We start from the raw sequence: 142,591 nt of genomic DNA on the forward strand, positions 1-142,591 counted from the left end.
CTCAGAGTGTCAGACGATCACAACATCATAGCAGCCCTGCCTCCAGGGAGCTCAGAGTGTCTGACAAACCCATGGTCAGTTGTGGTGGCCCTGCCGCCTCGGTGCGGTGCAGGGAGCTCACAATGCCAGACAGGCACGACGTTACAGCGGCCCTGCCCCAGGGAGGCACTCAGAGCATCAGATGGGCACAACATCATGGCAGCCTTGCCCCCAGGGAGCTCAGAGTGTCTGACAAACCCATTGTCAGTTGTGATGGCCCTGCCGCCTCGGTGCAGTACAGGTGGCTCACAGTGCCAGACAGGCACAACGATATGGCAGCCCTGCCCCGGGGGGGCGCTCGGAGTGTCAGATGGGCATAACATCATGGCAGCCCTGCCCCCAGGGAGCTCAGAATGTCTGACAAACCCATTGTCAGTTGTGGTGGCCCTGCCGCCTCGGTGCGGTACAGGGGGCTCACAATAACAGACAGGCACAATGTTATGGCAGCCCTGCCCCGGTTGGGGGGTGGGGGCTGCTCAGAGTGTCAGATGGGCACAACATCATGGCAGCCCTGCCTTCAGGGAGCACAGAGTGTTTGGGAGCCCATTGTCAGTTGTGGTGGCCCTGCCGCATCGATGCGGTGCAGGGGGTTCACAGTGCCAGACAGGCACAACGTTATGGTGGCCCTGCTCCAGGGCGGCACTCAGAGTGTCAGATGGGCACAACATCATGGCAGCCCTGCCTCCAGGGAGCTCAGAGTATCTGACAAACCCATTGTCAGTTGTGGTGGCCCTGCCGCATCGGTGCGGTGCAGGGGGCTCACAATGCCAGACAGGTACAACATTACAGCGGCCCTGCCCCAGGGAGGCGATAAGAGTGTCAGATGGGCACAACATCATAGCAGCCATGCCCCCAGGGAGCGCAGAGTGTCTGACAAACCCATTGTCAGCTGTGGTGGCCCTGCCGCATCGGTGCGGTGCAGGGGGCTCACAATGCCAGATAGGCACAACATTACGGCGGCCTTGCTCCAGGGCGGCGCTCAGAGTGTCAGATGGGCACAACATCATGGCAGCCCTGCCCCCAGGGAGCTCAGAGTATCTGACAAACCCATTGTCAGTTGTGGTGGCCCTGCCGCATCGGTGCGGTGCAGGGGGCTCACAATGCCAGACAGGTACAACGTTATGGCGGCCCTGCCCCAGGGAGGCGATAAGAGTGTCAGATGGGCACAACATCATAGCAGCCCTGCCCCCAGGGAGCTCAGAGTGTCTGACAAACCCACTGTCAGCTGTGGTGGCCCTGCCGCCTCGGTGCGGTGCAGGGGGCTCACAGTGCCAGACAGGCACGTTACGGCGGCCCTGCTCCAGGGCGGCGCTCAGAGTGTCAGATGGGCACAACATCATAGCAGCCCTGCCCCCAGGGAGCGCAGAGTGTCTGACAAACCCATTGTCAGCTGTGGTGGCCCTGCCTCATCGGTGCGGTGCAGGGGGCTCACAATGCCAGATAGGCACAACGTTACGGCGGCCCTGCTCCAGGGCGGCGCTCAGAGTGTCAGATGGGCACAACATCATGGCAGCCCTGCCCCCAGGGAGCTCAGAGTATCTGACAAACCCATTGTCAGTTGTGGTGGCCCTGCCGCATCGGTGCGGTGCAGGGGGCTCACAATGCCAGACAGGTACAACGTTATGGCGGCCCTGCCCCAGGGAGGCGATAAGAGTGTCAGATGGGCACAACATCATAGCAGCCCTGCCCCCAGGGAGCTCAGAGTGTCTGACAAACCCACTGTCAGCTGTGGTGGCCCTGCCGCCTCGGTGCGGTGCAGGGGGCTCACAGTGCCAGACAGGCACAACGTTATGGCGGCCCTGCTCCAGGGCGGCGCTCAGAGTGTCAGATGGGCACAACATCATAGCAGCCCTGCCCCCAGGGAGCGCAGAGTGTCTGACAAACCCATTGTCAGCTGTGGTGGCCCTGCCCCATCGGTGCGGTGCAGGGGGCTCACAATGCCAGATAGGCACAACGTTACGGCGGCCCTGCTCCAGGGCGGCGCTCAGAGTGTCAGATGGGCACAACATCATGGTAGCCCTGCCCCCAGGGAGCTCAGAGTATCTGACAAACCCATTGTCAGTTGTGGTGGCCCTGCCGCCTCGGTGCGGTGCAGGGAGCTCACAATGCCAGACAGGTACAACATTACAGCGGCCCTGCCCCAGGGAGGCGCTCAGAGTGTCAGATGGGCACAACATCATGGCAGCCCTGCCCCCGGGGAGCTCAGAGTATCTGACAAACCCATTGTCAGTTGTGGTGGCCCTGCCGCATCGGTGCGGTGCAGGGGGCTCACAATGCCAGATAGGCACAACGTTACGGCGGCCCTGCTCCAGGGCGGCGCTCAGAGTGTCAGATGGGCACAACATCATGGCAGCCCTGCCTCCAGGGAGCTCAGAGTATCTGACAAACCCATGGTCAGTTGTGGTGGCCCTGCCGCCTCGGTGCGGTGCAGGGGGCTCACAATGCCAGACAGGTACAACGTTACGGCGGCCCTGCCCCAGGGAGGCGCTCAGAGTGTCAGATGGGCACAACATCATGGCAGCCCTGCCTCCAGGGAGCTCAGAGTATCTGACAAACCCATTGTCAGTTGTGGTGGCCCTGCCGCAACGGTGCGGTGCAGGGGGCTCACAATGCCAGACAGGTACAATGTTATGGCGGCCCTGCCCCAGGGAGGCGATAAGAGTGTCAGATGGGCACAACATCATAGCAGCCCTGCCCCCAGGGAGCTCAGAGTGTCTGAAACCCATTGTCAGTTGTGGTGGCCCTGCCGCCTCGGTGCGGTGCAGGGGGCTCACAATGCCAGACAGGCACAATGTTACGGTGGCCCTGCCCCAGGAGGAGCACTCAGAGTGTCAGATGGGCACAACATCATGGCAGCCCTGCCCCCAGGGAGCTCAGAGTGACAGACAAGCCCATTGTCGGTTGCTGTAGCCCTGCCCCTCAGTGCAGTGCGGGGGGTCACAGTGTCACACAGGCACAATGTTGCGGCAGCCCTGCCCCAGGCAGGGGGTGCTCACAGTGTTAGATAGGCAAAACATCATAGCAGCCCTGCCCCCAGGGAGCTCAGAGTGTCCGACAAGCCCATTGTCAGTTGTGGCGGCCCTGCCGCCTCGGTGCGGTGCAAAGGACTCACAATGCCAGACAGGTACAATGTTATGGCAGCCCTGCCCCGGGGGGGGTGCTCAGAGTGTCAGATGGGCACAACATCATGGCAACCCTACCCCCAGGGAGCTCAGAGTGACAGACAAGCCCATTGTAGGTTGCTGTAGCCCTGCCCCTCAGTGCGGTGCGGGGTGGGGGGGGGGGGGGCACAGTGTCACACAGGCACAACGTTGTGGCAGCCCTGCCCCAGGGAGGTGCTCAGAGTGTCAGATGGGCACAACATCATAGCAGCCCTGCCCCCAGGGAGCTCAGAGTGACAGACAAGCCCATTGTCAGTTGTGGTGGCCCTGCCCCTCGATGCAGTGGTGGGGGGGTCACAGTGTCACATAGGCACAGTGTTGCTGTGGCCCTGCCCCGGGGAGGTGCTCAGAGTGTCACACGGGCACAACATCATGGCAGCCCTGCCCCCAGGGAGCACATAATGTCACACAAGCCGATTGTCGGTCACCGTGGCCCTGCTTCTCAGTGCACTGCGAGGTGGTCAGAGTGTTACACAGACACAACACTGCTGCGGCCCTGCCCCGGGGAGGTGCTCAGGGTGTCACGGGGCACAACATCATGGCAGCCCTGCCCCCAGGGAGCGCAGAATGTCACACAAGCCGATTGTCAGTCGCGGTGGCCCCATCCCTCAGTGTAGTGTGAGGGAGTCATAGTGTCACACGGGCACAACACTGCAGCAGCCCTGCCCTAGGGGGGTGCTCAGAGTGTCAGATGGGCACAACATCATGGCAGCCCTGCCCTCAGTGGGCTCAGAATATTAGACAGGCCCATTGTCAGTGGAGACGGCCCTGTCCCTCAGTGTGATGGTGGTGGGGGGGGGGGGGCCTCACAGTGTCACACAGGCACACAGTCACAGTGTCCTAACTCTAACTCTGCCCCCAGGGGGCTCACAATGTCAGACATTCATTCATTCAATCACAATTTTTGGGTACATATCACTGTAGTAAGAACTTGGGGGAGTACAATATAACAATGAACAGATGCATTCCCTGCCCACGAGTTTACAGTCTAGAGATAAGCTTACAGTGCTAGTCAGGTCTGCAGCCCTGGCAGCCCTGCCCCAGGTGGTTGCTCAGAGTGTCAGATAGGCACAACATCACAGCAGCCCTGCCTCCAGAGGGCTCAGACAGGCCCATCGTCAGGCGCAGCAGCCCTGCCCCTCGGTGAGGTGCTGGGGGTTTTGTGGGGGTGGGGGGAGGTCAGCTCACAGCATCATACAGGCACAACGTAGCAGCGGGGCTCACAGTGTCAGAGAGGCGCTCGGGTCCAAGGCACGAAGCCAGCCCCCTTTTGCTGACTATTATTTTTAGTATGCTTCCTGGCACCCGGGCAAGAAAGATACAAATAGGTACCATCAAACCTTGGGCACATGGCATGGAGGTAGTCTTGCCTTTGGCCAGTACTCATGCTATTATTGTTCTTACTGTTGTTTGGGTCACAAAGATCCAAATGGCAAGACTCAAATCTGGGGCTCATGGCACGAAGCCACTACCCCCTTTTGCTGGCAACCAAATTTTAAAATTATTATCCCTGGTGCCCAGGCCAAGAAGACCCAAATGGGAAGACACAAATCTGGGGTTTGCGGCATAAAGCCAATACCCCCTTTTGCCAGCATCCCTTTCTTTGTTGTTGCTCCCAGTGCCTGGGCCATGAAGATCCAAATGGGGAGAGGTCAAATATGGGGTTCATGGCATGAAGCCAGTTCCCCTTTTTGCCATCAACCATATCTTTATTGTTGTTCCCAGTGCCTGGGCCATGAAGACCCAAATGGGAAGACTCCAATCTGGGGTTTGTGGCATGAAGCCAGTCCCCCGTTTTGCCGGCACCCTTCTTTATTGTCGTTCCCAGTGCCTGGGCCATGAAGACCCAAATGGGAAGACTCAAATCTGGGGTTCTTAGCTTGAAGCCAGTCCCCCGCCCCCCACCAGACTTTTGCCGGCAACCATATTTTCACTGTTCTGCCCCAAAGCCTGGGCCATGAAGACCCACATGGGAAGACACAAATCTGGGGAGTTTGGCCTGAAGCCAGTCCCCACTTTGCCGGCACCCATATTTTTCATTAGTCTCCCCGGCACTCGGCCATGAAGACCTAAACGGGAACATTGAAATCTGGGGTTCTTGGCATGAAGCCAGTCCCCCTCTTTTGCCGGCACCCATATTTTCATTGTTCTTCCCGGCACCTGGGTCATGAAGACCCAAATGGGAACACTGAAGTCTGGGGTTCTTGGCATGAAGCCAGCCCCCCATTTTGCCGGCATCCATATTTTCATTGGTCCTCCCGGCACCTGGGCCATGAAGACCCAAATGGGAACACTGAAATCTGGGGTTCTTGGCATGAAGCCATTCCCCCCTTGAGCCGGCACCCATATTTTTATTATCCCTCCAGACACCTGGGCCATGAAGACCCAAATGGGGACATTGAAATCTGGGGTTCGTGGCATGAAGCCACTCCCCACTTTTGCTGGCACACATATTTTCATTGTTTTGCCCAGCGCCTGGGCTGTGAAGACCCAAAGTGGGAAGACTTAAACGTGAGGTTTGGGACAAGAAGTCAGTCTCCATTTTTGAGGGCACCCATGTTGTTGTTCTTCCCGGGACCCAGGCTGGGAAGACCTAAATCTGGGGTTCATGGCATCAAGCCAACCCCCTTTTGTGGCATCCAGATTTCTGTTTGTTTTCCTCAGTGCTCGGGACAAGAAGATCCAAATGGGAAGACTAAGGCCAGCCCCCTTTTGCCACTACCCATATTTTTAATCATTCTTCTCAGCACCCAGGCCCTAAAGGCTTACAGTGTTACACAGGCACAACATTGCTAAGTCCCTGCCCTCGAGGGCTCACAGTGTCACACAGGTACAACATCATGGCGGCTCTGCTCTGGATAGGCTCACAGTGTCACACGGGTAGAACATTTCTGTGGCCCTGCCCTCAGGGGGTGCTCACGGTATCCGACGGGTCCAATGTTGCGATGGCCCTGCCATCGAGAGCTCACATTGTCACACAGGTACAACGTGACGGCAGCTCTGCTCTGGTTGGGCTCAGTGTCACATGGTCAGATTTTTGTGGCCCTGCCACAAAATTTTTTTGGGGGGGGGGGCGGGGGGACTCACAGTATCCGACGGGTCCAACATTGTGGTGGCCCAGCCTTTGGTGGGCTCCCAGTGTCACCCAGGCACAACATCACGGTGGCTCTGCCCTGGATGGGCTCACAGCTTCAGACCACTGAAGCTGAGCCTTGCCCTCAGCGGCGGCAGGTGGGGAGGGGGCCGACGGTCACAGATCACGGCCGGCCACCCTGCCCTCAGTGGGTTCACCATGTCCGACGGGTCCCAGGTTGTGGTGGTCCACCCTTAAGGTGGCTCACTGTGTGCGACGGAGAGCCCAAAACACTAGAGTAAGCACAATTTTCCATTAAAGGCATTTAACAAGTGCAGTTGCGTGGTAAGCTTTTGGGAGGATTCAACACACACACCACCACTGTGTTTCAGGAGTTTAGAAGTACTCAGCCCACAGCACGTGTGCAATAAAAACCATGGATTCATTGTATTGTACTCTCCCACATGCTTACTTCAGTGCCCTGCACATATAAAGTGCTTAAATACCATTGACTGCTTTGAAGGGACACAGGCATTATAATTTTTTTACAACATTTGTTAAGTGCTTACTATTTACCAGACACTGTAATAAGTGCAGAGATAGGTACTTAGAACAGTGCTTGGCACATAGTAAGCCCTTAGGAAATATCATTATTATTGTAGGCATAATTTATCAGTTTGGACAAAATCCCTGGGCCACAAGGGGCTCACAGTGTTAATCCCATTTTTACAGGTGATGCAACCGAGGCAGAGAGCAGTCTTGACCAAGGTGACGCAGTATACACATGGCAGAGCTGAGATTAGAATCCAGGTCCTAACTTCCAGGTTCAAGTTCTATCCACTAGACCACACTGCTTCTCTGTTGTCTGTAATTCCTTACAACTGGCTGGAAGAGAAAAAAAGAATAAGAACAGGATAGAACAGGAAGCAGCCCCCCACCCTCAACCCCCCCACTCCGAGACCTGAGGAAGCAACACGGTCTCTGCCCAGAGGCACGGGCTCCTCGCCCACAACCCTGCAGGGGCGGGACCACCGAGCCCCGTACCACAGCCATGGCTGGGGCGGCCCCTCTTCACCCTCGACCGGTACATACTGGGCATCGGGTACCATTGCGAGTTCTTGGTTCTTTGCTTACGGTATCTGTTAAATGTTTCCTGTGTGTCAAGCACTCTACTTAGCATAAGGATAGATACAAGCTTATTGGATTGTATCCAACCTAATTACCTTGTATCTACCCCAGAGCTTAAAACAATGCTTGACACATTCTATTACTATTAGGTTATTATCATTAACTATTATTATGACTGTGATTAAATTATGTTTATATAATTATAGATGTTATGATTATATATTCTATAGTGTTATTTATTATATAATATAGACTGTAATATATGCTGTACTAGATAATATATTTACACATATTATATAGTATAATTATACAATATAATCTATAATCATGATATCATAATTATAATATAATATAATTCTAGATTATATAGTGTAGGATTATATCATATATTATGTAATATTAAGTTATATATTGCATATATTATATGATATAATTATACAATATATCATCTATGATTATAATTATAATTATATGATAGCATAATTATATATTATAGATTGTATAAATATATATTATATGATATGTGTATCATAATATATTATGTAGTTGTTACAATATAATTATTATAATTATTATGGTATTATATTGTATTACTGTTGTTGTTATTACATGTGTTATTATTAGATCATGTCCCACATGGGACTCCCACTCAATCCCCATTTTACCGATGAGGTAGGCAAAGAGAAGTGAAGTGACTTGCCCAAGGTCACACAGCAGACAACTACCCACTAGGCCATGCTGCTTCTCATGGATGGAGGGAACAGTGCCCCAGCCCTCTTACTAGAGAAGCAGCATGGCTTAGTGGGAAGAGCTCGGGCTTGGGAGTCAGAAGTTGTAAATTCTAATCCCTGCTCTGCCACTTATCAGCTGTGTGACTTTGGGCAAGTCACTTAACTTCTCTGTGCTTCAGTTAACACCTGTAAAATGGAGATGAAGACCGTGAGCCCCACGTAAGACAACTTGATGACCTTGTATGTACCCTAGCACTTAGTATAGTGCTTGGTACAAAGTAAGCACTTAACAAATACCATCATCATTGTTATTAGAGGGAGTGGAGCAGACAGACCAACGTTCAGACACACAGCAGTGTACACAAACTAACAAAGAAAACAGACGGACAGACAATGAGCATGCATCACCTGACACTCAGCCCACACGCCCCATGCGTCCGTCAGTAAGGCGTCCTCTGTCCCAGCCCTTTGACACCCTCGACCCGAGGTCCAGCAGTCACCCCCAAACCAGGCCAGACTTTCCCCCAGACCAAGGCTATCTGATCCCCAAACCTTCCCCCAACCACCCCCCACCAACCAGCCTGCATGCGCCCCCCCAAACCCCTAACCAGTAAGGGCAGTTCTCAGCCTCCAGCCCCTCCCTCCCCAGACCCTCCCCAATAATCCCCCCCAAACTCCCTCCCCAATTTCCCAAATCTTCCCCAACCCCACGCAACGCACATCATATACACATCATTAGCAATTTCACAACCCATTAGGCGCCCCAAAACCCCTCCTTTGCCCCGCAACGTGTACATTTAAGGCATTTCTGAAACCCTGGAATCAACCCCTCCCCAGCCCCCTTTCTCCACCCCACCAGCCCAACCCTAATAGCCCACCCGCCCTCCCCCACCTTCATCATCAATACAGTAGTCATCAGCAATCCCAACAATCACAGTCCCACACCCACCCTAAAAAAGGGGGGGAGGATGTAGCTGGAACAGCCAGAGCCCCCCTCCTTACCTGGGCCCGCGGCGGACCACGCTCTGTCTCCTATCCTCTTCCAAACTAGGGTGGGGCTGCTTTCAGGAGCCTTATATCGGGCAGGGCAGGGAAGGCCCCTCCCCCCCATTGGCCATTAAGAGACGGTGCCTCCTCACCTCAATTAGAAGCACCTGGGTTGATTGGGGCTGGGAGCGGGGCTGGGGGCGGGGCTGCCCTACAACGTTGAAAACCCCTGAGCTCAGGGCTGTGCTTTACCTCAAGGCGAGCAGAGGGCTCTGCCCCGAGGGAGCTCTTTGAGGAGGTAGGGTTGATCAATCAGTTAATCATTCAAACACATTTACTGAGCGCTTACTGTGTGCAGAGCATCATCAATCATCATCATCAATTGTATTTATTGAGTGCTTACTGTGTGCAGAGCACTGTACTGAGCGCTTGGGAAGTATGATGTAAGACAGTTGGTAGACACCTTCCCTGCGCACAACAAGCTTAGAGTCTAAAGGGGGAGAGAGACATTACTCATTCAATCATTCATTCAATCGTAGTTGTTGAGTGCTTACTGTGTGCAGAGCACTGTACTAGGCGGTTGGGAAAGTACAGTACGGCGGTAAAGAAAGATAATCCCTGCCCACAACGAGTTCACAGTCTAATTCATCAATCAGTGATATTTATTTTTGTGCTTACTGGGTGCAGAGCACTGCTTGTAAGAGTCCAGCACCACAGCTTGAGAAGCAATGTGAGAAGCAGCATGGTGAAGCCAAAAGAACATGGGCCTGGGAGTCAGAAGGTCACGGATTCTAATCCTTGGGCAAGTCACTTCACTTCTATGTGCCTCAGTTACCTCATCTGTAAAATGGGGATTAAGACTGTGAGCCCCTCATGGGACAAGGACTGTGTCTAACCTAATTTGCTTGTATCTACCCCCGCACTTAGTACAGTGCCTGGCACATAGTAAGTGCTTCACAAATACCATTATTATTATTAACAGAGTTGGTAGGCACCTAGAGGGAAGGAGGATTTTACTATAAATAAATTATGGAGATACATACATATATATATATATGGACTGTGGGGCTGAGGGTGAGGGGAATAAAAACGATTCCCCTTCTTGCTGCCCAGGATTTCCAGAATTCAACCCTTCCTCTCTAGCTGAGGCACAGTGTGGCCTAGTGGAAGGAGCCCAGGGCTGGGAATCAGAGGACCTGGGTTCTTATCCCTGCTCCACCACTTGTCTGCTGTGTGATCTTGGGTGAGTCACTTCATTTCTCTGTGCCTCAGTTTCCTTATCTGTAAATGAGGATATAAAGGTTCTCCCTCCTAATTTAAGCTTTAAGCTCCATGTGCGATGGGGCTGTATCCTAGCTGATTATCTGCTTAACAAACACCTGTCATTACAATTAAATTGATAGCACACAGGTGCCGGGGACATAGTAAACACTTTACAAATACCATAAAAAGGGGAGGGGGGGGGGGAGTAGATAGTTCCACTGTGGGGAGAGTAAGGGGAAGATTCCATCGTGGCTTCTATTGGGAAGCAGCGTGTCCTAGTGGAAAGAGACCACGGCTTGGAGTCAGAGGACCTGAAGTCCAATCCCAGCCCCACCCCTTGTCTGCTGGGTGACGTTGGGCAAGTCCCTTCACTTCTCTTAGAGAAGCAGTGCAGCCCAATGGAAAGAGCCCAGACTGGGAGACAGGGAACCTGGGTTCTAGTTCCAGTTCCACCACTTGTCTGCTATGTGACCTTGGGCAAATCATTTCACTTTTTGTGCCTTAATTTCCTGTTATGCAAAATGGGAACTCCATCCCTGTTCTTCCTCCTGTTTAGACTATGAACCCCATGTGGGACCTATTGGCCTTGTATCTACCTCAGCACTTTGTATGTAGCAAGCATTTAACAAATACAATATTAGTACTAGTAGTAGTATTACAGTTTGAGCGGGTGGTAGATGGGGCTGAGGAAAACTGCTGGGAATACTGGGGCAGTGGGAAGGGACGAGGTAAAAATGAGGCAAGGTTGGGAAGAGAGGCCTGCAGCGATTGGTCAGACGGGGAAAGGCAGCCTGAATGGATGGGGTGGGAGTGGCAGCCTGCAGTGATTGGATGGAATGGTAGGAGCGGCCTGCGGTGATTGGGCTGGGTGGCCTTCAGAGATTGGACAGGGTGCTTGGGGGTGGCCTGCAGTTGATTGGGCAGGTCAGAGGTGCAGCCTGTGGTAATTGGATTGCAGCTGCGGAGAAGCAGTGTGGTTTAGTGGAAAGAGCATAGGCTTGCTAGTCAGAGGATGTGGGTTCTAATCCTGCTTCACCACTTGTCTGCTGTGTGACCTTGGGCAAGCTACTTCACTTCTCTGTGCCTCAATTCCCTCATCTGTAAAATGGGGATTAAGACTGTGAGCCCCACGTGGGAACAACCTGATTACCTTGTATCTACCCCAGCGCTTAGAACAGTGCTCAGCACATACTAAGCACTTAACCAACACCATAATTATTATTATTGCTATTGGACTGAGCGGGCCATGTGGCCTGGATGTCCAGAGGGGCTGGGGTGTCCAGGGGGCCCGGTGTGGACTCAGAACTTGTGGGAGTATGATACCAGAGTTACCCTGAGCCCGGCGAAGATGGGGATTGGGCACGTGTCCCTGCAGGGCGGTGCCTGGTTTGTTCTCCTGGCCTGTGGGCATGAGTCTGCTGGAAGCCCAGGGTCCTGGGAGCCGCTAGGGTTTGTGTCTGACTGCTAACATGGCAGGGGTGGAGAAGGGGGGCACCCTATCTAGCATTCAATGGAATTTACTGAGTGCTTTCTGTGTGCGGAGCACTGTATTGAGCGCTTTGAAGAGTACAATACAACAAACGAGGTAGACATGTTCCCTGCCACAAAAATCAATCAATCAAAGGTATTTACTGAACTCTTACTGTGTACAGAGCACTGTTCTAAGCGCTGGGACAGTATAATAAAACTGAATCTATAGGCTTGTTCCCTGCCCACAGAACCATTCATTCATTCAATCATATTTATTGAGCGCTTACTGTGGGCAGAGCACTGTACTAAGTGCTTGGGAAGTAGAAGTTGGCAACATATAGAGATGGTCCCTACCCAACAGCGGGCTCACAGTCTAGGAGGGGGAGACAGACAACAAAACAAAACATATTAACAAAATAAAATAAATAGAATAAATATGTACAAGTAAAATACATAGAGTAGTAAATATGTACAAACATATATACATATATACAGGGGCTGTGGGGAGGGGAAGGAGGTAAGGCGGGGGGGATGAGGAGGGGGAGAGGAAGGAGGGGAAGGAGGGGGCTCAGTCTGGGAAGGCCTCCTGGAGAAGGTGAACTCTCAGCAGGGCTTTGAAGGGAGGAAGAGAGCTAGCTTGGCGGATGTGCGGAGGGAGGACATTCCAGGCCAGGGGGAGGACGTGGGCCGGGGGTCGACGGCGGGACAGGCGAGAATGAGGCACGGTGAGGAGATTAGTGGCAGAGGAGTGGAGGGTGCGGGCTGGGCTGTAGAAGGAGAGAAGGGCGGTGAGGTAGGAGGCGACGAGGTAATGGAGAGCCAATCAATCAATCAATCGACAGAATGTATTGTGCTGAACACTGTACTAAATGTTTGGGACAGTACAGCACAGCAGAGTTGTGGACATGTTCTCTGCCACAAAGAGCTAACAATCAATCAATCTTATTAATTGTGCACCTATTGTGTGCAGAGCACTATATGAAGCACTTGGGAAAAGACAGCAATATAACTAACACATTCCCTGCCCACAACAATCTACTGTGTGCAGAGCTCTGTACTACTAGGGAGGGCACAAAAGAGTCAGTCAGTCAATCATATTTACTGAACGCTTACTGTGTGCAGAGTACCATACTAACTGCTGGGGAGAGTTACAATACAATAATAAACAGACACATTCTCTGCCCACAACGAGCTTACAGTCTAGGGTGAGTAAACAAGATTCTTGCTGAGCTCTCAGGAGAGAACAACAGAGTTAGTACATAGAATCTCTACCCTCATGGAGAGCTTGCAGTCTAGAAGGAAAGACAGAAATGAAAAATGGATTTGTATACAAGTGCCGTAGGACCGAGGGTGGGGTGAATACAAAGGGTGCAAATCTAAGTGTGAGGGTGACACAGGAGTGAGGAGGAGAAGAGGAAATCAATCCATCAGTCATATATATTGAGTGCTTAGAATGGGCAGGGTGATGTACTAAGCTCTGGGGAGAGTATAACACAATATAAAAAACACATTCCCTGACCACAATGACCTTAAAAGTCTAGAGCGAGAGATGGACAATGATATAAATAAATAAATAAATACAGATATGTACATAAATGCTGTGGGGCTGGGCCGGGGGATGAATAAACGGAGCGAGTCAGGGAGACTCAGAGGGGAGTGGAAAAAAAGGGAAAGAAGGCTTATTCAGGGAAGGCCTCTTTGAGGAAATGTGCCTTCATAAGGCTTTGAAGCGGGGGAGAGTAATTGTCTGTTGGCTACAAAGAGAGAGGATGTTCCAGCTCAGAGGCAGGATGTGGGCAAGAAGTCGGCGGCAAGATAGATGAGACCAAGGTACAGTGAGTAGATTAGCATTAATGGAGCAAAGTGTGTAGGCTGGGTTGCAGTAATAATAATAATAATGATGGCATTTGTTAAGTGCTTACTGTGTGCAAAGCACTGCTCTAAGCGCTGGGGGTGATACAAGGTGATCAGGTTGTCCCACGGGGGGCTCACAGTCAATCCCCATTATACAGATGAGGTAACTGAGGCACAAAGAAGTTAAGTGACTTGCCCAAAGTCACACAGCTGGCAACTGGCAGAGCCGGGATTTGAACCCATGACCTCTGACTCCAAAGCCCGTGCTCTTTCCACTGAGCCACGCTGCAGTAGAAGAGTATAGAGCTGAGGTAGAGGGTGGCATTGAGTGCTTTCAAGCTGATGGTAAGGAGTTTCTCTTTGATTCGGAGGTTGATAAATGATGGCATTTTTGAGCACTTACTGTGTGCCAGGCATTGTACTAAGCACTGAGGTGGATACAAGCAAACGTCTGTCCCACGTGGAGCTCCCTGTCTCAATCCCCATCTTACAGATGAGGTAACTGAGGCACAGAGAAATGAAGTGACTCGCCCAAGGTCACACAGCAGACAAATGGCAGAGCCAGGATTAGAACCTAGAACCTTCTGACTCCCGGTGCTCTTTCCTCTATGCCATGGTGGGCAACCACAGGAGGTTCTTGTGGAGTAAGGAGACACGGACTGAATGTTTCTGTAGAAAAATGATCCAGGAAACTGAGTGACATATTGGCTGGAGTGGGGAGAGACAGGAGGCAGGGAGGTCAGCAAGGAGACTGATACAGTAATCAAGGAAGAGGAAGAGGAACATCTCACTCTCTGCTCTTGTGGGAAAATCTGAGGCAAAATGTACTGCAAAAGCATTCTTAGGGCAAACTTCAGTTTTTGGTAGGTCTGGATTATATTAAGCAATAATGATAATGAGTTTGTTATGATTGCGTCAGTTCAAATAAAACCTTTTTTCATCCAGCTGGGATCCACACTTCTTTGAAACACACGCTTTCCTTCATACCTGTTTTGCTGGCCCAGAGCCCCTGTGCCTTTGCCCACCACCAGTAGAATGAGAGGATAAAGGTGAAAACTCTCGCAAGAATTAACTGTTAAGGGAAATTTGCATTTGGCTTTGAAGACCCAGTTGAAAATTTAAGTGGGAAATATTGAACATGGCAAATTTCTCCTTTTCCACCTCAAACACTCTGTACTCATTCAGGTTAGATCATGAAAACCGACAGAAAGTGAAAGATATTGCATGAGGCAAATTTCTCCCTTTCTTCTTTCTGCTCTCTCAAAGAGTTGGGAGGCCTTGAAGACCCACGGAAGAATGAAAGCAAATCGCTCCTTTTCCGTGGCAAATATTTCTTCCCTTCACTCAAGGTGTTAGGACTTAAAGACCCAGGAGACAATTTAGTGTGAGGTATTGCATGAAGCAAAACTCCCTTTTCCCCTTCTAATATACTCTCTGCTCTCTTGAGTTAGGCCATGAAGACCTAGGAGGACAATTACATAGAAGATAGAGTATGAAGCAAAAATCTCTCCTTTTTCTCTTCTAATAGTCTCTGCTCCCTAGAGGTGTTAGGTGTTGAGGACCCAGGAGAGGATTAAGGGAGAGATATCACATGAAGCAAACATGCCACCTTTTCTACATCAAAATTTCTTTGCTCATTCGAGGAGTCAGGAAAAAATTAAGTAAATACTGTGTAAAGCACAACTCTCATTTTCCTCCACAGATATTTTCTCCACTTTCAAGGAGATAGGCCCCAAAGACCAAGAGAAAATTGAAATAGATATTGTGTACAGAAAATCTCTCATTTTCCTCTTCAACTATTCTCTCTGTTCTCTTGAGGAGTTAGGCCCTATAGACCCAGGACAGAATTCAGTTTCAGATACGGCGTGAAATGAATCTCTCCTTTTCCTCAAATAGCTCACTGCTTGCTCAAGCCAAAAAGACCCAAGGAGACTTGGAGACATTGCACAAAGCAACCTCAAATGGCATAGTGGATAGAGCACCGGCCTGGGAATCAAAAGGTCATGGGTTCTAATCCCGGCTCCACCATTCATCTGTTGTGTGGCCTTGGGCAAACCACTTCACTTCTCTGTGCCTCAGTTGCCTCATCTGTAAAATGGGGATTAAAACTGTGAGCCCCATGCAGGACAGGGACTGTGTCCAACCTGATTTCCTTGTATCCTCCCCAGTGTTTAGTACAGTGCCTGTCACATAGTAATCACTTAACACCACAATTATTATTAATATTATATTCCCTCTACTCAGATTCGGTCCTAGAGACCCAACAAAAAATTAAGCAGTTGATAGTGCATGAAGCAAGTCTCTCCTTTTCCTCCTCAAATATTCTTTGTTCACTTGAGGAATTAGGTCTTAAAGACCCAGTGGGAGAACCAAGTTGGAGATGGAGCCAATTTCTCCTTTTCCTTCTCTAATATTCTCTCTGCTTGCTCAGGCTATAAAACCAAGGAAAGTTACATGGGAGACATTGAATAAAGCAAATCTCTCCTTGCCCATCACAAATATTCTCCCTGCTCTCAAGGAGCTAGGCCTTAAAAATCAAAGAGAGCATAAAGATGTTGATAATTGCACAAAACAAATCCCTCCTTTTCCTCCTCAAATATCCTTGCAATAAGAGTATAATATGCCCAATGAAGATGAAGGGGAGTATGCTCTCAATGGAACCAGGGGGAAGGGGAAAGGAGGGGTGTTCTTTAAACTGCACCTCCTTATTCTTTAAACTACTTGACCCCACCCCAACATTACCACTCCCCTCTCCCAGACAGGGTAGGAGGGGCTAGAGGGTGAGATTACTAATTACTATGTGTGGATTATCTGTGCTGATGCTCCCTCCATTAAGAGGCACATCCATCATTAATGGTATGTGTTAAGCCCTTACTATATGTAGAGCACTGTACTAAAAGCCTGAGAGAGTACAATATAAGAATATTTGTCCAGTGAATCAGTGGTGAGCAAATGAATAATATATTTGCTTATATTCATAACTGTTTCCCCCTGTAGATTGTAAACTCCTTGTGGGCAGGAAATGTGTCTTCCTCCTCTGTTGTACGTTACTCTCCCAAGTGCTTAGTAAAGTGCTCTGTGCACACAGTAAACACTCAGTAAATACCAATGATCGATTGATTGAGCCAAGGCCAAATTTTGCTTCTCTGGTGAATTCATTCATCCACTCATTCATTAATTCAATCATTTATTGAGCACTTACTGTGTACAGAGCACTGTACTAAGCACTCAGGAGAGTACAATATAACAAAGACATATTCCCTGCCCACAGCGAGTTTACATTCTAGAGAGGGGAGACAGACATTAAAACAAATAAATTACACCTATGTACATAAGTGCTGTGGAGCTGGGAGCGGGGAAGAATAAAGGGAGCAAGTCAGGGTGACACAGAAGGGAGTGGGAGAAGAGGAAAGGGGGGCCCTAGTCTGGGAGGGGCTCTTGAAGGAGATGTGCCTTTGATAAGGCTTTGAAGGAGGGGAGAGTAACTGTCTGTTGTATTTGAGGAGGGAGGGCGTTCCATCCAGGGGCAGGACGTGGACCAGGGGTTGGTGATGAGACAGGTGAGACTGAGGCACAGTGAGAAGGTTAGCACTAGAGGAGCAAAGTGTGTGGGCTAGGGTTGAAGAGGGTAGCAAGGTGAGGTAGGAGGGGGCGACGTAGTGGAGTGCCTTAAAGCCAATGGTGAGTTTTGGTTTGATGCAGCAACCACTGGAGTTTTCTGAGGAGCGGAGTGAAATGTCCTGAATGTTTCTGTGGAGAAATTATCCAGGCAGCAGAGTAAAATGTGGACTGGGGTGGGGAGAGGCAGGAGGCTGGGTGGTCAGCAAGGAGGCGGATTTTAGAGATGTTGTGAAGGTGGGACAGACAGGATTTAGTAATGGATGGAATATGTGAGTTGAATGAGAGAGAGGTGTCAAGGATAACGCCAAAATTAAGGGCTTGTGAGACAGGAAGGATGATGGTGCCACCTACAGTGATGGGAAAGTCAGGGGGAGGACGGGGTTTGGGTGGGAAGATAAGGAGTTCAGTTTTGGACTCGTTAAGCTTGAGGTGACAGGAGGACATCCAAGTAGAGATGTCTTGAAGGCAAGAGGAAATGTGAGTGCAGAAAGGGAGAGAGATCAGGGCTGGAGATGTAGATTTGGGTATCAGCCACATAGAGGTAGTAGTTGAAGCCATGGGAGTGAATGAGTTCTCCAAGGGAGTGGGTGTAGATGGACAATAGAAGGGGGACCCAGACCTCAACTTTAAGGGACTCCCACAGTTAGGGGGTGGGAGACAGAGGAGCCTGTGAAAGAGACTGAGAATGAACGGCCAGAGAGGTGAGGAAAACCAGGAGAGGACAAAGTCAATGAAGCCAAGGTTGGATAACGTTTCCAGGAGAAGGGGGTAGTCCACAGTGTCAAAGGCAACTGAGAGGAAGAGGAGGACCAGGGTGAAGTAGAGGCCATTGGATTTGGCCAGGAGGAGATCACTGGGGACATTCAAGAGGATGGTTTCTGTGGAGTAAAGGGGACAGAAGCCAGATTGGAGGGGGTCAAAGAGAGAATTGGAGGAGAGGAATTTAAGACAGCGGATGTAGACAACTCACTCAAGGAGTTTGGAGAGGAATGTTAGGAGGGAAATGGGCGACAGCTGGAGGGAGCTGTGGGATCAAGGGATGGTTTTTTTAGGATGGGGGGACATGGGCATGTTTGACAGCAGTGAGGAAGAAGCCAAAAAATATGGAACGCTTCACAAATTTGTATGTCTATCATTTCAGCAGAATCCAGCCCAATGGCCATGCCCTTTTCCATCCTTTCGTAAATGAGAAAGGAAAATGGAATCACCAGCAAGCCAAATGTGATGAAGTCCTTCCACTGAGAAATCTGCCAGAAAAAAATGGACAGGACCCATTTGAAAAAGATCTTAGATGACCCATTCCTGGATACAGGTAGGTTCCCCTGCTCACAATTCTCCGGCAGCGAGGCGGTTTTGGATTAGCGTGGATACGGTCCTCACCCTCGGCTTCAAGGCTCTCCATCACCTCGCCCCCTCCTACCTCACCTCCCTTCTCTCCTTCTCCAGCCCAGCCCGCACCCTCCACTCCTCTGCCGCTAATATCCTCACCGTGCTTCGTTCTCACCTGTCCTGCCGTTGACCACTGGCCCACGTCATCCCCCTGGCCTGGAATGCCCTCCCTCCACACATCTGCCAAGCTAGCTCTCTTCCTCCCTTCAAGGTCCTACTGAGAGCTCACCTCCTCCAGGAGGCCTTCCCAGACTGAGCCCCCTCCTTCCTCTTCCCCTCCCCATCCCCCCTGCCTTACCTCCTTCCCCTCCCCACAGCGCCTGTATATATGTTAGTATGTATTTATTACTCTATGTATTTATTTTATTTGTACATGTTTATTCTAATTATTTTATTTTGTTAACGTTTTGTTTTGTTCTCTGTCTCCCCCTTGTAGACTGTGAGCCCACTGTTGGGTAGGGACCATCTCTATATGTTGCTGACTTGTATTTCCCAAGTGCTTAGTACAGTGCTCTGCACACAGTAAGCGCTCAACAAATACGATTGAATGAATGAAGAAGGTGGGCCCCAGCGAATGTTCCATCTCATCCGGGTCAGCAACGCTCAGGTCCTCGGGCCAGGATCTCACCGTTAGCGTCCTCCTTGGACACGCGGGATGGGACAGGACAGTGCAGGGCAGCGCTCCGGGTCCCTCGGTCTCTCTCCGTCTCCCTCGGGGACTTCATTTTCCCCTTTGCGGACTCTTCGACCGGCTGCTGCAGGCCAAAGAGCACAGCGGGGCAGGTGGGGCCAGGAGGGCTGGACATGAATTTCTGCAACCCAGAGCCGCCGGCGGCTGCGGCCACAGAATGACAAAGCTGAACCCGAGGGTTTGCAAGGGGCAAGTGGCCGACCCGCCCTCCGCTTCTACCCTGACCCTTCCCCCTCCATCTCAGGACTCAGCCTCTTCCTCCGGCTCCCAGGACCCATTGCGTGGTTCGGTGGGGAAGGTGAGCCCCGATTGTCTGCGTGCAGTGGGCAGGTGATGTGCATTGTGGGTTCCCAGGTACCACTTCCGTGGCCAGCAGGGCTGTGGAGTCCAGAGGGATTGGTTGTTTCTGAACAAACTGGGTGCTGAGATATGGGTCAATTGGGAATGGTGGAATCTTTCCAACCTAACACTCGCTAAAATGAATATAATTTTAACAGTGAAAGTTATGGTCAGGCTGTTTATTGATGAGGCAACCATATATACACGGTAGTCTATAAAAACAGCTGGGCATCCAGCTTCTTGTGATATGAAAGGACATTGCCTGTCAAACGTGGACACCTGTAGATTCAGTAGCAAGTTCATTTCAACATACGGAGTTCAGTATACACACACATGCCCCCACCGCCCCCACCTCCTCAGGGCTCTATTGGACTCTTAATGGGTGGCTAGAGAAGGGATAAAACTGATGTTCAGAATGACTGAGTTCTTCCTTAAAAAAACCTTTGACAGTTATGAATGGTATATTGCTTTACTAAATGAAACTTCCAGGATCTGAGCACTGACTGCTCTTCAAAAACAGGCTGTATAAAAATGGACGCAGCAGATGCCCGAGTCTTAAGAATAGTCCCATTTTTCACACTTTTATTAACACACTTACAAAAAAAACACATTCAAACACTGGGGAAAATTAAATAACTTTGGAAGCAGGCTGTCAGCTTTCTGCTTACCCACAAGTGACCATTTGAAGTTATTGGCACCAAAACCAAAAACCCACAGTTATAAATCCCAACGACTATAGATCAAACCCTAAGGTAAGGAAATCCTAGGCACCAGTTGCTCCAAGCCACATTTCCTGCGGCCAGCTCCCAGCCTGTCAGGGAGGAGCCTGTCATTTCCCCAAACAGAAAAATGGGCAACGCCCAGAAGCTCCCTACAGAAAATAGGCAGCCAAAGGCTTGGGGGGCGGGGGGAATGCCAGGTCCCATGAGGCTTTCCCATTTCAAGTTCAGCAGACCTCTTCTTTTCTAGGTGATAAATCTCAATGTCTTTTCAAGTACAAGCTTTCAATGCCACAATTTTAAAACAAAGTTAAATAACCTGAATATTTCTTCTGAAACAGATCTAAATAAAAAAATTGGATAATCTCTTCCCATAAAAATAGTCCCTGTCATTTAGGCTGTGGTAGATCTCTGCAACACGGCACCCCACCAGTACCGAGTCCTGTCTTTCTGGCTACGGTGAATTCTTCCTTCTATCTCTTGAATGCATTTAGTCTCATGGACTTTCATCCCCTCCAACCCTCCTGCCCTCCCCCCCGGATGGCCGTGGCTCGGAGCAGCCCTAGGAGCCCGGTGCTCAGCCAGGGGCAGGGGGCACACGCAGCTGTGGCTGCCGGTCTCAGCGCGGGTCCACTTGGGCACCGATCGATCGCTCCCCGCCGAGGCTCCTGGAAAGCGCGTGATGCGGCTCATGGCACCCACGCAGGCGGCAACGCTCCTTATGGTCGAGGGACCTCTAGGAAGAGTCTGGGGGAGCGATGACTGAGCCGCTCCTCCGGGAGGGCAAAACACAACCCGGAGAACCCATCTGGCCAACACGTGTGGACAGTTCCGGGGCGCTGCGGCCCAGTCGCTTCCTCTCTGCCTCACCAACCCCTGCTTGCAAGCCTGGTTTCCCAGGCTTCCCTCTGCCTGTCTAGGAGGGTGCTGGCAGTTGGAGACAGTTCTCCCTGATCCAGTGAGGGGGTGCCCAGGGCCTATCCCTCCCTCCCTCCCTCCCTCCCACAGTTCAGATGGCATCAAGCCTCCTCCAGGAGGGGCTGGTCCCCCGACTAGCTGCCCTTCTACCAACCCTCACTGCAGTCCCGCTACTCCACTTTCTGATGCCAATTTATTTTGAAGACTTGTCTGACAACCAAAAAATTTCTAGTCTGCCATCTTCCGAAAATTGTTTTTCAAAAGGATTTAGCTCCAGAGAAGCGCTTGCTACAGCGTGGGAACAATAGCGAGCAGAGATCCAGTGGAAAAGAAGGCTCCAGTCTGGGAGAGTGAGAGTGTGTGTGAGTGTGTGTGCGCGCTAACGCAAGCGTGCACAAAGCCAGTCTCAAACTCAGTACCAGTAAGGCAAGACACAGCCAAACAGAAACAATCTCCTCAAAGAAAATTAATGTTGTTCAATGTAAAAAATGGGATTCAGCAAGCAATTCCCATACCGGGAATCATCCCAAAGTGTCATTTGGTATCAGAAGACCATGGTCCTCTACAGAGACTGTGTTATACAAGTGCATAGATCTTCCTTCTCTTTGACCAAGTCCGGCTTTCCGACAGAACACAGGCACGGAAGACATCAGCCAACACTCAAGAACCGTTGGAATTTCTCCCCCTTTCTCTCCTCAAGAAACCCTGCCAAGGAGCCAAACCAATCCTTCCACCCGGCTCTTCTCAGAGCAGAGCATTCTGGCACCTGGGCCACCACACGCAAGGGAATCACTCGCTGTTCCTGAGCCAAGGGCTAGAAAGTGGAAATAGATTGTACACACACACATACATACACGTGTGCAAACGTGCACTCACACACACACACACACACACACACACACACACACACACACACACACAATTCTGATATGTCAACGCAGCCCAGGGCATGGCTCTCCTCTGAAGTTGTATGTTTGTGTTTGGTTGTCCCCCAAGCTCAGCCTAAAACCCTTGGGGGGCGGGTCCCAGCTGGAGGCCCAGACACTCTGCAACGGGGGTGGGGGGAGGGGGGGCAGGCATCATGCTCAAATTTGCTGGGCTGGGGCCGGCCCAGGGCCCACAAATTCCCCTAAATGGTGGCCGCTGTGGGCAAGACCTGCCCACCCGCCTGCCCGCCTGTTCAGCTTGAGCACTGAGTTCAGAAGGTGGCCCGGGTGCCTGGCACCTCAGACTCCCCCACTAATGTCCCCCCTGAACTTGCTCTTTGGCATCCGTTAGGGTTTTGCCTGGGACTTGGCCGCTATCAGTCGGACTGAGATAGGTCGGGCCTGTAATCAAACGGGAGAACGAAAAGTGATTCCAAAGGACGGTACTGTGTGATCACCAACCCTATCTGATGTTTAATGGCATTAAAGTGCTGCTTGGCCTTCTCTGCCAGTTTGTGCTCACGTTGACAGAGAGGACCGGGATTTTCCAATCCCAAAGTCACATCCGGACAGTCCTGCATGTTGAGTCTGGAGAAGGGGCCCCCGCAGGTCAATAGCAGCCGTCTTTCCAACTGTCATCTTTCATGCTGCCGTAGGCTTTGGGCGCTGGCAGCGACCTGAAACAGAGTCAAAGGGCTTGGGTCACCGGCATGGGCAGAACAACCCCAGCCCCGGCCCCAACCCTAGGCCTGGCCCTCCACTAACCATTAGCAAAGCAATGAACCCCCTCCCCTTACCCCACCTTCGGCCCTCCCCACTCCCAGCCCTCCACCTTCAACCCCCATTCCTTCAAGTCAAACAATTTCAGTTCACCGTTTTCAGCTCAGAAAAACCAGAGCTGTCATAACCACAGTTCTAGTTCCAGCTTGGCTATGGACCATTCATAAATATGACTGACTGACTGATGGACAAACTGTGTGACCTTCAGCAAGTCATTTTACCTCTCTGGGCTCCCATGTTCTCCTCTGTAGAATGGGGATGAGCCCTGCTCTCCCCTCCCTCTTAACACTCTGAGCTATTCATTCATTCATTCAATAGGATTTATTGAGTGCTTACTGTGTGCAAAGCACTGTACTAAGCTTTTAGGACAGAACAATACAACAGACACATTCCCTGCCCACAATGAGCTCACTCTCTAGAGGGAGAGAAAGACATTAATATACATAGAAAATGCATAAATAAATAAATTACAGATAAATATGTATGTGCTGTGGGGCTGGAAGGGAGGGTGAATTCATTCATTCAATCGTATTTATTGAGCGCTTACTGTGTGCCGAGCACTGTACTAAGTGCTTAGTACAGTGAATGAAAGGAGCAAGTCAGGGTGGCACAGAAGGGTGTGGAAGAAGGAGAGCTAATCAGAGAAAGCTTCTTGGAGGACATGTTACTTCTATAAGATTTATTCTGATAATTACCAGCTACTCTGATCATCTCTTTTTCATTCTATTTAGCAGACTGCTTGACACCAGGCAAGCGTTTAATAACTTCCTTATGAACGAACACAATGATCTAGCCAGCCACCACTGTGTACGGTGTTTTGATGCTCTCGCCCAGATTCCCCACTGGCAAACATTCCAAAAAATTTGTGTGGAAAAAGCATCTCATGACTATGTTCATGTGCAAAAAGAATCCAACTTGAACGGTTCTGAATGTTCTTGAAGAAGAATGATCTGGGCAGCAGAGTGAAGAATGGACTGGAGTATGGAGAGGTAGAAGGCAAGGAGGTCGGCAATGAGGCTGAAGCAGTAATCCAGGCAGGATTGGATAAGTGATTGGATTAATGTGATAACAGTTTGGATGGAGAAGAAAGGGCAGATTTTAGCAATGTTGTGAAGGTGGGACCAACACGATTGAGTGATGGATAGAATATAAGGGTGAATGAGAGAAAGGAGTCAAGGAAAACGCCAAAGTTACAGGCTTGTGAAACAGGAAGAATGGTGTTGCTGTCTACAGTGATGGGAAAGACAGGGTTTGGATGGGAAGAGAAGATGTTCTGCAGGCTTGCAGACACCCCCGTGTACCAGGGGCAGCTAAAACCCGTCATTGTGTGTCAACTGTCCAAGAGAGGGGGTGTCTCAGAGTAAAGGGGTGTTGCCACTCTCGGCGGGAGTGCTCCCAAAGCGCATCCCATCCTGACACGTCACACCCCATCCCGTCCAGCCTATTCCACCTCATCCTGCCCTGCAGCCAGACGCCGGGGCTTGTCCCGCAGCCCCAGGTCCTGCCGACAAGCTGTGGGGGGCGGTGGCAGAAGGAGCCTGGCGGCGGGGGCAGCCTGGAAGCCCTCTGCACCTGGTGGCCCTCAGCACTAAGCTTGGGTAGAGAAAGGCCAAGTCCTCCTTGCCACCCTTCGCCACAAGCCTGAGGGGTTCCAGGCAGGTCCTGCACCAGAACACACCCCATCACCCGCCTCCCGGCCACCTTTTCCTACTGTGACTCCTCCCAGGAGCCCTGCTCCACGCTCCTCTACTCTGGCCCCCACCCCACCCGGACCTCTCCCCATTCCTCCCTGGGGTGCCGCTGCAATGCTTCTCTACTCTGGCTCCTACAACGGCCCCCCACCACAACCTCTCCCCACCCAGCCCATGCCCTGGACCCCCGTCACTATCCCACCGCCTCTCCACGGCCCCACACCATGCTACCCCCCGGCCACCGGCCGGCATCTCCCTGCCAAGACCCCAACCCCGGCCCCACCTCTGGCCCCAGCCCCGGCCGACTCACCTGCGAACAGGCTGGGCGAGCTTGCTGCGAGGCACTGGGATCCCGCCAGTGACCGGGGCGCTGGGTCTGGGCAGGCCGCTCCTCAGCCCCGGGGCCCCCGGAGGTCTGGTGAGAGGGGCGCTGCTGGAACCACCAGCCGAGGTCGGGGGGGCGCCCGCGGAGGCACCACTCTGGGGGAGCTGGGTCATGTCCGAAGCGCCGGCGGGGCCCGGGCCGTGGCTGCTGAACGCTCGCACGGGCGGCCGCAGGGCCAGCGGAGATGGTGCCGCTGGGGACCGGAACTTACTCGGAGAAGGGACTGGAGAACGGCACACACAGAACATAGTCACTGCCCGGTGAACGCCCCCCGCCCCCCCCGGCTCACCCAGGGAACCCCCTCTGCCCACCTGGGGCTTCCTGCCTCCCCAGAACTGGCCCAGCTATGGAGAAGGACCGGATGTGAGCAACTGAGGACCACCATCGAGTCCAAGCATGATCGAGCAGAAGCAATGTGCCATTCTCCCCACAACAGGAAGGCGGTTCCACCTGCGGTTCCTGACTGGGGGCAGGGAGAGCGGGGAAACGGGGTGTACCCCCACCCAAGGGAACTCCCAAACCCACAGGCAGGTCACTCCCTCCCTGCTGTGAGACTGAAAGGCAGCTCCAGGTGCCCACCCACCCCACAGCACCCCCAACAACCCTTGCCCCCACCCAATGCCCCTGCAGCCATAAGCCCCGGGGACCCTTCCCCAGTGCAAGGGAGCAGCACACTGTGAGGAAGGGTGGGGATGGTGTGTCTGTGAGCTTTGGCACCGGGTGGGCTTCTAAGATGGCAGAGCCCAGAATGAGAGCACCCCTGTCTTCCCCAGGATTCTAACTCCAGGGAGCCACTCCCCGGCCACCAGAGCAGTGCCCAGGGGGCTGCAAGGAAGCAAGTTCTCCCCTATGGGGAGGGGCAGGGATGAGAGTCCACCAGCAGCCTCCGCCTTTCCCCAACTGTCAGGATCTCCAGCTCCAAGAGGGGAAGCGTGGAACCAATTCCCTTCCCGATGGGAATTCTTACAGCTAGGGCTGGACTGGCCACCAGGGCCCTGCTCTTTGCCACTTCTAACTCTATTCTGTCAATCAATCAATTAATCATATTTTCTAAGTGTCTACTCGTGGGGAGCGTGGGAAAGATAGGGAGTATGTGCACACAAACCGTACCCAACGGCTCAAAGCCAAACAGACTCAACAACAGAAGATAAAGGGACCAGGGCAAGAAAAACAACCTTGCACCTGCAAAGCTCGGAGGCAACCTCAAGGCCATATCCACAGCCAGCAATGGTTGGCAACGGGTGGCTGGGGGCCAGCCAGAGCAAACGCTTCGTGATGGACAGAGCTGTTGCTAGGCTAGTGGCTGGAGGGTGGCGAGTGAGTGTGCTACATGGCCTGAGAAAATCCTGCCCCCGGGCAACGGGGGGTATAAGAGACGAACAAGACAAGGGGGGGTGCAAGCACGCACGCAGCTCACACGCACACACAGGTGCCCTCTCTTCCTCCCTTTCTCTCTCTCTCTCTTTCCCTCTCTCTTCATTAACCATGTAATCGCTGATAGCAAATAAACGGCAACCAAGCTTTGGACCTCTGGCTGACTCTTCCTGGTGTGAACGCGCGGCCTGCGTCCGGAGACGTCCGAAGACCCGGAAAGGGTAAGAACCCGAGAGTTGCCCCCGAAACCCCGGGGAGCAACGACTGGCGCCCAACGTGGGGCTCGGGTACCCCCATAGGGGAAGACCAGGGAGAGTGCCCCGTAGGCCTGGTAGCTAAAGGTCAGGCGGGAAGATGGGGACAGTACGATCGCTGCCCATATATAAGCCAGAAGATAAGGAATTGTACACCCGGCACTGTTACAAGATATTGAAAAGTAAAGGGGTAAAAATTGAGCTGAAAACAATAAGGGAATTTATAGGGAAGGTAACTATGACCTCCCCGTGGATACTTGATTCCGGGATCACGGAGGAGAGATGGGACGTTATTGGGGAACAGATGACGGCCTATGAAGACTCCCACCCGGGGGAGCTAAAGGACGTGGACTTTCTTATACACGGTATCCTCCGTGCGACCTTTCAAGGGCCAGAGAGACTCGTTCGTAAGTTTGACGCGACCTGCCAGACTGACAAGGAGGAAGCGGGGCAGGAAAGAGGAGTACCAGAGGCTTCGGTCCCGGGAGCCACTTGGGCTGAAGTCCGATGCCTGGCCCCAGTGGAAATCCGACCCGGAGACACTGTAAACGTCCCAATACAGCCCCTCCCCTGGAGGGCCCTAGTGGTGGGGCTTCGGACAAGGGCGGCAGGGGTCGTTCATACATCCGAACGGGGGGAAGGGCCCGGGAAGATTTCCCTCACCAACCATCATCCGTATGGTATATACCTGGGATCGGGAATGGTCATTGCTCGCGCTACGCCCCTTGACCCCCCACCCCCTGATCCCCCGCCCCCAGCTATTGGAATAATACAGGAAATAACCCTTGATAAACCGTGGCGGACCCTCTTAGTTGAGGGAAAGCCCCTTAAAGGGCTTCTGGACACCGGGGCCGATCGCTCCGTTATTCAGGATTGCTGCTGGGCAGCGGAGTGGCCACTAGCAAACCACTCGATGGGGGTGCAAGGCGTAGGGGGACTGCAGGCCGCAAGAGAGGCGGGCCGTCCGTTGATTTGGTCTTGCCGGGGAAGGCAAGGTGCGTTCGTCCCTCTGTGCGTTCAAGGGCTCCGTATGAATCTGTGGGGTAGAGATGTGCTGCAGGGGCTGGGAGCCCACCTTATAGATGAAGCTGATCCTTTTTAGGTGGGGCCACTGGGTTCCGGGGTTTGTCCACACCCCCGCTGGTGTGGCTTCCACACCCACCGGTATGGGTGGACCAGTGGCCCCTGACCAAGGACAAGCTGCAGGCGCTGAGGGAATTAGTTGCGCTCCAATTTGCACAGGGGCACCTAGAGGAATCGTTCAGCCCCTGGAATGCCCCCGTATTCGTTATAAAAAAGAAAGCCGCGGGGAAGTGGCGCTTCCTCATGGATTTAAGAAAAATCAATGCGCTCATTGTGCCAATGGGACCCCTACAACCCGGATTGCCCTCCCCTAACATGATTCCAAAAAATCACCAGATCCGGGTCATAGACATTAAGGACTGCTTTTACAGCATCCCGTTGCACCCTGACGACAGGGTGAAGTTTGCTTTTACTGTTCCGAGCCCGAATTTCGCGGAACCAGCACTCCGGTACCAGTGGAAGGTGCTGCCACAGGGCATGTCTTGTAGTCCCACCATATGCCAGTGGTTCGTGGGGCGGATACTCGCCCCTTTCCGCAAGGAATTCCCAGGGGCGACGATCGTCCATTACATGGACGACATCCTTCTGGGTATGCCCGATCAAGGGCAGGTACAGACGCTCACCCGGCGAGTGGTGGCTGCCCTCGCAGCCCAGGGTTTATTCGTAGCACCCGAGAAGGTACAGGAATCAGCCCCGTACACGTACCTTGGGTTTGACGTCACCGAGACCCGGGTGACTCAAAGACCACCCCATATTGACCCCCGAAAATATGTCACGTTAAACGATATACAGGGTTTGGTAGGGAGGATTCAATGGATGCGCGCGAGGACGCCCATCCCCTCCGCCCTCATGCAACCCCTGTACGATCTCCTAAAAGGAGACCCCAATCTTAAATCGCACCGCGAATGGACGGAGTCCGCGAAAAGCGCACTCCGAGAAATCACACAGCGGTTGGCGGGTAGCCATACTTGTCGCGCTGAACCCCACCTCCCTATGGAGGTCACGATATTTCGGGAGGGTAGCCTTTTCGCGGCTATACACCAGGGGACCGAGATTCTCGAATGGTGTTATCCTCGAAACCCCTCCCGTGTTCTCCCAAAGGAGACTGAGCTTCTCGGTCGCTTTTGCCAGAACGCCATACAGCGGGTAGTGGCGCTTTCGGCCACTTACCCTATAGTCCATGTCGGGATAGCCATGGGAGACCTTGAGGCGATAGCCAGGGACAGCTTCCTGTGGGCCATGCTCTTACAGCAGGCCACCTTTACGGAACGCTCCCCGTTGACTCTTAGCCACTTGTACGAGGGATCGGACATTCTGACCCCTCGGGTGATCTCCGATACTCCGGTCGGGGGAGACAATGTTTTTACGGACGCTACCAAGGAACACCGGGCGGCAGTTTTCAATCAGACCACCGGTGCCTTGTCGGTGCTCGACACGCCATACGGCTCGACTCAGCGAAATGAACTTTTCGCTATCATATGGGCAATGACTACCTACCCCCAGGCGATCAACATTATCTCGGATAGCTTGTATGCCGTTAATCTTGCCCGGCGAATTGAAACCTCCGTACTTTTCGACAGGTACTCGGAGATTGGGAACATGATCTCTCAGCTCCAGGCTGCTGTAGCGGCTAGGGAATGTAAGGTATACCTCATGCACGTCCGTTCCCACACGGACGGACAAGGGCCGATCTTTGACGGCAACCGAACTGTGGATGCCAGCCTACACGCCACAGGGCCGTCACTAATGGGGCTGGATGCCGCGGCTGCGGCGCATAGGGAGTTCCATCTCCCGGCCACCTCGCTCCGTCGGCTGTATGGGGTCACTAGAGAGGAAGCCCGGTCTATTGTCCGGCGCTGTACTCGCTGTCTTCCGTTCACCCCAAGGCCGGCAGGGTCGACGGGAGTGAACCCCCGGGGGCTCGCGCCGAACGAGCTGTGGCAAATGGATGTCACCCACTGGGGGACCTCCACGATTCATATGTCCATTGACACCTTCTCCGGATTCATGCTGGCGACATGCCAAGCAGGAGAAGCCGCAAAACATGTGCAAAACCATTTGTACCATTGCTTTGCCACTATAGGCACACCCCAGGAGATAAAGACGGATAATGGCCCCTGCTATGTCTCCAAAGCCATGTCCCTCTTTTTCTCCTCCTTTGGCATCTCCCATGTTACTGGGATACCTTACAACCCCAACGGTCAAGGTATAGTGGAAAGGGCAAACAGGACGCTGAAAACTCTCCTGCAGAAGCAGGGGGTGGGGAAGCGGGTCACGCAGTGCGCCCTAGACAAGGCAACGTACACCCATAACTTTCTATCTGTTGATCGGGAGACGGGACTCTCCCCCGCCATGCGGCAACTCTGCCACAGGTCCGCGACCGTGGAACCCCGGCGCCACCACCCGCACGCCCGCCCTATGGGGCGAGCGATGTGGCGTACTGTGGAGGGCGATTGGCGCGGTCCTGATCCGGTACTAATTCGGGGTCGAGGATATGCTTGTATCTCCACAGGTGACGGCCCCGTTTGGATCTCCTCGCGACATCTCCGCCTCGTCGAGGAAGACGATGCCCGGCCGCAGGGGAAGTCCCTGCGCCCTGATTCCCCTCCTCCTCCCCCTCCTTCCCCTTCCCCTTCTTCTTCCCGGGGGCGCGGTGGGGAGGGAGGCCGGGACGTGGGTTAACTGGACTGCTCTGGTAAATAGCCACCTAAAGGATGTTGAGGAGCAGAGCGGGGTTTGGAGGTGGGCCCTCCTCGCCAATGCGCCTTTGTTACGCATGGTCTCCTGGAGGGAGGACTCCCCCCAACTCTCATTTCAAGGGAATGTGACCAAGCTTACGGGCCAGCACCAGGGTCAGTCCCCAGACCCTGACCAGCATGACATCCGTATTCGGGGCGCTATCTTGCGCAGCACTGGTCCCCCCATATGCTGGTACACCGGCAATGGGGCTTTCTCGGACCGGCCCGAGGTGACCCGATCTTGCTTGCGGTTGCTAAATTTTACTTCTACACTGGAAGTCAACATTCCCCAAGGTCAGGGGCATCCCACACACCGAAACCTTACCCTGCTGGGGATCCACGGCACAATTCAGTGCACCCCCGGCGGCACAAAATCCAGCGAGGGAAGTGGGGGGTTTTTTGGCCCTATCCGCAATGCGAGCTCGCTCCCCGGTCCCGGGAGACTGTGCGCCGAGGGTCGGGGTGGGGTTTGGATGCCTCTAACTGACTGTTCCACAGGCATATTCCGCTGTATTCCCCATAGTGCTAACGGTACCCTCCTGCTCTCCTGGGATGACCACATTGGGGGCCGCACATATACAGAGGCGGCCGCCCCAGGGCTTTACGCGCTACCGTGGGGGACGCATCACCCCGGTCTCTGGAAAGCCTTTACTTCCCTGCGCTCCCCCACCGCGACCGTCCGGGTCCGCTCGTGCGCCTGCCCTGACGGGGCGACGTGCCAGGATTACCCTTTCTCGGTGTATCGTATTATTTTCCGTGAGGGTCTGAACGTTTCCCTGCACTTGCGGGGCAATTGTACCGACCATGATTACGTCTTTCAAGGGAACGCCCTTATCCCTGCCCCTTACGCGCTTATAGCCTGCCCAAGTACTGATCCCAGCTGGACCCTTACTGCCTCCCGGTCAGCTTATGGCGACTTTTCCTTGTCCACCACGGGTTCCTCGCGATGCGTCCTTATGTCTCGGGCGCGACCCATGACCACGGAGGGTGCGGCAGATTACGCTGTTTGGCTGGTCCGGCGGCCCCGCTACACCCTTATACCCGTTAAGCCTGCTGACCCTTGGTTTTCCCAGGCCTCCGACCATCGGTGGCACACCCTAGCGACCCGCTTGCGTGGCTTGCGCACCCGCAGGGAATTATTTGAGGCCGTGCTGGGTATTGCGAACCTCGCGTTTTCCGCCTTCCAGGAATGGCAAATCCTGAATCTGTACGATCGGACTGGTTTCCTTGCGTCTCAGCTCTCGGCCTTCATGCACTCCACCCAACTGGCGTGGGGGGTTCAGCGTCACCTGGACGCTTCCCTGCAGCAGGAGCTGATCGGCCTTGAGCATGTGATCGAGACGCTCGGCGACGAGGTTCGCCTCCTGTCCCTACGGCAGGCGGTGAAATGTGACTACCGGTATCGGCATGTCTGCGTGCTTCCGCTCCGCTGCAACGCCACCAACTCTTCGTTCCCTGCCTCCTGGGACGGAGTGAAGAAACACCTGGAGGGACTTTTCCTGGCCGCCAACGTGACCGGCGAGTTACAGGAACTTTGCCGCCTTCTCGACGAGCTCAACGCCCAGTCGCTGCGCTTCCCCAAGGCTTGGGATGACCTAGGCCGCGGGGAGGACGCGGTGGAGGAACTTTGGGACTGGATTAAACGCGTGATGCCCGGGGGATTGGCCCCTTGGCTGGTCTCGGTCCTTGCCGCCACTGGGGGGGTTTTACTTTTGCTCATGTGCCTCCCGTGCCTCCTTCGTCTCTTTTGCTCCATTGTTGCCCGGGTGGTCCGCGAGCTTAAGGTCGAGATGCTCCCATTGCGCGGACGCCCCTAGCGGTCCCCGCCATAACGGGAGGGGGACACGTGGGGAGCGTGGGAAAGATAGGGAGTATGTGCACACAAACCGTACCCAACGGCTCAAAGCCAAACAGACTCAACAACAGAAGATAAAGGGACCAGGGCAAGAAAAACAACCTTGCACCTGCAAAGCTCGGAGGCAACCTCAAGGCCATATCCACAGCCAGCAATGGTTGGCAACGGGTGGCTGGGGGCCAGCCAGAGCAAACGCTTCGTGATGGACAGAGCTGTTGCTAGGCTAGTGGCTGGAGGGTGGCGAGTGAGTGTGCTACATGGCCTGAGAAAATCCTGCCCCCGGGCAACGGGGGGTATAAGAGACGAACAAGACAAGGGGGGGTGCAAGCACGCACGCAGCTCACACGCACACACAGGTGCCCTCTCTTCCTCCCTTTCTCTCTCTCTCTCTTTCCCTCTCTCTTCATTAACCATGTAATCGCTGATAGCAAATAAACGGCAACCAAGCTTTGGACCTCTGGCTGACTCTTCCTGGTGTGAACGCGCGGCCTGCGTCCGGAGACGTCCGAAGACCCGGAAAGGGTAAGAACCCGAGAGTTGCCCCCGAAACCCCGGGGAGCAACGTCTACTGTGTGCAGAGAATTTTCCTAAGTGCTTGGGAGAGGTCTACAGAGCTAGAAGATTTGATTCCAGGACCTTACAATCTAGCGGGAGAGACGGACACAAAACATTACCAAAAAAGATCAGAAAGAGGAACATTAAGCTGCTGAGTGAATGCTTAAATGCTAGAGTGAGAACCTTCGCCACAAATGGGTATTCCTTCAGGAGCCCAGATCTTGAGCTCTCTTCCTCCCTACCTCCCACCTTCCCCCACCCCACGCGGCCAGAACCGGAGCGGGGTCGCCAATCAATCCAGGGAACATACCGAGCAGTTACTGTGTCCAAGAGACTGTACTAAGTGCTTGGGAGAGTCCAATACAACAAAGCTGGCAGACAGGCTCCCTGCCCACAAAGGAGCTTCCAGTGTAGCGACAGCCTCAGGGAGTGGGAGGAATCAGGAAGGAGCGGGAGAAGTCTAGCCCCGAATCAGCTCTGGAGCTCCCCAGGGCCACTCAGAGCTCGCTCCCTTCCTGCCCCGTCCCCGTCTCTGACTCCCAAGCGGCCCCCTCCCCATCAGCTCAGCTCCTGCTTCCCTTGTGGACCCCCAGCCGGCCGGCCAGACAGCGACAGAGTCTACACCTCTCCAGCCCAGCCAGGAACGGGGACGGGTCTCTCTGGGGAGTCTGGGGTAGGGAGAGGCTCGTAAGACCGCCCGACCCTGGGCCCCAGACGCCGGCAGGGGTTGATCTAGCCTCGGACCCTTGCCCTCAGGGGACTTCCTGCCACTCCCTAGCCTCCTCACCCAATAGACTCTATCCTCAGGGGGGCTCCCTACCACCTCCTAGCCTCATCATCCAAGGCGTGCTGCACCCTCTAAACCACACAAGCAGCATCTCTGGACCCAGGAAAAGACATTTCTAACTGGGTCAAGGTGTAACATCTGAGCAAGAGGACAAATTCTGTGTCTGACCTAATTAACTTGTATCAATCCCAGCGTGGAGAACAGTGTTTGATACATAGTAAGTGATTAACAAATACCAGAAAAAAAAATTCTATTTACAGCACCGATGTGGGACGGAGAAGGCCAGCCTTGAGGCTGAGTTTAGACCTCACTAAAACGGGATCGCTTACGTTACTGAGTTACTGAAGTAACGGATGGCTTGACATGGATAAAGTGCTTTTACATTTACATTTTGGCTTTCACCCAAAAACGCCAAAATTTTTTTTTCTATTCTTTCCACAGGGCAGAGTAGCCTGGTGGAAAGGGCAGGGGAGCAGGGAGTCAGGAGGCCAGAGCTTTAGTCCCAGCTTGGCCAGTTGCCCACTGGATGACCTTGGGCAAGTCCCTTTGCTTCTCAGGACCTCCATTTCCACGTGTGTAAAATGGGAGTAAGATTCCCGCTTTTTCTCCCTCAAACTGAAAACCCCAACTAGGGATTGTGGCCGACCAGATTACCTTGTGGGTGTCGGCATATTGTGCTTAAATAGCATTACCATCATTGTCAACATGAGGAGAGACCAGAGTTCAAAGCCATTGGCCCTCTTCCCCAACAAACGAAGAGAGAAAAGGTTTAACAAGTCGCACACGTCAGAAAATGTTATTCCGGAAGCCATCCCTGCACTCACAGCTCCCGGAGCCCTTAGATCCACCTGTTCAGACCCTCTACTGTCCAAGGATTTATAGTGGCCCGATCCATCTTCCCACTCTTTCCGCCCTGGCCCCTCCTGGAGGTTGGACGCCTCGGGGGCTTCTACTCGGGCCCGGCCTCACCCCTTCACCCTGCTGGGGAGCCTCGGGCTGCCCCTTAGGACCACGCCATCCTAGTGGACGGCACCTGGCCGGGAGCCGGACCTGGGATCGGCTGCCCGCGGCCTCTCCTGGGGCCCGAGGCAGTCGATCCGCTAGTCCCGGCCACCAGCAGCGGCCCCAGACCAATGAGGCCATTTGCCGCGGGAGAAGCAGCCTGACTCGTTCTGCTGCTTCTCCCTCCCGGCTCATCCTGCTCTCTTGTCTGGTCTCCACATGCATGGATGGATGGGTTCTCGACCTTCCTACTCCTGCCCTCCTCCCCCTGCTGCCACAGTGGCCCCTGACGGTGTCCCGGGGGCGAAAAGGGGGCAGGAGTAGAAGCCCCCAGAGGAATTCCCCAAGAGGGCTGCGGAGCCTTGGAGCAATGGGAAACGGGGAGGGTGGGGGAGAGGATGGAAAGGAAAGACTGGAATTTTGCGAGGTTATGAAGGTTGAACTGAAAGGCTGAATATGAGGGTGGAATGAGAGAGAAGAGTCAAGGTAGGCACACTCACTGTCACTGTGCAGGCCCCCGAAGTGACAGCCGGAAAACCACCTCTCAGCTCGGACGAGTCAGGTCCGTTCCCTACCGGGGCAGGGCTTACGTTCCCGACCAGCCGGGTGATGCTCACATCTGAACCGCTGCATGCACCTGTGCACGGGTGCCCACGATCGTGTCCTCCCAAGCCACACACAGGCATCCGCCACTGTGTCCTCCGACACCACGCATGCACACACAGGAGGCCACGACAGTGTCCTCTAACACCGCACCTGGGAGCCCATGATAGTGTCCCCACAATGCCACGATGTTTAAAGGTGCCCACAACCGCCCTCTGACACCACGCACGCGTACATGGGTGCCCAAAACTAAGTTGTCCGAAGCCACATGTGCATATACGTGCCTAAGAGTGTGTCTTTTCATGCCACCCGCATATACAAGGGTGCTCACGACCGTATCCTCTGACGGCAGTGCAGCGACCTCTCCAGGCAGAGGCACATAACGTCAGGAGAATGCTCCCCGATACCCTCAGCCCGCTTCTAGCCATGACATGTCACGGGATCGGGGGGGGTCACAGGTGGCACTCAGCTGCCAGAGCAGTGCCGGCTCGGTGGAGGTTTCCAGGCTTTCCTTTAGGGAGGTTGGTGGGCAGGCGGGTGGGAGAATTAGAGTTCAGGCTGAGAGCAGAGAAGGGGTTGGCCAAGCCCTTCAGAGAAAGGAGGCTGGCAGGGTTCTCCTAGAAAGGTCACCCAGAAGGCCAGAGCCAAAGAAGTGGGGGAGATAAGGGCGAGAGCCAGGTCGGACACGGGAAGGAACCAAGAGCGAGCCGGGAGACGGACCGGGGGGCCTCGGCCAAGCTGGTAGAAACTCCTCACCCTCGGCTATAAGGCTGTCCATCACCTTTCCCCCTCCTACCTCACCTCCCTTCTCTCCTTCTACAGCCCACCCCACACCCTCCGCTCCTCTGCCGCTAATCTCCTCACCGTGCCTCGTTCTCGCCTGTCCTGCCATCGACCCCCGGCCCATGTCATCCCCCTGGCCTGGAATGCCCTCCCTCTGCCCATCCGCCAAGCTAACTCTCTTCCTCCCTTCAAGGCCCTACTGAGAGCTCACTTCCTCCAGGAGGCCTTCCCACACTGAGCCCCTTCCTTCCTCTCCCCCTCGTCCCCCTCTCCATCCCCCCATCTTACCTCCTTCCCTTCCCCACAGCACCTGTATATATGTATATATGTTTGTACATATTTATTACTCTATTTATTTTACTTGTACATATCTTTTCTATTTATTTTATTTTGTTAGTATGTTTGGTTTTGTTCTCTGTCTCCCCCTTTCAGACTGTGAGCCCACTGCTGGGTAGGGACTGTCTCTATATGTTGCCAACTTGTACTTCCCAAGCGCTTAGTACAGTGCTCTGCACACAGTAAGTGCTCAATAAATACGATTGATTGATTGACTGGGAAGGACACGGCAACCACCACCTGGGACCCCTTGCCCCCTGCCACCTGCCAGCCCCTCACAGCCCACCACCCCCTGCCGGGCTGGATGGCCCCTTTTAGCCAGTTGCCCCCCGCTGGGCAGCAGGAGTGCAGCCAGAGACTGCAGGGAGGGGGCGGAGAGGCTTCCCATGAGATGCACCTGGCCCTTCGCTCACCCCGGCACTGCTGAGACGCCAGTGGAGCCACACCCGGCTGATCCACTGCTTTTAGGCTTTCTTTCCTATTACCACCCAGCCCGCACACTTCGCTCCTCTAATGCCAACCTACTCACTGTACCTCCATATTGTCTATCTCACTGCCAACCTCTCGCCCACGTCCTGCCTCTGGCCTGGAGCGCCCTCCCTCCTCATCTCCCACAATCACTCTCACCACCTTTAGAGCCTTAAGGGGACATCCCCTCCAAAAGGCCTTCCCTGACTAAGCCCTCCTTTCCTTTTCTCCCACTCCCTTCTGCACATCATCAATTTGCTCCCTCTATTCACACTCATCTCAGCCCCAGAACCCTTAATTTACTTGTTTATATTAATGCTTGTCTCCCGCTCTAGACCATAAGCCTGTGGTGGGCAGAGAATGTGTCTATCGACTCTGTTATACTCTACCCGCCCAGGAACTTAGTACAGTACTCTACACACAGTAAGCACTCCACAAATAAGACTGATCGACTGACTACTGGATTGATTGAACCCAACCTTTACAGATCCTTAAGATGGCGAGGAAGAGCAGGAGTGGACATGAAGGCAGGGCCACGGCAGTGAGCAACTACCTGCAGGTGCCCCACCAGCCACAGGCGCTTTCGCCTTGGAGAAAAAGAAGGGGCACCGTGCCAGGACCACTGTGCTTGAGGAGATTCAGGGGCCTCCTGGTACTCACCAAGGCAGCCCCCAAAATGCCAAACCACCCCACCTACACCTGCCCCACCCCCATGTAGTCCACTCCAGCTACTGTTGCCACTGCTGCCGCTCTAGACTCTGACCAGCCTGGCACCAGGCCTGGGTGCCTGGCAGAACCCCCCCCACCACTCCCTGCTGCTGCTGCTGCTACCACCGCCGCTGCTCTGGACTCTGACCAGCCTGGCACCAGGCCTTTATGTCCAGCAGAGTGCCCGCACAACCCCTGCTGCTAGTACCACCACTGCCGCCACTCTGAACTCTGACCTGCCGGGCACCAGATCTGCGTGCCCAGCAGAGCACCCACGCGCTCCCTGCTGCTGCCGCTCTGGACTCTGACCATCTTGGCACCAGGCCCGTAACTGGCAGAGCACCAACGCACCCCCCACCGCCGCCGCCGCCGCCGCTGCCACTCACCCAAGGCGGCCAAGCCCCAAGGGGGACCCATGTACCACTAACCCTGCGAGGAAGGGCAACCTGTCTTCACCACCTGCCCCTCAGCCCGAATGCCAACCCCACGGGATTCTCCTCCCCTCTGAGACTTTTTTCTAATGGTACTTGTTCAGCGCTTACTATGTGACGGACACTGCACTAGGTGCTGAGGGAGATCCGAGCTAATCAATTTGGGCATAGTCCCTGTCCCACATGGGGCTCGCAGTCTTAATCCCCATTTTACAGGTGAAGAAACAGAGGCCCAGAGAAGTGAAGTGACTTGCCCAGGGTCCCAGAGCAAACACGAGGCAGAGCCGGGCTTAGAACCCAGGTCTTCTGACTCCCGGGCCCAGGCTCTTTCCACTGGGCCATGCCACTTCTCACTGCTTAAGGCCTGTCACCTGACCTTGTCGGGGCAAGAGACTGCGGGCCCGTTCCCGCTGACTGAACAAGACGCAGACTCCCGGGCTGTAGTTACCTCTCTTTGGAGATGAAGATGGAAGCAACTGTTTGGCTTTGAGGGAAGTACGAGGAATACTTCTCAGCCTTTGTGGTGCTGTTAAAAAACAAGGAACTGTCTGTCACATGGGACCGGAAGAAGAAGGCCAGCTCTCTAGCTCCTGCAGAGGTGACTTCAACGAGGAACTGGAAAACCGATCCTGAGCCAAAAGCGGTAGCGGGCAGCCCCAGCTCCTCCTCCAAGGTTGGCGTCTTTGCGGCCCAGGGATCGGAAGCAATGTGAGGGGCCCCGCAGGGGTTGCAGAGGCACCGGCGGCGGAGCCAAGCACTGCAGCTATTAGAGAAAGCCGCATCCGGCCCGTTAGCCCCGACGTGCGTGACAGCCAGCCCGGTCCAGCCCTGCCCGGCCTGGCCCCAGAGGGCCAGAGTAGCCCCCAGCAGACAGGCAGGCAGGCCTCTGAGCGCAAAGAATTCAGGTTCGAGGCTTCAGCGGTTAAAGAGCGAGGATCCCCAGGACCCACAGCCTGGCGCTAAAGTGCCCATGGGCCCAATCCACCCTCTGCACAATTGGGTCTCTTTAAGGAGGGAGCCCAGGAGCAAGACAGCCATTTCTGTTGTCTCATTCTAGGGCTGGCAGTGCCTGCCCAGCACTCCTCCGGGCTGCTCCCAGCCGCCCCCGCCCCACCCCTGCCCCTCACAGCTTCCCCAGGGTAGGCCCCACCCATCCCTCACACCCCCAGCTGGCCCTTCCGCTTGGGTGCTCACATCCTGCTCTGTACTGTCAGCTCCTTATGGGCAGGGAACGTATCTGCTAATTCTGCTGTATTGCACTTTCCCAAGCGTTTAGTTAGTCCAGTGCTCTGCACACAGGAAGCACTCAATTAACACCATCGATTGATCGATCGATTGGATGCTTTGTGCTACTCTGACCTGCTCTGACGATGGGTCCTCCAGCCTCCCCGTCTCAGGCTGCTCGCCTCCCGCCAGTGACCGAAGCCTCCACCACAGAAACCCAAACGTCCAGCGCAGCACTCGGCACACAGAACGGGCTCATGTACTTCTGTACGCATCTTTTGGATGGTGGCCATTACGGAGCACCCTCTGGGTGTGACACCCTGTACTAAATGCATGGGAAGTTCCGAACGACCCATCACTGCATTCCCCACCCCCACATTTCACTCTAATCAGGTGAGGGGACGCAGATAGGCAGGAAGGCAGACAGACGTAAAAGGATTTACAGAGTTCCAAACAAAGAACTAAACCGACAACTGAGTCAACGAAGGTGCTGAAGACAAGGCTCAGGAGGCACATAAGGAGGCCTACAGAGCTGCCTGTCAGGACCTGGCTCCCCCCACTAGGCCGGAAGCGCCACGAGATCAGGGATCGTGCATACCATCTCCATTATACTCTCCCAAGCATTTTCTACATTGCTCTGCCCAGAGTAAGTCTCAATAAATACATACCACTGCTGAATTGTTTGAGAAGTACCAGAGATGGCTGATGGATTTCCACTCCACTACTTTCTATTTAGAAATGACTTCAGTGTCTGCCACTCACCCGCTATAAGCTCCTTGAGGGAAGGAATCGTGTCTACTAATTCGATTTTACTCTCCAAGCTATTAGTAACAGTGCTCTGCACACAATAGGCAGAAGACCATTTCTCCCGATGGATGGCTAGTGTTCAATAAAGGCTAGTGATGTCGATGCATTAACTCTGAGTACGAGACTGAAAGCCAAGTCCCTTCTCCTTAAATGGCAAGAGCCTACTGTGGGCAGAGCCCTGGACTGAGTACCGGGGAAAAATATCCACCTGAAAAGCAGACCCAGGCCCTGGCTCCCAAGCGGTTGATGATCGAAGAGTCACAGGGGAGAGACAGATCCATAAGGAAGGACTGAAATAATAAAAATGAAGCCCAGAGGGTGACAAGGACAATGAGAGAAAACCAATAAAAGCGGGAGAACATGATGGCAGAGGAGTTGAGATGTCTGGAGCCCAACAGCTACGAAAAGAGCGATTGGCTCTTTCATGCCAAGGAAAGACTGAAGATGGCAGCTTTCTCTGGTTCTCCAGGGTAGAGAGCCACAGGCAGGATCCGACTTGCGTCGAACCATTCTGCTCCAATGACTACTGGAGAAGAGAAGAAAAGAGTTGGGCGGGAGAAGTGGGCAAAAGGAAGGAGCAGGCCAGACAAGGGAAACAGGCGGGAGGAGGAAGAAAAGGAGAAGAAGGGGGGATGGGGGATGGGGAGGGGGAGGAGGAGGAGGAGTCCCTCCTCTAGACCTCCTCTAGAGGTCCTCTGCCTCCCAGGACCAAGCTCTTCCCACTATGCCAAGCTGCATCTACATAGCACTTACTGCATGCAGAGCAGGGTACCAAGTCCTGGGGAAAAAAACCTCCAGGGGACTGGAGGGCTCCCATCTGAAAACAAAAGGAGGGACAGGGGGCTGACAGCAGACACATAAGGAGATAGGAGCAGTCAAAACACTCAAAAACAGAAGATACAAGGACAAATACAATAAAAGTGGCACTTGGCTTGGGGGGGGTGCTGCAGCACTGGGGAGGGGGGGTAGTGGGCACACAGGCCTAGTTAAGCCTCTCGGTGTCGACCCCACCCCTTGGCAAGCCCGTGAGACAGATACGCAAGACCTTTGCTGCGCCGTGCTCTCGCACGGCTAATGCAGAAAGTCCTGCCCCGAGCCCCTTGAGACCACCGGCCAAGGACCCCGGAATCCTATGTGTACCTAGACCTTGCCAAAGCAGGGAAGATTAGGTCTGGCTCAGAGAGTTTAGAACAGTGCCTGGCACCTAGAACAGTGCCTGGCACATAGAAAGCACTTAACAAATACCACAATTATTATTACTATAGAGTTCCCTCACACCCCCTTCAGGGCCCCTCTGCCTCACCCTTCAGCCGGGGCCCTCTGGGGCTGGGGGTGATCCAGAGGCCGGCTGGAGGGCTAAGGATAGGACCCTATTCCCTTCCACCTCCACAGCCTGACAGAGTTATCCTGCCCCAGGCTGGGGTGGGAACATTTTCAGCCCGGCAGCCCCGCTGACCTCCCCACAGATGGACACCTGTCACCCATCACCTGCCATTCCATCCGTCTCTGGCAGTTCCAGAGCTAAAGGCTGGACTGGGCCCATCTCGCGGGCTGAGCTGCAACAGTCTCCTCACTAGTCTTCCACCTGCCTGCCCAACAAGGTGCATGGCGGCCTTCCTAGGCAGCCAATTCCGACCAGGTCCTCCCCCTCCTCAGGGGGACAAATGAATCCACACACATACCCATTTTGCCCTCTCCCTCCCCGTTGGGCCCAGGTCAGACACACCTACCCCTTGCCCCCAGCCCCCATCCTCCCGGCAGCACCATTGCTGATTCTTCCCTCCTCAACTCTGAAACGCCTGCCCCCGACCTCTACGGCCGAAACCCCTTTCTGCCCGTGGCCAGATTCTTCTATTCTAGCTGGCTCTGGCTCTCCTGGACCCGAACCCAAATGCTGGGGGCTTCTGGGAGTGAGTGTGTCCATATGCCTGGGTGGCTGGTGTCTCACCGTGTTCAACCTTGGTTCCTTGATGTGTTCTGTTGCTCCCCAAATCCACATAATCCAGAGTATCTACTGGACCCTTTCTGTGTGCTGAGCCCTACCTACACTAAGCGCTTGGGAGAGTACATCAGAATTAGCAGGCGTGATCCCTGCCTTGAAGGAGCTTGCAATCTAGCAGGGAAGACACATGTTAAGATAAACTACAGCTAGGAGGAAGTGACAGAGTGTCAACACATGTAACTAAATGCTGTGGGGAGAAGGGGTGAATACGCAGGTACTTGGAAGGTGTGGAAGGGCTAAAGTGACCAGTGGGGAGAGCTATGGTGGTGGGTGGCGGGGGCGGGTAGAGGGGAGAGATGAGAGTTGAGTCAGGGAGGCCTCCTTGAGGAGGTACAATCTCAGCAAGGCCTTGAAGATGAGGAGAGCAGTGTTCTTCCAGGTATGAGGGCGGAGGGCATTCCAGGTGGGAGAGCGGGAAGGGGGGAAAGGAGGGAGGGTGTGAGCAAGAGGCCGCAGCATGCCGGAAAAGACAACAGCCCAGAAGCACTGACCATGTTAGTGTGAGAGAAACTCAATGTGAGGACCGAAGTGTAGTGGGAGAAAACTGAGGTTAAGCAGAGGGGAGAGAGTGCTGATGGAGGACCTGAGAGCCCATGGCCTGGAGGAGCCTCTGCCCGATGGCCAGAGGGATGGGCAGCTGCTGGAGGTGACTGACAAGTGGGGCACGCAGAGCAACCTTTTTACAAAAATGGTCTGGGCAGCGCAGAGGAGTACAGACTGCAGAAGAGAGAGCCTGGATGCACAGAAATCGGTGTGTTGGGATATGGCATTAGATCCTGAGCTCTTCGGGGGAGGCAGGCAGGCAGGGAGAGAAGGGGGAAGGGAAGAAGGGGAGGAAGGAGGTAGGCAGCGGCAGAGGGGCCAGGTCTCCTCCTCCCTCTGCACCGCCCGAGGGCTGGAGTCAGCGCATTCAATAAACAGCTAGGGGTGCCACCTCGGGCTCAGCGTGATCTCCCCTCAAGTCCCCGGGAGAGCAGCCCAAGAGCCCGTCCCCCTACTGGGAAAAACTACTCCCCTCGTTTCTCCACTGTACCAAAACTCTACAGTGCTTTAAGTGTCTCTAATACCTTCTATGAAGCGACCCACTTTCTTTTCAGAAGCTAAAATGACCTGCAAGGCCCTAAAAATCATTTGACTATTAGACCGTCTCTTTCACAGCCCTCAGAGCAGCCCGCGGAGGGATGGAACGCTGGAAGGCGTGCCCGCCTTCCCGCCCCCCGACCTGTCCAAGCCGGGACCGGTCCCCCTTGCCCCGCAATGCCAGCCTCAATGTTTGGACCCTTGTGCGCCTTGCGCCCCTGCCTCCTCCCCACCCCAACTCCCGAGCCTCCAGTGCTCCAGTTGTTTGGCGCTCATGGACTCTGCCACATTTCTCTCTTCCGAACCCCTACCCACCTGGACCTAGACTATGAGCCCCTTCTGGGGCAGGGACCGGGTCCGGATTCGCTCGTGTTATTCGTCCCCATCAGTCAGCCCAGTGGCTCGGCACCGAGCAGGTGCTCACAGATACCATGTCAATGTCTCAGATTTGGAAGCCACACCACAGCCAAGTCAATACCGCAGCCACAGCAAGCGAGCGGGTGAAACGACCGAATGGCAGCAGGAACCCAGAAAAACAAATCGCCCAGCAGACGGCGACCAACAGCCACCTTGCACGGCTAAGCTCATGCAGATTCACGGATTGCACCAGAAGCATGGCCCTTTAAGGGCCAAAAAATAAAGGCTTGAAAGGAAACTTGAAGCAACATGAGACTACTAACTGTGGCAGCAGCCATCCCTGCTCAAGCTAAATACGTCACCAGCTGATGGAATAATTCAAATAGTTAAAATGGGTCAAACATTGTAATTGAAAAAACAGTTCACCACGACTTAAAACTAAAGCCAAAAATGATTACTTCAAAAATCGCTCATCTGCTGTAAACACGTTTATATATGCAAACCAAAATTTTCGCTGAATTAAGGATGGGACTTAAATGCACAAAAGCAAGAAAACTGAGTAAAAATGTGGGAAAAAATAGCTTTACCTCAGATCATTCCTTTTTCCCTCTGAGATCAGTGTGCCGACTTTAGAAAATAAGTTTAATTGTTTTAAAATTTGCGTAAAGTGATTCTTTTTCTAATTTCTCTGAACATTGCCTACTGGTAAAGCTCATTAGAAACTCCCCGCCTCCTCCTGTGCTGGGTTCCCCTCCCCCAACCCGATTCTGAGGCCAACGTTCCTTTCCCAGATCTAAGCCATCCCAAGCCAGGCGTGGGCGCCTGGCATCGCCGAGGCCGGCTGTGGAAGCGGAGGCCCGTTCCACGATCAAGTCGCACTGGGACGAGTTGGGCCTTCCCCACACGGGCTGCTCCCCCCTGCCGTGGCTCCCTCCTCTCCATCACTGGAACCGGTAAGGGAAGGGGACGCATCCTCCGGCATCATGAGATGCAAACGTAGAAGGAACGCAGTGCTCCGATGAGCTCCCTCCTCTCCTCCCAGATGTCCACGGCATGGCTGAGCCTCTGGATTCCAGCTCGGGTGGCGGCACTCAAAGGCCACTTCTCTCACTCACTCCTTCAACCTCCCTCGTGGCTGTTAGCCACTCGGCCCCGGCCCCTCCATCTCCGCCTCTGGGCAAGGGGCATGGCCCACGAGGCGGGGTCCTGGCACGAGAGCACAGGATTGGGGGGTGGGGGAGGAGAGGGCTCAGCAGCACCGCCCGAGCCCCGTCCACTCCACTTCCACTGCGCCGCTCCTCGTCAGATATTAACGTGAGCACTTCACCTATGCTGAGCTAGAGAGGATTCGGACTCAAAAATCAAGTGAGGTGCTTTCTGGGCTGGCCTAATTTTTCAAATTTACAGTGAATGTGAGGAAGACAGACTCTCGGGAAAATCCCGTCGAGATAACTTGAGGAATTCTGAAAAAAGGGAAAGCAGGGAAACCATGTGGCACCCGTAGATATCAGGGTGCCTGCGGTGAGACTACCGGGGCCGAACGGCATCTTGTTCAAATCCATTCTCGCTAACGCCAAATGGGCCCACAGACTGGCTCCTGAATTGCATCGCTTTAGTCACCCTGAAGGAGGGCTCTCGCATCTCTCCTACGCTATACTTTCTACTTCCTCAGCTTTCTTTTGAGCGCTGATTGACCCCTTTCAGGACTGCACTTTTCTTCCTTGGTGAATGAAATCAGATTTGGCTTCTACCACCCCCATCCCCTACATGCCCTCAGAGATCTCCAGGAAAGGCTTACGCTAAGGCCCCAAGCCCAGGTGGCATGCAGCATTCCACCCCTCTGGGCCACCAAGTGGACCACCAGCTGGGACCCTGGCTGGGATTTTCACGTTCTTGTCTAGGTGATCGGGTCGCACTCGCTCGCTTCAGCGGCAGCAGCATCACGGCCCAGCTCCTCGGCAGGAAGGGTGGGGAGGCCGTCCCAAATGGGATAGAAACACAACCCTGAGCCCCGCTGTCCTCGGCTGTGACCTTCACCTAACCAAAATGAGTGGTGGCCCCCAAATGATCCCTTATCCTTATCCACCTGGACAAGAATGCCGCAAGTTTGTCTGAACAGCTTTCCGGCCATATTTCTCTTTTCCCGGAAAAACAAGACTCCCATCATCCAAGCTGAGGCTCAGTGTCAAGATGATGCCTTTCAAGTGAGGAGTTTGGGGGCTAACCTGGTTGTGTTGCTTTTTTTTTTTTTTTGCGAAACTGATCACTGCACTGTCCATCGCCAGCTGGTAAAGCTGTAGCTAATACCGTCAGGATTACAGGCATTTCTTTTATCCTGTCCCCCATACAGTATGGCATGCACAACTTCAAGTTTTCCTCTACAAGACTGATTTATGACCACATTAGAAAAATATTTACTGGCTGAGGCTTGTGGTTGAATGCGAGGTATTCCTCCATTTGGCACTTGAAAATTGGAGTCACTTCTGCTGCTTTTCACAGAGTCGACTTGGGTGGTAGGTGTCCTGGACAGATTTGGAAGACTACGTCTTAGTTTTTCTGTGAGGACGAAAGCCGAAAAAAGAATAAGGCAGACTCTCTGGGGGTGGCTTGAAACACAAACGTAAAAATCCTGGCTTTGGTTCCAAATGCTCGTGATGAAGGATCTCTACAGAAATTGTATTCTACACATTTTAAGGAGTCTGTGATAAGGTCCTAAAACCCTAGAACCCCCCCTTATAGAATGTGAGCCTGTTGCTGGGTAGGGATTGTCTCAGTTGCTGAACTGTACTTTCCAAGCACGTAGTACAGTGCTCTGCACACAGTAAGCGCTCAATTAATACAACTGAATGAATGAATGAGAAAGCAGCTCTTTGCATTTTGATCTGGAAATTCTTCATCCTAAATACATCCTTTGTGTCCCCAGTTCAGCCAAGTAAACTATTTCGACGAGCTGACCTCCTGCCCAGCTAAAGGTGGGCAGGATATGATGTTTATATATCTATAATTCTGCTTATTTCTATTGATGCCTGCTTACCTGTTTTGACGCCTGCCTCCCCTATTCCAGACTGTAAGCCCAGTGTGGGCAGGGACTGTCTCTCTCTATTGCTGAATTGTACTTTCCAAGCACCTAGTACAATGCTCTGTACACAATAAGCACTCAATAAATACAACTAAATAAAAGAACAAATGAATGAATGAACGAATGAGGGCACAGTCTCCTATCCTGTCCACTAAGTGTCTGGTTTCATTATTCCTGAAATGATGCCATGGTACGGCGCCCTCTACCAAACTTCAACTCCTGCTTCCCCTCCCATGACAGGTGTTTCGACTGGCCGCCTACTTGCTGGCCACCTACTTGCTCAGGGCGCTCCGTGCCCCAGCGGTAACATGATGGGCAGGGGCGAGGGTGCCAGAGTGGCACAGCGCAGCAAATCACAGCGCAAACCACCGGCACTGGACTCAATCCCTTCCCCGGGGCTCGCTCAGTCCGCAAGTCTCGGCAAGCGGCCCGGGGCCGGCCCAGCCAACCGTCATCCCACTGGTCAGTCCATCGAGATCCTCCACCCCAGCGCCCAGATGAGAGCCTCAGCCAGGACCCGCTCCCCCACCGCTCCCAACCCCGGGGCCCCCTCTCTTTACCTTCGTTCTTGATGCTGGTGGTCTGCAAGTCTGCTGGGTGGCCCTGAAGCGAGAGGCGAGGCTGCTGCAAGCGGCTGATCATGGGCTGGGGAGACCCGCGGGGGAATTCCACTCCCCGCGCGGGTGAGCGGGAGCGAGGAGAATTCCTTGGGGAGTGTTTGGGGGAAGGCCGCGGGGAGTTGCGGGGAGACGGAGAGAACCTGCTCAGGGCAGGGTACACAGGGTGGTGTGTGCTGTCGTCATCATCTTCCAAACTGGGCGCATCGAGCTCCTGGTCACTGCACGCGCCCCGCCGAGTGGAGTGGCAGGACGAGCCGGAGCTGCGCCGGGACGCGGTGGCTGCATACTCTTGGCGGAGACCTGGCCAGGGGAGACCGTTCAGCTGCAGCACCTTCCCGGACCGGGCGAGCGGCCCCGGCTCTCTCAGCCGGTCGGCAGAACCGCAGTTTGGCTCCCGGCTAGGATGGGCAACGTTGGGCGACAAGGCCCCCAGAGGTGTGGGTGCCTAACAGGGAAACGCCCCAACCCAAAACCCGTATTTTCGGAATCACGGGCGCGGCACTGGGCGTTTCCCCGACCTGAAAACTGGCTACTGAAACTCCAGGTTTGGGCTTTTATCTTTCCCACTCAAAGCTAATGATAAGGACAATGATAAGAATAGCAATAACAACAATAATAATGATAACAATGGCATTCATTCAGCACTTACTGTGGGCCAAGTACTAGTCAGTGCTAAATATGGTACAATATAAAGCAGACCAGGTTCAATCCCTGCCCTACATGGGGCTCACAATCTAAAGTGGGAGGGAGAACAGGTATTTCAACCCCATTTTTACCCAAAAGGAAACTGAGACACAGAGAAGTGAAGTGACTGACCCAAGACGATGCCCATGGCAGAGCCAGGATTAGAACTCAGGTCTTCTCGACTCCCAGACCCGTGCACTTTCCACTAGGCCCCACTGCTTCTCAACATGACCCACCACAACCAAGGCATCACACTGTTTCTTCCCAACCCAAGCCATAACTGAATCACTGACTAGGAGGTACCTCAGATGCCCAGCTACAAAACTTGGCTGCAGAGGAGACTTCACTGCCTTTGCTTTTCAAACCATCCCAACCCCAGTATAACGACAGCACAAGCCTCTGAACTCAAAGGCCAGTTGCGAGGTCAGCCAGAGGGCTTGGATGTAAGGTCCATTCGGGGCACACCCGGGAGCAGAGCCCCGCGAAGGCAGAGACTCCCCGATGCTGAGGCCTGGATGGGCGGGTGGGGGGGAGGGAGAGTTGAGCAGTGCTTCTACCCAACTCCTCGACTCCCGAAAGCCCAGCGGCCCAACGGGATGCTGATCTGTAAGTCCAAAGCCAACTCCATCTCACCCCAAATCGCAATTCTTTTTCTGTTTTTCAGCCTGTTTCAGCAAGCCCTCCTCTCCCCTCCCCTCCTCCTCTTCAGCTCTCCCAGACTTCAATGCCCACAGAAAAATCAAAATGTTCGATGTCTTAAACACTTACTTTCTTCCTGCATCCTGGCTAGAATTTGGACATCTGTGACATCATTTAGCTTGTAGTTTGATCCAATTGAGTCTTCATCAAATTCTGAAGCACTTAGCTCGCTGTCTATGGAAGACTGGGGACTGAGTGGAGGATTTTTCTCTGCTGAGCTTTTAAAATTTCCTAGGGATAGAAAAAATCCAAGCATAATGGAAAAAAAATGTTTGAAAATGATAAACTCAAATGCATTTAAAACAAAACCTTCTTAGACTCCACTGACTCAAACCCGGCTTACAAAAATGGTCAATTCTTTCTCTACATTAAGAAATTCTTCAAACATTGAAACTGACAAGACATTTACCCTTAAGACAGACCCAAAGAATCAAAACTGGTCATTACTAAGGCAGTACAGAAATACAAAATATAGATTTCCTCAGGGGAGAAGAGTGTGCTCCCAATTTGTCTAGCTATGACTAGTATGAAATCCCTCTACTATTGCGTGGCAAGGCAAGGCAGAGGTCTCACGGGAGAAGCGGGTCAGTGTGGCTCTGCTTCCCGAGAAGTTTCCTCCTGATGAACCACCACCCCCGTGCAGCCGGCCCACATGGGTCTGAGCCCAGCCTCACATTGGACGCTGAACCCACAACTGCGGCTTGGGCCCGCGGGGGCTTAAAAGCCGCAGGTTCTGGGCTCCCTGAGGCGTTTTTCTGATCACGGGTGTGAGAGGAGTGGGCAGCCAGGACAGAAAGCATGAGATTTGAGCTCCGGCAAATCCCGCAGAGCCATCCAGCAATGGTCAGCGCCGGGGCTGGCGACATCCGGCAATCCCCGGCATAATGCAGCAGCCCCTTGTTCCCTGGCCTCTGGGAAGGACCCAGACAAATAATTTATAAACAGTGCAAACAAAAAGAAGAACAAGGAGACAACAGGAGCCATGGGGAGGAACTGGACGTTCACAGGCCGCAAGAATTGGCAATATCCACATAAGCTCTGGAACACATTAATTAAGGAACAAAACCTTTTACTTTGAAAGATGAATGTGCAAAATCCCAGACTGCAGAAAGACACCAAGTGCCTCTCGCAGGAGTCGGGGAGAGTGGGGGTATCTCAATTACCAAAGACAGTACACATGCAGGATGGCCAGGGGATGGCCACCCGAGAACCCAGACTGCTGGAGCCAGTGAATGGCCGCCACAGAGCAGAGTTGCCCACCTCCTGGGATGAACCGCCCCACCTCCACGAGAGACACTTCACACTCCTCGATGGGTCTGAAGCCAGGTTTCACTACCCAAGGACAGCTGGCTGATGCCCCCGCCGCCCCCCCCCGCCCTCCTGTGCCTGGCTGCCAAGCTCCCACCGGGGTAGCCCCCCAGTGCAGCCCCCCAGGGCAGCGACGGGGCCCCAGAGAGCTTGGGAGGGGCACGGCCTGGTCTGGGGCACCCTCAAAACAGACCTCCAGGAGCTAGGTTTGTCCTGCTGGCCTCCCCTCTTGTTCATGGAGCTATGGGAAGGTTGTTCCAGGCCAGGGGAGGAGGGACCATCAATGCAGGCCCGGCACTTCCCACTGGGCCACCTGACCTGGTTGGGGGGTTAGGGGGCAGGGGGCTGGACCACGCCGTGATGGGGCCTGCACCAGGCTGCCCTGGTGGCCCCTGCTCCTCACACATCTTCAAAAGCCCCCAGCAAGTCCATGTCCCAACACTGCCACGAGACACTGCCGGCCAGAGGGGTCTCAGAGCTGGGGCTCTCGCTGGGCCCCAGCCAAGTCAGTGGGCACAGAGCTCTCCGTACACCTCCCTGCATACAGGGGCTCGGCATGTGCCCCTTTCCCAGATGTCCCAGATCCCCTTTCTCCCTCTGAGAAGTCCAAGGAGGCAGTTAATCCGGCAGCTGAGCACAGAACATAACGGGGACTCAAACCCTGGGGCGGGGAGGGAGCTAGAGGCCACTGTAAAGACTGGGTGTGGTCTCCACTGCCAACTGCTGCGACCAATGGACAACACTGATTTCATTCTCCTGCCAATCCCAAATCCCAGCACTGCAGTCTCAGGGTTTGTAGGGAATCTCATCGATGGCATTAACAGGAAATGTCCTCTGTGTGAATGCTCATGGTTCAGGATCCACTCAGCTCCAATAGACACTAGCAGGAAATTAGGGAACTTTCTGCCTACAACACGGGCCCGCCCACGCTCCAGACCCTGCATTCCCGGAAGGAAAGGTTGATGTGCCTGGGCTTCGGACACCGCGTTCTCGGAAGGAACAGCTGGTGTGCCCAGACCCCGCAGGCCGCCTCCCTGGAAGAAAGGGCTAGTGCGCCTGGGACAACTGCAGGTCCTGGGGCCTCCGCGTAAGGTTTGGCAGGAACGTCACCCTCACTCAAGAAGAGAGCCGGGGAAACTACTATGACGGTGGCTTCGGCTGCAGCTTGAAAAATTACACGAGCTGCTTTAGCCCCAAATATCAGAGCTGCTTTACCTTCACCTATGGCTAGCAAAACCCCGGGATCTACTGATGAATCTACCCAGTTGCTTAATGTGTTATTTTAAACGTATGCTTTACTGATTCAACCAATTCATTTCTACACTGAAACTGTTTGTCCAAAATGCAACAGACCTTAAAAAGTGAAACTCGATTAACCCTATGCAGATCACCCCCAACTGCTTTTTTAAGAAACAACACGATGTTGATTTGGCTGGGGAATAAGCATTTGTTTCAAACTGCACACTGCTTTGAGCAAACCAATTTTGAGTGAACCAGGCTAGGCTGCAAATAAATCCTTCTAAAATTCCAATCACTGTGGCAGCGACATCCCCCACTGCAGCCCCCCGACAACTCCTAGGAACAGAGGCGCCCACCCCCCGGGACTTGGGACAAAGGGGCCCTATGGTCTGCTTCCCCTGCACGGTCCTGGTGGGCTGCCGCAACCCCTAGCTCAGAGCAGGCACCCACCAGGATCCCGGGGATCTGGGGCGGTGGCGGCTGGGATCTTCCTGCAGCCGCACCCTCCCTCCTCGATTATGGCTATACCAGGGGGCTTCTCAAGCCTCGCCCAGCTCCCCAGCATCTCCTTCCCTCTCCTCTCCGCAATGTGGCTAAAAGAACACCTAGAAATGCAAGATGCCTAAATAATTTTGGGCAAGTTTCAGATGACCACCTGACTGAGATGGCAAAAGGCCCGTAAGCAGCAGTCCGGTCCTCTAACCCTGACTCCACTGGGGAGTCAACCGGCCCCGGGTCTGTGAGGACTGAAACCCAGGACCAAACTCCGGGGAAACTGGTGGAGAAGGGAAACTGCTCCTCTCCCTCCTCCCCGATAGCACACTCATATGGTCATCGAGTAGGCCGTCTCCCTCTGGGAATGGGGAAAGCCGAAAGGGAGGCACAGGGGACAGGAGACCACGCATCTGCGGGGTCAGGGAGGTGAGTAGGGTGGAAAAGGGGGAAGTGCATCTAAGGAGCCATCTTCCCTGGGCCAGGCCGGACCAGACAGGGCCCCATCTGAGGACAGGCTGATCTGACACAAGCAGGGGACAGTGCTTTCCCAGAAGATTCAGCAGGCCAGAGGAGAGAAGAGGAGAGCACTCTTACCCAAACTTCCAGGAAGTGCAAGCTGCTTCACCACAGGAGTTTTTACTGGGGTTGATGAAGGAGAGTTGAAACCACTGCTATAAGGGCTGCTAGCACTGGGGCTGTAGGAATTCGTGTAACTCACAGAGTTGAAAGGATTACTGTATAAACTCTGCCTCTTGATGGCTGCATTAAAAAAGAAAAAAGACCATATTTACAGATGGAATAATATTAGCCCTCCGAGCAACTTCCTTTTAAGCGATTCTAATGCATAAATTATGACATCGGGGGGAAAAATTGGCAAGGGCTCTGAAAGAAGTCATCACCTGGGTGAAAACATTTCATAAACCAAACTTCCTTAAATGGTAAGGGAAACAGCTCAGGAGTCGTTTGGAAAAGATCCTTGAATGGGGCAGAGAGCAACACAATAAACTCAGTGTGTTCTGAAGCAGTGGAGTAAACTCCAGAAACTAAGTACCCTCCTAGAGAAGAGGAGACAGAGTGTCCTTGACAGGGAAATCTGTCAAGAGAAGCAAAGTGGCCTAGTGGAAAGAATATGGGTCTGAGAGTCAGAAGGATCTGGGTTCTAATCCTGACTCTGCCATTTGTCTGCTGTGTGACTTTGTGCTAGTCACTTCATTTTTCTGTGCCTCAGCTCCCTCATCTAGAGAAACAGCATGGTCTAGTGGATAGAGCATGGGCCTCAGAGTCAGAAGGTCATGGGTTCTAATCCCAGTTCTGCCACTTGTCTGCTGTGTGACCCTGAGCAATCACTTCACTTCTCTATGCCTCTGTCTAATGAGAAGGAAGACTATGAGCCCTATGTGGGACAGAGACGGTGTCCAACCCAATTATCCTGTATCTACCCCAGCGCTTAGAATAGTGCCTGGCACATAATAAGCACATAAATACCATAATTATTATTATTATTTTAAAATGGAGATTAAGACTGTGAGACCCATTTAGGACAAGGACTGCATCCAACCTGATTAAGCTGTATCTGTTCCAGCACTTAATGCAGTGCCTGGCACATAGTTAAGCGCTTAACAAATACCACTACCCCAAAAAACAAAACAAAAAAAAAACCTGAAGCAGTAGCACCAAGCAGTTTCATTTAAAGCTACAAGAGAAGGGATCAATGTTGGGTGGCTTTTTCAAGGAAATCACAGTTTGGAAAAAAAGGCAAGGGGATGGATTAAAAGACAAAGCCAGCTAAAGTCGATACAGCCCGAAGACATCGGGGAAGGCTATGCCGGGGAATCTGGCTCATTGGCCCAGTTCTCTCACAGACACACCAAAGGATCCTGGGAACTAAAGTCCCTTTCACCATGTAAAATTGTCTTGGCTACATGCAGATGGGCTTCAGGAAGCCTCTTCTCACACCGAACATAACCTCAGGCTGCTCTGCTGCCACCACACAACACCCTCCTGTAGTTCTTTCTTCCAAGGGCAGAAACACCCAATCACACTTGGAAATGCTAAAATTTGCTTGTAACCAATCCTACAGCCCTGGCTGTGCCCTGACTAGGCAGCAACGGGAGGGCGGGGCAGGGGCTCTCTCCATCCAAGATCACCACCAGTGGCCTTCTCCAGGGCTCGGGTGCACAGCTCTGTTTCTGGTTTTTGAAAGACACCTTAAAACACACAAACAAAAAGAAAACAGGGACTTGCCCTCAAGGGGCTTACTACACTTCCCACTTGTTCTTTTCAATCAATCAATCAATCAATCGTATTTATTGAGCGCTTACTGTGTGCAGAGCACTGTACCAAGCGCTTGGGAAGTACAAGTTGGCAACATATAAAGACAGTCCCTACCCAACAGTGGGCTCACAGTCTAAAAGGGGGAGACAGAGAACAAAACCAAACATACTAACAAAATAAAATAAATAGAATAGATATGTACAGGTAAAATAAATAAATAAATAGAGTAATAAATATGTACAAACATATATACATATATACAGGTGCTGCGGGGAAGGGAAGGAGGTAAGATGGGGGGATGGAGAGGGGGACGAGAGGGAGAGGAAGGAAGGGGCTCAGTCTGGGAAGGCCTCCTGGAGGAGGTGAGCTCTCAGTAGGGCCTTGAAGGGAGGAAGAGAGCTAGCTTGGCAGATGGGCAGAGGGAGGGCATTCCAAGCCCGGGGAATGACGTGGGCCGGGGGTCGATGGTGGGACAGGCGAGAACGAGGTACGGTGAGGAGATTAGCAACAGAGGAGCGGAGGGTGCGGGGTGGGCTGTAGAAGGAGAGAAGGGAAGTGAGGTAGGAGGGGGCGAGGTGATGGACAGCCTTCAGGGACAGCAGCTCCCTGAAGTCCTAGTCCTGAAGGGATGAGATGGGCTAGGAATGCACAAATAAAGCCTAATCTGAAAGCTACACCATCAATTACAGGCATCACCCAAAGTCACTTGGTCTTTGCACAGATTTCACCTGAAGGAACATGTGGGCGCCCCCCAACCCCCCACCAAAAAAACCTCCAAAAAATATAACATTTGCTTGATTATCTGAGGGTGTACACATCTCTCTCCAGCTCCTCATCGTAAATGGTATTTACTGAGTGCTTTCCGCGTGCACAGCACCATATAAGTGCTTGGAAGAAAATAATATAACACTGTAGGTAGACACATGCTTGGAAGAAAACAATATAACACTGTAGGTAGACACACGTTCCTCGCCCACAACGAGCTTAGTCTAGAAGGAGAGACGGACATTAATATAAATACATAATTTATAGATACATATAAATGTGCTATGGACCTGAGGGTGGAACAGATATCAAGTGTCCAAAGGTCACAGAGCCAAGTGCACGGCCGACACGGAAGGGAGGGAGGCAGAAGAAAAGACCGCTTAATTGGGAAAGGCCTCTTGGAGGAGATGTGACCTTAAGAGGGCTTAGAAGGTGGGAAGAGTGGTGGTCTGGTGCACGTGGTGGGGGAGGGAGTTCCAAGCCAAAAGCAGGACACGAATGAGGGTTCAATGGCAAGATAAAGGCACAGTGGGAAGCTGGCGCTACAGAAATCCCCCTCTAGACTGTAAGTTCATTGTGGGCAGGGAATGTATGTTATATGGTTATAATGTATTCTCCCAAACGCTTAGTACAGTGCTCTGCACACAGTAAGCACTTAAATACGATTTACTGACTGACTCACAGGAGTCAGGTGTATGGGCTGGGCTGTAGAAGATCAGTGAGGTTAGGTATGAGGTGATGAGCTGATGGTGCTTAAAGGCGACAATAAGGCATTTCCGTCTGATGAAGAGGTGGATGGTCAACCACTGGAGATTCCTGAGTGGGGAAACATGGACTGAAGATTTATTTAGAAAAATGATCTGGGCAGCAGAGTGAAGTATGGACTGAAGCAGGGAGATACAGGAGGCAGGGAGGTCAGCAAGGAGGCAGATGCAGTAATCAACACAGGATAGGATGTGTTAAGAATAACCCTCCAGGCCTCTGTCACATACAGGTCCGGAAGCCCAGCAGGTTGGATGGAGAGGAAAAGGTGGATTTTAGCAATGTTGTGAAGGTAGAACTGACAGGATTTAGTGACAGATTGAATACTTGGGGGGGGTTTTGTTGTTTTTTTAAATGGTATTTGTTAGTACTTACTATGTGCAAGGCACTATACTAAGGACTGAAGGACTGGGATAGATAAAAGCTAATCAGGTTAGACACAGTCTATGTCCCACATGGGGCTCATAGTCTTAATCCTCATTTCACAGATGAGGTAACAGGCACAGAGAAGTAACTTACCCAAGGTTACATAACAGACAGCAGGTGGAGCCAGTATTACAACCCAGGCTCGATCCAACAGTCAATCAACTGTATTTATTGAGCACTTACTGTGTGCAGAGCACTGTACTAAGCACTTGGAAGAGTACAATATAACAATAAACAGACACATTCCCTGCCCACAACAAGCTTCCAGTCTAGAGGGGGAGATAGGCATTAACATAAATAACAAATATGTACAAAAGTGCTGTGGGGCTGGGAGGGGGGATGAATAAAGGGAGCAAGTCAGGGTGACGCAGAAGGGAGTGGGAGAAGAGGCAAGGAGGGCTTAGTCAGGGAAGGCCTCCTGGAGGAGATGTGCCTTCAATAAGGCTTTGAAGATGGGGAGGATAATTGTGCGTTGGATATGAGGGGGGAGGCTTCTCTGTGGACTAAATGAGACAGCTGAGTTGAGGACAACACCAAGGTTGTGGATAAGGGAGGATTGTGGTATTGTCTGTATTAAGAGGAAAGATGGGGTGGAAGGGGGCTCCTAGGAAAGTTGAGAATCACAAACGAACTTTCAAGTGGCTGCAACTGACTGATTTTCTGTGCGCTTCTGAGTTTGCCACCCTCCACTAAGATAACAGCAGAGAAGGGAGAAGGGAGAAGGACTGGCTCTCCTTGGCCAGATGCTTTAGGACAAGCGGGAAACATACAGACAATGACAGAGAGACAGCGAACGTGCTTCAGCGCCAGAGAAGGCAGGAGGCACCGCACAGCAAACCCGCCGGCCTCGCAGCGCACACCACCGAAGCCACATTTGTCACTGGGATGCCATCTCAGGAGAGGAAGGAGAACTATTACCACTGACACCTTTGCTCCGACAAGGCTCAAGTCTGATGGGACTGACAACCCTCCAGGTCTCTGTCACATACAGGTCCAGGAGCCCAGACTGTTCTCCTGCTTCCCATAAAACCAAACCAGACACTGCCGCCTTCAACATCCGGTTGGCCCCAGCCAGGATTCTATCCCAAAGCCTTGTGTTCCTCTCTTATGTTTGCTACCATTGTGCCTGCTTGTCCCCTTCTCCCCGCCCATGCCCTGCCCCCACCCCTTGGGTGAGAAGCAGTGTGGCTCAGTGGAAAAGAGCACGGGTTTTGGAGTCAGAGGTCATGGGTTCAAACCCTGGCTCCGCCAATTGTCAGCTGTGTGAGTTTGGGCAAGTCACTTAACTTCTCTGGGCCTCAGTTACCTCATCTGTAAAATGGGGATTAGGACTGTGAGCCCCCCGTGGGACAACCTGATCACCCTGTAACCTCCCCAGCACTTAGAACAGTGCTTTGCACATAGTAAGCACTTAATAAATGCCATCATTATTATTATTATTTTTTAAAAATAGTATCTGTTACTATGTGCCAGGCATCATACTATGCAATAGAATAGATACAACACAATAATAACAATCATGGTATCTACTGAGTACTTACTATGTGCCAGGCATTGTACTAAGTACTAGGGTGAATACAAGCCTATCGGGTTGGACACAGTCCCTGTCCCATGTGGGGCTCACAGGTTCAATCTCAATTTCACAGCTGACAGGTGGTGGAGCTGGGATTAGAACCTGGATCCTTCTAACTCCCGGACTCTAACTCTTTCCATTAGACCACACTGCTTTACTGTTGTCCACTGCATTGGCTAAGCACTCTGTGTGAAGCTCTAGGCTGGGAAAAGGGACAAAGGTGGTAAGTGTCACAAATTCCATGGCCCTGAGGGGAGAGGGGGTGGCGCTCTCAGTCTGAAGAGCAGCCAGTGATGGGAGAGGACAACAGATGGATGGAATGAACACGGACTAGTGTTCACAGACACAGGATCCGAAAAAGCCAACAGCACCATCAACAGCGGCAATCCACCACTACACCCCAGGTTTTCAAGAGTGCCAGCTGCCCCATGGGGTGTTGGCCCACCCCCCAACTGCTAAGCGCCTTGAAGGCAGGAACAGCATCTGCTTCTGGTTCCGTTGTCTGCCTGTCCACCTGCCCATTCAGCCATCCATCCAGCCGTCCATCTGTCCACCCATCCATCCAGTCGCTCTGCACCCCGGAGTCCCCCAACCAGGACTGAGCTGCCAGGCAGGGCAGGCCGCACCCGACAGGGGGTCGGGGAGCTGCGAGACCCCAGGGCCCCAGATGCAGATTTTCCTTCAAAAAAGAAAGGGAAGTCTTCAGTGCTCAGGTGATCCCGACCACCTGTAGGCCATGGGCAAGGCCTGGGGCATTCTGCATGCACCTGCCCATGTGAACCTGCCCACTCACCTGCCATAGTCTGCTCCAGCTTGTGGATCAGAGATTTTTTCGCACACTCCACCTCGGGGGTTGGGAAATCCAGAACCTGCCGGCACCAAACCAACGGGCTGACGGCCTTCTGCCCGGGAGTTGGCTTTCTCTTTGGTGACGAATACAACCTGGAAGAGACAAAGACGGTCTGACAAAGGCCCGAGGAATGCCCAGGGAACCCTCGCGCCCAAGACGGTAGACGGTGACTGCCACTGAGATCTTTCATGTAAGCTTGGGCCCCAGATTTCCAACGTCCACGAGTCTGACTCCCTCCGCCCCGCTCTCCTGGTCAGGGCATCCTACCTCCCAGGGAGAAAGATGGGAGGTACAGAAAGGAGGATGCAACGGCCACTACCACGGCCACCACCCTGTCCAGGCAAAGTCTTGCGTATTTTTTTGGTTTGGTTTTTTAATGGTATTTCTTAGGCACTTACTATGTGCCAGGCATTGTACTAAGCCCTGGGGCAGATCCAAGCTAATCAGTCCCACATGGGGCTCACTACCTTAATCCCCATTTTACAGATGAAGGAGCTGAGGCACAGAGAAGTGAGGTAACTTGCCCAAGGTCACCCAGCAGACAGGCAGTGGAGTCGGGATTAGAACCCAGATCCAGGTCCCTCTGGCTCTCAGCCCTGTGCTCTATCCACTAAGCCATGCTGCTTCTTTTGCCCCAGCTGCCTGACACGTAACAGCACTCCCTAGGACGTGGGCCACCAGAGAGGCCAGACCTGGTTGGAGGAGGGGGGCAGCGTGGGGCAGCATTAAGAGACTGTGTCTCCAAGTGATTGTTAGAGGATTATGGTGGATTCCAACATTCTGAAAAATAGATGCTTAAATGGGAGTAACTACAGAAAAAAATGCAAATTCATTCTTTCGTATTTATTGAGCGCTTACTGTGTGCAGAGTACCGTGTTAAGGGCTTGGAAAAGTACAATAAAATAATAAACAGACACATTCCCTGCCCACAATGAGCTTAGAGTCCAGAGAAGGGAGACAGACATCAGTATAAAGAAATAAATTACAGATATGTACCTCAACGCTGTGGGGATGGCGGGGGAGGAGAACAAAGGGTTGCAAGTCAGGGCGATGTAAAAGGAGTAGAAGAAGAGGAAAGGGGGCACCTACACTGGGAAGGCCTCTTGAAGGAGATGCGCCTTCAATAAGCCTTTGAAGTGGGGGAGAGTAACTGTCTGGCAGATCTGAGGAGGAAGGGCATTCCAGGCCAAAGGCAGGAGGTAGGCCAGGGATCAGCGGTGATATAGGCGAGACCGAGGCACAGTGAGAAGGTTATCATGACAGGAGCAAAGTGTGCAGGCTAGGTTGTAGACTAAGAGTAGTGAGGTGAGGTAGGAGGGGGAGAGGTGGAGTGCTTTAAATCCAATGGTGAGGAGTTTCTGTTTGATGGAGCAATTACTGGAGTTTTCTGAGAAGCGGGGTGACATGTCCTGAAAGTTTTTGTAGAAAAATGAGCCAGGCAGCAGAGTGAAGTATGGACTGGAGTAGGGAGAGGCAGGAGGCTGGGAGGTCAGCAAGGAGGCTGTTGCAATAATCCAGGTGGAATAGGATGAATGATTATAATTAACATGGTTTCAGCTGGGATGGAGAGAAAAGGGTGGATTTTAACAATGTTGTGAGGATGGAACTGACAGGATTTAGTGATGGACTGAATATGTGGGCTGAATGAGAGACAGGAGTTGAGGATAATGCCAAGGTTATGGGCTTGTGATACAGGAAGGATGGTGGTGTCATTTACAGTGATGGGAAAGTAAGGGGGAGGGCAGGGTTTGGGTGACAAGATAAGAAGTTCAGTTCTGGACATTTTAAAATTGAGGTAACGGGAGGACATCCAAGTAGAGTTGTCTTGAAGGCAAGAGGAAATGTGAGACTGCAGAAAGGGAGAGAGATCAGGCCTGGAGATGTAGATTTGGGTGTCATCCAGATAGAGGTTGTAGTTGAAGCCAAAGGAATAAATGATTTCTCCAAAGCAGTGAGTGTAGATGAAGACTAGAAGGGAACCCAGAACTGAGCGTTGATGGACACCCACCCGCACCCCGCCCGAGAGTTAGAGGGTGGGAGGCAGAAAGGGAGTCCCCAAAGGAGACTGAGAATGAATGGCCAGAGAGATAAGAGGAGAACCAGGAGAGGACAGAGTCAGTGAAGCCAAAGTTGGATAACGTTTCTGGGAGAAGGGAGTGGTCCACAGTGTCAAAGGCAGCTGAGAGGTTGAGGATGCTTAGGATGGAGTTTGATGCCACCATAAGAAGCATGGCCTAGTGGAGAGAGCACATGCCTGGGAATCAGAAGACCTAGATTGTAATCCCAGCTCGGTCAACTGCTTTCTGTGTGACCCTGGGCAAGTCACTTAACTTCTCTGGGTCTCAGCTACCTTATCTGTAAAAATGGGGATTAAATCCTCCTCCCTCCACAACAAAGAATGTGAGCCCCATGAGGGATAAGGACAGTGTCTATCAACCCCAGCGCTTAGAACAGGTTTCCAGTCTAGAAGCACCACATTTTATGAAGCACTAGTGCGACGAAGCACTGTAATATGCCCCCAATCCTAATATATCTGCAAAATTTGAGAATGGAGTAGGATAGACTGTCATGCTTTTCCACAATAATGTGTGGTGTTGAGCTCTTAATATGTGCTAAGCACTGGGGTAGGTACATGATAATGGAGGGAGGGCGTTCCAGGCCAAAGGCAGGACGGGCCAGGGATCAGTGGTGATATAGGCGAAACTGAGGCACAGTGAGAAGGTTATCATGACAGGAGCAAAGTGTGCGGGCTAGGTAGTAGACGAAGAGTAGTGAGGTGAGGTAGGAGGGGGAGAGGTGGAGTGCTTTAAATCCAATGGTGAGGAGTTTCTGTTTGATGCAGCAATCACTGGAGTTTTCTGAGAAGCGGGGTGACATGTCCTGAAAGTTTTTGTAGAAAAATGATCCAGGCAGCAGTGAAGTATGGACTGGAGTGGGGAGAGGCAGGAGGCTGGGAGGTCAGCAAGGAGGCTAATGCAGGTGGGGTAGGATGGGTGATTGCATTAACATCGTAGCAGTTTGGATGGAGCGGAAAGGATGGACTTTAGCTATGTTGTGAAGGTTTGATGTGACAGGATTTGGAATAAAGGGCTCTGCACAAAGTAAGCACTCAATAAACACCACTGATTGATTGCTGGATGTTACAAGACATACCCTGAGTTTGGTCTTCATAGGCATTGAGATCAGTGAGCCTATTAGTCTGAAAGCCAATACTGCTCTCTGCAGTCATACATATCCAATCAATGAATCAATCATATTTACTGAGAGCTTACTGTGTGCAGAGCACTGTACTGAGCATTGGGAAAGTATAAAACAATAGATGTTTCCTGCCCACAACCAACTTACAGTCTAGAAGAGGAGACAGACATTAATATAAATAAATAAATTATAGATATGTACATAAGTGCTGTGGAGTTGGGCAGGGGGTGAATAAAGAGAGCAAGTTGGGGTGACAGAAGGGAGTGGGAAAAGAGGAAATGAGGGCTTAGTCAGGGAAGGCTTCTCAGAGGAAATGTGCTTTCAATAAGACTTTGAAGGTGAAGAGACTAATTTTCTGTTGGATATGAAGAGTGACGGTGTTAAAGGCCAGAAGCAGGACACAGGTGAGAGCTCGGCGGCGAGATAGACAAGATGGAGGTACGATGGTCTGACAGGGTCCAGGTTTGGTTTCACCATTTTGGCAATTGCATTTATTCAGTGCAGTACACCAGAGCTTCAAAAATACAAGAGAAGCACGAGACATTCCCTGCCCACAAGGAGCTTCCACTCTAACTGGAGAGACAGACATCCAAAAGTCCTGATCCACCTCTAGGCAGGCAGAAATTTGGGGAGAGGGGAAGAGTTCACCCAAGGAAAGAGGAATCCAGGTATTCAGTGCAGGCCAAAGAATCCAATCTTCCCTTACATCCTCTGGTGCAGAGTGTGGAGAAAAATGGATCCAGGGACATCTGTCTTCCTCTGAATGGTGTGTCGGGCAGAGCCCACCACTGAGGTCCTGTACACTGGGGGCCTGAAGAGATGGGGATTGGGGGCTTGGGAGGATGCCCATCCCCACCAGTTCCAACAAAACATGAATCTGTGGGTGGACGTTCTAATTTGGGTGGAGGGGGCCGGTGTCTTGATTTCTTCCTGGCCACTGGATTCGCTGAAAATGGTGCCTTTCAATTAGGGACATGTTACTCTGCTGGGCAGACTCAACTTTTTGTAATTGTTCCTCTGCCAATGGAAACTTGGAGTGCAACGGTGTTGCTTTGCTGCTAAGATGAAATCTTGGGGAATGTTGCATTGTGACTGACACTACACAAGTCATAAGGCTCATTGCCAAGGTAGGCTTCAAAGAAACCAGTACACCTGCTGGACCCCTTTCCTAAACGGTAACAACGTCACAACTGTTTGCAGAGAATGTAGATTCACAAAGAATTTAAGTACAGTAAGGTAGCAAAGTTACAGGAAAAGCCCAAGAGAGATAAACTAGTGGCTTCTGTTGACAGATAATACACTGGGTTAAAAAACATTTTAAATTGTTCAAGAAGAGTCTGGGATTGTTATCACTGGATATTATCAGACTGTGCCATCACAGTAAGTGGCATTTGGATGCTCATTAGGAAAGGCACGTGTCATCGTCCTGTGGTTTGGCAAAGGATTTGATATGCTAAAAATCAAATACTCTTTACCAAACATCTACAGTGAGCAGAGCCCAGCACGAGGCATGTGAACACACACCCTGAGATACAGTCCCTACCTTCAGGGAACTTACAATTTAACAGGGGGAGGCAGGTTGGCCCAAACTATTTACAGCTACTTAGGGACTATGAGTTTCTTCTTAGCAGGGAAAACATGGGAGGGGGAGGGAGGAGAGCGGTGTACCCTAGATCAAATTAATTTTGAAAAACAGTCACTAAGAATAGGCACCGGGCATTTTCCCCCCTGTAAAAATAACAGGGCTATTGGGTAAGTGTTTAGTAAGTGCTAAGCAATTCAGGGTAATACAATGTAAAGGTCTGAAATAATCAGATTGGACACAGTCCTTGTCCACCCAGGCTGCACAGTCTAAGTCACTCAATTGCATTTATTGAGTGCTTACTGTGTTCAAAGCACTGTACTAAGTGCTTGGGAGAGTACAATATAACAGACACATTCCTGTACCGAACCCCCATTTTACAGATGAGAAAACTGAGGCACCTAGATAAGTGATTTGCCCGAGGTCACTCAGCAGGAAAGTGTCAGAGTGGACTTAGAACTCTGGTCCTCCGATTCCAAGGCCTGTGCTCTTTCTACCGACTCGCCAATGCAAGCGAGTGCAACATTGGGCTAAGGCAGCAGGCCCCAGTTATCCCCGAGAAGATGTCACTGCTTGGGCCAAAGGATATTGTTGTTCTTAGAACTCAGCTCCTGGATGGGTCTGGTGGACCCAGGGACTTTTATCCCGTTAAGACGCCTACAAGACTCCTGAAGTGCCACCAGTGAAGAAATTCTAACTGGAACCAAAGTAGCACTGTCCATGTAGGATCAGCACACTGGAGGATAATGGCAAGTTGGAAGAGTTCTGTAGGTTTAGGGAGAGGGAGAGAGAGAGACAGAGAGAGAGAGAGAGAAAAAGAGAGAGAGAGAGAGAGAGAGAATGTGTGTGTGTGTGCGCGCGCGCGCGTGCGGTGGGGGAGGAAGGTGGGAAGAGTGGGGAAGTGAGAAAGACACCTGCTTGATCCCAGACATCTCCAACTTTCCCTTACACAAGCGCATACTGGCTCCTATGTGTTCAGAGGCTTTGCTGGGACTGTCTAAAGCTGAGGTGTTAGAAATCAATCCGGGAGGTGTTTCCATAGGATGCTGTGAAAATGGGGGCTTGGGGAGGCCTGACAGGTTTTAAATGTGTGTTTCGGGGCAGGGGCGGGGGGGGGCGGGCCAGCATGGACTTCCAGGTGGGGAAATGAATGCACGGGAGTCGAGAGCCAGTAACAATTAGAAGGGAAGCTTAGGAGAAGTGGACAGCATGAGCTCTGTAATGGCCTCCACGCTACCCTAACCCTCGTCCACCTCTCCATCGCCTTCAACACTTTGGACCACCCGCTTCTGGAAACACAATCCAACCTCGGCCCCACCTGGTTCTCCTCCTACCACTCCAGCTGCTGCTCCTCCTCCTCCTTCTCTTGAGCCAGCCCCTCTCTAACTGGAGGGAGTTCCTCAGTGCGCAGTTCTGGTTCCCCTTCTAATTCTCCATCGGGAAAGTAGCAGGTGAATAGAGCAGATAGGCAGGAAAGACAAAGCTATTGGCCAGGAGTTTCTACTGGACAGGAAGGGAGAGGGGCAGCCAGGAGAGCTTTCTGAGGGGTGGAGAATGAAAACCAAATGACATTTTGGAAAAATGATCTGAGAAGCACAGTAAGGAATTCAGGGGTAGAATGCTGGAGTCAGGAGGTCCAGGGAGAAGGTTGATTCCATAGTCTGATGGGGAGATAGCAAACAAGAGCCTGGACCAAGCGGGAAATGGAGTAGAAAGGATGGGCAGGAAAAATGACTAAGATTTAGCACTTGATTGGAGCCGATAAAAGACTGTGAATAGTTGACGATGGATGATGGCATGGGTTGCAAGCATCTGGGACCGGGAGGATTGTGGTGTCATTAGTGGATAGTGGATAGAGCACGGGCCTGGGAGCCAGAAGGACCTGGGTTCTAATTCCAACTCTGCCACTTGTCTGCTGGGTGACCTTGGGCAAGTCACTTCACTTCCCAGTGCCCAGTTACCCATCTGTAAAATGGGGATTAAGACTGTGACCCCCATATGGGACAGGAACTAGGTCACCTATATCTACCCCACCTTGCAACACGTTGTATCTACCCCAGCATTTAGTTCACTGCCTGGCACATAGTAAGCGCTTAACAATAGGTCTGGGTCCCATCTGTTTATCTTCCATCTGCCCCAGGGCCTGGCACCCAGGAAGCGCTTACCAAATACGGCAATCATCATCAGTCTCATTATTATCATAATTACTATTATCATTATACTGTTGAGTCTGAGGTGCTGGCAAGCCATCTGGAGCTGCCCTGAAAGAGGAGACGCAAGCTTGTGGAGCAGGTGAGAAGTCGATTTGGGAAGCGACCCCTCAGAGGTGGCAACTGAAGTCACGTAAACAAACAGGGAGGAGAGTGTGAGGGGGCACACCCCAGGACTGAACCTATTGGGCCTCTGCAACTTGGGGTTGAGAGGTGGACCAAGAGCCAGGAAAGGAGATGGAAACAGAGCCGTCAGAGAACCAGAGGACTGCCGCAGCAGTGAAGGCAAGGCTGAGGACTGCTTCTGGGATGAAGGGACGCTCACTACTGTCCAAGGCAGCCGAGAAGTCAGGAGGATAAGGCCTGGGGTCCACACGCATCTAACAGGAGGAGGAGCAGGACGAGGAGAAGGAGGTCTTCAGAGGCAGGGGGCAGAAACCGGAGGGCAGCAGGTCCAGAAATGAGATGATGAAGAGAAAGTGAAGGCAGTGAAAATCGAATACCCTGCCGAGTGATGAAGAGGAATAGGAACAGGGAGATAGGGTGACGGTTGGAGGGAGCCTTGGGGAAAGCGGGCAGGAGAGGACAACAGGTTGAAAATGGTAATATGGAAGGGAAGGAGGATTGGGAGCAAAGGCCTTTAAAGGGTGAGAGATGTTCCTGAGGAGGATGATCAAGGAGGAGGGCATGAAGAGTAACCAGGAGACAACAACTTGAGGGAAAGCTGGGAAGGAGAAGAATGTGGATGAGGAGGCGGGAGAGCATCGGAGGGTGAGGGTGGGCCATGGGGAAGTTCACGTGGAAAGATCTCTATGCTGCCAACCCAGTAGTCGACTGTGGTACTTGCTAAGCAAAGCGCTGGGAGAGATACGAGATAATCAGATCAGACATGATCCCCATCCCACATGGGGCTCACAGGCTAATGAGTGGGGAGGGAGAACCAATATGGAATCCCCATCCCAGAGATGAGCCAACAGGCCCAGAGAAGTGAAGGGACTTGCCCAAGATCACCCAGCAAGCAAGCGGCGGAACTGTGGTTAGAAGCCAGGTCCCCTGACTCCCAAGCCCAGGCTCTTTCCACTAGGCCCCGCTCCTACTTCTTAGCTGGTGAGCTGTCTGGGGGTTAGAGCGGAAGTGTGTTCAACAGATTTCTGTAAAACCTTTTTCTGAAAATGAAAACCACTATTTTTCCATGATGTAAGTAATTTATATATAGTAATTATTGAAAAATCCAGTGACCGTGCATCATCTTTTCACTAGATCTAGGACACGCAAGCCCCCTTTGCTATTCTTAACCTTTGTGTGTATAAATGTCAGGCCATCAGTGGGAAACTGCACGTTCTAAACATGAAACTGAGTAAAGTTACGACGACACCACGGGGGCAGGGGAGAAGAGTAAATAAAACATCCTAAAGGAGTCTATGACGGAACCCATTCTATTTAGGGAGGCTCTCTAGCTCCTAGAACAGAGGCCAGCCATCTCCCTCTCCAGCCCCAGGTTCACATGCAGAGTAGATCAACACTAGCAGCCGTTGGCCAGTGCCTTTAACATTCACTGAGCTCCCCTCAAGTACTAGGGCCTATGGGTCAGAGCAAGGGTGGGCGGGTGCATGAGAAAGGAGCAGGCCCAGCCCCCTGGGGACCGGCCCCTCCGGCAGGTGCCAGCCTCCTCGGCAGGCTCCCTCAAGAACAGTGGCTGTGACACTGTCATGTGGGTGCAATGGGTTGAATCGGCTGGGACTCGAGGCAGCATGTCTTAGTGGAAAGAGCACGGGCTTGGGAGCCAGAGGACACGGGTTCTAATCCCGGCTCCACCACTTGTCAGCTCTGTAACTTTGGGTAAGTCACTTCACTGGGCCTTAGTTACTTCATCTGTAAAATGGGGATTAAGACTGTAAGCCCCACGTGGGACAACCTGATTACCTTGTATCTACCCCAGAGCTTAGAACAGTGCTTGGCACATAGTAAGCACTTAAATACCACCATTATCACCAAGCCCCCAGCAATCTTACCAAGCAAGAGAGTTCTGTACTCATTTATGACCATCAAATTTACGGAAGAACCGAGAAAGGCCTACCTCTTTCACCCGGAGGACATGACAACCATTCACTCAGTCTGCACTTCCCCACTTCTCAAGATCCTCCAGCGGTCGCCCATCCACCTCCACATCAAACAGAAACTCTTCACCACCGGCTTAAAGGGGGAGGGAGTTCCTCCCCCTTCAAATACGACTAACCACCATTCTCCCCGCCTTCAAAACTTTACTAAAATCACATCTCCAAGAGGCCTTCCCCAACTGAGCCCTCATTTTCCTATTCCTCTCCTTCTGCATGGCCTAGGTGTCTGGATCAGTGCCATTTAAGCAGTTGATAGTCACCTCACCCTCACTCCCAAAACACTTACGAACACATCAGTAATTTACTTTAATGTCTGTCTCCCCATCTGTAAGCTTCTTGTGGGCAAGGAATGGGTCTACCAACTCCGCTGCACTGTACCCTCTCAACCGCTTAGCACAATGCTGTGCACACAGTAGGCGCTGGAGATTCTTGAGGAGTGGGGAAATGTGGGCTGAATGCTTTCACAGAAAAACGATCCAGGCAACAGAGTGAAGTACGGGCTGGAAAGGGGAGAGAAAGGAGGCAAGGAGGTCATCTAGGATGCAAATGCAGTAATCAAGGTAGGATGGGATAGATGCTTACATCAGCATGGGAGCAGTTTGAATAGAGGGGAAAGGGCAGATTTTAGCAATGTTGTGAAGGCCAAAGAGGAAGGATTTGGTGACAGACTGAATAGGTGGGTTGCAGGTGAGATGAGTCTACGGCAATGCCAAGGTTTCAGACCTGGGAGATAGGGAGGATAGTGGTATCCTCTACAGCATTAGGAAAGGTAGAGGAGGGACAGGGTTAGGGTGGGAAAGTAAGGAGTTCAGTTTTGGACATGTTTAGCTTGCGGTGTCAGTGGGACATCCAGGAAGAGATGTCCTGAAGGTAGGACATAGTAAACACTGAATCCATTCCTCAAGTCACTAACTTCTCCAGTCGGGCAAAGGGCCGCTACAAGACAGTGAGTTGGCTGGACTCAAATCCAGGGAGGTGGTGCCACCTTGAGCCTTATTCAGCCCTGCCTGCCCTAAGACCTGCCTGCCTGATGTACTGCCCTAAGACCTAGCTAGGTGGACTTTGTCTGGAAAACAGGCACTGTGCATTTCACGAAGTGCCCGACGTTCACCAGCGGGCAAGGCCAGCTGGAATGGCAGCCCTGACGAGTGATAAGGCTTTAGGCTAACGCCATCGAGGGCTCCCATCCTTAAATGCACCCTTTCCCCCACCCCCTTCTGGCCACTACCACTGCCACCGCCCTCAAGGCACCAGTTTGAGGAAAGAAAACTCATCTGGGGAGAATTACATTTTTAAAATTCTAGGAGTCTGCTTCCTCCCTCTCTCCCCTCCCAAAACTAAGTTTTGGGTTTTTTTTAGCCTTAGCATGAGCCAGGCCATGCCTTCTGCAGGCATGCCACCCTACCCCCGCCCCATCAGGTGCGGCTTCCCCCCACCCCCGACAGGTTGACCTAAATTCACGCAGGACTCTGGAGCAATGAGAGTAGAGAGTCAGACTGGAGGGAATCCAAGAGGATATTTGAGGAGAGAAACGTAGACTAGGGCCTTCAGGGGGCTCCATCTACATCACAGAAAAATGAATTAAATGTCTTCGGCTCCTTGATCTTAGCGTCTTATTAAGATCTGTGCAAAAACCAAGCAATCGACGAGCTGCCTGAAAACTGAGGAAACATTTTCAGCAGGAACATGATCGGACGGTCCCCCTGCTTGTAAAGGACACTTCCTAGCAGGCACTTTGGGTGAATGCCTCGGCCCTTTTACAGCTGGCTGTTCACGATGAGAACGATTTCGAGTGGAAGAGGACTTTATTAGCCTCTGAGCGCCGGCCAATATTCACTACCTTAATTTTACCCAAATGGACATTTGGGAGTTTGGGGAAAACAAGGGAACGCGGGAATGGGCATTTTTAAAAATCTCAGAAGTGCAGAAGTTCTCCTAGAGGACTCGCAACAAAAACAACCGTTTTGATGGTTAAAAAAACATCAAACCCACCATACATTAAAATTAGCCTGTAGATACCTGGGGCTGGACAGAGTGGGTGGTCATATTTTTCAATGATTAAATACTTTAATTGATAAAAATGTCTTTAAGTCAAAGCGCTTTTTGTTCGAAAGCTTTTGGTAATTTTAGGGACCCTCATATGTAGGGGCTCAAGAACCTCCAGATGATGGGGTCTCCCGACCAGGGTGACAGACTTCAACACGGAGAACCGATTCCGGCGCAGGCAGTTTAATCCGTGTGCCACCTGCCCACCCACCCACTGCACTTTCCCTCTTCCCTGCCAACTGTGTTCCCGCTGTGGCACCATGAACAAGCCAGCACAGCATGGGTCTACCACTGCCAAGTGCATCATGAGGTTTTGACCCACCCGGGCTCCATCAATGGCCAAGGTGACAATGCCCCAGTGCCAAAGTACTGACGCCGGGCGGTGGAGCCGTGAGCCGGAGGGCCACATCCCGGGGAGGCTCTGGGGTCTGACCCACCCTTGGTACCCGCCCACAGTGGCCTACACCCTTCAGTCTATTCCTGCAGGGCCTCTGCTTCCAGGAATTGGTCTTCTGGGTCATTAACCTGAAAGGAAAACTTTTCTAAAGTAGGTGCTCTGAAATTCCAAAATGCAAGTCCATTTTCTTTTCGGCTTCTGGCTTTCAAGTTTACATACTGAGACGTGGTACTGTTTTAACAGGATTGCTGAGAATCACTAGAATGAGTTTCACCCTTTAATCCATTTAAAAGCTAAGGTTCCTGGGGTCTTCCGGGATTACAGGAGACTGGATTGCTGACATCGTAACTGAGTGCACTTCACTGGAATAATGGGGGAGAAGTCCAGAAGGAAGATGAGGAGAACAAAATAATCCAATGTTAAAATGCATTGGTCTTGCCAGGTTACTGCAAAGAGCTGGTAGGAAGCGTTGTTCTTGGGTGATAATCATGACGCGCTGATAAAACCCTATTTCCTCCACCCTGCTGCCACCAAGGGGCAAATCTGGGGCTGGAGTGAGCACCCGGGACGAGGGGTTCAGAAGATCTCTCGCTCCAGCAGGAAACTCAGGCACGCTAAACTTGGTGGCACCCGAAAGGCTCTGGGAACTGACGGCTCAGGAAACCAAGCCAATGGCTTACTGCAAACAGGAAACTGCTTGTTGAACATTCACAGATGCAGCTCGGGTCACGATAAAGAGCCTCAACATTCAGCCTGAAGATCAATATGGATCTTGTCCACAACACTCCCTTCTCTTTCTAAGCACTGAAATAAAAACTAACAGATTCGGCCCATCAGTCCTGAATACTCTGCACTGTGAACTACAACTTGCAAAGCCTGGAACTCTGGGAGAGCTTAAAGTGCTTCACACACTTCCTTTTTTTTAAAAAAAAAAAAAAAAAAAGAAAATACCAATTTAGTGCTCACAAAACTTCGCAGACATTGAGAAGGGATGAGAGCAAGCAAGGGCTATCGAGGGATGGTCCTGGCAAAGTTGTTGGGCCCACCCCTGCTCCCATCTGTTAGACAACGGGGCCAACACCATTTCCCCAACACACCTCCCGTGGGCAGCAGGATTCCTGCCCTCTTAGGGCTTATGACCTAATGGGGAAGACTGCAGATCTAATTAACAAATATAGGCAATAGGTGTCTGAAAATAGATATAAAAATCAATGTTATTTATTGAGCCCTTACTGTGTGCAGAGCTCTGTATTAAGCACTTGGGATGTACAATACAGCAGAGTTGGGAGCCACGGTCCCTGCCCACAAGAAGTTTAACGACTCAGAGAATGAATAAAATAGTTATTTAGGAACAGAAATAAGTACCAATGGGGCTAATGGGATGGTTGGGAGCAGGGGCCATGGCAAGAATTTTTGGGAAAGACCTCCAGAAAGAGGAGGGCTTTAGAGATGGGGGAACGTGGTTCAAAAAAGTGGCGTTTTGTGAGGGGAGCTCTCTGGGTGGTAGGAAAAGTAAGAGCCCAGAGCTGGGAGCGTCATGACAGGGAAATAATCCGGCTCACTTGGGAGCATGTGGAGTCCAAGATGGGGTGGGCCCAGTCCAGGAGGTCCATCCCGGTCCCTGATCTGGGGGCCGTGACGACTCTGCCTTGGACTCAGGTCACTCCTGGATCAGAGGGACGGGGCAAGGCCGGGGTCCAGGTTCCCGTTCCCAGGATGGGATGCCCCAGCCAGGTCAGCCTCCCGGGACAGGGTCGGGACTGGCCACGATTCCAGGGGCTCCGTGGGTCTGCCATCTTTGCGCAGACGGCAACCCAATTGCCAGCAGGCCGCTGGCCTCGCAGCCCCACCCCCAGCCCCGCCGCCGGCCACGCTACCCCTGGGATCCAGGCACCTGCCCGGGAGGCCGAGGGAAGGGCCCAACAGCCGGGGACGCAGAGAGGGCAACCATGGAGCAAGCCCAGTCCCAGCCCACGTGACCACCGCCCCCCCCACCAGCACCCCTGGCCCTGGTCCATGCGACCGCCCCCCCCGTCCCCGTTCTGGCCCCAGCCCCGGCCCCACTTACACACCCCCTTCTCCAGCCCCAGCCCACATGGCCCCTGGCCCCCCAAGGAGTCCTCTGGGGTTAAGATTACACTCAGCTTGACATGAAGATGGGTTGGTGAGGTGGGGACATGGTTCAACTTACTGACGGCTTGTCTCCTCCAAAATGCCTTCCCCGACTAAGCCCTCATTACCTCCTCTTCCACTCCTTTCTGCATCAGCCTCACATTTGGATTTGCACCCTTAAGGGAAGCAGCATGTCGTTGTGGATAGAGCACGGGCCTGTGAGGCAAAAGATCATGGGTTCTAATCCCAGCTATTCCACTCATCCGCTGTGTGACCTTGAACAAGTATGTCACTTCACAGCTCTGAGCCTCAGTTACCTCATCTGTAAAATGGGGATTGAGACTGAGCGGCCCCACGTGGGACAGGGACTGTGTCCAACCCAATCTGCTTGTATCTACCGCAGCGCTTAGTACAGTGCCTAGCACGTGGTAAGCGCTAAACATATTTATCATTATTATTATTACTGTGCACCCCTCCCCCAGACCTACAGCACTTATGTCTACATCCAGAATTTATTTACTTATTTTAATGCCTGTAGCCCCTTCCTGACCACAAGCTCATTGTGGGCAGGGCACAAGCCTACTAATTCTGTTATATTGTACTCTCCCAAATGCTCAGTACAGTGTTCTGCACATAGAAAGCACTCAAATACAATTGACTGATTGATTATATGTGGAGTTAGAGAATGTTCTTCACATAACACCTGTAGAACAGTTTTTCACAGGCAAGCGGCATCCCAAAGGGCTTAGGGCACTGACGTGAGTTCCTGCAACCTGAGGTTTGATAGGAACACAAGCCACGTGTCACTGGAGAACTGACTGCATGCTGTCTTACCTCAATTTGTCAGTTTGCCATCGACAGTAATAATAAACTGAGTCACCATACAAGCCATCTCTGTTATTGCTCCCCACCCAAATTCAGAGTTAGCGCTCTGAATCAGGTCCTAGAAAACAGAACGTCAGGAGAACTGAACAAAGTCTAGTCTCCTGCCAGGAAATTAGGTAAAGTTCATTCACGCATCTCCAGGACTGAAAACTGATCCCACCACTACTGAAATCAATCAGCACTTAGTATACTGCCTCACACATAGTAAATGCTTAAATACCATTTAAAAAATAATAATCAATGGCATTTATTGAGTGCTTACTGAATGCAGAGCACTGTACTAAGTGCCTGGGAGACTAAGGGAGTAGTGCCTGGGAATAGACAATTCAGCTGACAACCTGGCAGTGGAGACAGGCATTAAAATAAGTTACAGGTAGGGGAAGTAAATGAGCGTAACGCTATATACATATGTGCTGTAGGTGGGAAAAGGAGGGATTAGTCAGGGAAGACATCCTGGGAGAGAGATTAGGGCACTGAAATGAGAACAGTGGTGACCTGGTGGATAGGAGTGGGGAGGCTGTGAGCGAAGAGCAGGCAGAGAGATAAATGAGAGTAAGGCAGAGTCCACTGACTGGTAGTAGAGGAGCCAAGTGTACTGGCTGGGTTGCGGTGAGAGAAGACAGAAGCTAGGCGTGAAGAAGAAATGAGTGCCTTAAAGCCAATCCACAGGGATCAGTGTCTCCTCTGAGACAGTAAGGGATAACCAACTCCCTGAGAGGAGAGGGGATAAATGAGCAGAACAATTTTTGATATCAATGACACGGACAGTAGAGTTGAGTCCAGCAGAGAGGGAAGAGAGACTGGAGGCAGGAAGATCATTGAGGAGGCTGATATGACAAGGGCTGCCCTCAGCATAGTGGATGTTTGGATGGAGAGGCAGGGGCAGATTCTGGACATGATGGGAACAGAGAATCAGATTAAAAATCTAAACCTCTTCTTTAAAGTGTGAAAAAGCATTAAATATCACTGAATTAACTTGCAGGATCAAAAGTCAGAGGAAAAATAGACACAATTCAATGTGAACATAGGCATGCGTGAAAAACCATCATATTCTCACCACTGGCCCCTCCAAGCCAAATGTCTGGTGTTTGTCAACTGGACGCTCAGCTGATCGCAGACTCCTCAGCACAGCTAACTGATGCTCGGCTACTGACGCTCAGCCAAGTGCAGACTCCTCAGCACGGCTAGCCCTCGGCTACTGGCGCTCGGCCATGGGTGCTCAGCTGAGTGCAGACTCCTCAGCACGGCTAACTGACCTGCCCACCAGCAGATGGGATCTCCTTTCCCTGCCCGAGGTACTGTGGTTTTGGCAACTGCTTTGAGATCGTGTTGCCCCAAAGGGTCCTCAAACTTCCAATACCGGCAGCCGTGCGTGCTGCGGGGCAGCCGGTGTGCGGGCCCGGGGGCTGGTCCAAGCGCATACGGGCCTGAACTGGCCCGTGTTCGCACAGGGGGAGCCCAGTCATTCCCATTCCATAACACAGCCTGCCACCACAGAGTGCTCGGCGGAGAGTCCAGCAGGAGGCCCCATGCCACTGAGGGGAACCTGCTGGCTGCCCCTGTCAGTCAACCGAGACGTTACCGGGGGCTCCATCCTGCTGACGGGAGCCTGCTGGCTGCCCCCGTCATTCAACTGAGATGTTAACAGGGGGACCCCCGTCCTGCTGCAGCAGCCCGCTGCCCTCGGTATTCGAGCGAGACGCTAATGGGGGGGGGGGGGGGGTCCCATCCCGCTGCGGGGAACCTGCTGCCCTAATCGTTCAACTGAGACTTTAAGAGGGGGACCCGGTCCTACTGCGAGGAGCCTGCGCTAATCCCTGAGCAGAGGGATTGTCTCTTTTTATTGCTGTATTGTACTTTCCGAATGTTCAGTACAGTACTCTGCACACAGTAAGCACTCAATAAATACGACTGAATGAATGAATGACTGCTGGGTGCCTATTGCCTCACCAGAGATCCAAACAGGGGAGCGGCATACTGCTTTCCTTGGCAGGTCAGGGCCGTCACGCAACATGGAAACGCAAGGACAATCCAAAATCCCCCAGCAGCCAAAGTACCAGCCTTCCCTTCTAACCCATGTAATCAAACTGACTCATTTAAGCTTTATTCCTTTCGAGAAGACCCTCACTCAACAGACAAGGATCCGGAGAATCTACCAAGAGCTCAGCCTGCCCCCTGAATAATCGAGAAGTGACTGTTTAAGACACTTCAGATGCCAAAAACTCAAGGAGCCGAGTGCAAATTATGAGTTCAGAAAATTCAGTTATCTAGAGCAATCGAAGTTGCCTGCATCTGCCCAGTGAATCCAGATTTTAATATCTGTGTGGGGGCCTAGATATATGTATGTGTGTATAAATGCACAGATTCTGTAAGTGACCTTAGCCTGTGAATCCCATGTTCGACAGGGACTATGTCCAACCTGATGAACCTATATCTACCCCAGAACTTTGAACAGTGCTTGACACATAGCATGCACTTAAATATAATAATCATTATCATCTTCCGCGCAAGGCAGGTCAGAACACTGTGCCGAGTTCAGGTGACATAAAGCAGGCATTTCAGGTCATAAGGCTCTTTAATTCCAAATAAAATAATTGCCTGTAAGTGTTTTTATCCGTAAACGTTACCTTCTAATTAATAATAATAATAATTGTAGTACTTGTTAAGCATTTACTATGTACTAAGCAAAACTGATGCAAAATGATGATGCAAAAAATGCCAATATGTGTGAATAAAAATAAAAGACACAGATGATCCTAAATAGTTTCACATGCAGGCTGAAATTGAGTTTCCTCCTTTATGCTAAATTCAATTCAACTTGGCCGTAGGAGTAAAGAACTTAAGGAATTCTCCTCTGAAAGGTTTTTTTTTAATTTTGGAAAGGTCAAACATTGAGGCTTTAGTGTCTACTTAATACAAAACACGGACTTATCTCAAAATGGCATGAAGAGCCTGCCGGAAGGCGCCGGCTTCAGGCCACATCTGAGCGCCCGGGCAACAGGGCATCAGCACCGGCCCGAAAGTGTGAGCCCACCCAGGCACAGCATGAACCAGGTCTGGTGAGCCCAGAGGGGTTGCGGGAAGGGGTGCTTGGCAGGCCCGGCAGATGGGCCCTCAGAGCCCTGTTGTCAGAACCACCGCGGCGGGCATTCCCATGTGCGCTCTCCACATGAGCACAGACCCCCTACATCCTGGGAGAATGAGGTGGATGGGCTTTTTTAAATCCATTACCTCAGCATACCACCCTCTCGCGGAGACAACTAAGGCAGCCCCAGTCAGCCTTGGAGTTTCTGCCTCAATTGCTAACCTGTTCAAGTTTCCCAAAGCCTTAAGATATGAAGGTCCAAGAGAGAGTGAGGAACAGCCAGGCTAGAAGCCGGTTCAGATCATGGGGGAGAGTCCCTTCAGCCCAAGGGCTTAAGTTTTACCCTGCTATTAAACCGTTCAACCGCTTCATCGGAGCAATCCGCTTTGGGCCCTATCGCAAGATCTCTGCCTGTTGAGCTTCTCCCTCTATTAGGAACGGAACCCTCCTTGTCACTTCCAAAACCAAAGACCTTACTCTTGGAAGTTACGGGACCCAAGACTTAAAAAACACAGCTCTCCCACAACAGGCAGGGAATGGGCCAAAGTGACTTCAACCCACAAGCTATGGAAAATGTGAGATATACTCCCTGGAGCTGAATGGGGAAGCAAGGGCAGGCAGGTGGTGTACGCGATTCAACAGACACGCGCAAAAACACCTTTCAAACTGCAGTCCTGCCTCCCAGGGGGGCAACTACAACCTCTCACCTTCACACTGACTTACACATTCTGCTGGCAGACCCGACCACACAGCAGGTCCTACGCTGCCACTACCGTCCTCCTTGGAATGAGCCGAGGAAGAGCTGTCGAGCTACAGCAGCAATGGGTTAGGGGTCTGTCTAGACAACTGCCCAACTGTATCCCATTGTGCCCAGGCAGAGCCCTTGTAGGAGAGTCAGCAGATACCGTATTGACTGGGCACCCACCGGGACACATGACACCCAAAGGTAGTAGCCCCAGACAGAACTCTTCACCCAACCAGTGGTATTGAGTGCTTTACTGTGTGTAGGCCACTGTACTGGGCACTTGGAGAAGAACAATACATTATAACTGATAGACACGCTCGCCATCCACAAAAAGCTTGCAGCCTCAAGGGAGACATATATTAAGTCACAGATGGAGTAGGAGGAAAAAGAGAGTATAAGAATATGTACATAAGGGCTATGAGGTTGGCGTGAGTTTTAAGCACTGGAGTAGATACAAGCTAATCAGGTTGGACACAGAATATCAAAGTGCTTAAGAGGTACCCAGCCAAGAGTCTAGTCAACACAGAGGGGAGGACAGGTAGTATAAATGAGGTCTTGGTGATCAGGGAAGGCCTCTTGGAGATGTGATTTTAGGTGGGTTTTGAAGGTGGGGAGACTGTCAGACATGAACGAGGAGGGAGTTCCAGACCCGAAAGAGGACCCAGGCCGCGAGATAGATGAGCTCGAGATACAGAAAGTAGGTTGGCTTTGGAGGAGCGAAGTATGCACGCTGGTTCGGAGGTCATCAACAAGGTCAGGTAGGAGGGAGAGAGCTGACTGAGTAGCTTAAAGCTGAAGGTGAGGCTTCTTGTGTGATATGCTACAAGTAGGGCCTTTGGGAGTCCTCTATGGCCTTCAAGGGGCCTGGGTCTGGGCCCTCACCCTCTCCGGGGCCACCTGCCCCTCCCAATGCTGCGCTCTTTGGCGAGAGTGGACCATGGCTCAAAAGTAAAAGTCAAAAAGTGACAACTTTTAGGACAGTAATAACAACCTTAGCGAGGAAAATCCTTCAAAGTCAAGGCCCCCTGCACACACACACACACACACACACACACACACACACACACACACACACACACACACACACGGCTCCCTCACTAGACGGGACCCTCAGCTTCAGGAGAGTCCCAGAAGAGCCCACTGGGTTAGCCTTTGAAAGAAGCTTTTGGGTTTTTCAGGGGAGGGTTTAGGGGGGACGGGGAGTGGGCAGGGGAGAGGTCAGCGGAGGTTAAGAGGACATGAAGTCCCTGCCCTATGTTGGCCCCCAGTCAATCCCAAAGCGCTGCTGGGATTCTCTTGCCTGTGGGCAGGATTGCTGGGAAGGGTGGGGATGGGACAGGGGGCGGCGGGCAGGGGAGCGAGCGGGTGAGCCAGGGAGCCTCGGTGGGAAGTGGGAACCAGGTGCTGTCCCTAAAGTAGGAAACGAAATATTCCATTCCCTTCAAGGCCCTACTGAGAGCTCACCTCCTCCAGGAGGTCTTCCCAGACTGAGCCCCTTCCTTCCTCTCCCCATCGTCCCCCTCTCCATCCCCCCATCTTACCTCCTTCCCTTCCCCACAGCACCTGTATATATGTATATATGTTTGTACATATTTATTACTCTATTTATTTTACTTGTACCTATCTATTCTATTTATTTTATTTTGTTAGTATGTTTGGTTTTGTTCTCTGTCTCCCCCTTCTAGACTGTGAGCCCACTGTTGGGTAGGGACTGTTTCTATATGTTGCCAGCTTGTACTTCCCAAGCACTTAGTACAGTGCTCTGCACACAGTAAGTGCTCAATAAATACGATTGATTGATTGATTCGCATGAAAACTGGGTCCAAATGTTGAACACAAGGCCCCGTCTCTACCAACTCTTTGTTTGGGAGGACAAAAATTCTCTCAAGGCTTTTTGGTGGACGTACGTATACAACAGAGATTTCGGTTTCCCTCACGAGATTGGAAAGGGAAGAGAAAGAGTCTTTTCTCAAGGTTTTCTGGGCTGTTCTTCCGGATGCCCTCCCAGAAAAGCGAGGGGCGTTGGCGAGGAGCGGCCCCCAGGCCGGCGATGACGAGCTCCCGGCCCTTCGGCCGGGGCAGGGCGGCCCGGACCGGACCGGACAGCTGTCCGCCCCCAGACCACTTACGTGGTAAGTTGAGTGACTTGCCCAAGGTTACAGGCAGACAAGTCGCGGAGCCGGGATTAGAACCCAGGACCTTCTGACCCGCAAATGTGCAAAGGATGAGCCAGCTGCGAAGTCCATGAGGTCCAGATCCTTGTCTGGCCAACCTCCAACGGGGACAGTTGCTCCCAGGTTCCATTAAGGGGCATGCGGGGAGGCCTAAGGGTCTCCACAACTAACCTGACCTCTGGTTAGTCCCCCTTTTAGACTGTGAGCCCACTGTTGGGTAGGGACTGTCTCTATATGTTGCCAATTTGTACTTCCCAAGCGCTTAGTACAGTGCTCTGCACATAGTAAGCGCTCAATAAATACGATTGATGATGATGATGGTTATGATGAGCCCCTGGGTGGAGGACCCCGGCCCGGGGCAGGGCCAGGACCTCAGCCGGCAGGGCGGCCACCCACCCCAAGAGAAAGGGGGCCGGACGAGACGAGGGGCGTCTCCGGACAAGTCCCCCTGGGTCCGGACCGAAAGCCCCCCGTTGGTCCGGTCCCGCCGCCTCCTCCTCCTCCTCCTCTTCCTCGGCCCCTCCCCGGCCCTAAGGGGCGGCTCCCCAGAAAGCCATCCCGGATCTCGGGCCCCTCCCGGCCGCAGCAGGCGCAGGCCGCCCCCCGGGGGGCGGGGGGTTGGGCCCCGCCCGCCCCGGGCCCGGAGAAGACGGACCGAACCGAGCCACCGGACCGAGCCGGTGGAAGTGGGGTGGAGTGTGGGCCTGGTCCTCGGTCCGGACGGGCCGGACCGGAGGGAAGGAGATTAAGGGGAGGGTCTGCTGGTCCTCGGCCGGGCCGGAGGGGACTGGGAGTAGGGGGGTGTGGGCCTGGTCCTCGGTCAGGAAGGGCCGGACCGGAGGGAAGGAGATTAAGGGGAGGGTCTGCTGGTCCTCGGCCGGGCCGGAGGGGACTGGGAGTAGGGGGGTGTGGGCCTGGTCCTCGGTCAGGACGGGCCGGACCGGAGGGAAGGAGATTAAGGGGAGGGTCTGGTCCTCGGCCGGGCCGGAGAGGAGTTAGAGTAGGGGAGTGGGGGCCTGGTCCTCGGTCAGGACGGGCCGGGCCGGACCGGAGGGAAGGAGATTAAGGGGAGGGTCTGCTGGTCCTCGGCCGGGCCGGAGGGGAGAGGGAGTAGGGGGGTGGGGGCCTGGTCTTCGGTCAGGACGGGCCGGACCGGAGGGAAGGAGATTAAGGGGAGGGTCTGCTGGTCCTCGGCCGGGCCGGAGGGGAGCGGGAGTAGGGGAGTGGAGGTAGAGGTGGGGGTCACTCACCAGTTCTCCTGTTCCTCCTCCCAGCCTGACAGGCGGTCCAGCTCCTCGGGCCTCAGCGGCTCCACGTCGTCCAGGAGCCCGCCCTCGCCGCCCGCCAGGAGGGGGACGGTCCCGGTGCCGATCCCGCCGTCCCGCGGCTCCGACCCGCCGGTCCGCCTCGGGCCGGGCCCGCCCGCCCCGGCTCCGGCCGCCGCCCCCGCCCTGGGGCCCGGGCCCGAGCCCGAGCCCGAGCCCGAGCCCTGCCGGTCAGAGCGAGGCGAGGCGGCGCCGAGGCGGGCGGGGCTGCCCGGCGTGGAAGGCCCAGGCCCCTGGGCCGCCCCGGACCGGCTCCGCAGCTGCTCGTTCTGCTTCTCCAGCTTCTTCACCAGCTCCTGCAGCTTCCGCACCTCCTGGTCCGCGTTCACGTTGGAGTTAACGTCCTCCATCCCGGCCCCGCCGCCCGGGGGTGGGGGGCACCGAGCGGGAGCCGCGGCGGGGGCAGGAAAACAAGGAGAAGGAGGGGGAGCCACCGCCCGGACTAGCCGACGGGCCGGCGCATAGCGGGCCCGGGCCCGGACCCGGTCGCGGTCGCGGTCGCCGCCGCCGCCGCCGCCGCCGCCGCTCCCACCGGCGCTGGCCCCGGCCGAGCCTCCTCATCGGCGCCGGCCCGCAGCCCAGGGGAGGCGGCGCCCACATCCGGCCCCGGCCCCGCCCCGCCCCGGCCTCGCCGTCAGCACGCTCCGACGTGGCCGCCGAACGGCCAACCGGGCTCGCCGAAGGCGCTCACGCTTTGGAAAAGAGCCCCGAAGCGGGGCGGGGCGGGCCGAGGGACCAGGGGAGCAGCGGGGCCGGTGGGGCCCGGGCGGCCCGAAGGGCGGCGGCTCTTTCCTCCCGACTTCCCTCTCCCTCGAACCCGTGGTGGCGGCCGCGTCGTAGCCGATGCTTTAGACTGTGAGCCCACTGTTGGGTAGGGACTGCCTCTATGTGTTGCCAATTTGTATTTCCCAACCGCTTAGTACAGTGCTTTGCACACAGTAAGCGCTCAATAAATACGATGCTTTAGACTGTGAGCCCGCTGTTGGGTAGGGACTGCCTCTGTGTGTTGCCAATTTGTATTTCCCAACCGCTTAGTCCAGTGCTCTGCACACAGTAAGCGCTCAATAAATACGATGCTTTAGACTGTGAGCCCGCTGTTGGGTAGGGACTGCCTCTGTGTGTTGCCAATGTGTATTTCCCAACCGCTTAGTCCAGTGCTCTGCACACAGTGAGCGCTCAATAAATACGATTGATGATGCGGCCCACCTCCCCGGAGCGGAATCCAAACCGAGACCGCGTCGCTCAGCCTGCCAACTGGGCCTGTTCACTTTCCCACTTTCCTGACACCCAGGAAAGAAATGCAAAAAAAAATCCATCTTGATTAGGATTCTGTTGTTTAGGAATCCTTATCTGTTTCTTGCAGCGACCCTGGAGTCCTACAGATCTACCAACTCATTCTGAGCACAATAACATAAACATCTCCAGTACCTCCTGTGGCAATCTATAGTGAGCCTACTCACATGTAATCCTGTGGATTACAATCAATCAATCAATCGTATTTATTGAGCACTTACTGTGTGCAGAGCACTGGACTAAGCGCTTGGGAAGTACAAGTTGGCAACGTATAGAGACGGTCCCTACCCAACAGCAGGCTCACAGTCTAGAAGGGGGAGACGGACAACAAAACAAAACATATTAACAAAATAAAATAAATAGAATAAATATGTACAAACATATATACACATCAATCAAATCGATCGTATTTATTGAGCGCTTACAGTGTGCAGAGCACTGTACTAAGCGCTTGGGAAGTCCAAGTTGGCAACATAGAGAGACGGTCCCTACCCAACAGCGGGCTCACAGTCGAGAAGGGGGAGACGGACAACAAAACAAAACATGTTAACAAAATAAAATAAATAGAATAAATATGTACAAATAAAATAATAGAGTAATAAATACGTACAAACATATATACATCAATCAAATCAATCGTATTTATTGAGTGCTTACTGTGTGCAGAGCACTGTACTAAGCGCTTGGGAAGTACAAGTTGGAAACATATAGAGATGGTCCCTACCCAACAGTGGGCTCCAGTCTAGAAGGGGGAGACAGAGAACAAAGCCAAACATATTTACAAAATAAAATAAATAGAATAGATATGTACAAGTAAAATAAATAGAGTAGTAAATATGTACAATCATATATACATATATACATGTGCTGCGGGGAAGGGAAGGAGGCAAGACGAGGGGGATGGAGAAGGGGACGAGGGGGAGAGGAAGGAGGGGGCTCAGTCTGGGAAGGCCTCCAGGAGGAGGTGAGCTCTCAGTATGGCTTTGAAGGGAGGAAGAGAGCTAGCTTGGCGGATGTGCGGAGGGAGGGCATTCCGGGCCAGGGGGATGACGTGGGCCAGGGGTCGACGGCGGGGCAGGCGAAAACGAGGCACAGGAACGAGGTTGTCCAAATGGTGATCCAATCAGAAGACAGAAGGCCGGGCCTGCTATGCCAGCCCAGGCACCGAAGAACCAACGGTTAATGAACATAGGAAAAGTGGCTGAATAAATCTAGGATGATTTCTTTTTAGGCAGCGCCCCCGCCAACCGATGGGGCTGAAAACGTCTTTGTTTTTTTTTATCGAAGTCTGATTTGTTCCCCGCAGCTACTGATGAGAAGCCGTGTGGCCCAGTGGAAAGACCAGGGCCTGGGAGCCAGAGGAGCCGGGTTCTAACGCCGGCTCCGCCTCTTGTCTGCTATGTGACCTTGGGCCCTGTGCCTCAGTTTCCTCATCTCACACCTTCATAGATTGTGAGCTTTGTGTGGGACCAAGACCGTGCCTCAACTACATATAGTCTATCTACCCCAATGCCTAGTACAGTGCTTACTGGACTATAAGCTCCTTGTGGGCAGGGAATGTGTCCATTTATTGTTGTATTCTTCCCTCCTAAGCGCTTAGTACAGTGCTCTGCCCACAGTAAGCGCTCAACAGATACGATTGACTGACTGACATAGTGAGCACTTAAATACCCCAATTACTGTTATTATTAGCTAGAAGAGGGGAAAAAAGTCCATCACGATGATAAAAAAATGAGTTGAAGCAGCCCACATTGGGATATAAAAGTAGTGACGGAGTCTCCCGTCAGGAACAACAGACCAACCTTGGGCTGAGGCTTCGGCCCTGAGAACCTGCACAGCAAAACTGATTCAAAAGCTGCTGGGCAGCGCAACACCACTTATGCTCTCAGCCTCTCACACTCTCGCATTCCCTGCAAGCTGTCTTCCCTCTGGGGCACCAAGAGCATAGAGGAAGTCGGGGAGGGATGTGCAACCTGTGGCGGAGAGGTTGTGTGGTCTTCACCCACCTTTGCCAGTTACAGACAAAACCAGGACCCGGATCCATGTTCCAGGTCCCAGAGCAGTGCTCTGCCCACTGGACCCATAGCAAGGTGGGGAATGTTACAGTCCCCTCTAGACTGTAAGGTTGTTGTGGGCAGGGAAAGTGTTTATTGCTATAGCATACTCTCCCAAATGCTTAGTACAGTGCTTCGTGCGCAGTAAGCACTCAATAAATATGATTGATTGAATGAATGAATGAACATTACTAAATGGACCACAATAGAGGTTTGGCAGACACAGAGGCCAAATAAATATTACTGTTCAAGTGTGCAAATGAGCCAGTACTCTTCTGAGGTTCCAAGGTCATTCTCCAATTCTTGCAATATACCTTTAGACTTTAAAGATAAGAAGGAAATTGCTAATTTGGGGATTGTAAAAATGTCTGGCACTGTGGTTCATTCAATGAATGCACACTTTGTCCCAGAAAGAAAGTGCAGGTGGCAAAGGGAAGTTATCCTCCCCCTAGAAAATCACATTTGCAAAAGATTTCTTTCCGGGAAAGCATACTCAAAGAATGTACCAAAAACTTAGTGAGACTTTAATAGAGGACTTTAATTCATTCATTCAATCATATTTATTTGGCATTTACTTTGTGCAAAGCACTGTACTAAGCGCTTAATAAATGAGAATGTAGAGTTTCCCTTCAGGAGCGACAAATAACCTACAGCCTGGGACTTTAGGACTGACTCTGGGTGGGAAAATCAGTTGTAGCACTTGCGGCTCACTCAGCACCACTTGCGCTCTCTCTTCTATATCTGTCATGTTCCCACGGGGACAAAGAGTGCAACGAGCCAGTAGGCTGGCAGGAGGTCAGAGCATTTTCACAAACCTGGGAGAAATAATAATAATATTGATGGCATTTGCTAAGCGCTTACTATGTGTGACACACTGTTCTAAGCGCCGGGGGGATACAAGGTGATCAGGTTGTCCCACGTGGGGCTCACAGTCCTAGTCCCCATTTTACAGATGAGGTAACTGAGGCTCAAAAGTTAAGTGACTTGCCCAAAGTCACACAGCTGGCGAGTAGCGGAGCTTGGATTAGAACCCATGACCTCTGACTCCCAATAATAATACAATGATGGCATTTGTTAAGTGCTTACTATGTGCAAAGCACTGTTCTAAGCGCTGAGGGGATACAAGGTGATCAGGTTGTCCCAAGTGGGGCTTACAGTCTTAATCCCCATTTTACAAATGAGGTAACTGAGGCTCAGAGAAGTTAAGTGACTTGCCCAAAGTCACACAGCAGACGTGGCAGAACCGGGATTCAAACCCACGACCTCTGACTCCCAAGCCCGTGCTCTTTCCACTGAGCAACGCTGCTTCTCTGAATGAAATGAAATCAAGTGTTCATGAAAGGACCCAGTGCTCCTCCTCTTCATGCATGTGCCTTCCAGGTTCTGGCCCAACCAGCAGAAAACTGAAAACTGCTGCAATGTCCATCCGGAATGCAAATGGAAATTCATTCATTCATTCAATCATATTTTTTGAGCACTTACTGTGTGCAGAGCACTGTACTAAGCGCTTGGGAAGTACAAGTTGGCAACATATAGAGACGGTCCCTACCCAACAACAGGCTCACAGTCTAGAAATGCCCTCAGACCCACCGGTTCTCCTGAGTACAACACTGCAGGCAATAACAATGAATCCTGGAAAATAATGAAGGGGTGGGAAATGAATCATCGATGATTGGTTTGGAGGACCTCACTGACTGATCCTGATAGGAGACATGAATGGACATTGATTAGGATGTGCAGGGCAGACATAAAGCAGTTAAGAGTACGTGTACATTGAAGGAAATGTCATACTTTGGGAAAGAGTGCTGGCGGGTGGTGGAGAAATAGATTATAGTCGAATTTAGGTAATTGCAGACAACATCGTTCCAAGATACAGGGAAGAATTACAAACGCCATTGGTATGTTTAATATTTGGGAAAGCACTTTCCAAATGAGCCCAAGAAGCAAGGCATTTGTGGCCTTGATTCAGAAAGCACACGGAGTTGTACTGGAGGACTAACATCACAAACATCACTGAGAAGTAGCATAATCTAGTGGATACAGCCCGGGCCCGGGAGTCAGAAGAATCTGGTTTCTAATCCCAGCTCTTCCACTTGTCTGTTATGTGACCTTGGGCAAGTCACTTCACTTCTCTGTGCCTCAGTTACCATATCTGTAATATGGGGGTTAAACATGTGAGCCCTAGATGGTGCATGGATTTTGTATAAATTATATTTTATCTACCCTAGCATTTATTACAGTGCCTGCACATAGGAAGTGCTTAAAAAATTCCATAAAAATTTTTTGACAAGTGGAAATCATCGATTGAAAGTGCATCAACACCATAGGGTCCAACTTTTCTTCTGAGCACGGGAAGCAAACTTAGAGCAGAGATTGGGTGTGTCTCACCCAGAATCAAAGACTGACCAAGGACTCAACTGAAGACAAAACAGCACAGACCTCCCCCGCCCCCACCCAGAGAGAGACAAGACTAACTGACCAAAGACAAGACACCATATGGACAATCAAACAATAATATATTTTGAATATTTACTCAGTTCAGAACACTGGATTGACGGTTTGGGAGAATACAATAAGGTTAGTAGATATGTTGTGGGAAGAGATTGTATCTACCAACTCTGTTAAACTGTACTCTCCCAAATGCTTAGTACAGTGTTCTGCACTGATGATCCCTGCCCTCAAGGAGATTACAATCTATCAGGGGAGATAGACATTAAAATAAATTACAGGGAGAAAAAAGTAACTGAGGGTAAAGAAAAGAACATAAGTATTACCAGAATGGGAAGGACAACTACCCAATTGTTTAGATGACACAGAAGGATGGTAATAGAAATTGGCAGGGAGAACACGGTAGTAGTAGAAGAGGAAGAAGAAGGAGGAGGGGGAGGAGGAAGAGGAGTGGCAGGAGAAGGAGAAAGAGGAAGAGGAGGAGAGGCAGGAGGAGGAATAAGTATATTGATTAAATAGGTGGCAACAGCATTTGGGGCAAGAGATGGGGAGGGAAGGACAAGGAGTTTGAGGAGGAAGATAAAAGTCTAAAACAGCTGGCACAGTCAATGGACACAGGAGTCAATAGGTATTGTTGCAGGGCAGAATTAAAGTGGATGAGGTTGAGATGGACAAGGTCAGCCTGATTTCTGCCAGTAGTGCTCCATGACTTCATTCATTCATTCAATCATATTTATTGAGCACCTAACTGTGTTCAGAGCACTGTGTTAAGTGCTTAGAAAGTACAATTCAGGAATAAATTTGTGCTTGTGCACAGCAGTGGAAGAAATGTACAGTGGAGGTGATCTAGGGCTGCAGACTGGTGGTAGGAAATCAACGGAGAGACAGGGAAGCAATAAAACTGAGTTCAGTGGAGAGGGCAGAGTTGAGGGAATGGATTTAAATAGCAAGAGAAGGTAGGTTGGGTATGGAGACCAAATGGGGCATGATGACTTTGGAAAATTGGAGAAACTGGAGGTCTCAGACAGTTGAGAAGATTGAGAAGGTTGTGGTTGGATAGAGTTGTTGAGGTTAGAGATCATTTAATAACTAGAGATGATGAGGCCGAGTGTGTGTCCAGGTGAGGAGGTGAGGTGAGTACTTAGAGCAGGAGGTTGGTGGAGTTGAGGAGCTGAGAACTAAACCCCGCTATTCCTCAGCTCCCACTCCTCCCGTCACCTTGACTCTCTCTCTTCGCCCCTTCCTTCCCCAGAGCACTTACGTATATATGTATATAGCTATAATTTTATTTTATATTGACACCTGTTTACTTGTACTGATGTCTGTCTCTCCCCCACTCTAGACTGTGAGCCCATCGTGGGCAGGGGTTGTCTCTATTGCTGTAATGTACTTTCTAAGCACTTAGTACAGTGCTCTGCACACAGTAAGCGCTCAATAAATATGATTGAATGAATGAATAAAGTAGTCAGAGGAAAAACGGGCACTGGGGAGGACATCAAGCCGGCCTCTTGTCCAAGGCCCTTTAACTAAACTTTCCTGAATGTAAAACAGAGGAAGGTGGATCCTTAATTCAGGTGAAGCGTCCCAACCCAACATTTTAAATGACTGTGTTTCTCTGGATTTCCTCAGTGCTTAGTGTGAAAAGACCACTCCAACCTTGAGATTTTCCTGTTTCAGACCAGACCATCCATTTAGAATTTAGACAACACTTAAGGAAGCCACTGTTTTGACATCCTGAGGAATAAGGGGAGCCACCCCCATCTTACTGCAATTATTGGATTTCATGAAAGGGCAGAATTTCCCCTCTAGCTGTGGTGGTCAGGTGGAGTCCTACCTGAAGACTGGACGTTGGACTAAATGACTTCTCAAAGCCCTGCGACTCTAAACCGTGTTCCCAGAAAGACTTCACCCAGATTGGGAGTGTGTTTACCTGGAGGGATCTGTGAATGAGGCCCAAGCAACGCGGCCCATGGGTGTGGGGCACCTCCACCCCTCTGTTCAATCTCGCTTTTCAGGTTCAGGATTTGTAAACCCCTGCCATGTTAAACCTGACACAGGCTTTGTTTGGACTGGGGAAGGAAGGAGTTGCCATTACTTGCTCTTACACGCCTGGCCGTTGGCTCTTGGGAAAACTCTCAACTAGGTGGAAAATATTACCAGGATTGCGGAGGAAATATGAGTATAACTCAATGGCTGATAGGCAGGCCAGGCATTTGGATCCCAGCTCAGTAGTAGGGCTGGTCCCAAAAGAAAGTCAAAATTCTGAGTCACTTTTAAAAAAAAATGGAACTTGTTAAGCACTTACTATGTTGCCAAGTGCCCTCCTAGGATTGTACCTGGAGAGTTTCCAGTACTCTACCAGTCTTGGCTATGGGAGGAAGAGTTAAGCAGAGGCATACCAATTCCATTCCTAGCTTGGGCAGTGGCTAGCGAATGGAAGGCAATCTGCTGCAAGTCAAAACTCACTCATGCTGGGCAGCAGCAGCATGGAAGAGAGTTGAGGGCAGAGTCTAAAGTTTATTGCATGTAAGAAGGTGCATTTCCATGTTTTTACCAAGAAAACACTATGGATACATTACTGGAGCAATTGCAGATGGAGATGGGGCATTCTGGGAGAGATGAGTCCACGGAGTTGCTATGGGTCAGAAATGACTCAATAACATAAAACAGACAGATGTACCAAGCACTGTTCTAAGCACTAGGGAAGATACTGGTGTAGTGGTTGGAGCATGGGCCTGGGAATCAGAAGGTCATGAATTCTAACCCCGGCCCTGCCACTTGTCAGCTGTGTAAACTTGAGCAAGTCACTTCACTTCTCTGGGCCTCAATTACCTCATCTGTAAATTGGGGATTGAGACTATGAGCTCCAAGTGGGACAGGGACTGTGTCCAACACTATTTGCTTGTATCCACCCAGTGCTTAGTACAGTGCTTCACACATATTAATTGCTTAACAAATGCCGTAATAAGAATACTAATACAAGTTATTGAGGCTGAACCCAATCCCTGTCCATCAGGGGACTCACAGGCTAAGTAGGAGGGAAGCACTGTCACTGAGTCACTGAGTCAAAATTGTAACAATGTCCCAAAACTCATATTCTGCAGAGTCGTTGGTTTAAGTTCTGCCTCAGCATCTCTCTCCACAAGCTGAAAGTCTGTTTTAGAGACCGAACCTCCCCAATCTGGACTGCAGCCATCAGTTCCCCAACAGCCTTCAGGCCTCAAGCCTGTCCAAGCTGCTGCTGCCGCCGCCACTGCTACTCCCCCTCTAGACTGTAAGATCGTTGTGGGCAGAGAATTTGTCTGTTTATTGTTATTTTGTTACTCTCCCAAGCACTTAGTACAGTGATCTTCACACAATAAGCACAGTGCTTAGAACAGTGCTCAGCACAGAACAGTGTTTAACAAATACTATTGTTAGTCGTAGTAGTAATAATAATAATGATAGCAAATATGATTGAATGAATGAATTCAATCATATTTACTGAAGGCTTGCTGTGTGCAGAGCACTGTACTAAGCACTTAGGAAGGCACAAATAAACAATAAACAGTGACATTCCCTGTCCACAATGAGCTTACAGTCTAGAGCATTAGGGAAAGCAGAGCAGGGGAAACAGCATGGCGTAATGGATAGAGCACAGGCCTGAGAGTCAGAAGGCCATGGGTTCTAATCCCAGCTCTGCCACTTGTGTGTTGTGTGACCTTGGGCAAGTCACTTCTCTTCCCTGGGCCTCAGTTTCCTCATCTGTAAAATGGGGACTAAGACCGTGAGCCCCACAGGGGACAACCTGACTATCTTATATCTACCCCAGCACTTGGCACATAGTAAGTGCTTAACAAATACCATAATTTTCTTTTAGAGCGTGGGAAGACAGACATCAATACAAATAAATAAAATTACAGATAGGTATATAAGTGCTGTGGGGCTGAGAGGGAGGAAAAGTAAAGGAGCAAGACAGGGTGACACAGAAGGGAGTGGGAGATGAGGAAAAGTGGGGCTTAGTCTGGGAAGGCCTCTTGGAGGAGATGTGCCTTCAATAAGGCTTTGAAGCCGGGGAGAGTAATTGTCTGTCAGATTTGAGGAGGGAAGGCGTTCCAGGCCAGAGGCAGGACATGGGCTAGGGGTCAGCAGCGAGACAGGTGAGATCAAAGCACAGTTAGAAGGTTGGCACTAGAGGAGTGAAGTGTATGGGCTGGGTTGTAAAAGGAGAGAAGGGAAGTGAGATAGGAGAGGGCAAGGTGATGGAGTGCTTTAAAGCCAATAGTGAGGAGGTTTTGTTTGATACAGAGGGCACCCCAGATACCATGGGCACCTCAGATCGCCGGGCTCTGCCCTTGGACTCCTCGTAGACCACCCTGCCAGAGGTTCACAAGGGCAAAACTGCACAAGTCCCCACATCCATACTGCTTGCCTCTTCCCCACCCACTCCCTCTAACCTTTTCCTCTACCCCTGACAGGGCTGCTCCCACTAATCCCTGTCTGCTTCCCCCTGTTCAGACTGCTTCCCCGTACCCAGACTGCTGTCCCCTGCCTCGACTGTTCCCCTCCACCTAGACTGCACCCTGCCCGGGCTGCTCCTTCCCACCCTGTCCTCTCCCTCTGTCCAGGCTACTCTCCCATACCCTGTCCACTCCCCCCAACACCTCATTCACTCCCTCGACTTCATCTCCTCACTCTGTCCAGGCCACTGCCCCCTGCCTGGACTGCTCTTCCTTGCCCGAGCTACTCTCCCACACCCTGTCCACTCCCCCCACACCTCATATGCTCCCCAAACCATGTTGGCTCCCCCCGTCTAAGCCACACCCTTCCCTGTGCTCCCTGGCCTGGGCTGGGAAGCCCGGGCGTGGTGGTTACCACCTGGGACAGATTCCCCAGGGGGATGCTGACATCATGGTTTGGGCTGTGGGGAGGGGCTGCGGGGAGTGAAGGCTGCACGAGGCCCCACCAAGTAAGGCTGCTTCTGTCCTGCAAGTGTCAAATCCGGCTGGGGAGGTGGAGGCCCCACCTCCAACTTTCTGAAACTTGTTGATCCCTTTCTCACATTCTTTGTCTCTCTTCCTCGGAACTTCGACATCCACATGGATGGTCCCGTTGTCTTTCCTGCTGCCCACTTGATAAACTTCACCAACCTCCTGCTCCAACCCACCTTACAGCCTCACAAACTTGGACACGAGCTTGATCTCATCATCTCTAGTTGCTGAACAGTCTCTAACTCAACAACTCTGAAATTCCACTCTCCAACTACACACACACATGCACACATACACACACACCCTTGACCCTCCCCCAGTCTCATATCTTCAACCCACAATCCTGTATCATCACCTCCACAGTATTGCCGCTCTACTATACAACTCTGTTGTATTGTACTTTCCTAAGCTTAGTACACTGCTCTGCACACAATAAGCATTCAGCAAATACCACTGATTGATTGATCGATACAAACCATGGCCATGTTGGTCTAAGCACATATTCATCCCACCTTGACTACTGCATCAATCCCCTCACTAGCATCCCAGCCATCTATCTTTCCCCACTCCAGTCCATACTTCACTCTGCTGCCCAGATCATTCTCCTAAAAAATTGTTCTGCAATTGTCTCCCCACTCCTCAGAAACCTCCAGTGCTGCCCATCCATTTCTGCATCAGTCATAAATTCCTTATCATTTTGGCACAGTGGATAGAATACGGGCCTGGGAGTCCAAAGGTCATGGGTTCTAATTCCAGCTCCACCACTTGTCTGCTGTGTGACCATGGGCAAGTCACTTTACTTCTCTGTGCCTCAGTTACCTCATCAGTAAATGGGGGATTGAGACTGTGAGACCCATGTGGGCCAGGACTGTGTTCCACCTGATTTGCTTGTATCCACTCCAGAGTTTAGTACAGTGCATGGCACATAGTAAGCGCTTAACAAAAACCATAAAAATAATAATAATTAAATTGGCTTTACGGCAGTCAATCAGCTCTTCCTTTCCTACCTCAGCTTGCTCATCTCCCCCTATAATTATGTATTTTGCCCCTTTAACACCAACCTACTTACTGTACCTGGATCTCAGCTGTGTCACCATCCACCCCTTGCTCACATCCTTCTTCCATCCTGGAACTCCTTCTCTATTGTGTACCCGACAGACCACCACTCTCCCCATCTTCAAAGCCCTACCAAAATCAGATCACATCCAATTAGCCTGCCCTGACTAAGCTCCCATTTATTCACCCTATTTGCCCTCCTTTCTCTGTCACCTATGCACTTGAGTCTATACCCCTTAAGTTCTCTGATATTTAAAACCTCCCCCAGCCCCACAACATTTACAAACATATCCTTATACTCTGAAATTACCTGTAGATTATTGTAATGGCTTTCTCCTCCACTTAGATTACAAGCTATTTGAGGGCAGGGATCGTACCAAATGTATTACACTCTTTCAAGCACTTAGTACAATGCTCTGCCCAAAGTAAGTGCTCAATCAATATCATTGATTGATTAATAAATACCAAAAATAGCTAGCCCTTCCCTTCCTTATTCCTCCTATTTGTAAATTATTTTAGCTTCTACCTCTCCTACTAGATGGTAAACTCCTTGAGGGTAGAAACCCTGTCTACTAATTACTGCACTCTCCCAAGCGCTTGACTGATTGACTGAAAGAGGTGATTCTGGGAAACAGAAGACCTGAGTTTATTCCTACTGACTGCTGTGGGACCTGGGCAAAGTCACTGGCCCTCTCAGGGCCTCATTTATAAAACGTGGATAATAAGTCCTGCCTCACCCCACCTCAAAAAAGTGTTATCAGTGGAAAATAAGTAATATGGGAGCGCTTTGGAAAATAAAAGCGCCGTTCAAATTCCAGCGAGCTGTGGATTAGATCCAAAAAGGCTCTGGAACGAAAAAAGTGCTCCATATTCACAGCTGGCAAAGGATGTCTAAAGGTGTGGGAGGAGCGCTCTGCCACTGCTGGAGGGCTGGGGGGACTCATTCCTGGGGAAGAGTGGACGAGGGGCGGGGAGGAGGAGGGCAAGGTAGAAGAGGAAGGGGCGGTCTGCCCCCTTGGGAGGACCGGGGGCTTGGTCCCTGACTGGGGGAGGGGGGCGGGAAATCTCCGCAGGGAACCCTTCTAGAAGATTTACTGTTGGAGAGGACAAAGCCCACTTGTAGGCCGTTCGGTGGAAGCCACGAAGTCCCGGTTCCGCCTGGCTCGAGGGACCTTTCCGGAGCCACAGATGGGCGCGGCCCGCTAACAAGGAGGGCGAGATGGAAGCCACGAGCGGGTGCGTTGGTGGGTGCTGGGAAGCAGCGTGGCTTAGAGGAAAGAGCCCGGGCTTGGGAGTCAGAGGGCTTGGGTTCTAATCCAGACACCGCCACTTGTCAGCTGTGTGACTTTAAGCAAGTCACTTTACTTCTCTGTGCCTCAGTTCCCTCATCAATAAAATGGGGATTAAGACTGTGAGCCACACGTAGGACAACCTGATAACCTTGTATCTACCCCAGCGCTTAGAAAAGTGCTTGGCACATAGTAAGCGCTTAACAAATACCGTTATTATTATTATTATTTTATTATTACTATTAGCCAGGAGAGTGAGATTGTAGCCACGAACGGGCGTGTCGGTGGGTGCTCACAGCCGCCAAGCGCCTTCTAGTGGCGAGAGAATAGTTCTTTGGGCTAATAATAATAATAATAATAATGATGGTATTTCATCATCATCATCATCATCAATCGTATTTATTGAGCGCTTACTGTGTGCAGAGCACTGTACTAAGCGCTTGGGAAGTACAAGTTGGCAACATATAGAGACAGTCCCTACCCAACAATGGGCTCACAGTCTAAAAGGGGGAGACAGAGAACAAAACCAAACATACTAACAAAATAAAATAAATAGAATAGATATGTACAAGTAAAATAAATAAATAAATAAATAAATAGAGTAATAAATATGTACAAACATATATGCATATATACAGGTGCTGTGGGGAAGGGAAGGAGGTAAGCTGGTGGGGATGGAAAGGGGGACGAGGGGGAGAGGAAGGAAGGGGCTCAGTTTGGGAAGGCCTCCTGGAGTAGGTGAGCTCTCAGTAGGGCCTTGATTCCTCAGTAGGGTATTTGCTAAGCGCTTACTATGTGCCAAGCATTGTTCTAAGCGCTGGGGTACATACAAGGTAATCAGGTTGCCCATGTGGGGCTCACAATCTTCATCCCCATTTTACAGATGAGGTATTAAGGCACAGAGAAGTTAACTGACTTGCCCAAAGTCACACAGCTGACAAGTGGCGGAGCCAGGATTAGAACCCAAGACCTCTGACTCCCTGGCCCGTGATCTTTCCACTAAGCCAAGCTACTTCTGTCCATCCCATGAGCCCGCCCCCTGATGCAGACCACAGAGTCTCAACGACTTTGTCCAATCATTCAGTGGTACGTATCATATTGGCACTGAACTAAACGCTGAGGAAGAATCCGATAATGGATAAATAAGATTCGATCCCTGGACCCCAGGGGGCTGACGGAGTAGAGGGGAGCGAGAGCTGGGAGACTGGTGATGGACACTTGAGGAAAAGTTTATTTTACATCTGACTCCCCCACTGGACGTGTGCTCTCTTAAGCGCTTAGCACAATGCTCCACTATAAATTGAATGGCTGAACAATGTAAGAATACAAGGTCAACATCCTGTGGAAAGAACAAGGGCTTGGGAGCCAGAGGACATGGTCCTAATCCTGGCTCTGCCACTTGTCTGCTGTGTGACCTTGGATAAACCACTTAATTTATCTGTGCCTCAGTTACCTCATCTATAAAATGGGGAATAAGACTGTGAGCCCCTCGTGGGACAACCTGATAACCTTGTACCTACACCAGCGTTTAGAACAGTTCTTGGCACATAGTAAGCGCTTAACAAATACCATAATTATTATTGTTATTATTTTAATTAAGACAGTGGGGCTGTTGCAGTAGCAATTCAGAGGCTCGTTCCTGCCCAGGTTGTCCCGAGTCCAAAAGCCCAAGTCAGAGTCTTCCCACGGTTCTCAATTGTGTGGATGCAGCGCTACCGCTACCCCTGCTTGAGCCCCTCCTGGCCCTGCCCGGAAATTGGTGAGAAGAGGCAGGTCGGGAGCATGGGAGACTGGGATCCTGGGATCCTGGGCTCTAGGGGCACCGGCAGCCAAATGCAACAGTGAGGCAGTGAGGCGATGCTGCTAGACACCTGCCGCAGTGAGGCAGCGAGGCGATGTTCCCAGGCACCTGCAGCAGTGAGGAAGTGAGGCGATGCTCCCAGCCACCTGCAGCAGTGACACAGTGAGGGAGTGCTCCCAGCCACCCGCAACAGTGAGACAATAAAGGCAGTGCTCCCAGCCACCCGCAGTAGGTAGACAGTGAGACAGCACTCTCAACCCGCCTTGGCAGTGAGGCAGCATTCCCAGCCCCGTGCAACAGCAAGGCAGTGTTCCCAGCCACAGGCAGCTGTCAAACAGTGAAGCAGTGGGGCAGGGGCTGGCCCTCAGTGTGTGGCAGTGAGGAGATGACCCCAGGAGGGCTCGGTCCGTGGGTTTTGTCTGTTTTCCTGGGCTTTGTCTGGTTAAGGTGGGAAAATTAATTTGGAGCGTAAATTCAGCTTCAAATGTTTTTCACACCCAGCCACATCCTGAGTTTCAATTTCGCACCAGTTCATTGATGTATTTTTGACCCCTGAGAAGTGTCTATTTATGCCGCATCGCAGTCTCCACCAGTCAGCTGACAGTCTGATTCAGAAAGTCTCACTTTCCCCACCTGCTCAGTGCCCAGACATCTCAGCCTTCCTCCGGCCGAGTGTCTGGCAGCCCTGGCCCCTGGGGCTGTGCGGCAGTCTGGAAACTTGCCAGCCCTAGAGCAGCCCTCCTCCAGACCCGGAACTCCAGATCCCGACTTTTAACCTCGCCAAATGGTCCCGAAAGATGCTGATGATAATACTTCTTGGGGTATTTATTAATCACTTAATGTGCTCTAAATAGAGTTCCAAACGCTGGGCAAGATACAAGATAATCCGGTAGGGCACCGTCCCTGTCCCACACGGGGCTCACAGTCGGAGTGGGAGGGAGAACGGGTATTTAACCCCCATTTTACAGACCCAGAGAAGTCGTGACTTGCTCAAGGCCACACAGCAGACAGCCCTGGATTAGAGCCCCAATTCCGTAAACCGAGAGCGCCTGTCCCCGGGCCGGGGGGAGGGGACCGCCGTTATCTCGGGGCGCCGATCCCTGGGGATTTCGCGTTATCCCCGCGTGTTTTGGGTCCCGCCCCCGGGCCGGAGTCAGTGCGGGGTCCCGGGTGGGTCCGATCGGGAATCCGGCCCGGTCTGGGGCGGCCCTCGGCCCTTCCCCGCGGGGCCCCGCTCTGGGCTGGAAGCTCCGGCCGCGCTGCACAGGCCCCTCTGTCAGTCCGTCCGTCCGTCCGTCATTCATTCATTCAATCGTATGTATTGAACGCTTACTGTGTGCAGAGCACTGTACTAAGCGCTTGGGAAGTACAAGTCGCGGATGTGCGGAGGGAGGGCATTCCAGGCCAGGGGGAGGACGAGGGCCGGGGGTCGACGGCAGGACAGGCGAGAACGAGGCCCAGTGAGGAGGTTAGCGGCGGCAGAAGAGCGGAGGGTGCGGGCTGGGCTGCAGAAGGAGAGAAGGGAGGTGAGGTAGGAGGGGGCCAGGGGATGGATGGACAGCCTTGAAGCCCAGGGTGAGGAGTTTCTGCCTGATGCGTAGGTTGATTGGTAGCCACTGGAGAGTTTTGAGGAGGGGAGTAACATGCCCAGAGCGTATCTGCACAAAGACGATCCGGGCAGCGGCGTGACAGAAGGATGGTCCGTCCGTCCGTCCGTCCGTCTGTGCGGGACTCCCCGGGACGGGCGGGGCGGGGCGGGGAGGGGAGGGGAGGAGAGGAGAGGAGGACCGGCCCCGACCCGACCGGCCCTTCCCACGCCCCCCGCGCCCCGCCCCTGTCCCGTCGCGGGTGAGTCCCGGGCGGTGTCGCGGCCCGGGCGCAGACCGGCCCCGCTCGGTCCCCCGCAGCTGGCACCGCTGGCGCAGCTGGCGCGGCCCCGCAGCAGGTGAGCGCTCCAGCCCGTACTGGGGAAGGGGACGGCGGAGGAGGGCGGCGGGGGGCGGCGGGGGGCGGCGGGCTGGGAGCCTCGGGACTCCCGGGCCGGCTGCGGTCGGTCTTCGCAAGGAAGGAAGTCACCCATGATCAGCCCCCTAGGAGAGCGGGACGGTTGGAGAGCACAGCCCAGGGACTGGGGAGAGGGGGCGGGCGGGGGGGGGAGAGACGGGCGGGCGCCCCCGCACCCCCCGAGCCTCTCGCACCCCCCGGATCCCCGGATCCCGGCGGGGGGCGCGGGGAGGGGGCGCGGAATTTCTAGGGCTCAGTTTGCGAGCCGAGTTGCCCCCCCTTTCCTCCTCATTCAGTCATTCAACCGTACTTATGGAGCGCTTACTATGTGCAGAGCACTGGACTAAGCGCTTGGGAAGTCCAAGGCGGCCACAGAGAGAGACGGTCCCTACGCAACAACGGGCTCACAGCCTTTTTAGACTGTGAACCCACTGTTGGGTAGGGACTGTCTCTATATGTTGCCAACTTGTACTTCCCAAGCGCTTAGTCCAGTGCTCTGCACACAGTAAGCGCTCAATAAATACGATTGATTGATTAGAAGGGGGAGACGGACAGCAAAACAGAACTCTCCCTCTTCCCGCCCCCGCCCACCGGGCTGAGAGCCACCGACCTGCGGCCGTGCCCGCTCCCCCCCCTCTGTCCACCTGTGGTGGCCCCGGGGGTCCCCCGGCCTGCCTCCTCCCGCCCCCCTTCCCCGGGCTTCCCCGGTATGTCCACTCCCCGCTTTGTAGTCTGTCCCCGCGTTTCTCGCGCATTTCCGCGACCCCGGATCCGCCGCCCCCCACCCCTCCCCGGGCCCGTTTCCGAAGCCTCCCTCCGCGGGGGCCAGAGAGAGCGCCGCCGATTGCCGGCGATCTCCCGGGGGAATATCCCCCCGGCGGCGTTACACCGAGCGGAACTCCTCACTGGAGCCACGATTTTCCGGGCGATCGGGCCCGAACTCCGAGAACAGCTTTGGCTAAAACCAGCCGGGAAGCTCCTGCTTGGCTCCCGGAGCGCGTTGGGGAATTCTGCTACGATCGAGACTCAATGGAAAGAGCCCGGGCTCTGGGGTCAGAGGTCACGCGTCCAAATCCCGGCTCCGCCAACTGTCAGCTGGGTGACTTTGGGCAAGTCACTTCACTTCTCTGTGCCTCAGTTACCTCATTTGTAAAATGGGGATGAAAAACTGTGAGCCCCCCGTGGGACAACCCGATCACCTTGTAACCTCCCCAGCGCTTAGAACTGTGCTTTGCACATAGTAAGCGCTTAACAAATACCATTATTATTATTATTACTATATCACCGGAGGGCAACGCCGTAACGCCGCGAGGCTGCAACGCTCCTAGGGGTCCGCCGTACAATCAATCAATCAATCAATCAATCGTATTTATTGAGCGCTTACTGTGTGCAGAGCACTGTACTAAGCGCTTGGGAAGTACAAGTTGGCAACATATAGAGATAGTCCCTACCCAACAGTGGGCTCACAGTCTAAAAGGGGGAGACAGAGAACAAAACCAAACATACTAACAAAATAAAATAGAATAGATATGTACAAGTAAAATAAATAAATAGAGTAATAAATATGTACAAACATATATACATATATACAGGTGCTGTGGGGAAGAGAAGGAGGTTAAGATGGGGGGGTTGGGGGGGACGAGGGGGAGAGGAAGGAAGGGGCTCAGTCTGGGAAGGACTCCTGGAGGAGGTGAGCTCTCAGTAGGGCCTCGCTTCAGGACTCCAATGCTCCCACTTTTCGGTGCTGGAGCGCCCCGGGGCTGAGGCGGCTCTCGGCCCGCGGAGGGGGCTCGGCCGCGGGGAGCGGGGACCGCCCACCGGGTCGCTGAAGGGTCCGGTCGGGTGGCAGGGACCGGAGGGTGGGTGGTCTGGTGTGTCCGGGCGGCCCAGGAGCCTGGGTCGCCGAGAGAAATCGATCCCGCTCGGAAGGAGAGGGCTGCCCTGAGAGGTGCGCTCTGCTGGCCGGGACCGTCAGCTCGACCCCTAGATTCACTCAGTCGTATTTATTGAGCGTCTACTGTGGGCAGAACACTGTACTAAGTGCTTGGGAATCAGTCAATCAATCGTATTTATTGAGCGCTTACTGTGTGCAGAGCACTGGACTAAGCGCTTGGGAAGTACAAGTCGGCAACATATAGAGACGATCCCGGCCCAACAACGGGCTCCCAGTCCAGAAGGGGGAGACAGACAACAAAACAAAACATGTAGACCGGTGCCAAAAGCGTCAGAACAAATAGAATTATAGCTATATGCGCATCATTAACACAATAAATAGAATAGTAAATATGTACAAGTAAAATCGAGTAATAAATCGACTGTGAGCTCGTCGAGAGCAAGGACCGTCTGTGTTTATTACTGTATTGTACTTTCCCAAGCGCTTAGTGTAGTGCTCTGCACACAGTAAATACCTTTGAATGACCGGGGGAGGGAAGCAGGGCGGAATGACCTCCCGGCACTCCCAGGGACCCTCCCCTCCGTTGGAGTTTCCAACCCGTTCATCGCCCCACAGTCCCGGCCGGTTTATTTCCTATGTCCACCCGCTATGAGAACAGGCCCCCACTTCCACCCCCCGCCACCCACGGGGTTCTGGATGGGACCCTAATGGGCCCCGGACCCTCGGGGTTCTGTTTAGGGCTGAGGGCCCGGCAGGAGGGGTTTACTGACCCATCCCGGACCTAACCCAGCTCCAGGCCAGAACCAGAGTGGTGGACACAGGGCTTCGGGCAAGGGCAAGGGCCTCGGACGCAAGGCCTCACTCAGGCGCCCCGCGCCGGTCCTCGCCAACTTCCCCCACTTCGGTTGTGGTCAATTCCCAGGAAAACAATTATGGGACGAATAGTGGTTGAAGAGCCCAGGCCAGGCCAGGCCTTGTGGGACCTTTCTAGACTGTGAGCACGTTGTTGGGTAGGGACCGTCTCTATATGTTGCCAACTTCCCAAGCGCTTAGTACGGTGCTCTGCACACAGTAAGCGCTCAATAAATACGATTAAATGAAGGAATGAATGAATGCTCTGCACACATTAAGCGCTCAATAAATACGATTGAATGAATGAATGACCAGAGCAGCAGCGAGGCCAGAGCTGCGGCTGCGAGCCGCTCTGCAGGCCCGGGGGCGGGGGCGGAACGGGATAAGTTCTCTCAGGGACCCGTGGTGGTTAAGCCTTTCCCAATACCTGTGGTCGCCCGCCTAACGAGGGGTGCGGGGTTGGGGGTCGACCCCGCTCCGCCCGACCCGCCCGGCCCGGCCCGGCCCGGAGCTTTCTCCGATGGAGCGGAGGAGGTTTTGCTCCTCGGACAGATTAGCAGTCCCGGCCGTCCAGTCGCTCCGGCTTCAGACGTCCGGACGAGTCCTCCGGCCCCGGGGCATCGGCGCTACCGCCTCCACCCCCCGGACTGTCAGCAGCCCGAGGGCAGGGGCGCCGGAGACCCCGCAGACCCCACAGACCCCGCCCGTGCTTGGTGCGGAGGGAGGCGGTGACGTCTCCTGCTTCAAATGACAGTATTCAGAGAGGCCCGCTTTGAGGAAGAAGCCGCGATTATTTTTGGACATCTTGTTCGCGCTGCTCGCCTACGTATCCCCGACTCGTCGGGTGACGGTGCAGTCCTTCCTCCCGGACACACTGCAGCTGCATCTGCCCGGACAGACAGAAAACCCCGGGTCGGAAAGTGCCCGGAAAGAAAGCCCGAGGCTAGCAAATGCCCGGACAGCGACCATCCGGGCAGCAAACCCCAGGCCCACAGACATTAGGCCAGCAAATCTCAGGCCCCCCAACGCCCGGCCAATGAGAGTCAGAACTAGTTCCTGTGTCCATCGCAAAGTGGGAGTAGGGAAGGGGGCCTGTGGCCACTGGGAGGTGGATCTGTGGGTTGGAACAGTAGTAATAATTGTGGTGTTTTTTAAAGGCTTACTATATGCCAGACGCTGTACTAAGCACTGGGGTGGATACGAGCAAATCGAGTGGGACACAGTTCTGGCCCCATGTGGGGCTCACAGTCTCAATCCCCATTTTACAGATGAGGTAACTGAGGCACAGAGAAGTGAAGTGACTTGCCCAAGGTAACCCAGCAGAGAAGTGGTGGAGCCGGTATTAGAACCTATGTCCTTCTGACTCCCAGGCTCGTGCTCTATCCAATGGCCCAGAGGCGGCGGGGTGCACTGTCAGTCTCCCCAACAGCCTCGGCTGGATTCTCTACCGGCAATTGGGCAGGAACAATGGGAGGGAGAGCGAGGAAGGGTTCTCTCGTAGGTCTCAGCATGGATGGGCCAAGAAGGGCTCGGGAAGCCGGTCCTGACCCAGCTGAGGAACAGGTGCCCCTCCCATCTTGGAGAAGCAGCTGTCCGCCAGCCAGTCCCACCTGGCAGCGGGCCTGGGGCTTCCGGCTGAACCATAGGCCTACCCACAGCCGATCTGGATTTGTTTTCTTGTCTTTCTCCCCCTTCTAGACTGTGAGCCCATTGCTGGGTAGGAACCGTCTCTATATGTTGCCAACTTGTACTTCCCAAGTGCTTAGTACAGTGCTCTGCACACAGTAAGGGCTCAATCAATACGATTGAATGAATGAATGAATGACCGGGCCAGGCCGGAGGGGCAAGCTGGCAGGGCCGGTGGCCTCTCCGGTGCCAGGATTCCCCAGAGACACAGTCAGGGTGGGAAGTGCTTGTTGACTGCAGGAGAGCCGATCTCCTCCTCTCAGGCCAGGCTTGACAAGGGGTGAAATCGGGTGCAAAATTTCTTGGCCCTCAAGCATTTCAGGCCTCCCTGTCCCCAGTGCCTTTCGGAGACTGAGTCCCGGCCCGAGCAGGGTAAATGGGCGTCCCTGGAGCTGCAGAGTCAGGGCTCAGGCCAGGGCCTGGACTCTTTAACCGAACCTGGCTCCGATGGAAAGGGGCCTCTGTGTCTGGGGAGAAACCAGTGCGTGGCGGATGACGGCGCCTTTCAGCCCCGCAGGGAAGGGCTAGTTTCGACCTGCTCGGCCTCCTCATGGCTTCTTCTTTTATGACTTGATTTCAACAAAGAGATGTGTGTATATGCATATATGTATATAAATATATCATAAAGCTCGGTAGCTACATCATCTATGTGACTTTGGGCAAGTCACTTAACTTCAGCGTGGCCTAGTGGAAAGAGCACGGGCTTGGGAGTGCCAGAGGTTGTGGGTTCTAATCCCGACTCTGCCACTTGTCAGCCGTGTGACTTTGGGCAAGTCGCTTAACTTCTCTGTGCTTCATTTACCTCATCTATAAAATGGGGATTAAGACTGTAAGCCCCACATGGGACAATCTGATTACTTTGTATCTACCCCAGTGCTTAGAACAGTGCTTAACAAATACAATCATTATTATTATTATTATTATTATTATTATCTGTGCCTCAGTTACCTCATCTGTAAAATGGGATTAAGACTGTGAGCCCCACGTGGAACAAACTGATTACCTTGTATCTACCCCAATGCTTAGAACAGTGCTTGGCACAAAGTAAGCACTAACAAATACCATTATCATTATTATTATCATTATCAATTAGATAGATGGAAATGATTGCAAGTTACATTTTCTCATCCAAACGCCAAGGTCAGAACCCACTTTCCCACAGTGACCCCTATTACAGTTGGGGGAGCGGCTCCTGGGCCCAGCCCGGATTCCCTTATTGTTCCCCAAATGACCCACCCCTGGGGCCCGGACATCTGGACACCCGGCCTACCGACTGACTGTCGATGAGTCATGAGGCTCTGGAACTAAATCCCTGTGTTGTCAAAGGCCGTGATGGCCCCACTTCACTGCTTGGCCCTACTGGGGCTCCAGAAAGCAGAGACCCCCCTTCAACTCTCTTTCAACGTTTGCTGGGCTCAGGAGCCTGAGGGATGAGCCTTCCTCTTTTTTCCCACTCCTGACCCAAAGCTCCCACCCGCTTCCCCCAGGCCCGGCCTGGCCCAGCCCGGGACTGTTACCCTCCCTCCCCCAACCCCCAACTTTTAAACATATAAATGAAAATTTATTTGTACCCTGCTGGACCGTTTCCTCCCCACAGTGCCTGTGGAAGGGGAGGGTCCTGGGCAGAGGTCAGGGGGAAGCCAAATTCAGGGAAAGGCCTGGCCTGGCCGAGGGCAACTATTCATTTTTTAAAATAAAAAAGGATCCGGGGAGGAGATGGGTGTCCTAGGAAGAGCAGAGTGTCCCAGGAGGAGGGTGGCTGCCCTTGATCCTCCAGCACTCTGTGGCTACAGGAGGACAGTGTGTGTTTACATAAGTTGTAGGTGCCTTCTGTCTAAACTCCAAGTTGTAAAAGTTAAAGAGAACCCATGGGAAACAGTGTCCAAAAGCAACTGTTGGCCGGCAGTCCTGAGTGAGTTCCCATATCTCTCTCAGAGATATGAGGCGGCCTAGGCGCCTCTCAGAGATATGATCCTAGGCGGCCCTGTGGCCTACTCTGTGGGAAGAGAGAAGTGATCACCCCAAGGCATGTGAGCTTGCACTGATGCCTAGTCTCCTCCTCAGACCATCTCTGACCCCTCACAGTGTAAGCTGGACTCCCAGCCTCATCTTCCAACCGTCTCTGACTACTCATGTAGTGAACGGAACTCCCAGGCTCCTCCCTGCACCGTTTCTGACCCCTCACAGTGGCTTGTACTCCCAGCCTCATTCACCTCAGTCCTCTGACCCCATATTGTGGTTTGAACTGGACTCTCAGCCTCCTCCTCCTCCCTGGTCTCCAACCCTACCAATCTCATGCTTCCCTTTAGGAGCTTACAAGCTAGGCTGAAAAAAAAACCTAAAGGCCACTTCTTGGCCTGTAGCTCTTGAAGATGCCTACCCCTCCCTGCCCGCAATCTTCTTCTTCCTTACGATAACCTCTTCCCGCACTGTGCTCATAATGGCATGCATGCTCTCCCCCCTCTCCCCACCCCCCGTCCCCTGCCCCATGCTGGACAGGCAGACAGAGTCCAACCAGGGATACCCCGGCCCCTAAGCGCAGCCTGTCTTTCAAGGTCCAGACACAGCAGGAGGAGGGAAATGTCTTTAGGATGAATGTGGGAAGCACAACACCAAACCTAAAGAAGCATCAGATGGACTTATCAGATGTGCCCAGCTGATGGTGAAACTGCTTTCTTTGGTTTTGGGCCTTTGGCTGCTCATTTAAAGAATTTCCAGTCCAAGTCTTTAGGTCTGGGTCAAAGCATCTGCAGTTTATAAACACTTCAGATCATTTTAATAGTTTCTGGATTTTGCTCTTTCCCCTTGATGATATAGGCATTTTTCAGCTCTTTATGCTTGTTTCCATTAGTGGTAGGTTTAACCACAACTCATGGGATCAGTGCATGTGACTCCCTGGGAAAATAAAGTCATGGTTTCTTCTTTTTATGACTTGATTTCAACAGAGATATATCATACAGCTCGGTAACTACATAACTAAATAGATAGATATATGGAAATGATTGCAAGATTCATTTTCTTGGAGTCTGAGTTCTAACTGTGCATCAAAGTCAGTTCCTAATCGGTGGTGTTGAGGGGAGGGAGGAGACTGTTGCGTCTGCTCATTTCACATTTCTCTTTTCTTACTCTCCTTTTCAGACATTCAAAAATGTGGTCATGGAGGCTCGCTGGGCAGGGGGCGGGAGGGACAGATAGGGTCCGAGCACAACTGGTCACTGAGAAGTTGTAGCAAGTTGGGTCTTGGGCCTGTGAACTGTGCCTCCTTTCTAGAAGCCACCGACCCCTGGGCCAGGGGCCCTGCTGGCTGCTGTACCACAAAATCCAGGAAGGGCAGCCCTGAGAGTCTGAGACCCCTTGCAGCATCTTTATTCTTTCATCCTTTAAGTGAGCAGCCAAAGGCCCAGCCCAGTGAATCAATCCTTTGATCAATAACATTTATCGAGTACCAACTGGGTGCAGAGCACTGCACTTGGTGCTTGGGTGGGTACCATTGAATCAGTAGACCTGAGGACCTTATGGTTTAACTGGGAGATGGACTCTAAAATAAATTACACACAGAAGGAAGTAATAGAGTGTAAAGATCTGCACATAGGTGCTGAGGGGAATGTGAAGTGGGAGGGAGTTTTTTTTGATGGCATTTATTAAGGGCTTACTCTGTGCAAAGCACTGTTCTAAGCACTGGGGTAGATACAAAGTAATCAAGTTGTCCCACGTGGGGCTCACAGACTTAATCCCCATTTTACAGATGGGATAACTGAGGCCCAGAGAAGTTAAGTGACTTGCCCAAAGTCACACAGCTGACAAGTGGCAGAGCTGGGATTTGAACCCATGACCTCTGACTCCAGAGCCCGGGCTCTTTGCACTGAGCCACCCTGCTTCTCTAATTCAGGCAGAGGGGAGGAGGTGAGCAAGAGTTTGGTGGTGAGAGGGAGGAGAATAAGGCAGAGCGAGTAGTTGGCTTGAGAGTAGTGTAGCATGCGAGCCTCCGAACCCATCTCTTCCCATCTTTTGAGAACACTTGCCCCCTCCCTTCTTCCCCCCCGACTGCCATCTTCAACTATTCACTCGCCAGTAACTTCTTTCCCACTGCTTTCAAACATGCTCATGTCCCCCTGATCCTTAAAAAACCCCACCCTTGACTCCATGACTCCCTCCAATTATCATCCTATCTCCTTCCTATCATTTCTCTCCAAACTCCTTGAAAGAGTTTTCTTCACCCACTGCTTCCACTTCCCCTCCTCCAAAATTCCTTCTTTGACATCCTCTAATGTGGCTTTCACCCTGTTCACTCCACAGACACTGTCCTCTCAAAATTCACCAATGATCCTTTTTTTGTCAAATCCAACCGCCTCTATTCCATCCTAATCATAATCCCCCTTTACTTCCCAGCTGCCTTCAACACTGTCTACCACCCTCTTCTTCTGGAAGCTTTATCTAGCCTTGGCTTCATGGACACTGTCCTCTCCTGGTTCTCCCCCAGTCTCTCTGGCCCCTCTTTCTCAGTCTCTTTCATGGGCCCCTCCTCTTCCTTCCACCCCCTAACTGTGGAAGTCTTCCTTCTTTTCTCCATCTACACCCACTCCCTTGGAGAACTCATTTGATCCCATGGTTTTAACTACCATCTCTAAGTGGATGATTCCCAGATCTACATCTCCACCCCTTATCTCTCTCCTTCTCTGCAGGCTCGTATTAACTCCTGCCTTCGGGACATCTCTACCTGGATAACCCACCAACATCTCATACTTAACATAACCAAAACAGGACTACTCATCTTCCCACCCAAACCGTGTCCTCCCCATGACTTTCCCATCACTGTAGACAGCACCACCACCCTCCCTCTCTCACAAGCAGTAACCTTGGCATTATCCTCTATTCATCTCTCTCATTCAACCCATATATTCAATGTCACCAAATCCTGTCGGTTCTACCATCACAACATTGCTAAAATCTTCTCTTTCCTCTCCAATGCTACCACACTGATTCAAGCACTTATCCCACCCCACCTTGACCTACAGAAAATGCCCCATGAAGCTACTCCTGGCAGGCTCAAGTGCTGTGTTCAGTGAGAAAGGGCATTCAAGCCCTTAAGGAAGCCTTCCCCATTGAGCAGATTCTGACCTGCTTCAGGATATGCAGGACCAGAGGGAGGTGGGTGGGTCTGGACCAGAATCGGGGGACCACTGGGAGCACTGACCTTTGGTGGGAGGGTGGGGTGGGGGGGTGGGGGTGGTGTAGATTGACATCCCCAGAGGCAGTGTCCAAGGCAGTTTCCTTCAGAGTAGGGTGGTCTGATGGATAGAGCACTAGGAGGTGGGGCTCTATTTCTAACTCTGCTATTAACTTGTTACATTTCTAGTCTCTGTTTTTCCATCCATAAAATGAGCTTAATAATAGGGAACCATCTACCTTATAGAAAGATTCAAGCCTTAATGCTTGTAAAGGGCTTTGAACTCATGGAGTAAAGATACTCTTTAAATACAAAGCATCACTGTCCACCCTCGAAGTGCTTTTCTGCTCAGCTGGGGTGCTGGTGGCCAGGCAGGGCTGACTTAGGGGTCCACCGTGCTTGGTGTGGGGAGGGGCGGGGGGTTAGCAAGGTCCAGCCAGAAACCACAAGCAGCCGAGGATGAGGAAATAGGTCATGTTTGGGGTCGGACAAGCTCTGTAGCCATGGAACATGTCAGCGGCCATTGAAAAAAATGAATCCCTGAACACTGGGCCCTGGACGAAGCCGCCGGGCTCTGGCTGTATCCCAGACTGAGGGTCCGCAAGGAAACTCTAATACAGGATCTGCTCCCCCCCCGACCCCGCCCTTGCCCCCCTAAGAAGTTCTCACTAGGGAGAGGAGAAGTGATGGGAAGTTGGGGCAAGGCACAGCCAGAGATGAGGGGAGTGCTAAGGGGGCCCACTCTCCAGTGGCTGCCCATGCATCCACCAACTCTGTTGCATTGTACTCTCCCAAGCATTTAGAATAGTGCTGTTCACACAGAAAATAATCAGTAAGTAGCACTGATTACTTTATTTATTGACTTAAGGTTCTCAATCAGCTCTTTTCCTCCTTCCTAACTTTGCTCATCTCCCACTAAAACCCAGTCCACACGCTTTGTGCCTCTAACACCAACCTCTTCACTGGGCTTGGATCTCATCTCTCTGATCTTTGACCCCTCACTCATGTCCTCCCTACTGCCTGGAGCTCTCTCCACCTTCATATCTAACAGTCAACCACTCTCCCCATCTTCAAAGCCCTATGAAAAATCACTTCTCCTTCAGGAAAGCTTTGCTGTCTAACCTAATAATAATTGTAGTGTTTTAGAGTTTACTATGTGCCAAGCAATATATTAAACACTGGAGTAGGATAAGATAATTAGGTTGGACACAGTCCCTGTCCACATGTGGCTCACAGTCTAATGGGGTCGGGGTGGAAACAGGCATTTAATCCCCATTTTATAGATGAGGAAACAGAGGTACAGAGAAGTGAAGTGACTTGCCCTAGATCCAAAGGCAGGCAAGATGGGGAGTTGAGATTGAAACCCAGGTCTCTGACTTCCAGGCCAATGCTCTTTCCATTAGATCACACTGCTTTTCATCTCCTACCCCTGTTCTCCTTCCTTTCTGCATCAGCTATGCATTTGGATATGTTGCCAACTTGTACTTCCCAAGCGCTTAGTACAGTGCTCTGCACACAGTAAGCGCTCAATAAATACGATTGATTGATTGATTGATTGATTGATTTGGATCCATGTAATAATAATTGTGGTAATTGTTTCTTTTGGTTTGTTCTTATGGTATTTGTTAAGTACTTATGAGGTGCCAGGCACTGTATTAAGTGCTGGAGTAGATTTAGGACAATCAGTTTCCACAAGGGGCTTACAAAGTAAGTAGGAGGGAGAACAGACATTGAATCCCCATTTTGCAGATGAAGGAACTGAAACACAGAGTAGTTAAGTGACATGCCTGAGGTCACACAGCAGGTAAGTGACAGAGCCAGTATCAGAACCCAGGTCTCTGACTCTCAGGCCCGTGATCTTTCCACTAGACCACACTGCTTCCCATATCCAAGAACATGGGCCTGGGGGGTCAGATTAGTAGTATTAGCAGCAGCAGTTCTAGCAGTAGCAATAATAATGTTTATTGAGTGCTAGCTTTGTGCAGAGCACTGTAATAAGTGCTGGGAAAGAATATACTGGTGGGAACTAGACATGGGCCCTGTCCCTCGAGGGGCTCACAGTCTATGACTATAGAAGGTTGGGGAGGACTGGAGACAGACATATTAGGAGCAATGAAAAACTACAACATTAAAACTGCATAAAGGACGGGGCAAATATGCAATACACAGAATGAAAGCAAAAGTCAGGAGGGAGCTGTGGTTAGAGGAGCAGAATTTATCCTCGTGATTCAAAGTTCACAGCAATGTCTACGCAGGCCCTAGCTTTCCTGAGGTTCAGGCTGCAGATCACATTCTCATTCCCGCTGGGGCAATTGACAGCAGAAGGGGTTGGGGTCACCTTGATTGTGTGGAGGGGAGCTGGTATTGGCCCTGGAGGGTGGAGACGGAAGGCAGTTCACCTGACCATGGTGAGGGGAGCTGAGCACGTGAAGGGAGGTAAGGCTGCAAATGCCAGATGTTTTGTTTAGCTCCGGAGGTTAAGAGGGCCTGAATTCTCATCCTGACTCCACCACTTGCCTGCTGTGTAACCCTCGGCAAGTCACTTAATTTCTCTCTGCATCAGTTTCCTCATCTGTAAAATGGGAATGAAATACGTATTCTCCCTCTTGCTTAGACTGAGGGCCCCATGTCGGGCAGGGACTGTGTCAGACCTGACTAGTATCTATCCCAGTGCTTAGTATAGTGCTTTGCACATAATAAGCACTTAACAAATGCCATAAATATTATTGTTATTATTACCTCCCAAAGCACTTTGAGTTTCACCTCTCTCCCATCCCCACAGCACTTATTTCCATATGCTTATACTCTGTTGCTTCCCCTACCTGTAATTAATTTTAATGTCAGTCTCCCCACTAGATTGTAAACTTCTTGAGAGCTGGTTTGTTCCTACCAATTCTATTACTCTTTACTCTCCAAAGTGCTTAGTGCAGTGCTCAATAGAGCACGGGCTTTGGAGTCAGAGGTCATGGGTTCGAATCCCGGCTCCGACACATGTCTGCTGTGTGACCTTGGGCAAGTCACTTAACTTCTCTGAGCCTCAGTTCCCTCATCTGTAAAATGGGGATGAAGACTGTGAGCCCCGCCTGGAACAACCTGATCACCTTGTACCCTCCCCAGCGCTTAGAACAGTGCTTTGCACATAGTAAGCGCTTAACAAATGCCATTATTATTATTATTATTATTGATTGATTGAGGGCAAGGGGAGAGGCTGCTAGACAGGAGGTCAGAAGATCAGAGCAAAGGAGGGCATGACAAACAGAACTGGGGCTGAAGTCTAGGAGGAAGGATCAATCGGTGATTTTATTAAGCACCTACTCTGTACTCCATACTTCACTCTGCTGCCCGGATCATTTTTCTACAAAAACATTTAGGACATATTTCCCCACTCCTCAGGAAATTCCAGTGTTTGCCCGTCCACCTCCACATCAGACAAAAGCTCCTCCCTGTTGTCTTTAAAGCAGTCAATCACCTTGCCCCCTCCTACCTCACCTCGCTATTTTCCTACTACAATCCAGCCCCAAAGCACTTCGCTCCTCTAATGCCAGGCTTCTCACTCTACCTCGATCTTGTGCATCTCACCATCGATCCCTCACCCATTTCTTGCGTCTAGCATTCCCATGGCATTCCCCGCTGTCTGAACTGAGGCCAGCTTTCCTGGCTTCTTGAGTGGCTATTATCAACATTTATTGGGGGGGGGAGGGGTGCTTGTGTGTGTGCATGTGTGTGTGTGTGTGTGTGTGTGTGTGTGTGAGAGAGAGAGAGAGAGAGAGAGAGAGAGAATTAATTACCTGGGCCTTCTCTAGGAGAAGCTATTTTACACCTTTTCTGAGAGCGGTGTCCATCAATCAACAATCTAATGGTTTGTATTGAGTGCTTACCATGTGCAGAGCACTGTCCTGAGCACTTGGAAGAGCAATAGAGTTGGTAGACATGATCCCTGACCATAAGGAGCTTGCAGTCTTTAGGGGGAGATAGACATTAAAATAGACTACAGATAGGGGAAATAGTAGAATGTCAGGACATGGACTAGATAATGAGAGAAGCTGGATTGGATGAAGATGAATAGGGAGTAAAGATTGGAGGAAGGAATATAAACAACCTTCATTATCCTGATGATACTTCCTTACTAGCAGAAAGTAAAGAAGGTTTGAAAGGCTTATTATTAGAAGTCAAGGAGCAGAACAAAAAGATAAGCCTGTACTTGAATGTCAAGAAAACAAAGATCATGATAACTGGAAGATTTAACACATTTACAGTGGATGGAGAGAAGATTGAAGTAGTTGACAGTTTTTCTCTCCTGGGATGGATAATCAGTGACAAAGGAACTAGTAGTCAAGAAATATGCCCAAGATTAATGTTAGGATATTTGCTATGAAAAGCCTGGAAAAAATCATGAAATGCGCTCATGTAATGACACAAAAATACAAATCGTCAATTCTATGGTGTTTCCAGTGACATTGTATGGATCTGAAAGCCGGACAATTAAAAATCAGAATAGAAAGAGCATCGATTCCTTTGAAATGTGGTACTGGAGAAGGCTTTTGTGACCACCATGGGCTGTCCAAAAAACAAACAAATGGGTTCTGGAGCACACTAAGCCAATGTGGTCTTTAGAAGGCCATGACTCGACTTAGATTGGCATATTTTGGTCACATCATCAGGAGGACCAATTCTCTGGAGAAGGCACTAATCCTCGGAAAAGTCCAAGGAAAATGTGGAAGAGGGAGACCGGCAGCTAGATGGATAGAAACCATAACAACCATAATGGAAGAACCATTAGCAAGGTTATGGGTTATGGCAGTAATAAATAATAATAAGTAATGATGGTATTTGTTAAGTGCTTACTATGTGCCAACCATCATCAACATCAATCGTATTTATTGAGCGCTTACTGTGTGCAGAGCACTGTACTAAGCACTTGGGAAGTACAAGTTGGCAACATATAGAGACAGTCCCTACCCAACAGCGGGCTCACAGTCTAAAAGGGGGAGACAGAGAACAAAACCAAACATACTAACAAAATAAAATAAATAGAATAGATATGTACAAGTAAAATAAATAAATAGAGTAATAAATATGTACAAACATATATACATATATACAGGTGCTGTGGGGAAGGGAAGGAGGCAAGATGGGGGAATGGAGAGGGGAACAAGGGGGAGAGGAAGGAAGGGGCTCAGTCTGGGAAGGCCTCCTGGAGGAGGTGAGCTCTCAGTAGGGCCTTGAACCCTACTCAGCACTACCAAGCACTGTTCTAAGCACTGGGGTAGGTACAAAGTAATCAGGTTGTCCCACGTGAGGCTCACAGTCTTAATCCCCATTTTACAGATGAGGTTATTGAGGCACAGAGAAATTAAGTGACTTGCCCAAGGTCACACAGCAGACAAGTAGCGGAGCCAGAATTAAAACCCACGACCTCTGACTCCCAAGCCCATGCTCTTTACACTAAGCCATGCTACTTCTCAGTAGATAAGATGTTCTGGAGAAAATATGTCCATAAAGTCGCTATGAATTCAAAAAAATGGCATTTGAAAAAAAAAGGATGTGGACATAATCCCAGCTCCCCTCAAATATCTTCTGTGTGTCCTGAGCAAATCACTTAACCTCTCTGTGCCTCTGTTACCTCATCTGTAAAATGGAGATTAAGACTATGAGTCCCATGTGGGAACATGGACTGTGTCTAACCTGATTAGATTGGATCTACCTCAGTACAGTGTCTGGAACATCCTGTCTTGTCTTATGGTGTCGAGTCATCTCTGACACACAGAGACTCCAAGGACACATCTCTCCCAAAACCCAACTCCATCTGCAATCCTTCTGGTAGTGTATCCATAGAGTTCTCTTGGCAAAGATATGGAAATGGTTTACCTTTGCCTCCTTCCGCGCAGTAAGCTTGAGTCTCCACCTTCGACTCTCTCCCATGCCACTGCTGCCCAGCATAGGAGAGTTTTGACTTGTAGCAGATTGCCTTCCACTTGCTAGCCACTGGCCAAGCTAGGAATGGAATGGGTTAGCCTCTGCTTGACTCTCCCTTCTGTAGCCAAAACTGGTAGAGTACTGGAAACTCTCCAGGTGTGGTCTTGATAAGGGGGTCTGGGGTCTGCTTAACAAATAAAATAACAATAATAATACTAATTACTATGGGACTGAGAGTGGGTGAATATCAAGTGCTTAAAGGGTTCAGATCCTAGTGCATAACTGACACAGCGGGAAGGGTGTCAGTAGGGGGAAGGAAGGTTTATTCGGGGAAAGTTTCTTGGAGGAGATGTGATTTTAGGATGACTTTTGAAGGTGGGGAGACTAGTGGTCTGGCGGATATGAGGAAGGAAGATGTTTCAGGTTATGTGGAGGAGCTGGGCAAGGGGTCAGTGGCAAGACAGATAAAATCGAGGTACAGAGAGTAAGTTAGCATTAGAGGAAAAAAGTGTGTGTTTGGGGTTGTTGTAGGAGATCAGCAAGGCGAGGTAGGAGGGAGAGAGTTGACTGAGTGTCTCAAAGCCGATGGTAAAGTGTGTCTGATGCAAACTACGGGAAGTTTTTGGAGAGTGGGGAGACGTGGACTTAATTTTTTTTTAGAAAAGTGATCGAGGCAGCCCATTGAAGTTCATTGAGGAGAGGGGAGAGACAGGAGGTAGGGAGGTCAGCAAGGAGGCTGATGCAGCATATGATAGGTGCTTGGGCCATTGTAGTAGCAGCTTGGATGGAGGGAAAAAGACAGAGTCTAAAGCTGTCTCCACACAGCTGGTCCTGAGGAGTGGAACTCATTCATTTTCAATTACTTGGGGAATGGAGGTATTTGTATTCAATTAGCCAGAAGTGGAAGGCATTAGTATTCCATTATCCAGGGATGGAGGATGTTAATATTCAATTACTCTCCTAAGTGCTTAGTACAGTGTTCTACGTACAGTAAATGCTCAATAAATGTCATTGAGAGAGCGAGCGAAGACAGTGCTCTGCACACAGTAAGTGCTCAATAAATACAATCGATTGAATTACTCAGGAGCAGAGTGCAATGGTATTCAATTAAGCAGCTTCCTGCCTGCCTCTGAATCCTATCGATGCTCACTCGGGTCCATAGGCTTGGAAAAATGGGGCAGTGGGATGCAGGTGCCCCATCTCCTTGGCATTCCGGTTCCTGTTAGAAACTGGGCAAGAGTGGGGCTGGGGGTGACTGGGGCTGAGTTCAAGCTTCTTGGAAATACAGACACTGCTTTTGCCCCAGGAGACCGGGGCCCTGGGTCCCTAACTGCCAGGAGGGACAGCAGGGTGTCTCCCCCTCCTGCCGGGGGAAGGTGGGTTGGGGGTGGGGAGCAGTGCTGACAGAGAGGGATTGGACCCTCACTAGGCCTCCATACCTCCAACTCCACCCCGAGATGCCAGGCAGGGAGAGGGGGATGCACTCAGGACCCCAAGAGGAAGGATTCCCTGCCATTGACCAGGGTTTCTCTCCCCTTCGAGACTATCAGCTCCTGGAGGGCAAGGCAGGGATCGCAGCTACCAACTTTATTGCACTGTACTCTCCCAAGTGCTTAGTACAGTGCTCTGTATCAGAAAGTGCTCAATAAATACCATTTATTACTACTTACTAGGAAGAAGCAGGGCTTAACAGAAAGCAGTGTGGCCTAGTGGAAAGATCATGGGCCTGGGAGTCAGAAGACCTGGGTTCTAATCCATACACTCTATTTGTCTGCTGAATGACCTTCTCTGTGCCTCAGCTTCCTCCTCTGTAAAATGGGGATTATAATGTTTCTCCCTCCTATTTAGACCCCGAGCCCCATGTGGGACAGGGACTGTGTCCACCCTGATTATTTTGTATCTACCCCGGGAATTAGTACCTGGCACATAGTAATTGCTTAACAAAAATCCTAATAATAATTATTATTACCATGCTGATCCTGAAACACACTAGCACTATTCCATCCGTCAACCCAACAGTAGTATTTAGTGAGTGCCTTCTGTATGCAGGGCCCTGAAATTATCATTATTATCATTATTATTATTATTATTATTATTATTATTATTATTATTATTATTATTGTATTTGTTAAACATTTACTATGTGCCAGGCACTGTACTAAGCTCTTAAGAGAGTAGAATTAGAAGATAGGAATCCTGCCTTTGGGGAATTTACTATTTGATGGGATTGTGTCATATAACTACTTGATAGTCAAGTCTACCAGCCCACCCGTTGGAGGGGGAGAGAGCAGCCTCCCAGAGCAGAGGCTGGGGTTTGAGGGGAAGATTTGGGGGATTGGAGGCTAAGAGGAAGGAAAAGAGGGAAAGAGGAAGGGAGGGAGGGAGGGAGGGCAGGGTGAGGTGGAGCAAGGGAAGGAGGGCAGGGAAGGAGGTAATTTTGGTCTCTAGGAATAGGTGAGGGGTGGTGGGGTGCGGCAGAACAGGCTGGACAGGTAGGGAAAGTGGGACCAGTACTGGGAGGGCCAGCCAAGACCTCTCTCAGGACACACTCGGTCAAGACAGGGCAGGGGGCCAGGCCAGCCGGGAGAATCGCCAGGATCTGGGGGGAGAGGAGGGGAGCCAGACTAGCAGGGACGATCATGATGGGGGGTGGGCAGGCTGGCCAGGAGGACTGTGGGGAGGCACAGGGGGCCAGGTGGGCAGGGTTAGTCACTTAGAACCACTTAGAACCAGATTGCAGCTTCTGATGGGCTATTTTGCGAACACAGTTCAGAGTGTGGCACCCTCAGAGAGGCATTGTCCACAGCAGGGGGCTGAGCAGTTGGGAAGGGCAGTAGATCATTCCCAGAGAATGGCCACATCCCCACAGGTCACCTCCAGATCCTGGGAAGCTGGGAAAGAGGACAGTCCCTTTCTCCAACTAAGCCTGCCCTACCAGCACTGTTTCTGCACTGAGGAGCCATGGGGCAATTTGGGCTCAGGGTGAGTTACCAATGAGCTGTTCCTCAGAGGGGCCCTGTGTTGCCCCCTCCCACCCCCTACCTCCTCCTCCTCATCCTCCTTCTCTGGGTGATGATATGAGGGGAGAGAGGCTGGAGCCCATTAGCACCTTAGCTTGAGGTCCCGATGTTCCATGTCTGTTTGGAAACTGCAGTCCAGTGGTATTCCAGCCCCAGGAGGGGAAATCGCTAATTACAGTGGATTCCCCCCAGGCAATGGCACCAGAAGTCTCCTGGGGAAGGGGAGAGTGGGCAGGCAGAAGGAGAGAGAAGTTGGTGGACATCTGGCAGGTGGTTGAGAGGGATAGGCAGATTTGGGGGACTAGGGAGTCCTGGCAGATGACATGGTGCTGTGGAAGAGCATGGGCCAGGGAGCCACTTGTCTGCTTTGTGACCTCGGGAAAGTCACTTCACTTCTCTGTGCCTCAAATAGCTCATCCAGAAAATGGGGATTGAAACTGTGAACTCCACATGGGACAGAGACTGCCGTCCAACCTGATTTGCTTGTATTCATTCATTCAGTTGTTTTATTGAGCACTTACTGTGTGCAGAGCACTGTACTAAAGCACTTGGTAAGTACAAGTTGGCAACATAAAGAGACGGTCCCTACCCAACAATGGGCTCACAGTCTAGAATAATAATAATAATAATAGTAATAATAATGGATTTGTTAAGCGCTTACTATGTGCAAAGTTACAAGGTGATCAGGTTGTCCCACGGGGGGCTCACATTTTTAATTTCCATTTTACAGATGAGGTAACTGAGGCACAGAGAAGTCAAGTGACTTGCCCAAAGTCACACAGCTGACAGTTGGTGGAGCCAGGATTTGAACCCATGACTTCTGACTGCAAAGGCCGTGCTCTTTCCACTGAGCCACGCTGCTTCTCCATATGTACCCCAGCGTCTAGCACAGTGTCTGGCACATAGGAAGCACTTAAGAAATTCCACAATTATTACTATTAGGTGATCAGGAGACCTAACAGGCAGGGGCAGTCAGTAGTAGTAGGAGGAGGAGGAGCAGTATTTCTTGCGCCCCCACTTGGGGAGTGATGCCACATTAGGTTCTGGGGAAATACAGAAGAACAAAGTGGCACGTTCCCTGCCTGCATTCTCGGTTTTCCCCCTACAAATCTCAAAATATTTACAACCTGAGTGGTCAAAATACTTGATTGGACATATATGTATGAGCACTAAGGAGAGTATAAATAATTCATAAGAGCTGGAATTAGATGAAGAGATGATATGGCTCAGAGTGCTGGGAAATCAATCTGGAAAGGCTTACTGGAGAAGGTAAAATTTTAGGAGGGGTTTTAATGTGGAGAGAACTGTGTTCTGTCTGATGCAACAAGGAAGGAATGATGTTCCAAGCCTGAGGGCAGTGTGAGGGAGGGGCTAAGGTCAGTAGTCTTGGCAGATGGGGTGGGAGTGGGCAGATGCTGACATTGCCATAAATTATAGATTTGAAGGGGCAAATTCCAAATTGCATGGACACATTCTCTTGTTTCACTAAGGGGCCAAGTGGCGGCCCTGAAGTGTTCTAGCCTTACCTGAGATTTGGCTAATTTGACCTTACTAAAACTCACTTGCTTTCCCCCAACTTGTGGAAGAGCTGCATCGCATTCAGTCCGCTCTGGGGCTTGAGCCCCCAAAGCCAGTAAAAGGAGATTAGGCCTGGCCTCCTCAAGCTCCACGTCACCACTTCCTCTCGGCCTCCTCTCGGCCGCCTGGTTTTCCCTGCTGGCCTGGATGGAGCATAAAGGGAAAACTGGTCCCAACCAATGCTCGCTCACTCATGCATAGTCCACTGCGCTCCCTAAACCATATGACTTCTGCCATTCTGGCCAAGGTCAGGGGCTTGCTTCACAGCAGCCATTTAATGATTAAACGGCATTCACTTTCCAGGTCTTCCACAAAAGGCCACTAAATGATTCAACAGCAAGTCAGCCCAAAGTCAGCCCAAAGTCAACCTGAGAAAACTGAACCAACTGTTTGCTTGTGGAATAGGCAGCTCTGTGGCGGACTCTGCAGGTCAATGACTCAGATAACTGAGGCCCAAAACATCTGAAGCTACACTAGACAGTGGTTTGGGCCTACTACTGGGTGTGAGACTGCCCACATGCAGTGGCCCTGAGAGCTGCTGGGAGTGTGGCTAGGTGCTCTCCAGGCAGTAGACAACCAGCCTATGAGAAAGGGATGTGGGGCCAGTTTGGCTCTCAGTCGTTTGGGATTTCCTGCCCTTGGAAACTGGGTGGTTTTGACCCCATGGTCAGTGATCAGTCCAAGATTGGCCTCCGGGCCCAAGGGACATGATCAGGTTGATCTTTTGGCAAGCAGTTGTCTATATCACAGATCCAAGTCATGGGAGAAATGCTCCCTGGGGGTGGGGTACAGATGGTGGGCAGATGGCAGGAGTCAGTCAGTCAATTATTCATTCATTCATTCAATCATATTTATTGAGCTCTTACTGTGTGCAGATCACTGTACTAAGTGCTTGGGAGAGTACAGTATAACAATATAACCCACACGTTCCCTGCCTACAATGAGTTTACAGTCTAGAGGACTGGGCAGAGGGCAGAATGGGGGCAGTCAGACAGCAGGAAGGGGGCAGATGTCGTAGAGCATCAGACAAGCAACAGACTGTAGTGTGCTGCCTCTTGAGCCCAACACCCACCTGGCTCATGGTAGGGGATGCTACGGGGAAGCACGGACCCTCCTCTGACAGGGGGGTGGCCCGGTGATTGGCTGCCTGGCTGGGCAGTTGGCTGGCTGGAAGGTGGGCTGGGCTGGCTGGGAGGCAGGCTGGGTGGCGGGCCAGGTGACTGGCCAGGTGGTGGACGGAGGGTCAGAACTGATTCTACACATTCAAGATTTGGGCAGAGGCTCAACCGTGCCCAGAAACTGGTTTGGTGACGTGGCTGGGTTGGGTGTTTTGGATGCAGCTAGTTCCCCTTCCTCCCTCTTTCCCTCCCTCCCAGCTTGGGGTGCAATCTATCTGCCCCTGGACTCTCACCTCAGGCTTGGGATCTCTCTCCCCAACCCCTGGAAACTTCCCTCTTGAAATACCAGCCCTCTGCCCCGGCCCCCTGTGCCCGCTGCCTGCCATCATCCCCCACATTAGCCTGACCACAACCCACCCAGTGGGTAAGACCTTAGGCAAGTTATACTTAACCTCTCTGGGCCTCAGTTTCCTCCTCTATGAAATGGGGATGATAACTGTTCTCCCTCTTTCTTTGGCCTTGACCTCTGTGAGAAACAGGGACTGTTTTGGTCGGATTATCCTGTACCCATTCCCGTGCTTAGCAATCAATTAATCCATCAATCAATGCTATTCAATAATAATGATGGTATTTGTTAAGCGCTTACTTAACACTGTTCTAAGCACTGTTCTAAGAGCTGAAGCACTGTTATAAGTGCTGGGGCACTGTTATTAATTGCTTACTATGTGCAGAGCACCATACTGAACGTTTGGGAGAGTACAGTACAGCAGAGTTAGTAGACAGGTTCCCTGCCCTCAGTGAGCTTACAGTCTAGAGGGGGAGATAGACATTACTATAATTTATAATATATCATTTAAAGATATGTACAAAGTGCTATAGAGTTGAGGGTGGGGTGGATATCAAGTGCCCACAGGTCACAGATCCAAAGGTCACGGTATAGATGACGCAGAAGGGAGAGCAAGCCAAGGAAAAGAGAGTTTAGCTGGGGAAGGCTTTCTGGAAGAGATGTGACCTGAATAATGCTTTGAAGGTGGGGAGAATGATGGTCTGACGAATATGGATGGGGAACGAGATCCAGGGTAGGGGGAGGATGTGGGAAAGAGGTTGGCAGTGAGATAGAGAAGTTCAAGGCACAGCGAGTAAGCTTGCACTAGAGGAGTGAAGTGTGCAGGCTGGGCCGTAGTAGATCAGTGAGATGAGGTAGAATGGGGCAAGCTGATTTAGGGCTTTAAAGCCAATGATAAGTAGTTTCTGACTGATGCACTAGTGGATGGGCTACCACTGGAGGTTCTTGAGGAGTGTGGAAACATGGACTGAATGTGTTTTTAGAAAAATGATTTGGGCTACAGAGTAAAGTATGGACTGGAGTGGTGAGACCATCACTTTCTCCACCTTCAAAGCATTATCAAGGTCACAGCCTACCTCACCTCACTGATCTACTACAGCCCAGACTGCATATTTCACTCCTGTAGTGCTAGCTTACCCACTGTGCATTGCTTACTCAGCAAAGGAGGCAGAAGCAACATGGTGCTGTGGAAAGAGCATGGGCCAGAGAGTCAGAAGGACCTTGTTGTGTAACCTTGGGCAAGTCACTGCATTTTTCTGTGCCTCAGTTACCTCATCTGTAAAATGGGGACCGAGATCAATCAATCAATCAATCAATCAATCAATCGTATTTATTGAGCGCTTACTATGTGCAGAGCACTGTACTAAGCGCTTGGGAAGTACAAATTGGCATCACATAGAGACAGTCCCTACCCAACAGTGGGCTCACAGTCTAAAGGGGGGAGACAGAGAACAGAACCAAACATACCAACAAAATAAAATAAGGAGGATAGAAATGTACAAGTAAAATAAATAAATAAATAAATAAATAGAGTAATAAATATGTACAACCATATATACATATATACAGGTGCTGTGGGGAAGGGAAGGAGGTAAGACAGGGGGATGGAGAGGGGGAAGAGGGGGAGAGGAAAGAAGGGGCTCAGTCTGGGAAGGCCTCCTGGAGGAGGTGAGCTCTCAGCAGGGCCTTGAAGGGAGGAAGAGAGCTAGCTTGGCGGATGGGCAGAGGGAGGGCATTCCAGGCCAGGGGGAGGACGTGGGCCGGGGGTCGATGGCAGGACAGGCGAGAACGAGGCACGGTGAGGAGATTAGCGGCAGAGGAGTGGAGGGTGCAGGCTGGGCTGTAGAAGGAGAGAAGGGAGATGAGGTAGGAGAGAGTTAGGTGATGGAGAGCCTTGAAGCCGAGGATGAGGACATTTGCCTGATGCGTAGATTGATTGGTAGCCACTGGAGATTTTTGAGGAGGGGAGTAACATGCCCAGAGCGTTTCTGCACAAAGACAATCCAGGCAGCAGCGTGAAGTATGGATTGAAGTGGGGAGAGACACGAGGATGGGAGATTGGAGAGGAGGCTGGTGCAGTAATCCAGTCGGGATAAGATGAGAAACAGGAGGATGGGAGATCAGAGAGGAGGCTGATGCAGTAATCCAGTCGGGATAGGATGAGAAATATGATTAAATGAATTAATGAATGCAAGATGAATTGAGGACAACACCGAAGTTACAGGCTTATGAGATAAGGAGGATAGTGGTATTATCTACGGGGATGAGAAAGACAAGGGGAAGACTAGGTTTGGGTGGGAAGATAAGGAGTTCAGTTTTAGACATGTTTAGTTTGAGGTGTCGGTGGGACATCCAGGTAGAGATGTCCTGAAGGTAGGAGGAGACTGTAGAGAAGGAGAGAGGCCAGGGCTGGAGATGTCGATTTGGAAATCATTCTTATAGAAATGTCAGTTGGTTCCATAGGTGAGAATTCTCCGAGGGAGTGGGTTTAGATGGAGAATAGAAGGAAATCCAGAACTGAATCTTGGGGGCACTGTCAGAGGGTGGGTAGCAAAGAGGAGCCAGCAAAAGAAGCTGCAGAGCGGTCAGAGAGATAGTAGAACCAAGAGAGGACTGTGTCAGAGAATACAAGGCTGGATAAAGTTTCAAGGAGAAGGGGGAATTATTCTGCTAATTCTGTTGAACTGTGCTCTCCCAAGCACTTAGTATAGTGCTCTGTACATAGTAAGAACTCAGTAAATACCACTGATGGATTGACTGATTGGTTTACATTGTCAAAGGAAGCTGAGAGGTCAGCTGAGTGGTCTAGGAAGATTTGGATAGAGTAGGAGCCGTCAGATATGGTGAGAAGAAGGTCATTAGTTACCGTAGCGAAGGCTGTTTCCATGATATGGTGGGGCCATATCATAGCACATTGCCTCTAAATCACATTCTGTTCTGAGCTCTATTAAGGAAATATGACCTCCTTCCTGTGCCCTTGCTGCTCCTCCCCCCTGCTGAGGTCCCTGCCCCCTCTCTTTCCAGGAAAACCCCAGCCAGTCCTCTGGAGAGGTGGGCCGGGATCAGTCCCAAACCAGACTGGGTTGGGCCAGGACTAGGTCTCCTGACACCTGCAGCCTATTGAGGATGGGGTTGGTTAGAGTGCAGGGGTGATCCAGAAATGGCTGACCCTTACATCTAGGGGGGTAGCCAGGAGGCCGTCTGCCATGAGTCCTCTGATCCCTGACCTCCACCCTGCTGGGCCACCTCTAGTCAGGGGTCAGGGATCAGGTTGGGCTGGGTCTGGGCAGGAGACAGCTGTGGAGAGGAATGGGGCTTCAGATTTAGGACTGTACCAGTGATTTCTTAGTTGTCTGTTTCCCATGTGCCCATCAGACCTGAGTAGAGCAGGGTAACCCCGGGGTGAAGGACAGCAGCAGAGCAAGGTAACCTCTGGGTGAAGGGACAGCAGCAGAGCAAGGTGACCTTCAGGTGACGGGACAGCAGCAGAACAGGGTGACCTCCAGGTGAAGGGTCAGCAGCAGCAGAGCAACTGGAGCTCATGGTTCACAGAGGTTGGGGCAGAGGATCCAGGCATTGGGGTTTCCTCCTTATGCTGTAACTCTATTTGGGAGGTTTCTCTTGGCACCTTGGTCTCTGCTGAGCTCTCTGCTGAGTCCTGTGCCCAGCCCTGAGCTGAACCCCATGCCTAATCCTATGTCAAGCCCTGTGCCCAGCCCAGGGCATTTTTCCCTTCCTATCTGGCCTATTTTTTCCCAGTGACTAATGTACCATCAAGTTCACGTGGGGCTGAACTTCCACATTCTCGCCGGCATGGGAATCCAGGTGCTGGCCCCAGGCTGGGCCGGGCCGGTCTGGGAGGAATCTGAGCTCTGGCCCCGAACCAGTCTGGGGAGGTTGTCTTTGGTAATTCCCTGCCCACCCAGCCCTTACTGTATCTGCCAGCTGGAGGAAAGGGCTCATTTCTGCAGGACTTGATGGTGTCAGTCCTTATTCATTCAATCATTCATTCAATCGTATTTATTGAGTGCTTACTGTGTGCAGAGCACTGTACTAAGCGCCTGGGAAGTACAAGTTGGCCCTTACCCCAGCCCTGATCCTGGCCCTGCCCCTGCCCCTGGCCCCAGCCCTGATGTCAGTTCTGACCTCGACCCTGGCCCTGACCCCAGTCTTTTCTACAACAGAGGGACAGAACAGGGCCCACAGGGAGGGAAGAGAGGGAGGGAGGGGAAGGAGGGAGGGAAGGGATGAAAAGAGGGAGGGAGGAAGGGAAAGGAGGGAGGGAAGGGAGGGGAAGGAGTGGGAGAGAGGGAAGGAGGGAAGGGAAAGAGGGAAGGGAGGGAAAGAGTGAGGGAAGGCAGGAAGGCAGGAAGGCAGGAAGGAAGGAAGGAAGGAAGGAAAGTGTCTGCCTGTGTCCATTCATTCAATCATTCAATTCAATAGTATTTATTGAGTGCTTACTGTGTGCAGAGCACTGGAAGTCCCATCCTGAGGATCTGTGCTAGCTCTGGAACAGCTTTCTTCTGAGGCTGGCAGTGGGCACGGGACCCCTCTACAACTCCCACAGGACCCCCACACAACCCCCAGTCCCAGGCCATCAATTATGCAGCCACTTCTCCTCGACCCCCTCTGGAGTGCACGGGGGAATTTATCTCGAGATGGAACCCAGGTTCTCATTGCCCCCTGCCCTGGAGGTGGGAGAGGATCGGCGAGTGGGTGTGGTTGCAGGGGCTGCTCTAGTTCTGGCCATTCCCCCTGCACTTCGCTGTCCTGGGAGCAGGACGAGTCCAGGTACCTGCAGCTGCTGTTGAGTTATCCCCTGGCCCTACCTCTGGTCTCTGAAATCCCACCAGGCCATAATTCCAAGGTGTGGGCTGCACTAGGACAGGTGTGCCTGGTGTGGGCTGGATGTAGATGGGTTTGGCTGGGGTGGGATGGATATGAGTGGGTGTGGGCTGCACATGGATAGGTGTGGCTGAGGATAGGGTTGGAAGTGACTGGCTGTGGGCTGGATGTGACTGTTGTGGGTTGCATATGGTGGGGGTGGACTTGATGTGACTTGGTGTGGTCTGGGATATCTGGGCGTGGGCTGGGTGTGGGCTAAGCATGGCTAGGCATGGGCTGCACATGACTGGGTGAGGGTTGGGCACATCTGGGTGTGGGCTGAACACAGGCTGGGCATGGCTGGACACAGGCTGGGCATGGCTGGGCACGGTCTGGGAGTGGGCTGGGCATGTCTGGGTGTGGGCTGGGCAGAGGCTAGGTATGGCTAGGCGTGGGCTGGACAAGGCTGGACATGACCTGGATGTGACTGAATATGGGCTAAGCATGTCTGGGCATGGCCTGGGCATGGACTGAGAACAGGGTGGATAGGTTCTAAGCGTGGGCCGGGTCAGGACTTGGCTGAAGCCTGAAGCTTCCTGTGGGCTGTGGTATTGATTTCCGGGTAAAGTGACTGTTCATTCTGGTGGTTCCGTTCTGGCCTCTAAAGGCCAGCCTGGGGGTGGAGACTGAGCTTTTGCTCTCTATTTCACTGTGTAGGGTGGGAGCCAACTTTTCAGTAAAGAGCAGGGGGCACAAGCAAGGAGGCATGGACACACAGTGAGGGCACAATGCAGGGAGCTTAGGATGGAAGGACTAGAGGGAGGGGCACAGGGCAGAGAGCCCCGGGTTGAGGCCCAGGTTAGGGCTCAGGATGGAGCTACTTATTCCTCCTAATACAGGGTGGTACTGGGCTTGGATGCCAGGGAGGCCCAGTGGGTTGGAGGGACTGGCTGGAAAAGACTGACCAGACAGGATGGCCTGGCAGCCTGGTCAGCAGCTCCTGTGCCCTTCTGCCATCTCATCATGGTGCAGGCAAGTCCTCTCTTCCAGGAGAGCAGTGGGAAATGGCTCCCACCAGCTGTCCTGGAAACCAGTGAGTCCTGGCCAACAGGATAATGGGGCCAGAGTACCAGGGGGTACCAGCTAGGGTACCAGGTGGAGCAGGGGTTCTAGGTCTCCCCAGAAGCGGGTGAAGGGACAGCCCTCCACATCCAGCCTGAAAACATCTCTGCTCACCTCCAGCAAAAGGGCCTCCCTCCATACGATGGCTTCTGTGGGGTGGGGAGAGAGGAGAAGGAGGAGGAAGAGGAGGAGTAGCGGGCTTGGTATTTATCAAGCACTCCTTGTGTGCAAGGCCTTCAAGGGAGTTGATCCCTGGAAAACACCCTTTGGGAAGTACAAAACACAGAAATGATACACAGATTCCCTGCCCTCAAGGAGCTGACATTCTAACGGGGGAGGCAGACATAAAAGTATTTACAAAGTAATCAAAAATATTAAACATAGACACATATATTTCGGGAGGGTTTTGAATATGGGAGAGGGCTGTGGTCTGTCAGATTGTGAAGGGAGGAGAGAGGAGCTGTAGGCTGGGGGAAGAGTGAGAGCCAGGGGCTGAGTCAGCTGGAGAGGCCAGAGGCAGGTTCAGTTTGAAAGACAGTGAGCTGAGGAGGAGGAACCAACACAGCTAGCTGGGAAGGAGCAGGGAGCAGATGGAGCAAATGTGTGAGGTGAGGTGAGTCAGGGGAGAGCTTGAGGCCGATTGTAAAGCATTTTTGCTTGATGTGGAGAGACACAAGAAGCCAGTGGAGGGTTTTGAGGAGAGGCGAGCCAAGTGACATTTCAAGAAGATGACTTGTGCAGCAGAGAGGGGAGAGGCTGGAGGTAGGAAGACTGGTGAGGAGGCTGATGCCATAGCCCATCAATGATATACCTAGGGTAGAGAAGAATTGTACTTTCCAAGCGCTTAGTACAGTGCTCTGCACGCAGTAAATGCTCAATAAATATGATTGAATGAATGAATGAATGAATGAATGAGTGAAAGAAGGGGTGGATGGAGGAGATCCAGCCAGATTTGGCAGGAGATTGAACGTGAGAATTGAGCGATCGCCAAGAGTGTGGGGGCTGGGGACAGGCGTTTGGGACAGAAAGGATAGCAGTTATTGCCTGAGAGGAAAGGGAGAAGGAGGAAGAGGAGAAGGAGCTGGGGTAGGGGCAAGAATGAGAAAGCCAGTTTGAGACAATTTTGCCTAGTAGAAAGGGCACATAGCAAGTACTTAATACTATTTTTTTTAATTATTATTATTATACAGATTGAACTTGAGGTGCCATGGAGATGTCCCAGGGCAAGAAAATATGAGGGGGTAGGTCAGATGAGAGGTTAGGGTTCAGGGGTGATTTAGGAGTCCTCAGTGTACCTGAAACAGGTGGGCTCCCCAAGAGAGTGAGTTCAGAGAGAGAAGGAGGGGATCCGAAACAGAGACTGGGGGAACGCTCAAAGTAAGAGGATGAGAGGAGGAAGAGGAGCCAGTGAGCGAAACTGAGTAGGAGCCGTCAGGGAGATAGCGGGAGACCAGGTTGGTACCATGGTCCGGCAGTGTTTCAAGGTGGAGGGAGTGGTCCCCAGTGTCAATCAGGATGGGAGGCCAGACCTCTTGACTCTAAGGAGGTGTGGCCCACTGGCATCAGGAGATTGGAGCAGAAGGGCAGGGAGTGGGGTGGTGGAGGTGGTGGAGACAGAAAGTCTGAAATGTCACAGAGACCAGGGAGTTTGTTGGAGTTAATCACACTGATGTACTAGAGAAAGAGGAAGGGAGAAGGATAAGATTAACTTCTAGATGCCAGTCTGACGGGACCTGGACAGCTCATTTTGTGGAGGACTCCCTTGGGGCCTCGGCAGCTCGTTTTGTGGAGGGCTCCCTTGCCCAGGCAAGTCCCAGGTTCTAAACCCCGCAGGATTAGGATAACACAGTAAGTCAGTACATTTAAATGCAGTGCAAATAGGGAAGAGTTGGTTTATTTTGGGTTAACATACTCTCCAAGCTAGGGAGAGCTCGAGAGATAAAATTGTAAGGGGCCGCTGTGAGGCACAGAGAGGTGTGAGGGCTTCCTGCCTCCCAAACCTTTCTGAGCACCTTTAGCAAGGTGGGTTTGCCTCATTAGTTTGCCTGGTCTACTCATCAGGAGGGCTGGTAACCTGAGGACTGGGGGAAGGTGTGGCGGGTCACCCCCAAGCGCTTAGAACAGTGCTTTGCACATAGTAAGCGCTTAACAAATGCCAACAAAAAAAATGGAGGCATAAAAAGAAAGGCAAAAAGGCAGGGAGGTGGGCAGGCAGGGAGGAAGTGGTTGGTGGGTGGGCAGTCAGGCAGGCAGACAGGTTGACAGGCGGGTGGATAGGCGGGTGGATAGGTAGGCAGAGAGGCAGGCAGCGGGTAGGCAGGCAGGTAAGCTGACAGGTGGACAGACGTGCTACAGAAGCTGTCTGTGGAGAATCCATAGGGTCTACGTGCCGCAAATGGAGACAAGTTAGATGGCGCAGATGGGGCAGGGGCCCCTGAGGAAAGTAAGAGTGGAATCCCATTGGCTAGGAAAGGGTTGGGAATTGCTAGAGTCAAGTGATTCTGGTCAAATTAAGGATTTGATGATGGTGATGGCATTTGTTAGGCGCTTACTATGTGCAAAGCACTGTTCTAAGCGCTGGGGGGGGATACCAGATGTCGTCCCACATGGGGCTCACAGTCTTAATCCTCATTTTACAGATGAGGTAACTGAGGCTCAGAGAAGTTAAATGACTTGCCCAACATCACACAGCAGACATGGGGGGGGGACCAGGATTAGAACCCATGACCTCTGACTCCCAAGCCCGGGCTCTTTCCAGTGAGCCACGCTGCTTCTCTATAATAATGATGATGGGATTTGTTAAGCGCTTACTATTTGCCAAGCACTGTTCTAAGCACTGGGGGGATACAAGGTAATCAGGTTGTCCCACGTGGGGCTCACAGTCTTAATCCCCATTTTACAGACGAGGGAACTGAGGCCCAGAGAAGTGAAGTGACTTGCCCAAAGTCACACAGCTGACAAGTTGCGGAGTCGGGATTAGAATCTACGACCTCTGACTCCAAAGCCCAGGCTCTTTCCACTGAGCCATGCTAGAGTAATGGGATTTGCCTGTGGTTTCCTTTGGAATCTTTTCTTAAGGAACTTGTCTACAATTCTGTTATACTGTACTCTTCCATGTGCTTAGTACAGTGCTCTGCACACAGTATGCCATCAATAAATACCACTGATTGATTGATTGATTGAACACTCTTTAATCTTCTTGTTAGAGCAAATGCTTGTTGGCCCACTGACCCCAGGGATCATCTGGTGGGGTGGGGTGGGGAGGGGAACAGAGAGGAGTGGAGGGCAGTAGAAAGGAACAGGTCAAATTCCAGGGGAACACGGTCCCAGGGAGGTGTAATGAGGGAAACTGATGATCTCTCTGTGCCTATAACCTTGGCCCCAGTGGCTCCCTGGGTCTGGGGAGGGTGCCACACACCCCTTGACTCATGCTGCTAGAGGGGTCCATTATGCTCTCTCTGGCCCAGTGCTAGTGGGAGGGGCAGCAGTAACCTTTCTTCAAAGAGGAGTCTGCAGGAGATTCCCTATGATGTGTCCCCCCTACGCTGTGCAAGAGGAGCTCTGGAGGGGTTTGGAGAATGGGGCTTGCCTGGGTGAGCGAACCCTCCCCATAGTGTCTCATCAGGTTGGCCTCCAGCTGGAGAAGACTCCGGGGAACATCTCACAGGACAGACAGACAGACAGACAGACAGACACACACACACACACACACACACGTACAGAGTTATTGGTGGCCTTAGAGATCACCACCTCTGTGGAGTACAGAGGTCAACACCTGACTATAGAGTGTTGACCAGAGGATTGGTGGGAAAGAAATGGGGGCAATGGGTGGACAGAAGTGGGAGTGGGAAGGTGGGGCGATGACTGGAAATGCCTGTGGGATCCAGACAGGCTTTCTTAGAGGAGGGAGGCTCAAACCTATTTGAAGACAGTGGAGAGGGGGCCGCAGAGAATGAGAAGTTGAAGGCGGCAGTGAGGGAGGGAGGGAGGCAGGGAGGGGAAATGGGATTAAGTGATTTCAGTGGACCAGAGAGAAAAGGGAGGCAATCAGAGGAGCAGGTGGAAAGGGGGGGATTTACAAAGTAGGCTGGAATTGGCAGGGGAAGGCTAAGGAGAAGGTGCAGTGTGGTGAACAAGAAATGGGGATGACTCCGGGCGGGTGGGGGTAAGGTAGGGGACTCCAAGAGGGGATGGGAGGAAATTGGGGAACTCCAGGGGGATGGAGGGAGGGTGGGGGTACCCTGGGAGGTGTGGGGGGACCTCTGAGAAATTCCAGCTTGAGGTGCTGCATGAGGGCAGAGAGAGAGAGACCAGAAGTGCTGGAAGCAGGAAAGCTCAGTCAAACCCCTTGGTCTTTGGGCTGTTTCAGCAATTTGGATGGTTGATGGCCAGAGAAGGGGCAAGCAGGAGGCTGAAATGAATGGGAATGTCATCCTGGAGGAAATTCTCATTAAAAGATCTCAACAGAAGAAGAAGACATCCCCTCTGAACTACAAGGAGAGGCTTTTTGTGCTCACGGCATCCCTGCTGACGTACTACGAAGGCCGAGCGGAGGTAGGGGTCCTTGGAAGGGTTTACCTTTTTCTGCTCTTGCAAACTCCCTTTCTGAAATCTGTCTTTTCGTCAGTTCCTGCTGGGCTGACTGTTTCTGCCACTAAAAGTGGGGTCTGAGCCAGAGATCAGGATTCCGCTGCTTCCCAGAGTGTCTGCTACTGCCCTGGACAGATAACCAGACAGCTGCCCGGTGTCTGCCTCCAGGCTCACAGATCTTCAGGGGCCCAGATTCAGCCCCACCCAGGCTGCAGGGCCTCTGGGGATCTAAGAGAGTGCCCCCTGTCACCAGCTCCTCCCCAGCCACCCCCCAAGTCAGGGTTGAGGGTAGAGGGCCTGGATTTCCTCCCCACCACAGGCAAAAATGACTCTTGCCTGCGCATGTACATGACGGTATCACCCATGGCAGGGGGTCACTGTGACTGGGCTGGGGTAGGAGGGGAACTCCCCAGCCCCTACCCAGAAGCCACCATTGCTTTCAGAAAAGCAAGCCACATGGCCAAGTGTGGAAAGGGAGCAAGGAAGAGAAGCCTGGAACGGCCACTAAGTCACAGTGGGGCTTTCTCCCTACTCCTGCTCCTTCTCCCCCACTCCCAGCCCAGCAAAAGATCTGGAGGGCTAGAAACCGAGGCCAACCACAACTCTCCTAAGGGTCTGAGGCTGCTCTGGCTGGTAGCGCGGTCATGATGTCATTGCTGGCCGTGACTGGTCAGGAGGCCCACTGGACAGTCCAGCCCCAGGTCCAGATTACAGCTAATGCAGCCTTGCCAGGGGGTGCGCAGTTCCAAGATCTCACCAGGATGGACTGTTTCCAGAGAAGAACTGTTCTGGCCACCAGCAGCAGGACGCTTTGCCCTGCTGGCTATCCATGGCTACTTTGCTGAATTAAATACAATGAAGTTGCAACTACAGAGAGAAACCCAAGTCCTGTAGAATATGGGACGGTGAGGCTAGGGCACAGGCTGGGAAGCATAACGTCATGCCTCCACTGACACCACACACTCACACATGCACAATCCTTTCCTCCTACACCTGCTAGACACCCAGCTTTTCACCCTCCTCCAACCTTGTCCCGGGCACTGGTGCAATGGGAACATGGGTTACAGCAGAACTGGCTGTTAGTGCGTGGCTCAGTGGAAAGAGCATGGGCTTTGGTGTCAGAGGTCATTGGTTCAAATTTGGGCTCCACCACTTGTCAGCTGTGTGACTTTGGGCAAGTTACTTAACTTCTCTATGCCTCAGTTACCTCATCTGTACAATGGGGATTAAGACTGCGCCCCATGTGGGACAACCTGATCACCTTGTAAACACTCCTGCACTTAGGACAATGCTTTGCACATAGTAAGTGCTTAATAAATGCCATTATTATAGTGCCAGGGGGTGGGCAGGCAGGTAGGCGTAACCTCATTCATTCAATCATTCAATCGTATATATTGAGCGCTTACTGTGTGCAGAGCACTGTACTAAGCATTTGGGAAGTACAAGTTGGCAACGTATAGAGACGGTCCCTACCCAACAATGGATTTATGAGACTGACCAGTCACACTAGAAACAGTTAAGTCCCCCCACCCCCGGCCCCCAATACCCACAGAGTAACCACAGGTCTTCAATGGAAAGCATCTCCTGCTTCCTTTGGGAATTCTGGGAATGATGAGGCCATTGCCAACCAGTGACCAAACTCTTGATTAGATCTGGGGGCAGAGAAGGTGCTCCCAGGACAGAATAGAAGAGAGTGGGAGAGGAGGGGTGGAGAGGAGGGAAAGGCGACGATATGAAGGGAGGGGTAGGAGTGACCAGGGAGGGCTAGGCACGTGCAAGATTGCTAGAGAGTTTCCATCTTTGGCCAGAACAGCGGTAGCAGCAGAAGCTGGGGGCAGGGGCAAGAGAGGGTTTGGAGAAGCAACAAAGACGAGGAAGGTCTTTTCCCTTGGCAGCCGCTTCAGACCCTCCAGACTGAAGGGAGTCATATCCACTCCGGGGAGTGGGCAGAAGCCCTCCTCGACCTTTGGGCCATGGCCCAGGAAAGTGGCACTTAACTGCGAGCCCGAGGCATACCAGGAAGACCTTGGATACTCACCTGCAGAGTCAGCAAGTTCCAGCGAGTCCCAGCAAGGCTCAGGGTGGCCTGGTATGATCCGGCGAGGCCCAATGTGGCCCAAGGTGGCCCTCCGTGGTCCAGTGAGGCCCTGCTAGGCCCAGGGTGGTCCAAAATCATCCAATAAGGCCCAAATTGACCCAGCATGGTCAGCAGGGTGGCCTGGCATGGTCAAGTGAAGTCCAACAAGGCCCAGCAAGGCCCAGTGTTGCCTGGCATGGTCTGCTGAAGTCCAGCGAGGCCCAGTTAGCCCAGGTGTCTCGGCATGGTCTGGCGAGGCTCAGAGTTGTCTGGCATGGTCCAGCAAGGTCCAATGAGGCTTGGGAGGCCCAGGGTGGTCCAACATGGTTCAGATGGTCCATCCCCTGACCACTCCAGTTACCCTTGCTTGCTCGGCTGGCCATTCTGCATCTGGGGCCAAGTGGACACCTGGCCAGAGCCGCTCTTGGCTCTGCAAATCTGTGGCTCTTCCAGCCTGGAAGAAGTTTCCTCTCTGTGAATTTCTCATGATGATAATCTTGGCCCCTCAACTGTTAAATTGAGGTTTTCAACAGGAACTATCAAGTACAAGCCCTTGACATTGCAGTGAGCTCCTTCCTTCCTCTTCTTCTGGCTCCCAAATTGGTGCTGTACAGTTTGTGACTGGGGCTGGGCCCAGAGCTGGGCACAGGGCTGGGTTATTCACTACCTCCTCCAACCCCCTCCCACCCCCATTCCTGGTTCCTCAATCTCTCTGAGAGCTGCCAGTTCCATCATCCCCTGGGTGACGCCTGCAGGGAACAGGGGAAAGGAGAGGGGGAAACCTGTTATCTGTTGAGTTATTTCTGCTTCTGCTTATCAACTGGGTGGTGGTGGGGCCCTGAGGGGAAGAAGGGGAGGGGAGAAGGAGAGGGGTCAGGAGATAAGGAGGAAGAGTTGGGGTGGTGGGAAGGGGAGGGACGGTGATCCTCCCTGGGGACAGGCTTCAGGGTATCACAGGTTTGGGTGACCTGCGGCTGGCAGATCACATCTGATTGCTGGCTGACCCTGGTGGCCCGGACTGAACCGCCGGTTCAGAGTCTGAAATTCTTAACTGCATAAGGACAGGACTCCTGCCCATGTTGGGAGTAAGAGAACATCAAACATGAAAGAGAAATACAGTAGGACCCACTATCCTGTCCCTTACCACTTAGTGTAGGTGATCAGCATCTTCAGTGTGCTTCCATCTCCCCTTCAACCAAACCCATCCTGTCCATGGGCATGTGTCCTGGGTCCCTCACCTCGGGACCTTGCTCCTCCTGGCCATCTGACTCTGGTCAGCTCCTACTCCAGGGTTGGGAACGGGAAGGGGGCGGAAGGGGTATGGTGGGGTAAGGAAGAAGCTGTTGGCTGTTCAACCTGAGCAGTGCCCCTCAACTCTGCCCCCAACCCCTGACACTTTCTCTCGGAATCCAGCTGGAACCCTTCTGGAATCTCGCTTAGGAGGAGGGGCTCTCCCTGAATTCAAGTCCCTCACTCCCTTGTCCCTCTGTTGATCTCATACCACTAACCCAAAGCCTTAGATTAACTCCATAGTATGCTTCCTGTGCTCCTGTGGACGAGGCGCAGAGCGCTGCTGACAGAAATCCAGATAGCGGGCTGACCTTGTCCATCCCAAACTCATCCGTGCCAGCTTTAACTGTGCCCTCTCCTCCACCTGACAACATTATTTCTCCATCCCTACTGACTCCCATACCCATTGTCCTCACCAGTTCTTTCAGATGTTTAACTCCCTCCTCAAACCCCCGCCCTCCCTCCACCTCCCCATCATCTCTTGTCCCTAATGACCTGGCCAAATACTTTATTGATAAAATTGATAACATCCGGCATAATCTCCCCTTATCCTCTCCAGCCCCTCCGCCATCCTGCTTCCTCTTCAACTCTCCCATCTTTCCCAGCAGTATCTCGAGATCTCCTGCCTCCTCTCAAAATCTACCCCCTCCACCTGTGCCTCTGATGCACCCTATCAAAACACTTGCCCCTTCCCTTCCCTCCCTGACGGCCATCTTGCACTGTTCACTTTCCAATGGCTTTTTCCCCACCGCTTTCAAACATGCTCATGTCTTCCCTATCCTAAAAAAACCCTCCCTTAACCCCACTACTCCCTGAGGCTATCACTCAATCTGCCTCCTACCATTCCTTTCCAAACTCCTTGAAAAACTCCCGCTGTCTCCACTTCCTCTCCTCGACCCCCTTCAACCTGGCTTCCTCACCATTTTTTACATGGAAACTGCCCACTCAAATGTCAGTGATCTCCTTCTTGCCAAATCCAATGGCCTCTACTCCATCCTAATCCTCCTTGACCTCTTGGATGCCCTCAACACTGTCGGCCACCCCCTTCTGCAAACATTATCCAACCTGACTTCACAGACACTGTCCTCTCCTGGTTCTCCTCCTATCTCTCTGGCTGCTCCTTCTAGGTCTTTTTCACGGGCTCCTCCTCTGCCTCCCACCTCAAACTGTGGGAATCTCTCAAGGCTCAGTTCTGGGTCCCCTTCTATTCTCCATCTACACCCACTCCCTTGGAGAACTCATTCACTTCCATGGGTTCAACTACCATCTCTATGCGGATAATTCCCGAATCTATGTCTCTAGCCCCTATTTATCTTCTTCTCACCAGTCTCATATTTCCTCTTGCCTTCAGGACATCCCTATTTGGATGTTCATTCATTCCTTCATTCAATTGTTTTTATTAAGCACTCACTGTGTGCAGAGCACCGTACTAAGTACTTGGAAAGTACAATTTGGTAACAGATAGAGACAATCCCTATGGGCTCACAGTCTAGAAGGGGAAGACAGATAACAAAACTAAACAAGTATGCATCAGTAGCATCAAAACAGATAAATAGAATTATAGATATTTACACATCATTAATTAAAAAATAGAATAATAAATATGTACAATTATACACAAGTGCTGTGGGGCAGGGAAGGGGGTAGAGCAGAGGGGGAGAGTCGGGTCCTGGGGAGGGGAGGAGGAGCAGAGGAAAAGGGGGGCTCAGTCTGGGAAGGCCTCCCGGAGGAGGTGAACTCTCAGTAGGGCTTTGAATGGGGGAAGAGAGCTAGTTTGGTGGATGTGAGGAGGGAGGGCATTCCAGGCCAGAGGAAGGACATGTGCCAGGGGTCGACAGTGGGACAGGCAAGAATGAGGCACAGTGACGAGGTTAGCGGCCGAGGAGCGGAGTATGTGAGCTGGGCTATAGAAGGAGAGAAGAGAGGTGAAGTAATAATAATAATAATAATGATAATAATAATAATAATAATAATATCATGATGGTGTTTGTTAAGTGCTTACTATGTGCAAAGCACTGTTCTAAGTGCTGGGGGGATACAAGGTTGTCCCACATGGGGCTCACAGTCTTAATCCCTATTTTACAGATGAGGTAAATGAGGCACAGAGAAGTTAAGTGACTTGCCCAAAGTAACACAGATGACCAGTGGTGGAGCTGGGATTAGAACCCATGACCTCTGACCCCCAAGCCCGTGCTCTTTCCGCTGAGCCATGCTGCTTCTCTAGGTAGGAGGGGGGAAGGTGATGGAGAGCTCCGAAGCCATGCAAAGGTTGATAGGCAACCACTGGAGATTTTTGAGGAGCGGGGCGACATGCCCAGAGCGTTTCTATAGAAAGATAATCCGGGCAGCAGAGTGAAGTATAGACTGAAGTGGGGAGAAACAGGAGGTTGGGAGACCATCATCATCATCATCATCAATCATATTTATTGAGCGCTTACTATGAGAAGAGCACTGTACTAAGCGCTTGGGAAGTACAAATTGGCAACATATAGAGACAGTCCCTACCCAACAGTGGGCTCACAGTCTAAAAAGGGGGGGGGGGGGGGAGAAAGGATGAAAGGGGAGAAAGAAAGACCAGAAAGGATGCTGATGGAGTAATCCAGAGATTGTACTGAGAAGTTAGCAGTTTGGATGGAGAGGAAAGGGCAGATCTTGATGATGTTGTGAAGGTGAGACAGGCAGGTTTTGGTGATGGATTGGAGGTGTGGGGTGAATGAGAGAGCCGAGTCAAGGATGGCACCAAGGTTGCGGGCTTGTGAGATGTCCTGCCAACACCTCAACCCTAACATATCCAAAACAGAATGCCTCATCTTCCTATTCATTCATTCATTCAATCATATTTATTGAGCGCTTGTTGTGTGTAGAGCACTGTACTAAGCACTTGGGAAGTACAAGTATGCAACATATATTCCTTTCCAAACCATGTTCTCCCCGTGACTTTATCCTCCACTGTAGATAGCACCGCCAACCTCCCTGTCTCACAAGCCTGTACACTTGGCATTATCCTTAACTCATCTCCCTCATTCAACCCATATATTCAATTTGTCACCATATCCCTTCAGTTCTACCTTCACAACATTGCTAAAATCTGTCTTTTACTCTCCATCCAAACTGCTACCATGCTGATGCAAGCACTTACATCCCATTTTGATTACTGCATCAACCTCTGAGCTGATCTCCCTGCCTCCTGTCCCTCCCACTCCTATCCATACTTCACTCTGTTGTCCTGATCATTTCAGTCCATGTTTCCTCATTCCTCAAGAACCTCCAGTGGTTGCCCATCCTCCTTCACTCTAAACAGAAACTCCTTGCCATTGGCTTTAAAGCGCTCACTCACCTTGCTCCTCCTATCTTACCTCGCTGATTTCCTACTACAAACCAGCAGGTTCACTTCACTCCTCTAACACCTGCCTACTCACCTATCTCACTACCGACCCCTTGCCCACGTCCTGCCTCTGGCCTGGAAAGCCCTCCCCCTTCATATCTGACAGACGATCACTCTCCCCACCTTCAAAGCCTTATTAAAATGACATTTCCTCCAAGAGACCTTCCCTGTCTAAGCCCTCATTTCCACTGTTCCCTCTCCCTCCTCTGTTGCTCTTGCACCTGGATTTGCAACCTTTATTCAACACACCCTCAGCCCTACAGCACGTATGTAAATATCCATAATTTAATGTCTGTCTCCCCCTCTAGACTGTAAACTCCTTGTGGGCAGAGAACGTGTCTACCAAGTCCATTCTACTGTACTCTTCCAAGGGCTTAATGCAGTGCTCTGCACACAGCGATCACTCAATAAAAATGATTTACTGATTGAGTAATTCCCCTCCAAGCCCCACCACCCCGTTCTGCCACCCCCAGCTCCCCTTCTGACCACACTGCCCTGTCCTGCCCACATCTGACCCCCTCCCAGTGTCCCCATCCAATGCCTCCCACCCCTCATTTTTCAGAAAAGGCACCGGAAAGGCTTTATCGACGTTTCCAAAATCCGGTGTGTGGAAACCGTGAAAAGTGATGATGGAGCACCCCCCTGCCAGAACCAGTTCGCATTCCAGGTGAGTCCTCGAGGACCCACTGAGGATGGCTCTCCATCGTGCTGCCCACTGTGCTGGCCGGGTCAGTGAGGTTGAGTGATCCGGGCCCTGGCTGGACAGCAGCAGCACTCTGGGGAGGGAGGGGGCAGGGAACCCCAGGATGGCTCCATCATGGCTCACCTGCTGAGCACAGCCTGAGCCTCAGGCCCTCCCCTGACCCCAACTCCATTCCCAAACCCCAGCCTCAGCCTTAGTCCCATTCCCAAATTCAACCCCAGCCCCAGCCCCAGTCCCAACCATAGCTTCAGACTCAGTCCCAGCTCCAGCCCCAGGGGGTGCAGGCAGAGGGCAGCAGGTTAGGGGGAGCGGGTTGGGGAGTGAAGAAGAGTGGGGAGCAGGAAGGGGGACTTGTGGGGTCCTGAATCTTGTTCCATCCTTCCTTCTGTGGAATGGTGTTTTCCATCGGGGCAAGGATTGAGGAGCCAGGGTCGGGGCTGCTGGCATTAAGCCCCCAACATTTAGCTCTCCCACTCCCCTCACCTTGTCCATTCCAGGTTGTGCACGACGCTAACACCCTCTACGTCTTTGCACCCAGTGCCCAGAGCAGGGACCGATGGGTGAAGAATCTCAAAGAAGGTAACTCGGTCCAGGACAACACAGATCCTTGGCTTCCCATTGCTCCTGCCCCTGCCCCTGCCCTGCCCCATCCCCACCCGGCTGCGGCAGTGCTGGCTAGAGAGTCTGGAGTAGGGCAGAGTCCTGATGGCTCAATCCTTTCCTCCCCAGCCCCTCCTGGCAGCAGTAGCCTTGGCTGATAGGCTGGCCCCAGTCCCCAAAACTCGGTCGCCCACCCCAAACTGCCTGGATACACTCCCTCTCACCCACCTCTCACCAATAAACCTGTCCCCACCAACCCATCAGGGGTCTGGACTGAGCTCCTGCTGTGTACAGAGCCCTGGACTGAGTGCTTGGCAGAGTACATTCGATAAAGGTATGATCTCTGCTCTCTGGGAGCCCCACCCCGCACACTCCAAAATGGTCTCTGCTCAGAGACCCTCCAGGGCCTGCCCAGACCTTGGCCAAGTAGTTTCAAGTGTGGCATGGAGGATGACTGGTCTGCTTATCTCGATTGTAACCCCCGTGCCTGCTCTGCTCTGCTCTGATTTGCTCCCAGGGCTCCCTTCTGCGGCCTAACCCGCTCCAGTGGCTCACTGCACTCAGCTCCCGCTCTGCTCTGCTCCCAGGGTCTGATAGGGTGGTCCGCTCCAGTAACCCACTTTGCTCAGCCCCCAAAGCCTGTTTCTGTGGTCCACTGCACTGTGCTCTAGAGACCTGATTCTTTGGTCCATTCTCAAGACCCACCCTGCTAAGCTCGCATGGCCCACTCTTGCTCAGCTCTCATGGCCTACTCCACTCTGCTTCCACTCTCTGCTTCTGTAGTCCACTTTGCTCCTGGAGCCCACTCCTAGGGCGATTCCCTGGCCTGCTCCCACAGCCCACTCCGTGCCTGTGGTTAGCTTCCACGTCCCGCTTCCACGGCCTGCCCGACTCCTATGGCCTATTTGGTTCCCACACCACTAACCTGGACTGTTTCTCCAAATTGCAGAAATAAAGCACAACAGCAACATCATGGTGAAATATCACCCCAAGTTCTGGGCGGAAGGCGTCTACCAGTGTTGCAGACAAACAGAAAAGTTAGCACCTGGATGCGAAAAATACAATCTTTTTGAGAGTAGTAAGTACTCCTTCTTCATGAACAATCTCAGGCCTTGCCACACTTAGTTCCACTACAGATAGTCCAGGTGCAGGATCACTCTGTGACCCTTCCCTCAGTGGGGTGGGGGACTGACTGGCTCCTTGCACTTGGTGGGGAATGAAGTTCCCCAACTCCATGACAAAGCCCTGGCTGTGAGGCTGTGACCCAGTGTGCTAATGGAGCCCTCTGGCCAGCTGCATTCTCCTATTTGGTGGGCTCACAAGTCCCTGGGAGCAGTTGGCGAGGCTGCAACTCCACGCCCGACCTCCATGCTCAGCTCACACTGGGGACAGCCCTGTGTGTGACAGGCAGTCAGCCACAACTCCAGGTCCTCTCTGCCTCCACCGCTGCTGCCACTGATCTCCATGAGCCCTCAGCACCCATGGCCCATCGTCCCTTTTTCAGGTATAAAGAAGACCCTGCCTCCGGCTCCACAGAAACACCAGGTAGGAGAGGGCGGACGAGCACCCCCTGATATGGTGAAGATGCAGTTGATTGTTGGAGGGAGACAGGGCAGTTCGGGGGGCAGCGCAGAGGAGCAGCACAGGGAGCTCCCTCCCAGTGGGTCAGACTGAGTCGAGGCTGGTGGCAGAGGGTGCCAGGCCAGCCTGAGGAGGGAGGAACCCGTGAGTCACCTCTGCACTCCGGCCCCGAGGGTTCAGCAGTTTGGTTTTCTCCAGAGAAGGCCTCCACCCCCACTCCCACCAGAGGACGAAGGTGGCGGGGAAGAAGTCGTCATCGCCATGTTTGATTTCCAAGCCACCGAGGCACACGACCTGCGCCTGGAGCGGGGGCAGGAGTACATAGTGCTGGAGAAGAGTGACGTGCACTGGTGGCGAGCCCGAGACAAGTTTGGGTGAGCCATCCGCCCTCTGGCTGCCTGCGGTGCCACCCTTGTGACACCCCACCCCTTCTCAACCCCTGGGGGTGACTGCCTGGGCCCGCTCACTGGGGGAGAAGGGTGCTGTACACAGCAGCTCAGCCCCCCAACCCCCCAGCTTACTTGGGGGTGCTCCCTCACCAAGGGGCTTGGTCTGCAATGAATCCCACACCACCAGGGATGCAATGTGCTGCCTCGGGTTGATGGGCATGGGAGGGGGGTGGGGCAGGTGGGGGTGGGAGCAGGAATGGCGGGAAATGAGAGCCAAGAAGGGAGGGGTTGGGGAGAGAAGGGGGGAGAGGGAGCAGGGAGGAGAGGGGCTGTGGAAGAGAAGCCTGGCCGGTCCCGGGTGCATGGCGCCCATCCCCGTCGGGTTCTGAGCATGTCCGGTTGCCTCTAGAAGCGAAGGTTACATCCCAAGTAACTATGTCACAGGAAAGAAACCCAACAACCTGGAACAGTACCAGTAAGTAACATGGGCGTAAGGGTGAGGGCGGGGATTAGCCTAAACTGGGCCCAGCCAGCTCCATGGGCCAGACCAGTGAAAATTGGGGGGCCTAACCAGCTCCAAGGGGTGGCCCACTGAAAACTGGGGTCTAACCAGCTCCAAAGGGGAGTCCAGTGAAAATTGAAGTGTCTGACCAGCTCTATGGGGTGGCCCATTGAAAAGTGGGGGTCTGGCCAGCTCCACAGGAGGGATCAATGAAAACTGGGGGTTTTCCATAAATTTCCTCTTTGAATTCTGCTGACATATCCCCCTCCTTTCTTTCCCCATTTCCTCCTTGTCTTCATCCCCCTTGTCCCCTCCTCCCTCTCTTCCTCACCCACTCTTCTCCTCCCTTTATTCTTCCCTTTCCTCTTACTTTCCTTCTTCCCTCCTTCTCACCCCTCTCAGTCATTCAATCAAGCGGTGGTATTTATTCAGTGCCTACAGCCTACAGAGCCCAGTTCTGAGCCCTTAGAAGAATATAAAGTAGGTAGAAATACTCCCTGTCCATGAGGAGCTTACAATCTAGTTGGGGGAAACAGAAATTATTCTAAACGACAGCTAGGGGAAGCAGCAGAGTATAAGGAGACAGACATAAGTGCCCTGGAGGTGAGAGTGGGGAAAGTATCAAAGCACTTAGGGGCTGTGGGTCCAAGTGATTAGGCGATGCAGAAGGGAGGGAGAATAGGATGGGGTGATGAGAGATTAATTGGGGCTGGTTTCCTGGAGGAGAGGTGATTTTAGGAGGGCTTTGAAGATGGGGAGAATGGTGGTCCATCAGATATGAAGGAGGAAGGAGATCCAGGCAGGAGGGAGAGCATGAGAGAGGGATCAACAGCAAGAGAGAAAGTGCTTACTACAGGACTCTGTACAAAGTAAGCACTCAATAAATGCCATTGATTGATAGAGAAACAATTGAGGCACACAGTAGGTAGACTGGCATTAGAGGATTGAAGTGTGCAGTCCGAGTTGTAGTGGGAGAGGAGCAAGAACAGAGGGGAGAGGGAGAACTGATGGAGGGCCTTAAAGCCAATAGTCAGGAGTTTCCATTCGTTGTGGAAGTGGTTGGGCAACTGTTGGAGGCTTTTGAGGAGGGAGGGGATGTGTGCAGAGCGATGATCCCCGCCCTGGGCCTCTATCACAGAAGGCGGGGATCCTCTCCCACCCTCCACCCTTGTGCTGCAGGCTGGGCAGACACAGAGTGGGACCTCGACTTATGGGTGGCTGGGCCACTGGATTTGGGGCCCCAGACTGCCGTTCGCATTACTGAGGCCATCACTCGAGAATAAAGAAACTCTGATAGACTCAGAGGTCTGACCTGAGGGAGGTGGGCCGGTGTGGGGTGGGGAGCTGGGACTGGACCCCCACCCCTGCTGGAACCTCCTCAACCCCCACCAGGCCCTCACTGGTGGCTGCAGGAGGCAGTCAGGGGGACGGTCCAAGGCAGAGTCCCCTATTTTCTTCTGAGACCAGAGGTCAAGATTCCCCTGACTGGGTTGTGGCAATGTGTCTTCTTCAGGTGGTACTGCCGGAACATGAACCGCAGCAAGGCAGAGCAGCTCCTCAAGAAAGAGGCAAGTGCCGTGTGCCCTCAGCCCTGGTCTTCCCACTGCAAGGGCCGTGATGAGGGAAGGAGAGATGATCTGGTCAGGCTGAGGAGTCATGACTTGTGGCCGCTCAGCACAACTGGCCAAGAGCCCCCAGAGCCTGGATCCTGACACTTCTCTCTGCCTTATCCATCCACCCCATCCCCGGCAATCTTCTCTCCCCACTGTTTCCCCCAAGCCCATGGGGACAGCAATCAGGACCAACTCTGAGGAACTACCCTTCCCCAATCATTCTGGGGAGCTCCAGACCTCAGGACAGGGAGGCGGGACCAAGGATGACAGCATCAGTGTTGCCCAGGGTGTCTTCTTGTCATCAGGGGTGGGTCCAGGATGAGGTAGAGAAGGAGCCCCTTCTCCCTACAGGGTCCCCTGGGCCTGACCCCCAGGAGGCTCTGGCCTATGACAGGCCTCCTGCTCCACCCAGGGCAGGGTCCCCTGGAGCCAACCCCCAGGAGGCCATGGCCTGGAACAAGCAACCCCACCCCCACATTGGTCCCAGCTGCACTCCTGTGCTAGTTTGGTATTCCTGGTTGGGCCCTGCTCCCCACTCACAAACCAGAAATCAGGATCATGGGGTTCGGTTCCATGGCGACTAAATGCCCGGTGAGTCTGCTGGGACTCGAGAGCCAGGGACAAACCCCATCTGTTCCGGGAATCACCAGAGTGTGGGGGGTTGAGCCAGCTGGCCTCATCTCCAGCCTGGTCCCTTCACGGCCCACTTGGAAGGGATCCAGTCCTGCCCATCCAGCCTCGCTTCCTAACATCAACTGGTTGCTCCAGCTGGAGCTGGGCTCTCCAGCCCAAGGGACGTTTCTACTTTTCCAGTCAGGAGCTTCTGCAGAACAGTTTTGGAGCCTCAAATGTCCTTTCTGTTTGGCTTCCTCCAGGATAAGGAAGGAGGCTTCATCGTGAGGGACTCCAGTCAGCCGGGCCTGTACACCGTCTCCCTATACACCAAGTTTGGAGGGTGAGTCGCCTGACCTGGGTCACTTTGGTGCCGTCTGGATTCTGGGAAAGATAGTGTGTTTGGCAGAAAGGTTTCTGGGGCAGCCGGCCCCCTCTCCGTCATCCTTCTTCTAGGCCTTGGGGTGCCAGCTGTGCTGATTTGAGCTGGAGGGTCAAGCAGGGTGGGGATGATGGACAGAAGTGACTCACCTTCCCTCAGGGGAAACA

The 142,591-nt window shown here is 52.1% G+C and overlaps 2 protein-coding genes and 2 non-coding genes across 5 annotated transcripts in view; 2 read left to right on the forward strand and 2 right to left on the reverse strand.

Annotated features, from left to right (window-relative positions):
• Positions 1 to 22,760: 22,760 nt before the first annotated feature.
• Positions 22,761 to 80,730, reverse strand: SLAIN2 (SLAIN motif family member 2). 2 transcript variants are annotated; one of them, XM_038769185.1, is made up of 9 exons: positions 80,188 to 80,730; positions 58,330 to 58,478; positions 52,331 to 52,495; positions 48,764 to 48,925; positions 47,252 to 47,611; positions 46,031 to 46,168; positions 38,591 to 38,668; positions 25,091 to 25,388; positions 22,761 to 22,986 (listed from the first exon to the last, which is right to left on the reverse strand). In XM_038769185.1, the coding sequence occupies exons 1-9, from the start codon at positions 80,610 to 80,612 to the stop codon at positions 22,920 to 22,922; spliced, it is 1,842 nt and encodes a 613-aa protein (XP_038625113.1). In that variant the 5' UTR covers positions 80,613 to 80,730; the 3' UTR covers positions 22,761 to 22,919. The 2 variants fall into 2 exon arrangements, with proteins under 2 accessions (XP_038625113.1, XP_038625114.1); XM_038769186.1 differs by lacking the exon at positions 38,591 to 38,668.
• A 7,645-nt stretch (positions 80,731 to 88,375) lies between these two features.
• LOC119947744 lies at positions 88,376 to 88,513 on the forward strand. Its single transcript, XR_005456543.1, has one exon. It is a non-coding gene; the product is annotated as a small nucleolar RNA SNORA7 (small nucleolar RNA).
• Positions 88,514 to 97,033: 8,520 nt separating this feature from the next.
• The window catches only part of TEC (tec protein tyrosine kinase), a 53,746-nt gene continuing 8,188 nt past the window's right edge, over positions 97,034 to 142,591 (forward strand). Inside the window, exons 1-10 of the mRNA XM_038769276.1 lie at positions 97,034 to 97,118; positions 129,070 to 129,254; positions 136,605 to 136,709; positions 137,243 to 137,324; positions 138,295 to 138,423; positions 138,850 to 138,890; positions 139,125 to 139,300; positions 139,725 to 139,790; positions 141,331 to 141,385; positions 142,306 to 142,385. Coding sequence (XP_038625204.1) covers positions 129,078 to 129,254; positions 136,605 to 136,709; positions 137,243 to 137,324; positions 138,295 to 138,423; positions 138,850 to 138,890; positions 139,125 to 139,300; positions 139,725 to 139,790; positions 141,331 to 141,385; positions 142,306 to 142,385 — 911 coding nt within the window. The 5' untranslated portion in view covers positions 97,034 to 97,118; positions 129,070 to 129,077. The remainder of the gene's footprint in view (positions 97,119 to 129,069; positions 129,255 to 136,604; positions 136,710 to 137,242; positions 137,325 to 138,294; positions 138,424 to 138,849; positions 138,891 to 139,124; positions 139,301 to 139,724; positions 139,791 to 141,330; positions 141,386 to 142,305; positions 142,386 to 142,591) is intronic.
• LOC119947753 lies at positions 112,729 to 112,866 on the reverse strand. Its single transcript, XR_005456550.1, has one exon. It is a non-coding gene; the product is annotated as a small nucleolar RNA SNORA7 (small nucleolar RNA).

The sequence above is a fragment of the Tachyglossus aculeatus genome, chromosome X5 (assembly GCF_015852505.1).
Source record: "Tachyglossus aculeatus isolate mTacAcu1 chromosome X5, mTacAcu1.pri, whole genome shotgun sequence".
NCBI classification, from domain to species: Eukaryota; Metazoa; Chordata; class Mammalia; order Monotremata; family Tachyglossidae; genus Tachyglossus; species Tachyglossus aculeatus.

What these genes read in the sequence shown, in the direction of transcription:
- SLAIN2 (XM_038769185.1), bottom strand. Translation starts at nt 80,612, where the DNA reads ATGGAGGACGTTAACTCCAACGTGAACGCGGACCAGGAGGTGCGGAAG. An exon ending in AGCCAGGATGCAGGAAGAAA is followed by an intron (nt 47,612 to 48,763) that starts GTAAGTGTTTAA and finishes TCCCCTGGCCAG; the next exon opens with GTCTCCGCCAAGAGTATGCA. An exon ending in ATCTTCATCTCCAAAGAGAG is followed by an intron (nt 25,389 to 38,590) that starts GTAACTACAGCC and finishes GCCGTTCTCCAG; the next exon opens with TCCCTTCTCCGAGTAAGTTC.